Source organism: Dasypus novemcinctus, chromosome 18 (genome assembly GCF_030445035.2).
Source record: "Dasypus novemcinctus isolate mDasNov1 chromosome 18, mDasNov1.1.hap2, whole genome shotgun sequence".
NCBI lineage: Eukaryota > Metazoa > Chordata > Mammalia > Cingulata > Dasypodidae > Dasypus > Dasypus novemcinctus.
In genome coordinates, this window is record NC_080690.1 from 52,531,205 (window position 1) to 52,675,383 (window position 144,179).

Here is a 144,179-nt window from a genome sequence, read left to right on the forward strand (position 1 = left end):
ATGTGTCAACTTTACTAGGCAACTTTGCATATAATAAAAATGATCATTTGACAGGTCTCTACCTACCTCCTGGGGAAACCACTGTCTGGGGCTTCCTGAGTGTGGTGACTTTTGTAACTGAGTTGTCACTTGCAGGGACCCTGGAGGCTCTGCCTGTGGAGTTGGTATGAGATCGTCTTCTGTGGGGCATGGGACGTCTAATCAAGGCGGTTCTCATTAAGGCCCCACATGATTCTCGCCTCCTTGTACCTGAACCATCAGCAAGAGAACTGCTAGAAGGATGCCTGCTGGGAGGACCACGTGATGCTGCCTTGCTGGCAGCTGTGGCTCCTGTCCTATATCCCTCTACATACAGTGAGGCCGAGTGTGGCCCTCGTGAGTGAATCTAAGAGACTGCTAGTGGGCACTGTGTAGGTGATCACAGCAGCTGCCAAAAGTGACTCTTTTTTTCCTTTCCCTAACTGTACTTATTTCCTCTTCATCTCTGAACCTCCAGAACTATGTCAAATCATAGCAAGCATAATGGTAACACCGAGGGGAGAGGGAAGGTGTTCAGTGGATAAAGAGGGGCAAGGGAATGCCTTGGGCCCCACACTTGTTTATTTTTTTTTAAAGATTTATTTATTTACCGCCTACCCCCTCATTGTTTGTGTCACTTTCTGCCCTGTGTCCATTTGTTGTGTGCTCTGTCTGCTCAACTTCTCTTTAGGAGGCACCAGGAGCTGAACCTGGGAACTTCCATGTGGGAGAGAGGTGCTCAATTGCTTGAGTCACTTCAGCTCCCTGCTTGTTGTGTTTCTCATTGTCTTTCCTCTTTGTGTCTCTTTGTTGCATCAGCTCGTTGCATCAGCTCACCGCGCCTGCCTGTCACACCAGCTCACTGTCTTGCTCATATTCTCTAGGAGGCACGGGCAGCTAAACCCAGAACCTCCCATGTGATAGGCAGGAGCTCATTCACTTTAGCCACATCCGCTTCCCCCACACTTTATTTTTTCACTTTTTATTTTGAAAATATTTTCAAATTTATAGAGAAGTTGCAAAAGAAGTATAAAGAAGTGTTATAAAGTCTTCACAGAGATTTGCCAATTAACATTTTGCCACATTTGTCACATTCTTTCTCTACATATTTATAAAGCTGTTTTTTTTTAAGAAGTGTGAGGGGGTGGGGGGGACAGCCCATAGGCTACAACTAGATCCCTCACATCATCATGTGCTGATGTGGAACTCCAAGGAGTCTGCGAATTCTACGTTTGAGCCTGGCCTCCCAGGTTGGTTGGGAGATATTTTGTCCGGAGAAAAAGGATAGAGCATCCTTTAATACAGTTAATACAGTTAAAACAGTTAATAGCTTGAATTATAAATATTTAGTCATATGGTATGTGTGTGGTCTCCATTTGTACTTTGCCCCATAATGCAAGAGGCAGCCTTGAAAAGCACAAACACTTCTCAGAACAGTCTCAACAAGGCTGTGCTGGATCCCACAGGTGTTCATTGGAAAGGGAAACTACACGCTGGCGCCTGTCTCCACACTGCCCCGTGAGAGTCAGGAGCAGTCCGCGACAATGCTTCCCTTTCCCGCAGTCACCCCCCTTGGCACCCACTTGGCACCAAAGCACAGTGCTCAGCTTCCAGCAACGGAAGAGAGAAAAACCCCAAACTGGCCAGTTCCTTGGTCTTCCTGACCTCTACCTCTGGAAAATCTTTTCTTCCCGGTTTGACTCACCAATTTCTCTGACTCTCTTGATCTTTGAACAACAAATCCCTCTGTGCCAAAAATTTAACGGGTTCTTTATCCCCCTCTCTCATTCATTTAACACACTCCCACCCTACTACAGTCACCTCTGCCATCACCACCACCACTACCACCCCCCTGTCACTGACACCACTGCCTCCGGTAAGCACAGGGCTTTAGGGCACCTTTGCCTTTCCCAGAAAATTCCAGAGCTTGGAGGATGCTGTAGAGGGTCTCCACCTTAACAACACTAGTACATGCTCATGTCCAAAACACCTTGGAAATCAAGCTAACTAAATGAACAAGTACAGTATCCCGGTCGTGCAGGCAGCAAGATGTATCTGGAAAGATGAGTGATTCTTTTTTTTCCCCCTCTATTGACGATCATTTATTTTGTTTCCAAAGGGTTTGTTGTTGTTGTTTTTTAACATTTTTTCTTCCCCTCCTCCTCCCTCCCCATCCCCCACCCTGCTGTTTTTTGTTGTCTGTGTCCATTCCCTGCATGATCTTCTATATCTATTTCTCTTTTTTGTCTGCTCATCTTTCTCCCTTAGGATTCACCAGGATTCAATCCTGGGGACCTCTGACATGGAGAGAGAGTCACTGTCAATTGTACCACCTCAGTTCTGGTCTCTGCTGCGCTTCACCTTGGTTCTCCCCTTTGTCTCTCTTTTGTTGCATCATCATCTCGCTGTGTGACTCACTTGCGCAGGCACTCGGCTCGCCATGCAGGCACGGGCTCGCCGCATGTGCACTGACTCACCACACAGGCACTCACACAGGCACTCAGCTCACCACACAGGCACTGAGCTCATCACACAGGCACTGGCTCACTGCACGGGCACTGGCTCACCACGCAAGAACTCACGCAGGCACTTGGTTCGCCACGCAGGCACTGACTCACCATCCAGGCACTCACATGGGCACTTGTCTCGCCACGCAGACACTCGCAGGGGCACTTGGTTCACCAAACGGGCACTTGCCTCACCACACAGGCATTTGGCTTACCACGCAGGTACTGGCTTGCCATGCAGGCATGCTTTCTCCTCTTCTGTTTCTCCAGGAGGCCCCAGCGATCAAACTCGGGTCCTCCCATATGATAGGCAGAGGCCTTATCACTTGAGCCACATCTGCTTCTCCCAAAGTTTTTTTAAAAGCAGTTTTACTGAGACTTATTCACATACCATATAATCTATCCAGTGTACAATCAACGGATTGTTAGTACAATCAAAATGTTGTAAATTCATCACCACAAAAATATTTTAGAATAATTTCATTACTCCAAAAAGAAAACCTCCACACCCCCTTTAGCAGCCAAAAGATGAGTGACTTTAAAATAATATCCCATGAAGTACCTCTCACCTTTAATAATTTTTAGAGGTAAATAATGGGTATTGCTCTAAATATCACTTCCAATCATGTGCTACTCTTAATAAGTCAAATTATACTTTTAATAATTATTCTTAGGAAATTTAAATAATAACTGTTATGTAGTAGCTGTTAGATCACATATTGTTCTTTTAATTATTTTGCTCAATTATACTGTGGTCCTAAAATTGGTTTCTAGAAATATAAACCCCAAAACTTGTTTCACTGTGATTTCTGTTTCTTTCTTTTTTCTTTTGATGCTTTGAATCTCCAGAAAAAGGCAATTTTTATTAAAGCATTTTGCAACAATGTATTGATTAGATACTCTTTAAGTTTGTTTTGTTTTATTTTAGGAGATACCATGGATCAAACCTGGGACCTTGCACATGGGAAGCAGGCCTTCAACCACTGAGTTATACCCATTCCCCCTCTATAAGTTTTATTTGCCAATAGTTATATCTATTATTATTTATCATCATAACTTATTTATTTATATCTTCAATAACCCAGATCTGCATAAAAACACATACAGTCAAGATAAGGAAAGAGCAGGAATTTTGCACATAAAGAAACAGAGCTGAATTAGATTACATTCTTTTCTAACAGGGTGCTAAAATGGAAAGGACTGAGCTTTGGACTTATAAGACTTGGGTGCAAGTCTTAGCTCAGCCATCCACCATTTGCAGTCAAAAGCACCAACTTCCCTGTCCCATATTTTACACACTGTAAAGAGAGGAACATGCTAAATGGAGTTCCCTGCTCCACCAGGCAGATAGTATGAAGATCAAATGATACCAGCACTTTATAATAAATAGAACTTATTAACAGTGACATTAATAGGCCATTTGTACTATCTTACAACATACAAAGTCTGTTCATTGGATCATGATCTCTAATGCTGTAGTGATATTGCTTTCTTTTGACAGATGTTACCTGGATGTCCCTGCACAGGTAGCAGTGCTGAAGCTGTCCTCTGTCTTGAGGAACTTGAGAGTAAATACCTCCTTATATTTTGCACTCTAGGTTCCTATGTTTCCTCATCCTAATACCTTTCTCAGCCCTGGTACCTTAGAGAGGGATGTTTACCAAGCCTCAGATGGAGGAATAAACCATTTTAATTGTTTCCTAAGGACTTCCAGGAAGATGGTGAATGAGAAAGACATGGGACTCTCTTCTCTCCCAGAAAAATATCTAGAGACAGGCAGAAACAGCCTGGGGGAAAAAATCTTCTAGGGTTTGGGACACCAGGGGAAGGCTGAACACTGCCCAAAAGAAAGAGAGACAAAGGAAAAGAATTGAAATGGCAAAACTGAGTTAAAAGAAGCAGTCACTTCTGCCAGCATCTCCTCCACACCAAAGGCACTTTTGAGTACTCAGGCTTCTGGGATGGTGGCTACAGACAATGGAGGCCCCAGGGATCCACCTCCCCAGGAAAGGGGAGAGAGAGGAACAGCAGAGCCTTAGGCTGACTCAGCTTTTGACCCGCAAATTGTTGAGGATGCAGAGGGGAGCGGAATTAATTCCTACTCGGAAGAAGCGGGAGAAGCGAGGAGGCTGCTAGTGCAGGCTGCAGGACCATCTCTGAGAAAGTTTGAATTACAAGGCTCTTAGCCTGCAGGCAGGAACCTATTACAATGATCCTGTCCCGGCTGCAGTAAACACAGTCCAACTTGGCATTGAACTGAGAAGGGCTGCCAAAGCATGCCATCTACTGGCAGACAGAAGGACGTGCACATGAGGAAATTAAAAGTAAATATGCGGCATTTTCCAGCCTTTATAAATTCCTTCCCCAAGGCCCTAGGAAGTAGGTCTGCAACCCATTAGGGGGTCCAGAGCCCAGTTTTGAGCAATTAACAGAGACAATCCTAATGACTCAGGATGAACTAAGAATCAAAGACCAGCATTAACTAACACGCAGCCTCCCATCATTAAATACCTACAAAAGAGAGAAATTGAGCATCTGAGTAAACTCACCATACTAATTAGAATCAGAAAAAAATTACAAGTCATCCTAAAAAAATGGATACATGGCCCAAGAAAAGGAATACATCAAATCCCCAGAAGAGGCGCAGGATTTGAGACAACTAATTAACTAGATGCACACAACTTTCCAAAATCAAGTTAATGAGTTAAAAGACAATATGGCTAAAGAGGTAAATGACATCAAGACATTGAGCAAGCACTAAGAAGAATTTGAAAACCTGAATGGAAAAGTAACAGAGCTCATGGGAATGAAAGTGAGATTAAAAAAAAAAAATTAGACGAAGCAGATGTGGCTCAACCCCTTGGGTGCTGCCTACCACATGGGAAGTCCCAGGTTTAGGTTCCAGTGCCTCCTAAAAGAAGATGAACAGATGCTACCTTCTGCCACAATGAGCTTAGACACCGCCTCCCTCTCCGATGAGCTAAACTCTGCCCCCACCATAACAAGCAGATGCCACAAGCCAGCAAATGCTGCCAAGTATGGGGAGCAGATATGGCTCAGGCTGTTGGGCACTAGTCTCTCATGTGGGAGGTCCCAGGTTCAGTTCCTGGTGTCCCCAGGAGAAGGCGAGCAAACAATGAGCAGACAGATAAGAGAGACATCTGGGGGATGGGGGAATAAATAAAGAAAAACAAAATAAAATAAATCTTCAAAAAAACAATATTAGAGGCAAACAACAGCAGACTCAAAATGATAGAAGAAAGAATAAGCAATACTGAAGACAAAACAACTGGAGCGGATTGACAACATGAAATGCAACAACATATGTGTCATGGGAGTTCCAGAAAGAAAAAGAAGGGAAAAGCAAGAGAGAATATTTGAGGAAATAATAGCTGAAAATTTCTCAACTCTCATGAAAGAAATACACTTTTATGTCCAAGAAGCCCAGCATACCCCATCAGAATAAATCTGAATAGACCTACTCTAAGACACATACTACTCAGAATGTTAAACATCAAAGATAAAGAGAAAATTCTGAGAGCAACAAGGGAGAAACAAACCATCACATACAAGGGATGCCCTGTAAGACTTAGCACGGATTTGTCATCAGAAACCATGGAAGCAAGAAGACAATGGTATGATACAATTAGGATACTGAAAGAAAAAAACTGCCAGCTGAGAATTCTTTATCCAGCAAAACTGTCCTTCAAATATAAAATATTCACAAACAAACAGAAACTAAGAGAGTTAATAAAAAAGAATCCACTCTTGCAGGAAATATTGAATAAAGCCTTAGAGCCTGAAAGAAATAGACAGGAGAGAGAGGCTTGGAGGAAAGTAAGGAAGAAAGAAGAGCAGAAAGAATAACAGAACAAAAAAGATCAATGAAAATAAAACATGCCATATGAAAACCAAAGAATAAAACGTTGGAAGTAAATAATGCATTTACATCAGTATCGTTGAATGTGAATGGATTAAACTCCCCAATCAAAAGATACAGGCTGACAAAGTGAATTAAAAAAGCATGAGCCATCTATATGCCTTAGACCCAGGGATACAAACCAGCTGAAAGTGAAAGGTTGGAAAAAGATACTACATGCAAACAGTAACCAAAAAAGAACAGGAGGACTTCCGGCAAGATGGTGGCTGAGTGAGCTTACCTTGCCGTCTCTCCTGGGAAGAGGCAGCTGGGCGCTGCTGGAGGTTCTCTGGGACCAGGCTTTTTCGGGATTTTTGCAGGGCAGGAAGTGTCTGGACATCAATTTGGTGGGAAGGTAACGGAGAGGATTGGTCTATAAGATATAATTTGGGTTCTATTGCCCGGAGGTGAGACCTGCACACAGGTTGCTCCCTCCTTGGGGGTGGGCAGAGCCACAGAATCACACTTTGGCCACGCTTTTTGGTGGCTCTGCGGTGCAGGGGAATTCAAGAGTCCTGGGCAGGCTGTTGGGAGGTTGATGGGAGGGGACGCCTTTGCGGATCGATTTGGGGAGACAGACGGTGTTTTGTTGTGAAGCGGGGGAATTTTTGATTGCGGACACAAATAATAGCGCTTCCGCCTGGAGCCCCACCCCCACAGGCCCGGCTGCCGATCTGCAACAGAATTAGATAGCTGAGTTGATGAAATAGCCACATAAATAAACCCTAGTGAGTAAGTGAATTGCAGGGTTCAGACATAATATAGAGTCTGCGGATCTGACTTTCCCCATAGGGCTGGCACCCAGCTGTGGGGATCCCTGAGGGCTGTGCTACACTGTGGGGCTCCTAGGCTTCCTGTTGACCAGATTTGAGGTTGCCAGGTCTGAATCCCCTAAACTCTGGTGGCCCACACCCCAGAGACTCACACCTCTTGAGTCTTCAATATCTCAGACTTTCCACCCCTGAATCCATCATGCCCTGAGATCCATCTGAGGTCCTTGAATGCCCTAGCCTTCAACGTTTGCATTTTTTCTTTACCATTTCATTTTGTTTTGTTTTTATTTTCATTTTATCTTATTTTTTACTTTTTTTAATGTCCTGATTGCTAATATTGCATTATCCCCTAGTCTTTTCTCCCAGCGTATTCCCCAAAGTCTTTTTTTTTTTTTATTCAGTTATTTAGGGGTTTTGTTGTTGTTGTTGTTGTTGGTGGTGGTGGTGGTGGTGTTGGTGTTGCAATTGTGGTTCATGTATATCTGTTTTTTTCTTTCCCCTACCTGTTCCCCACCCTTTTCCCACCCCCCTTTTTCTTTTTTCCTTTCTTATCTTCTTTTTTTTTCTCTCTTCATTTTTTGTTTTTTCTTTTTCTGTTTTCGCTCTCCCTCTTGGCCCTCATTTTCTACTTATTTTATTTTAACTCAATTATACAATAGGTGCTGCAGGGAACACCTCACATTTGCTGGGTTTTCTCATCCTCCACTGCCTCATTTCTATGTGAACTGATTTAGGCTACCTACACTATCCCCTTTCCCCTACATCTTGATAATCGCCATCATCTACTGTCTCTCCTATATTCCACCTCCCATCTCCCTTTCTTTGATCCACAAAGTATCTAACTCTTAATTCCTAATACCCTTGCTTTGTTTTCTGTCTGTTATCCACTCTTGAAACTATTACCTTTCTTTTCTCTTTCCCTCTCTCACGAATGCAATAGCTTTTTAGCTCATACCATATTCTTCCCATATTCAGTCAGCTACCTCATAATAGGTACTCTACCTACTGCTATAACTCTACACAATTTTACATGAATCTAACCTCCATCCTCCCAGATCTCATATTCTTGCTTTGTTAACATATATCACCAATACTACTTTACACTTTTTCCTTGCTTACACAATTACCTTTCCCCGGCACTAATACTTTCCTTTAAAGTGAACTTAACCAGCAACAAGAAATTAGAATAAGAAGAACAAAGTGACAAAGAGAAGATATAACACTTACACAAAAACAACAGCTAATTAATCTCCAAGAGTAGACAAAGAAGCTAAGGAACTGATTAAACCCATCAAGATAAAATGATGACCAGACAGTCATCCTACAAACCTACAAACCAAACCAGCAATCAGGAAAACATGGCTGAATCCAATCAACAAACTAAAAATCAGGAAGGGGAGCAGAACTTCGCTCAAGCAATGAAAGATTTCAGAACATTTATCACCAACAAATTTGATGAAGTAATGAAAGAGGTTAACAACATGAAGACAACACTCGGAGGGGAAATTGCAGACATACGCAAAAAGATAACAGATATGATGGGAATGAACACCACAGTTCAAGAAATCAAAAATACACTTGCAGCAAATATCAGCAGACTAGAAGAGGCAGAGCAGAGAATTAGTGATGTGGAAGACAGTACATCAGAAATCAAACAGATAGTAGAAGGGGTCGATAAAAAGATAGAAAAAATCCAGCTAGGACTTAGGGACCTGAATGACAATGCAAAACTCTCAAACATACATATTATAGGCATTCCAGAAGGAGAAGAGAAGGGAAAGGGGTCAGAAGGAGTGTTGCAGGAAATAATGGCTGAAAACTTCCCAAATCTACTGAAAGAGACAGATGTACATATCCAAGAAGCACAGCGCACTCCACTAGTCATAAACCCCAACAGGCCCACCCCAAGACACATACTTCTCAAATTATCCAATGCACAAGACAAAGAGAAAATCCTAAAAGCAGCAAGAGAAAAGAAAACCATCACATACAAGGGAAGCTCCATAAGATTAAGTGCTGATTTCTCATCTGAAACCATTGAGGCAAGAAGGCAGTGGTATGATATAATCAAAGTACTAAAGGAAAAAAATTTCCAACCAAGAATACTCTATCCAGCTAAACTAGCATTCAAACATGATGGAGAGTTCAAAATATTCACAGATAAACAGAAACTGAAAGAGTATACCAACAAGAAACTTCCCCTTCAAGAAATTCTAAAGGGAGTTCTGCAAGAAGAAAGGAAAAAACAGGACAGACAGAGTTGGAGGAGAGTATAAGAGCAACAAAAAAAGACAAAAATAGAAGAAAAAAATACAAACAAAATATGACAAACACAAATCCAATCAAAATATGGCTAACACAAATAATTCCTTGGAAGTAATAACACTGAATGTCAATGGATTAAACTCACCTATCAAAAGATTCAGACTGGGTCATTGGATAAGGAAATATGACCCATCCATATGCTGTCTAGCAAGAAACATATCTTAGACCCAGAGACGCATGGAGATTGAAAGTGAATGGCTGGAAAACAATCATTCAAGCAAACAGTAACCAAAAAAAGGCAGGAGTAGCTATATTAATATCAGACAAAATAGACTTTAAATGTGAAACAATTGTGAGAGACAAAGAAGGATACTACATTTTAGTGAAAGGGAAAATCTGTCAAGAAGATCGAACAATCATAAATATTTATGCTCCTAACAAGGGTGCCTCTAAATATGTGAGGCAAATGCTGGAAAAACTAATTGAAACAATAGATCCATCTACAATTATAGTGGGGGATTTTAATATACCACTATCTACCTTGGACAGAACATCACAAAAGAGAATCACTAAAGAAACAAAACATTTGAACAGTATATTAGAGGAGCTGGATCTAATAGACATATATAGATCATAACACTCAAACACAGCAGGATATACATTTTTCTCAAGCGCACATGGATCATTCTCCAAGATAGACCATATGCTAGGCCACAAAGAAAAGCTTAATGAATTCAGAAAGATTGAAATCATACAAAACAATATCTCTGACCACAGTGGAGTCAAGCTGGAAATTCGCAAGGGACAGAGGCCCAGGTTTCACACCACGATGTGGAAATTAAACAGCACAATCTTAGAAATACAGTGGGTCAAAGAGGAAATCTCAAAAGAAATCAATGACTACCTTGAAACAAATGATAATGATAACACAACATACCAAAATTTATGGGATGCAGCAAAAGCAGTACTGAGAGGGAAATTTATAGCATAAATTCATATATCAAAAAAGAAGAAAGAGCAAAAATTGAAGAACTAACTGCACATTTGAAGGAATTAGAAAAACAACAACAAAGTAACCCAACAGGAAGAAGAAGGAAGGAAATAACAAAGATAAGAGCAGAACTAAATGAAATAGAAAATAAGAAAGCACTTGAAAAGATGAAGAAGACCAAGAGCTGGTTTTTTGAGAAGATCAACAAAATTGACAAACCTTTAGTGAGACTAACAAAGAAAAAAAGAGAGAAGATGCAAATACACAAAATAAGAAATGAGAAAGGTGATATCACCACTGACCCCACAGAAATAAAGACTATCATAAGAGGATACTTTGAAAAACTATATTCCAACAAAAATGACAGTTTAGAGGAAATGGACAAATTCCTAGAAACACATAAGCAACCCATATTGACGAAAGAAGAAATTGATGATTTTTTTTTTTTTAAAGATTTTTTTTTTTTTAAATTCCCCTCCCCTCCCCCGGTTGTGTGTTTTCTGTGTCTTTTTGCTGCGTCTTGTTTCTTTGTCCGCTTCTGTTGTCGTCAGCAGCAGGCACGGGAAGTGTGGGCGGCGCCATTCCTGGGCAGGCTGCTCCCTCCTTCGCGCTGGGCGGCTCTCCTTACAGGGTGCACTCCTTGCGCGTGGGGCTCCCCTACGCGGGGGACACCCCTGTGTAGAACGGCACTCATTGCGTGCATAAGCACTGCTCATGGGCCAGCTCCACACGGGTCAAGGAGGCCCGGGGCTTGAACCGCGGACCTCCCATGTGGTAGACGGACGCCCTAACCACTGGGCCAAAGTCCGTTTCCCCCGAAATTGATGATCTTAACAAACCAATCACAAGCAGAGAGATAGAATCATTCATTAAAAATCTCCCAACTAAGAAGAGCCCAGGGCCAGACGGCTTCACAGGTGAATTCTACAAAACATTCCGGAAAGAACTAACACCAATCCTGCTGAAAGTATTCCAAAAAAACGAAACAGAAGGAACATTGCCGAACTCCTTCTATGATGTCAACATTACCCTAATACCAAAGCCAAACAAAGACACCACAAGAAAGGAGAATTACAGAACAATTTCTCTAATGAACCTAGACACTAAAATACTTAACAAAATACTTGATAATCGTATCCAACAACACATTAAACGAATTATACACCATGACCAAGTGGGATTTATTCCAGGTATGCAAGGATGGTTCAACATAAGAAAATCAATCAACGTAATACACCATATAAACAGATTGAAGGAAAAAAATCACATGATATCTATAGATGCAGAAAAAGCATTTGACAAAATACAGCACCCTTTCTTGATAAAAACACTCCAAAAGATTGGAATACAAGGAAATTTTTTGAACATGATAAAAAGTATATACGAAAAACCTAAAGCCAACATTGTTTACAATGGAGAAATCCTAAAATCCTTCCCTCTAAACTAAGGAACAAGACAAGGATGCCCATTGTCTCCACTCCTATTTAACATTGTCTTAGAAGTACTTGCTCGAGCACTGAGGCAAGAACCAGATATAAAAGGCATTCAAATCAGAAAGGAAGAAGTCAAAATTTCACTATTTGCAGATGACATGATCCTATACATAGAAAACCCTGAGAGATCTACAACAAAGCTTCTAGAACTCATAAATGAGTTTAGTAAAGTCGCAGGTTATAAGATCAATGCGCAAAAATCAGTAGCATTTCTGTACACCAATAATGAGCAAGATCAGGAGGAAATCAAGAAACAAATACCATTCACAATAGTAAATAAAAAAATCAAATACTTAGGAATAAACTTAACTAAAGAGGTAAAAAACTTAAACACCGAGAACTATACAAGACTGTTCAAAGAAATCAAAGAAGACCTAAATAAATGGAAGAATATTCCTTGTTCATGGATAGGAAGACTGAATATTATTAAGATGTCTATCCTACCAAAACTGATTTACACATTCAATGCAATCCCAATAAAAATCAACACAGCCTTCTTTAAGGAACTAGAAAAACTAACTATGAAATTTATTTGGAAAGGAAAGAGACCCTGAATAGCCAAAGACATACTGAAAAAGAAAAACGAAATTGGAGGAATCACACTACCTGACTTCAAAACATACTACAAAGCTACAGTAGTGAAAACAGCATGGTATTGGCATAAAGAGAGACACATAGACCAATGGAATCGAATTGAAAGCTCAGACATAAAACCTCACATATATAGCCATATAATATTCGATAAAGTCATCAAACCCTCTCAACTGGGAGAGAGTGGCCTATTCAACAAATGGTGCCTGGAGAACTGGATAGCCATATGTAGAAGAATGAAAGAGGATTACCATCTCACACCTTATACAAAGATCAACTCAAGATGGATCAAAGACCTAAATATAAGAGCCAAGACCATAAAAACCTTGGAAAGCAGTGTAGGGTAACATCTACAGGACCTTGTAATAGGAAATGGGTTCATGAATATCACACCAAAAGCACGAGCAGCAAAAGAGCTAATAGATAAATGGGACTTCCTCAAAATTAAATTCTTCTGCACCTCAAAGGAGTTTGTCAAGAAATAAAAAGGGAGCCAACACAGTGGGAGAAAATATTTGGCAACCATATATCTGATAAGAAACTTATAACTTGCATATATAAAGAACTCCTATATCTTGAAAATAAAAAGATAAACAACCCATTTAAAAAATGGGAAAAAGATTTAAACAGACACTTCTCCAAAGAAGAAATACAAATGGCTAAAAAGCACATGAAAAAATGCTCCAAATCTCTAGCTATCAGGGAAATGCAAATCAAAACTACAATGAGATACCATCTTACTCCCATAAGATTGGCAGCTATGAAAAAACAGAAGAATACAAATGCTGGAGAGGATGTGAAGAAAGGGGAACACTCATCCACTGCTGGTGGGAATGCAAAAGGATCCAACCATTCTGGAGGACAGTTTGGCAGTTTCTCAAAAAACTAACCATAGATTTGCCATATGACCCAGCAATACCACTGCTGGGTATATACCCAGCAGAACTGAAAACAAGGACACAAACCGATATATGTACACCAATGTTCATAGCAGCATTGTTCACTATCGCCAAAAGTTAGAATCAACCCAAATGCCCATCAACAGATGAGTGAATCAATAAAATGTGGTATATACACACAATGGAATACTACTCGGCTGTAAGAACAAATACACTACAAACACACATGATAACATGGATGAATCTTGAGAACCTTATGTTGAGTGAAGCAACCCAGGCATTGAAGGACAAATACTACATGAACTCAATGATGTGAAATAAGAAAGCTGCCTCAGAGAGCTAGAGACTGAATGATAGGCTTACAGGAAATCGGGGGGGGGGGGGGGAGGAAGGATGTGAGCCGACGTCTGCAGGGGTGGAATTTATGATGAGCTGGTGGTAAGTATGAACACAAAGAAGAGATAAAATGGGGGTAAGGGGTTGCCTTTGGGTGGGGCTTTGCGGGTTTGAGGGGGGCTGGGGATGGGTGGATGGGTAATATTGCCCAAAAAGTGGGGGGAGGGAAGGGTAGCATACGAACATAGGAGAGTGTCAGGTGTTGGTCGAGAGTAAAATGCTGAGAAAATCATATCAAAATATAATTAAGAGGGCTACCTGTTTAGGATGCTCGGAGGGGATGGTCGGATGCGGGACGGGCTCCTGGGGAATGTCTGAATGCTCATTTTGCCAGAGTGGGTGGTACCATTGGGTAGAGACCCAAGTAATGAGAGTGGGGGTGGACCCACATCCTGGGGAAGACTAATGCCATCAGATAGAGGGAACTGTATCTCTCGAGAGAAAGGGTGGCTCCCAGGGCATTGGGGTAGTTGAGCAAGTTAGGCCCTGAACAATGTTGCAAGTGTGTCTGGACGGGGCTCCTCAGGAAACAGAGGCTGGCTGTCACTGTGGGCACCAAGGGGATGGGAAAATGGATGTTAAATATGTGGAACCAAAGTAAATGTGGGGTAAGAGAGGACTTTCACGAGAGTACACAAGGATGGATATAAAACATGTAATATTACACCATAAACATATAGGGGATGACAGACTAATAAAGTAAACCATAATGTAAAACATAGGATAACAAAAAATTTAGAAAACTGTATATCCTAAAGTATGGAACACAATGTAAGCACAGATGTCACCTTGTTTGAAAGCTATTGTCTCAGAGTCTGTACATCACTTTAAGTAAATATGATATGAATAAGTTATAAGAATATCGCTGTGGAAGGGAAAAGGTTTAATGGTAGATGTGGGGGAGTACTGTATATTGTATATATGAATTACTGTGGTCTAGGGCTCTTGTGAAGAGAAGTTCAATAATTAGGGGAAAAAAAAATTTGGAATGTAGAATTTTTCCAAGTCAACACGTATTCTATATCTAACCTTTAAACCCATCGCTACATGCCATTTTACTAGTAAGGGACGCTGACATTATATTGGGCTTCAATTTTCAGGAAGTTTTGGATCACAGAGTGGTTCAACAATGGCAGTGGAGGAATACTGGTATAGGATACTATTGACAGGTGATATATGGCTGACAGCGAGCTGTACAGGGCATATGTCCAGGGTGCATGGTAATGTTTGGATATACTCATAGTGGCAATAATTAAAAACTACAGCTGGGGGGATACTGAGTTCCTGGTCGGGGGTGCTCTGCCGTGGTCCCTAGGGGAACAGCAGCAGTCCCCCAGGTGCAACAGTAAGGACCAGGAAGGAATGAGGGTCCAACAGTGAGAGCATGATACTAATGACTATGCTTGTGAGCCTATATGCCTGAAATAAAAACAAGGCCTAGAGCAGCACTGTGCCTGGGAATTTCCTCCTGACAGCCTTCATGTTACTCAAATGTGGCCAGTCTCGAAGCCAAATTCAGCATGTAGATGCAGTGCATTGCCCCCAGTGTGGGACATGACACCCGGGGATGAGCCTCCCTGGCACCAAGGGATCACTACCAAATACCAGCTGAAGATGGAACTAGAAAATGACCTTGAATTACAGGTTCAATGCGGATCAGCAGAATATCCCTGTCTACATATAATAACATGACTTTAAAATGCTGTTTGACCCAATGTAAAGGGGAAATGGAAAGCAGAAATGAGTTTATATGGCTACGAGTCTCTAAAAAAGAGTCTGGAGGCTGTCAGAAGGATTGCCCTTATGCACAACTGAGCAGAGTCTAAGAGACAGATAAAGTAGATACAATCCCCAGGTATTGGTTCCTTTGAGGGCTAAAGAGACCCATGGGTTCTATGGTCATGGCAGACAGGGTTCACTGCCATGTCAGATGGCCCTTCTTTGGAGCTGGTGTTTCTGCGTGATGGAACTGGACTCAGATGGGATCTCTTTTCATTAGACTTTCATCCTACTTTACTGGAATTGTAGTTGGTGTTGGGGTTTAAGATATATTTAGGGGATTTGAATCTCTGGACTGACAATATGATAGCCAGGCCCTGAGTGTCAACAGACTCCAGCTCCTACAATCTGATTTATTGGACTCACCTCACTCAGCTAAGATGGAGTTGAAGAAGGACAACCACCACACCATGGAGCCTAGAATGCCTACAACTGAAAGCAGGAGGATTGCATCCAGTATCCATGTGGAATCTGAGCCTCCTCCTGGACATAGAGGTGCAACGGACACAACCAATCCAAGGCCCACAAAGAAAAGGTGGCATTGGAGTGGGAAAAGTGGACATGGTGGCTGATGGATATGGGGAGCGGCAGGAAGAGATGAGATGTGAAGGCGCCTTTGGGACTTGGAGTTGCCCTGGATGGTGCTTCAGGGGCAATCACCGGACATTGTAAATCCTCCCAGGACCCACTGGATGGAATGTGGGAGAGTATGGGCCATGATGTGGACCATTGACCATGAGGTGCAGAGATGCCCAGAGATGTACTTGCCGAGTGCAATGGATGTGTCATGATGAGGGGAGTGAGTGTTGCTGGGGGGGGAGTGGTGGGGTGGGGGTGGTGGGGTTGAATGGGACCTCATATATATATATTTTTTAATGTAATATTTTTACAAAATCAATTAAAAAAATAAAAATTAAAAAATTAAAATTAAAAAAATTAAAAAAGGGGAAAAAAAAGAACAGGGGTAGCTTTACTAATATCAGACAAAACAGACTTTAAATGCAAAAATGTTATAAGAGATACTGAAGGCCATAATATATTAATAAAAGGGACAAGATACAAGGTAGAAATAATAGTCATAAATATTTATGCACCTAACCAGGGTACGTCAAAATATATGAGGCAAGTTTTGGCAAAACTGAAGGGAAAAATAGACATCTCTACAATAATCGATGGAGACTTCAACATACCACTCATATCATTTGATAGAATAACTAGACAGAAGATCAATAAGGAACAGAGAACTTCAACAATATGATAAATGTGTTAAGTCTAACAGACATATACAAAATGTTACATCCAAACTCAGCAGCTAATACATTCTTCTGAGGTGCCCATGGATCTTTCTCCAGAACAGACCACATGTTAGGTCACAATGCAGCTCTCAATAAATAATAAGACTGAACTTATATAAAGCACCTTCTCATGTCATAATGGAATGAAACTGGAAATCAGTAATAGACAGGAAAGAAGTAAATCTGCAAATGTGTGAAGGTTAAACAACACACTCCTAAATAATCAGTGGGTCAAAGAAGAAATTGCAAGTGAAATCAGTAAATATATTGAGACAAGTGAAAATGAGAATACAATTTATCAAAATTATGGGTACAATGAAGGCAATGTTGAGAGGGAAATTTATAGCCCATAATGCCTATATTAAAAAAGAAGAGAGAGCTAAAATCAAAGATCTAACTGAACAACTGGAGAAACTAGAAAAAGAACAACAAACCACCCACAAAGCAAGCAAAAGGAAAGAAATAATAAAGATTAGAGCTGAAATAAATGAAATTGAGAAGAAAAAAACAATAGAGAAAACCAACAAAACCAAAAGCTGATTCTTTGAGAAGATTAATAAAATTGACAAACCCCTAGCTAGACTAATAAGAAAAAAAGAGAGAAGATGCAAATAAATACAACCAGAAATGAAAGGGAGGAAGTTAAGACTGACCACACAGAAATAAAAAGAATCATAAGAAAATATTATGAGACACTGTATGCCAAAAAACTAGACAACCTAGATGGAATGGACAAATTCCTAGAAATGCACAAATAACCTATACTGACATTACAAGAAATATGAGAACTTAACAAACCAATCACATTTAAAGAAATTGAATCAGTCATCAAAAATCTCCCAAAAAAGAAAAGTCCAGGACCAAATGGCTTTCGAGTAGAATTCTACCAACCATTTTGAAATGATTTAACACCAATTCCTTTTATACTCTTCTAAACTATTGAAAAGAAGGGAAAATTATCCAACATATTTTATGAAGCCAACATCACCTTAATACCAAAGCCAGAGAAAGACACTTCAAGGAAATAAAATTGCAGACAAATCTCTCTAATGAACATAGATGCAAAAATTCTCAACAAAATACTTGCAAATCAAATCCAACAGCATATCAAAAGACTTAAATATCACGACCAAGTGGGGTTTATTTCTGGCATGCAAGGGTGATTCGACATAAGAAAATTAATTAATGTAATACACCACATTAACAAATTGAAGGAGAAAAACCACAGGATAATCTTGACCAATGCAGAAAAGGCATTTGACAACAGCCAGCAATCTTTCTTGAAAAAAACACTTTGAAAGAAAGGAATACAAGGAAAATTTCTCAATATGATAAAAGGCATATGTGAAAAACCCATAGCCAGCATCGTAATCAATGGGGAAAGGTTGAAAGCCTTCCTTCTAAGATGGAGAACAATTCAAGGATACCTATTGTCACCATTGTTATTCAATATTGTACTAGAAGTTCTAGCTAGAACAATTTTTTTCTCTATCTGGTTGCATCATGGTCTTTCTGATGCATCACTTCACTGTACACATCCAGGATGCCTTTTTTCTTTTTTTACCAGGGGGCTCCAGGGATCAAACCAGGGTCCTCCATATGGTAAATGGGAGCTCAATTGCTTGAACCATAGCTGCTTCCCAACTAGCTAGAGCAATTCAACAAGAGAAAAAAAAATTACAGGGGGAAGCAGATGTGGCTCAAGTGATTGAGTTCCTGCCTACCGCATGGGAGGTCCCAGGTTGGATTCCCAGTGCCTCTAAAAAAGATGAGCAAGACAGCAATCTGACACAACAGGCTCGCATGGCAAGCTGACACAGCAAGAGACACAAGGAGGAAAACATAATGAGAGAAACAACAAAGCAGGGAGGAGACATGGCTCAAGCAATTAGGCACCTCCCTTCCATATGGGAGGTCCCATATGGCAGGTTCCTGGTGCCTCCTAAAAAGGAAGATGAGCACACAACGAACAAAAAACACAGCTAGTGCAATGAAGCAGGGGGAGAAAATTTTTTTTTTAATTACAGGCATCTAAATAGGAAAAGAGGAAGTATTTCTGTATTAGCCAGGGTTCTCTAGAGAAACAGAATCAACAAGAGATATCTGTCAATAGTGTAAGAGTCTTTCACACAGTCGTGGGGATGCACAAGTCCAGGTTCCACAGGCAGGCCGCAACCAGGGCTGCAGTGAAAGTCCAGTGAAGGTTCTTGATGAGTTCTGGAAACTAAAGTAAAGGTTACCCAGGGCCAGGTAGGCAAGTAATGGGGCATTAATATTTAACTGCTATGGAGTTTCTGTCTGGGACAATGGAATGTTTTGGCAATGGACGATGGTGACTGGAGGCACAAGTTTATGAATGCAATTAACACCACTGAATTGTATATTTGAAAAGGAACCAAAAGGGAAATTTTAGTAAAACTCTCACTATTTACTGATGACATGATCCTATATTTAGAAAATTCTGAAATGTCTACAATAAAGCTATTTCAGATAATAAATGAGCTCAGCAAAGTGGCAGGATACAAGATCAACACACAAATATCAGTAATCTTTCTCTACACTACTATTGAACAATCTGAGGAGGAAATCAGGAAAAATATTCCATTTACAATTGCAACATAAAGACTCAAATACCTAGGAATCAATTTAACCAAAGGTACCTATATGCAGAAAACTATAAAATTATGCTAAAAGAAATCAATGAAGACCTAAACAAATGGAAAGACATTCCATGTTCATGGATTGGGAGAATAGATATCATGAAAATGTCAATTCTACCCAAACTGATTTATAGATTCAGTGCAATACCAATCAAAATTCCAACAGCCTATTTTATAGAAATAAAAGAGGCAATTACCAAATTTATTTGGAAGTGAAATCCTCCCCAAATAGCCTAAAGTATTTTTTTAAAAAAAAGAGTGACATGGAAGGAATTTCACTGCCTGACCTTGAAACATACTACAAAGCTACAATGGTCAAAGCAGCATGGTATTGACATAAAGATAAACACATCTATCAATGGAATAGAATTGAGAGTCCAGAAATAAACCCTTACCTCTACAGCCAACTGGTTTTTGACAAACCTACCAAGTCCATGTTAAAAGGATGAAACAGTCTCTTCAACAAACGGTGCTGGGAGAACTGGATATCTATAACCAAAAGAAGGAAAGAGGACCCTTATCTTACACCCTATATAAATCAACTCTAAATGGATCAAAAACCTAAATATAAAAGCCAGGACCATAAAACTACTAGAAGAAAATGTAGAAAAACATCTTAAATACTTTGTGGTTAGTGGTGGCTTTTTGGACTGTACACCCAAAGCATATGCAACGAAAGGAAAAATAGGTAAATGGCACCTCCTCAAAATTAAAGCTTTTCCACCTGACAAGACTTGGTCAAAAGTTTGAAAAGGAAGCCAACTCAATGGGAGAAAAATATTTGGAAATCATATTTCTGAAAAAGTTTTTATACCTGTGATATAAAAACAGATGTTACAACTCAACAATAAAAAGACAAATGGCCTGATTAAAAATGGGCAAAAGATTTGAATAGGTATTTGTCCAAAGAAGAAATACAAATGGCAAAACAAGAACACATGAAAAAGTGTTCAGCATCACTAGTGATTAGGGAAACGCAAATCAAAACTATACCTATCAGAATGGCCGTTATTAAGACAGAGAACTACAAGAGTTGGAGAGGATGTAGAGACATAGGAACACTTATTCACTGTTGGTGGGAATGTAGAATGGTACAGCTACTGCGCAGGACTGTTTGGCAGTTCCTAAAGAAGTTGAATATAGATTTGCCACGTGACCCTGCAATACCACTACTGGGTATATACCCAGAAGAACAGATGGTAGTGACACGAGCAGACATCTGCACACTGATGTTCATAGTGGCATTATTCAGATTGCCAAGAGTTGGAAATAGCCCAGGTGTCCATCATTCAGTGAATGGATAAACAACCTATGGTGTATTCACATGATGGAATATTATGTTGTCATAAAGCATATGAAAACATGGATGAACCTGGAGGACATAAGTGAAGCAAGCCAGACACAAAAGGACAAATACTGCATGATTGTGCTACTATGAACTAAATCTATTCTGTAACATATTGTATGATTCCATTTATATAAAATGTAAATATAAATTAATTTATAAAGATGAAATTAGATTAGTGGTTATGTAGGGCTGGGGAAGGCATGCTAAGGGGTGAGAGTTTTTCTTTTGGAGTAATGAAATGGTTCTAAATTTTTTTGTGGTGATGAATGCACAACATTGTGATTAAATTAAAAGTCACTGATTATACACTTTGGATGGAGTGTATGGTATGTGGATATAGCTCAACAAAACTGCTAAATAAATAAATAATTGTTCAAGAATAACCAGAAATATCAGCAGTGTACAGCAGGGGAAACAGAGAGAGATTGAGAGGTGAAGAATCTTCTTGTTTATTGTCTGGTTTTTATCTATTATTATTGAAATTATGAGAATGCTCTAATAATGACTAAAGTGATCAATGAATCACTATATGATTATACCAAATACCATTGATTGTACACTTTAGATGGATTGTGTGCTTTATTAATATGTACCAATAAAATAGATTTGTCTAAAAAAAATTGTTTCCTGGCCTAATGGGCTCTAGTTTACCAAGTTCCATCATAGAGGGTATATTAATCTGCCAAAGGGTATATTAATCTGGTACTGATTCAACGTACCAAAAATTTTGTTGACTTTTATAATGAGGATTTATTTGGGGGGTAAAAGCTTACAGTTCCAAGGTCAAATCAAGGCATCAGCAGAGATGCTTTCCCACCAAAGACAGCTACCGTTGATCCCGGTGTGTTGGCACGTGGTGAGGCAAGATGGCGGCCCAACTCTGCAAGGTTTAAACCTTCGCCTCTTGGCAGCCTCTCTTAGGCGCAGCTGCTCTGCTTTCTTCCCTATTTCACCTGTGAGCTGGCATAGGGCTTGTCTCTTAAGGCTTCCTGTATCAGTCTCAGCAGTCCCCGTCTCTTCCCAAGGTCATCTGTAAGCTATCAGGCAAAATGGCTCATTTCTCCCTGGGGCCTCAGCTGTTAGAGCCTTCTCCATTGTCACATGACAGGATCGAAAATGACAGAGCTCTCTTATGTGTCTGTTTCAGTGAGGGTCCATTTATATCAGACCAAGCAAGGGGGTGGGGACTCAAACTGAAAAGCCCTAAGTCAATCTTAACAGGTAATCTAATCAAAGGTCCCTTAACTGAATTTAATACAATCAAAGGGTAACACACTCAGAGTAAAAGATTAGTTTACAAACGTAATCTTTCTTTTTTGGTGATTCATAAAATAATTTCAAACTGCCACAGAGTTCCTCTGCATTGGTTTGGGGGGGACCTAAAGGTCATTTGAGTGTACCTTTGTTTCTCATTTTGTGGTTACCTCCAGAGTCTGGCCTCCCTGAAAACTGTGTTTGCACACACACTTCAGAAAAAAGTATGAGTGGCTACAAAGGTCAAGGTTCCCTGAGACCTTGCCCTGCACATGTGCCCTTTAGGTGTCAGGAATCTGAGGGGAATTTATGTGCAGATTTTGTAGTTTATCCCTATAACTCCCTTCTTTCTGGAATTCCCCACCTCACCCCCTCAATTTCCAGCTTTTCAGCTGTCCTGAAATCTAACCTCTCTTTTCAGCTAGTAAGAGCTCTATTCTACCAGGTATGTAAAAATATGTGATGGTTAATTGCATGTGTCAACTAGGATAGATTATTTAGCCACGCACTGGCCTGCTTGTTAATGTGAGGGTTTTGGGAGATGAGATTTGTGTCTATAATCAACTGATTGCATCTTACTATCAACAAAGGAGATTGCTCTCAGCAAGGTGAGAAGTCTCCTCATCTAATCCGTTGGAAGTCTCAGAAGCCAGAGCTGTGATTTCAGAGGTCAGAAGAGGAATTCGGGCTTGGCAATAGTTCTTGTTGGAATTTCCAACTAGCCAGCCTCCCCTGGGGAATTCGGACTAAGGACTTCAGCCTCACCTTTCTCGGAGTTTCTAGCTTTTAGCTACAGAGTTTGGACTTGCCAACCCCCACGGTAAAGTGAGCCAATTCCTGATATTATATCCTGTTGGTTCTCTTTCTCTGAAGGACTCTGTCTAACATGGCATATGATTTATAGACAGAGATAACTGCCTGGAGAAACAGCTGAAGAGTTAAGCAAGTTTGAGGAAAGGAAGACTGGGGACAATTGCTATTCATTAAAAGCCCTTCTGAATAATTTGATGGTTAACCTTACGCAAGTATTAGTGGTACTTTGTTTTTTTGTTTTTGGGGGTTTTTTTCCCAAAGAAATGACTGGAAGTTGTTTTTCTTCTTATAGTATTGTCATATTCTGGAATCCTCCAATTAAGTTTTTGGCTAAACACATAAATATGATAATGATAATTATTCAGGAATCAGGAGGTTTGTAAAAACATTGTGTGCCATTAGAGTAATCAAGCTCAGCTCTAACACATCTTGGTTTTTTAGGATAATTAGACCACACTGGAGGCCCAGATGGGGTGAATGAGAAAGCCATGGGTGTCTGCCATATAATAACAAGAAAACATCACAGAGAACTACTCAGCTGACAATTGAAATTTGCAAGTTAACTTAGTACACAACAAGAAATGAGTAAAACTTACCAAATCCAATGGATGTGTCATGATGATGGGAATGAGTGTTGCTGGGGGGGGGAGAGGTGGGGTGGGGGGGTGGGGTTGAATGGGACCTCACATATATATTTTTAATGTAATATTATTACAAAGTCAATAAAAAAAAAAGAAATGAGTAAAAGTGCTTGGATTTGGGGCAGAATATTCCATTTTAAAAATCAAACATAAGATATAGGTGCAGTAATAGATATTCTACACAATTCTTTTTTTTTAAGATTTATTTTATTTCTCTCCCTCCTCATTGTTTGTGCTGTCTGTTCTCTGTGCCTGTTCGTTGTGTGCTCTCTGTGTCTACTCATCTTCTTTTAGGAGGCATCAGGAACTGAACCTGGAACCTCCCATGTGGGAGGAAGTCGCCCAATCACTTGAGCCACATCCGCTCCCTGCTTGTTGTGTCACTCATTGTGTCTTCTCCTTGTGTCTCCTCGTTGAGTCATCTCATTGTGACATCTTGTTTCTTATGCTCGCAGTGCCAGCGCTTCACATCAGCTCACTGTCTTGCTCATCTTTAGGAGGCACCAGGAACCAAACCCGGGACCTCCCAAGTGGGAGGTGGGCATCCAACTGCTTGAGCCACATCCACTCTCTACACAATTCATTTTTAAGACCTCATGTATTAAGACAGAATCTCTAAAACTATAAGTAGTTACTTCTATATCTTCTGTTTTTAAAAAAGATCACCTTTACTGTGACCATCTTTGCTGTAAAAAACAAAACAAAAAACCCACATTAATTTATCTGTTCATTCTTCCAAAAAAGATTTATTGAGTCCTTACCCTGTGCAAGGTCCTGAGTTGGACCAAGAATGCAATGGTAGAAGGACATACAGTCCCTGCTCTCAGTACAACTTACAGACTAGTGTAGAAGTGCAGTTAGCAGACAGCCTCTAGCTGTTTGCACCTTCAGGATGGATCCTGACAGGTTGGAATCGAGACCATGCTCTTCCTGGGCAGCCTCAGCCAATGACAGAGCATAGCAGAGGTACCACGGCCTGGCCATTTCTGTCCAATGCAGCACTATTGTAATGAGCAATTTTTGCTCTAGAGTTCCCTATTGAGTTGGCTAAGACTTTGTCAGATCTGCAATACACTCTGGGGCTCTCCCTGCTCAACCCTGCTTCTTCTCCCTTTTACCTTTCGTAGGCATTACCTTGTGTGTGTATATGTGTTCTTCTGTATCCGCTTGCACCCCTGTCAGCAGCACTGGAAATCTGTCTCTCTTTTTGTTGCATCATCTTGCTGTGTCAGCAATCCATGTGTGCGGCACCACTCCTGGGCAGGTTGCGGGTTTTTTTATTTTTTTGCGCGGGGTGGCTCTCCTTGCAGGGCGCACTCCTTGCACATGGGGCTCCCCTACACGGGGTCACCCCTGCATGGCAGGGCACTCCTTGAGCACCTCAGCACTGCACATGGGTCAGCTCCAGGGTTTGAACCCTGGACCTCCCATATGGTAGGCGGATGCTCTATCAGTTGAGCTGAATCCACTTCTGGCATTACCTTTGATAAACCTCTTGCACTCCTAACTCTGCCTCAGTATCTGCTTTTGTGAAGAACCAAATAACACACATGCTGACTTTAGAACCCAGCACTGTTTAAGATGTGACTCCTTCACTCTATGTTAAATAACTACCTGGCACAAAGTAGGATCAGTGGATATTAGTTGCCTTTTCCTTTTGCTTCATTTAGGATATGCATTTGGCTTCTAGTTAAGAATCAAAATAACACTGGCATAAATAAGATAGTTAACAATCCATGATGATAGGGTGGCTTCATAGTGTCACAAATATCCCAGCTTTTCAGCTGATCTTACCATGAAGTAAGACATGTAGGGGAAGCCATCTTGGACCAACAGACCAACCTAGCTGCCACCAAATAACCCCAGTTGATGCTACATGGAGCAAGAGCTTGCTCAGTCAAGGCTTGCTTGATTTCCTGATTCACAAAATTGTGAGATAAAATAATAATTTTGAGTCACCGAATTTGGGGTAGATTGTTACACATAAATAGATAACCAGAGTACATTCTCTAACTAATACATGGAGAAAAAAAATACCATAAAATCCTATTTCTAATACTTTGATACAATAGCATTTGGGGACTATTACTTTCCTGCTTTATTTTCATAGGTTTGTCAATTTTTCTCCTTTAATAAATAGTCTTTATACTCTTACAATATTGTATTCAGCTTTTAAATTTAAATACTATTTCATAAATATGTGTATATTGATAAATAGCCTTAGTTTTGATGTTTAGTTTTAATCATTTTATAATACAAGAAGACTTTAAATCTTTTTAAAATTGAGATATAATTCACATACCATAAAATTTACCTTTTTTTAAAGATCTATTTATTTACTTTATTTTTCCTTTATTTAGCCCCGCCTCCACCAGATGGCTCTCTTGTCTGTCTGCTCATTGCTTGCCTTCTCTGGGAGGCACCAGGAACTGAACATCAGACCTCCCACATGAGAGGGGAGTGCCCAATACCCTAAGCCACATCCGCTCCCTGTGGGCTGCAGTGTCTGCTAGCTTGTGGCATCTGCTCGTTGTGGCAAGAGGTGGCGTCTGCTCAACTTCTTTTAGGAGGCACCAGTACCAGGACCCAAACCGGGGACCTCCCATGTGGTAGGTAGGCACCCAACTGATTGAGCCACATACACGTCCCAAAATTTATCCTTTAAAGTATACAATTTTATACTAAAAGCCACTTTAGTAGCACAACCATCACTAATTCCAGAACATTTCGATCACCCCAAAAAGAAACCTCGTGCCCATTAGCACTCCCTTTCCATTCCCACTCCCCACCTACCCTACCCCCCGGCAACCAGTAATCTATTTTTTTGTCTCTATGGATTTGCCTATTGTGGACATTTTACATGAATGAAATCACACAAGGTGTGGCCTTTTGGATCAGGGTTTTTTGCTTAGCATAGTGTTTTTATGGTTCAACCATTTTGTAGCATGTGTCAATACTTCTTTTTTTTTTTAAGGAGGTTCCAAGAATAGAACCCAGGACCTCGTATATGGGAAGCAGTCACTCAGTCACTGAGCTACATCCACTCCCCAGTGAAATTTGTTTTGTTTTTTTTTTTCATTTGCTTGTTTGAGTTAGGAGGTAACAGGTATCAAACCCGGGACCTAGTCATACATGGGAAGCAGGCACTCAACCACTTGAGCTACATCTGAAGCTTATTCATTCTTCTTTGAAGATTTATTTATTTCTCTTCCCCATCCCCCATCCCGACCCTCATTGTCTGTTCTCTGTGTCCATTCACTGTGTGTTCTTCTGTGTCTGCTTGTAATCTCATTAGGCGTCTCTGGAAACTGAACTTGGGACCTTCCAGAGTGGGAGAGAGGCAATCTTTCTCTTGCACCATCTCAGCTTCTTTTTCTGCTAGGTCTTTTATTGTCTCTCCTCTGTGTCTCTTGCTATGTCATCTTGCTGCACCAGCTCTCTGCATCAGCCGGCACTCCTATGCAGGGTGGCACTCCTGCACAGGGGTCATCCTGCAAGGGGAGGCATTCCCTCTCATGGTGGCACACCCACATGGGCTGGCACTCTGCATGGGCCAGTGTGCCACACAGGCCAGCCTGCCTTCACCAGGAAGCCCTGGGCATCGAACCCTGGACCTCCTATATGGTAAATGGGAGCTCAACTGCTTGAGTCACATCCGTTTCCCTTCATTGTTTTTAGGACTTTTTTTTTTTTTATATATCACATTTTGTTTATCCATTCATTAGTTGATGGATATTTGGGTTGTTTCTATATTTTGACTCTTATGAATAATGCTTCTATGAATATTTGTGTACAAGTTTTTGTGTGGAAATATGTTTTACTTCTCTTGGAGATATACCTAAGAAAGAAATAGTTGGGTCATATGATAACTCTATGCTTAGCTTTCTTTCTTTTTAATTAATTTATTGAAGTATATCATACATAAACATACATAAACAATAAATGTATAATAATAGTTGTGAACTTACAAAACAAACATATATAACATCATACAGGACTCTCATAACTCACCCTAACACCAATAACTTGCATTGTTGTTAAACTTTTTAAACTAATGATTAAAGAGCAATATTAATACTAGCCAAAGTATTTTCCTCCCAACCAACCCTATTATTATTATCTTTATATCATTTTTATATGAACAGACATGACATAAACAATTACGTGTATATTGGGAAGCAGACATGGCTCAACTGATAGAGCATCTGCCTACCGTATAGGAGGTCCAGGGTTCAATACCCAGGGCTTCCTGGCCATGTGGTGAGCTGGCCCATGCACAAGGCTGCTGCACACAAGGACTGCTGTGCCACGCAGGAGTGCCCCCCCCATAGGAGTGCCTTTCAAGGAGAGCCACCCCGCATGAAGAAAATGCAGCCCACCCAGGAGTGGCGCTGCACACGTGGAAAGCTGACACAGCAAGATGACACAACAAAAAGAGACACAGATTCTTGGTGCTGCCTGACAAGAATGCAAGTGGACACAAAAGAACACATAGCGAATGGACACAGACAGCAGATAACTGGGGGGGGCAGGAGGGTGGGAAGGGGAGAGAAATGAATCAAAAATTTTAAAAAAAACCAATTAAGCGTATAGTAAAAGTTGAGAAATTACAAAGCAAACATCCATAACATCATACAGAGGTCCCACACATCAACCCTCCATCAACACCTTACATTTTCCAGAGATGTTTCTGACAAATTATGAAAGAATATTATCAAAATCTTACTAATAATCATAGCCTTTATCTTATATTTGGTGTGTTTTCCCCCAACCCACCCTATGATTTTTTTAAAATATTTTTTTAAAGATTTATTTATTTCTCTCCCCTCCCCCCCCACCATGGTTGTCTGTTCTCTGTGTCTTTTTGCTGTGTCTCCTTCTTTGTCCACTTCTGTTGTTGTCAGCAGCACGGGAATCTGTGTCTCTTTTTGTTGCATCATCTTGTGTTAGCTCTCCGTGTGGGCAGTGCCATTCTTAGGCAGACTGCACTTTCTTTCGCGCTAGGCGGCTCTCCTTATGGGGCACACTCCTTGCGCATGGGGCTCTGCGGCGGCTTGCTCGGTTGGTAGAGGTGGGGTCTGGCTGCGGACGAGGGGTCGGTCCAGCTCTGGACGAGGGGTCAGTCCCGCTTGGGACGAGGGGTCGGTCCGGCAGCAGACGAGGGATCGGTCTCACAAGGGGTTGCGCGGTTCGGCTGACGGGGTCGCCCGGCGAAGCCGGCGACGAAGGGGTCGCCCGGAGAAGCCGGCGACGAAGGGGTCGCCCGGAGAAGCAGGCGACGAAGGGGTCGCCCGGAGAAGCAGGCGACGAACTGGGGACAAGGGAGGCCAGGCCCTTGTCGGGGGCTCTCAGGACTGGAGGGCGCACGGCAGAAGAACTACCGCGGAGACAAGGTAAACACGCAAGTCCACTTTACTGAGGGAGAGGCAACAGTTTTATAGGGGCTGGGGAAGGCTGATTGGTCGAAGCCACGCCCTGTTCTGATTGGTTGCCGGAGAAAGGTCAGTGGGCGGTACTGGACGGGGGAGGGGTGGTGGTTAGGGATTGGCTGTCGCTGTTGCTGGGGGAAGTGGCAGGGTTTAGGGATTGGTGGCTGCTGTTGCTGGGGTGGAGGGCAGACTTGAGTTTCCTGCCCACGCCTGGCTGTTGCTGCTGTCGGGGGAGGGGAAAAGGGCAGACTGGATTTTTCCGCCCACGCCTGGCTGTTGCTGCTGTCGGGGGAGGGGAAAAGGGCAGACTGGAATTTTCCGCCCTGCGCCTGCGCAGGGAGAAAGAAGGCATCGTGTGGCGCCATCCGGGAGGAGGGGTGGCCGCGGAAGCATGGCTGCCGAGAAGGGGAGACCCGAGGGCACTCTGCGCCCATGCCGAGCTCCCTTCAGGGGTGGCGGTGAGTCCGACCAGCCACCCTATTATGGGGGCAGCGGCTTGGCCTACCGCGGCCGCTCCCCCGCCAGGCCAGCAAACCACGCTTCAGCCCGAGGGGTGACCGCAGGGCTCCCCTACGCAGGGGACACCCCTGCATGGCACGGCACTCCTTGCGCGCATCAGCACTGCACATGGGCCAGCTCCACATGGGTCAAGGAGGCCCGGGGTTTGAACCGCAGACGTCCCATGCGGTAGACGGACGCCCTAACCACTGGGCCAAGTCCACTTCCCTTTAAATATATTTTTTATGACAGAAGTTCTAAACTTATAAAACAATCACACACACGTGCAGAATTCCCCAACAACACCCCTCCATCAACACACCACACTGTGGTGGATCATTTGCTACAGGTAAGATAATATCATCTGATTGTTACCATGTCCATAGTGTACATTTGGTTCACATTTTCCATACTGCCTCATTATCGATACAGTAAATCTTTCACATAGATGCAAGAATGTTATATTTTTACTGCTAACCACAGTCCAAAGTTCACTCCAGCTGTAATTTTCCCATGTTTCTGCATATTCCCAACACCCTGCAGTGGTGATGTACATTTGCTCCAGCTCACAAAGGACACTCTTGCATCTGTACCATCAACCACAGTTCTCATCCACCTCTTGGTTTACTGTGCTATTAAGTTCCTAGATTATTCTCTAGCATTCTGTCAAAAGGAATTTACGTACCTAGACTACCATTTTCAGCCACATCCCCATTTATAAACTAGCTGTTACTCACTATGTGTTACCATCTACTCTATACATTTCCACACTTTTACAGTAAAGCTAATTAAAACTTCTACATACATTAAACCTCAGTAGTCCATCTCAGTCCTCCTCTTATCTCCTTTAAGAATCCACCACCTACCACCAGGTCTTGAAAATATTTTCCTACAATTTCTTCTAGAAGTTTTATGGTTCTTGCTTTAATTTTTAGGTTTTTGATCCATTTTGAGTTAATTTTTGGATAAGTGTGAGATAGGGGTCCTCTTTCCTTCTTTTGGCTATGGCTATCCAATTCTTTCAGCACCATTTGTTGCATGGACTTTTCTGCCCGAGATGTGTGGATTTGACAGGCTAGTCAAAAATCACTTGACCATACATGTGAAGGTCTGTTTCTGAAACATCAGTTTGATTCCATTGGTCTATGTGTCTGTCTTTATGCCAGTACCATGCTTTTTTTTTTTTTTTTTTACCACTATACTTAGGTAATAGGATTTAAAGTCTGGAGATGAGGGTTCGCTTTTCCTTTTTATGGTGTTCCTGGCTATTCAGGACCCCTTACTCTTCCAAATAAATTTGATGATCATCATTTCAATTTTTTTAAAATGCTGGTGGGATTGCATTGAATCTGTATATCAATTTGAGTAGAAGTGACATCTTAATGATATTTAGTCTTCCAATCCATGAGCATGGAATGTTCTTCAGTTGTTTAGAGCTCTTTTGATTATTTTAACATCGAGTTACAGCTTTCTGAATACAAATGCTTTACATCATTGGTTAAGTTTATTCCTGACTGAGTTTTATCTGTCATTTTATTTTCACCATTCTTTTGGTACTTTTAGTTACTTTTATTGACAAAATCTTCATTTCTAGACTCTCTTCCAAGCTTTTCTCTTCTGTCTTTTCTTTTCAGGCTCTAGCACTCCCTTTAGTATTTCCTGAAAATCTGATCTCTTGCTTAGCAATTCTCTTAGATTCTGTTTATCTGTGAATATTCTAATTTCTCCTCCATTTTTGAAAGATAGTCTTGTGGGATATAAGATTCTTGGTTGGAAGTTTTTCTCTTGCAGTATCTTAAATATATCAGACCACCGTCCTCTTGCCTCCATGGTTTCTGGTAAGAAATCAGAACTTAATCTTATTGGGTATCCCTTATATGTTATGCATTGCTTTTCTCTTGCTGTTCTCAGAATTTCTCTCCTTGTCCTTGGTATTTGACATTCTGATGAGTATGTGTCTCGGAGTTGGTCTATTTGGATTTTTTCAGATGGGAGTAGGTTGTGCTTCTTGGACATAGATATCTATGTCCTTCAATAGGGTTGGGAAATTTTCTACTATTATTTCTTCAAATATTCCTTCTGCCCCTTTTCCCTTCTATTCTCCTTCTGGGACACCCATGACACATATTTTTGCATGCCTTTTGCTGTCATTTAGTTCCCTGAGACCTTGTTCAATTTTTTCCATTCTATTCTTCATGTGTTCTTTTGTATGTTCACTTTCAGAGACCATGTCTTCAAGCTCACCAATCCTTTCTTCTGCCTCCTCAAATCTGCTATTATATGATTCTAATGATTTTTTTAAAGAAAGATTTTTCTTTTTTTTAAATTATTTATTCCTCTTCCTTCCCCCATCCCCCACCCCCAGTTGTCTGCTCTGTGTGTCCATTCATTGTGTGTTCTTCTGTGACCGCTTCTATCCTAAAAAAGAATCTGTGTTTCTTTTTGTTGTGTCATCTCATTGTGTCAGTTCTCCATGTATGCAGCACCATTCTTGGGCAAGCTGCACTTTCTTTTTGCACTGGGCGGCTCTCCTTATGGGGCTCACTCCTTGCACGTGGGGCTCCCCTACACGGGGGACACTCTGCGTGGCACAGCACTCCTTGTGAACATCAGCACTGTGCATAGGCCAGCTCCACACAGGTCAAGGAGGCCCGGGGTTTGAACCGCGGACCTCCCATGTGGTAGATTGTTGGTGAGCTTGCTGGCAAACAACATGTAGCCAGAATGGCCACTAAGCATACACAATGGCTATCACAAAAGGCACCTCCCTTCTTCCTAGCCAGCTTCCCGCCAGAGAAGCCCGCGTGCGCCAACTTCAAAACTACCTCATCCCATCAAGTAGCTGCTTCATATTATCCCAATCCCCTTAGCCTATCTATAATTGACATGTCACCTCAAGCCCCCACCCCTGCCTATATAAGCTGTACCACTTCCCCAATAAACCAGACCTGCGCCACGAGCCTGTGTCTCCGGGGTGGTTACTGCGTGTTTAACCTGGCTGTGTGATACCGGGGCCCCGTCATCACTCACAAACCATTCGAGAAGTTCGCCTCACCGAGGCGAAAACCGTCTAGCTAACGGCCAGGCCAGCCATATAGCTAACGGCCCCAGGGGCACGCCCACAGTAGGTGGACGCCCTAACCATTGGGCCAAGTCTGCTTCCCTCCAATGATTTGTTTATTTCACTTATTGCCTCTTTCATTCCCATAAGATCCACTATTTTTCTATGTATGCTTCCAATTTTTTTCTACTCATCCAGTGTCTTCTTAATATCCTTAATCTCTTCAGCCATCTCATTGAATATATTAATGAGATTTGTTTGAATATCTATGATTAGTTGTCTCAAGTCCTTTATGTCATCTGGAGGCTTATCTTGTTCCTTTAACTGGGCCACAGCTTCCTTTTTCTTGGTGTGGATTGTAATTTTTGGTTGGTGTCTTGGTATCTGGCATACTAGAGTATTTACTCTGGGTGCAGTTTTTCTCTTTAGTTTAGGGTTTCCTGCCCTTTCTCCCTTGCTGGTTGTGCATTAGGAGCCAAGGTTGTAATTGGTGCTATAAGCCATCGAGTCTCAAGCTGCCCTCATTGCACCAGGAACCAATGAAGCTTCTCCCAACTATCTCCTTTGCATGGGGTAGGGACAGAGTCACAGCTGTGTAGAATAATCCAAGTCATGCAGGCCTAGACTGTATTTGCCCAGAGAGACTGATGAATCTTCACACCCCATTCTCCCCTGCCTGGGGTGGGGATGGAGCTGCAAGTGTGGGCAGCAATCTATGCAGTGCAGGTCCAAGATGACCACGGTTGCCCTGGTAGACTTCCGATTATTCAGTCTGTGCATCAGACATACATCTAGAATAGGATATAGGTACAGTACTTAATACTAATTAATGTACTACTCAATGCATAAGTTTCTCTTTGAGCTGTATATAATAGATTTAAGTTTCAGGTTTGCAATTCCTTACATGGTATCTCTCCATGGGAGCAAGCCATAATGCCAATTGTATTTAAGTTCTACTGACAGTACTCTGGTGATCATTGCTCCACTTGGTATGTCTTTCACGCAAAAGGTACCTGCAGTTACCTGGATAGGCTGGTACAGGGCCTGCCAGCCTCCTCCCTGCCAGAGGCGGGGCTGAAGCTTAGTCTAGGGTTGCAGGCAGATCTGGGTGAAAGAAACTGCTTTCTACCATCACTGTGATTTTCCATCCTGGCTTCCCCTCAGGCTGAGGGTGGAGTCAAAATGGAGGTCATCAGCTTCTTTCCAACTTGGACAGATGCACACCCTGGCTGTTCCCAGGATTATACCCTAGCCAGCCAAGTCTACCAATCAGCAGCCAAAATCAGCAGGCAACCGTCTCCTTCTCCCCTGTTTTTGGGAAATGGAGCTTCCAATTCCAGCCACAGAATAGCTCCTGGGGTGGCTTGAGCGACCAGAGTAGGACAATCACTGACCTCCACAGCTTGGCTGATAATTTTCCAGAGAGGCTGGCGCAGGTCCCTGCAGCTTCTTCCCTGCTGGAGGTGGCACTGGGGCCTAGGCTAGAGCTGCAATCTGATCTGGATGGAAAGAAGCCAGTCCCTACCAGCACTGGGATTTTCAGTCCACCCCACTTCCTCTCATGTCAGGCGTGGAGTTAAAATGGCAGCTATGGGCCTCCTTCTGACTTGGACAGGCTCAAACTTTAGCTGTTCTCAGGATTATACTTTAGCCTGCTGAATTAACTCAGCTGAAGTTGGTGTCCACTTGTCTCTTCCTCCCCAGTTTTTGGGAAGTGGAGCTTTCAATTCCAGCGACAGAACAGCCCCCGAGGTGGCTTGTGCCTCCGTTGGAGGATGGGCACCAGCCTCCGTGCCATGGAGTGCTCTGCTTATAAGACTTCTCTGCAGATGGGCAGTCTCCTCTTCCCATTTCTTCAAGGATGTTGCAGGATGCTCTTTTTGCCTCCTAGAGCCCCCAAACAGGTGCTTCAGCTAGCTCCAGAGAGCTCTGGATGTTTACTAACTTCACTATAGCATGAGCTGACTCTAGGAGCTCCTTACTCTGCCACCATTTTGCTGGTTGTCTATGCTTAGCTTTTATATATATATATATTTTTTTTTTCTCTCCCCTTCCCCGTCCCTCCCCCCCACCTCCCCAGTTGTCTGCTCTCTGTGTCCATTGGTTGTGTGTTCTTCTGTGACCACTTCTATCCTTATCAGAGGCACTGGGAATCTGTGTTTCTTTTTGTTGCATCATCTTGTTGTGCCAGCTCTCTGTGCGGAGCCATTCTTGGGTAGGCTGCACTTTCTTTCGTGCTGGGTGGCTCTCCTTACGGGGCGCACTCCTTGCACATGGGGCTCGCCTACGCGGAGGACACCCCTGCATGGCACAGCACTCCTTGCGCACATCAGCACTGTACATGGGCCAGGTCCATATGGGTCAAGGAGGCCTGGGGTTTGAACCACAGACCTTTCATGTGGTAGGTGCACACTCTATCCATCGGACCAACTCCACTTCCCTGCTTAGCTTTTTTGAGGAACTGCCAATCTGTTTTCCAAAGGGACTATACCATTTTACATTCCCATCAGCAATAGATGAGTCTTCCAATTTCTTCACAGCCTTTCCAATATTTGTTATTGTCCACCTTTTTTATTACAGCCATTCTAGTGTTTGTGAAGTAGTATCTCATGTGTTTGATTTGCACTTCCGTAATGTCTAATGATGTTGAGCATTTTTTCCTGTGCATGTCCTTATTTGCATATTATTTGTATATCTTCCTTGGAGAAATTTCTATTCAAATCCTTTGCCCATTTTTTAATCAGGCTATTTATCTTTTCATTGTTGAGTTGTAAGTGTTCTTTATATATTATGGATAGAAGTCTCTTATCAGATCTATTATTTGCAAATACTATTTCTAATTCTATGAGTTGTATTTTTGCTTTCCAGTTAGTGTCCTTTGAAGCACAAAGGTTTTTAATTTTGATTAAGTTCAGTTTATCTATTTTCTTTCTTTGGCTGTTTGTGATTTTGGTGTCCTATCTGAGAAAACACTGCTTAATCCAAAGTCACAAAGATTTACTCCTATGTTTTCTTCTAAGATTATTTTATAGTTTTAGGTCTTACATTTAGGTCTTTGATCCTTTAATTTTGGTATTTGATCCTTTGAGTTAATTTTTGTCTATGGTGTGAGATATTTTGAATCTTGCATATCAAGTGCAGAGGGATATAAGGAGCCTTTCAGATCAAACAGGAGATGACTGAATGAATGCTCAGGGAGGGCAAGTGAGAAGTATGTTCCAGGAAGAAGAAATTCTGTGTGGCCAGGGCCTAAGGTGTGAAAAGAGTATGTGCCCACATAGCAGTGACTAAACCAAACGATATCTGGGTTTTCCCACATTCTTCAACAGCCACCACCACCACCCCATCTCAAGCAAAGACAAATATAAGTTAAAAACAGCATACTAGTTGGAAGTACAACTTTAAAGAAAACTCCAGTCCTACTGGTCTCCCTTCCAATTGGATTGTCATCTCTTAATCCCTGTGTGTGATATAGAAATTCTAGAACTTCTGCTGCTCTAGAATGTTCAATGGAGAGGGAGCTATAATTTTTTTCTGTAGGATACTGGGAGCCAACAACAGCTCTTAAGCAGGGAAGCAACAGGGAATTTGGGCTTTAGGAAAACTGCTGATTTTTTTTCTAGCACATAAGTTGGTGGTTCAAATGAATAATATACCATGGCTACCACTCTGATCAATTGCATTTATACATAGTTTCTGGTGCACAAGTTTTGGTGACTGATTGGGTGCAGCTAGATAAGTACTCCTGCTTTCAGGGTTGGACACCTGAGTGAGTCCTGGGGCCCGTGATAGGGATAGGAAGCATAGACAAAGAGCAGGTTTACTTTTTGTGATGTGTGTGTGGGGAGGGTAAGGGATAGATGGGGATAATTTGGGGCACATTGAGTTTGAAATGCCTGTGGAACACCCAAGCAATTGCATCTAGTAGGTAATATGGTCCTGGAAGTCAGGGATCTGTAATGGAGATGTGATTTCAGGAATCACCAGGTTATAGATGGAAAGGATGAGTTCAATGAGGCAGCATGAGAAGGTAAACTGGGTCCCAGGCCTGGAATAAAGAGAACATGAATAAGATTCCAACTCCTTGCCAGGGACCTTGCACTGAACTCAGTATGTCATAGGCTTTCTTTGAAGTCACTGTGCATCAGCTTCAACACGGCCTCCTACTCTTCCTCCTGCTTCTCTCCTCAGTGATGCCAGGCTTCTCACCATTTGTTCACTCAGTTCATCTGACATGCTGCCTGTGCTCTGCCTTCATCCAACTGTTCATTCATGCAGCAAATATTTACTGAACAGCCACCCCATGCCAAATGCTATTATCAGCTCCTGAGTACACATCAGTGACCAAAAAACAAAGACCCTGCCTCAAAAAGTTTACATTCTAATGAAGGAGCCAGACACGCATAAATAATTAACAAGGCATGTCGGGAAAAGATAAATGTTGTGAAGGTAAAGCAAGCAGAATAAACGATGTAAAGTGATATTATGAGGTATTATTTTAAAACAGTGCTCAGGGAAGCCATCTCTAAGGAGGGGGCATTTGAGCAGAGTCTTTTTAAGATTTATTTTTACTTATTCCCCACCACTCATTGTTTATACTTGCTGTCTGCTGTGTCTGTTCATTGTGTGCTCATCTTTTTTTAGGAGGCACCAGAAACTGAACCCAGGACCTCCCATGTGGGAGGGAGACACCCAATGGCTTGAGCCAACTCCATTCCCTACTCATTGTGTCTCTTCATAGTGTCATCTCCATGCATCTCTCACCGTGCCAGCCCATCATATCAGTTTGCTGTCTTGCTTGTCTTCTTTAGGAGACACTGGGGAAATGAACCTGACACTTCCTGTGTGATGGGCAGGTGTCCAACTGCTTGAGCCACATCTGCTTCCCCAGAGTCTTGAATAAAGCATGAAAATTCTGGGTGAAGAGGGTTCCAATCAGGGTGAATGAGGTCAGTGTGACTGGAGCAAAGTGGGGAAAGGAGGTTAACAAGGGGCTAAATCATGTATGTCATTATAAGGCATCATAAGGCATCTGGTTTTCACTCTGCTTGCCATGGAGAACTGGAAAGGAGGTATGGTAAGGGAGGGATATGATCTTAGATTTTAACAAGATCTTTCCAGCTGCTGTGTTGCAAATAAACTATAGGGGGCAAGGACAAAAGGTAAGGGAACATTCAGAAGGCTACTGTAAAATCCTGACCTCTGTGATTGTGGCTTATTGTAGGGCAGTAGCGGTGTAGGTTGTGAGACGTGCTCATATTTTGTAGGCAAAATGGACAAGATTTGCAGTCATAAAAAGCTGTGACAGAAAAGTCAGTAAGTTTAAGGCTTTTCATCAGGGCATTTGGGTAAATGGTACCAACTACCTCGATGGGGAACCATGAAGAAAGAGCAAGTTTAGGGAGGAGTAAGCCTTTCGACATGCAAAATTTGAAATGCCAATTAAACACCCAACTGGAGAGGCCAGGGAGTTCACAGCTGCAGGCAAATATTTGGAACTGGTCAGTATAAAATGGCACTGAAAGCCATGAGCTTGGATGACACCATCCAAAAGTGTTGGAAAGAGTAGGGTTAAGGATCGAGTCTTCGGCATACAGTCCCAGACTCCAGGAGTAGCAAGATGGGGATAAAAGGGCGACAAACACTGTAATGGGACCATGAGTTTCATGAGTTCTCCAATTGCCTCAACTGAGGAAAGGTTTTAAGGGATGACTAGGAGTTGGGAAGGAGCTTTAAGGCGGGTGGGCAACTTTCCAGGCAGAAGGATCCGCATCTGCAAAGACAACCAGGACTCCTGACACGGTTCGAGTGGTCCAGAAACGGCCGAGGCAGCAGCAGGGGTCAGCAAGAGTCGCGCGTGCCTCCACACCAGCCTGAGGTATCTAGGCGCTAGGAGAAACTGAACCCCGCCCCCGCGACCGCCTTCCTCGGCGCCGGGAGCCGGACAGCGATACGCAGGCCACGGGTATTCTGCTGTACCACCGAAACTGCAGGGCCGTCCGGAGCTTTCCGTAACTACCGAGTCTCGCGAGAGCGCGGCCTCGCCGACCCAGCATGCCCTGCGCCGCCGCTGCTGCCGCCGCCGCCGCCGCCGCGCCGCGGCTTGAGGGCGGGAGGCTGGGGGAGGGTAGCGGAGCCGGCACTGCCGCCATGTTGGGTTTGAGGCGGCTGCTGTAGGGGCGAGCAGGTTAGCAGGCGTGCGTGCGTGCGGAGCGGGGACGGCGGCGTAGGATCTGCCTCTCTGCGAGCGGGCCCGAGCGGCGGCGGCGGCGCCATGAGCGGGGGCACCCCTTACATCGGCAGCAAGATCAGCCTCATCTCCAAAGCGGAGATCCGCTACGAGGGCATCCTCTACACCATCGACACCGAGAACTCCACCGTAGCTCTCGCCAAAGGTTCGCTGGGGTGGGCCTCGGGGTGGGAGGCCGGGCCTGGCATCCGCGGGCCCTTCGTTCCGCCTCCCCTTCGTTCCGCCCCGCTCCGTCTCCCTCTCGGAGGCCTCTCCCTTCCCTTTCCCGGTTGGGGCATCGCGGGCCGGGCTGCGGCCTCCTCGCGGCTTCTCGGCGACCGCTCGGCAGGTCCGCGCCTTCAATCCGGGGAACTCCAGGGCCGAGGCTGGGCGGGCGGGGCGTCCCGTAAGTCCGAGAACCGGCCGGAGAACACCGAGATGCGTGTCTTCCAACTCCGAAATTCGGTGGTTCTGTCCTCTTAACACAAAACAAAGGCAGCGCATTCAAAGAATTTTTCCACTTAGCTGGAGTTTAGTGTTGATGTATTGATTCCACAGGACCCATTTTTTCACATTCATAATTTCAGTTTGTTGAGATATTCCTCAGGTGAACTCTAGTAGCCTGCCAAAACTTTGGGTTTGCTCTGCGGCACAGACGGTCTCAAAATGCCATTCGTACCATCGAGCAGATCACATCCCACTTGTCTCAGATGTATTATTTACCTGTTAAACCGGAATCCTTTTCAAAGCCTGTTGAACAGCCATCTCTTTTGGTTGCACATTATAAACGCTGTTGTCCGAAGACCCTCCCTGCTTCTGGAAACCAGCCCAGGAGGGGAATCGAGGCGAAGCCAGAAGCTAGGGGTCAAGCTTGATCCAGGACCCTTGTTCCAAAGGCACATCCTAGTGGTCAGTGGGCACTGACAGAACCCGGTAGAGGCATGCTAGAAAAGGGAGTTCTGGATGTGAGGAGGAGAGTGCCATTATAGTATTTATTTAGCGTCGCCACCGTCTGTTTGGGTTGTTTCCTTTCACACATGGGCCTTTTCTCTGCCAGGAGGAAATCAGGAAGAAAATAAATCTCCTTAGCTCCTGATCCTAAAGGAAATCTCACACCAGTTAGGAGAGGGAAGCTAGATACCAAGGTTATTTCCCCAGTACATATGGTAAAGTTGTGGATTGAATAGCATGGTAGGTTCAGAGCAGTTAAAGTTCACTGATGGAAGGAAAAAAAATTTTAACTCCATTAAAAAAAATGTTAATCTTTAACTGATGAGACAGTCATTTCACACAGCAATTATTTAATGACTTTGCTTTGGATGTTCTATTAGATACTTTTAATAGCACTGGTGTTTGAGACAAATCTTTAACCTGGGAGATCTTTTTTCTTTTACCAAACCCTACACAAGGGCTTGATCTAGCAGGTTACATTGTGTGGTGTGGTCAGTCTTGGTGACTTTGGTGTTTCCTTCATGGTCCCTGTTTTTTCGAGTCCCTTCCTTCCTGTAAGATAAATTCCTGCGAGATATGCAAAAGTAGTGTGAGATGGTCTTCAGTTGTATCGTAGTGATGATTGTACAATCTGTAGATTTACCAAAAATCATTGGATTGTACACTTTAGTTAACAGGTCTACTTAAAAAAAAAATAGTCTGAGGGAGTACCCCGAACTTCCCCGATTTGCTTTGTTAAAACATTGTCTCATTAACTTCTCCAGAACTACTTCAGGCTGCATGACGGTTTGTTTTTAATTTACTTGTTTGTTTTGATTTTTTTCTTTTGTGTTTTTTCTCTCTTTTATTTCTTTTTATTTGAATATTGTGTTTTAGTGATGGTTAAAGAGTAGAGACATGTGCAATGATGCTTCTTAATTCAGTAAGTTTTTGCATGGTCTTGTTTTTAAATTACTTTATCTTAAGTTTCATTGTTTTTGTTTTTAACAGGTGGCTATTTTTGTAGCATTGTGGTTTTTATTTTTATGACTGTGATATTAAGAAAATCACTAAAGTTCTTGATGTAAGCCACATAGAAGTTGAAAACAGTATTTCTCATTATAGTTATTTAGTTTTTTAGAACGCATTGCTTTACCGAATCTAAATTTACAGATATCCTCTCAGCTTAGTGACTTATCAGTGCGTTGGCTGTGCTGCATTTACCCTCTCAAAGACAGTCCATATGTTTTTTTGTTTGTTTTTTTAAAAAATTTTTTTTAATTTTAAGGAGGTACTGGGGATTGAACCCCAGGACCTCATACATGGGAAGCAGGTGCTCCACCACTGAGCTACATCCGCTCCCTCATATGTTTTTAGATTTTCTAAATTATTAGTCTTCTTTAAAAAATTATGAACATATCCTTTTACACAAGAGCATAAAAACGCTTATATTTTGTATGACTCACTTTATTAAAACTTGTTTTTCAATCACTGAATTTATGTCTTTACTTTTGGCTTTTGATACTTATATCAGTGTGTACATTTTCTTAAGCAATATGTAATGTGCAGCAGCAGTTTGGGGAATTTAATCATGTTTGAAAAACCAGTTATTAAATCTAGATGTATTATTCTACATAGTATTTTTAATCTAAAAGAACTTAATAACTATCGAGGGCATTTCACTTATCTTAAATTTCAAAATTAGCAATGAGTGCTTGGCTTTTCTTTCATGTCATTTTTATGACTTCTTGGGTAATTTGATACTTGAAAATTTCACCTTTTTCAAAATCTGGTTGAAAAAAGAGAGGCAGTCTAAGATACTAAGAGCTAAAACTTATTCACTGAGTTTTGAATACAGTATGTATTTGGTTACTTTATTTGTACTCTTGATTAGGAGTTAATCGCTCCAAGTAACATTTTGAATTTCTCTTCAAAGTACTTTTTTTCCCCCACTTCTCTGAAAAGATATTTTTTCCCACTTTTTAAATTGTGAAATATACCACAGCTTAATGAATGAGATATTTTTAAACAAAGACCATTATATCCATCTGGGGCAAGATAGCCTTCGCTAGAGTTCTAGAAGCCTCCCACGTGAGTCTTCAATCACTACTCCCACTGTCTTAAGCTAGAGAGAAACTCTATTCTGTCGTTTATAGTTTTAGCAGTTAAATTTACATCACTACAGTTTAGTTTTGCCCATTTCTTAAAAACTTTATGTAAATGGATTCCTGTACTTACTTTGTTTTGGCTTTTGTTTATAGTATTTCAACATATGAATATAGCACAAGTGTATCAATTCTGTAGTTGTTTTAGATAGTCTACACTTGACATTTAGATTGTTTACATTTTTTGGCCATTAGGAATGGTGCCTTTATGAACATTTTTGGTTAAGTTGTACTGATGCATGTTTATGTAGTTTTCTTGAGCATATATATTTAGAAATTGAATTGCAGGCTCATGGGGAATCTTCATCTTTCTACATCCTCACGAACAATACTTGGTATCAGATACTTTATTTCTAGCCAATCATGAGGTGCCTTTGAAATCCTTTTCCGATTTTTCTGTTGAAATGTGTGGGGTGCCCTGTGCCTGGAGCAGGCCTCACCTACACCTAGAGACGAGTAATCTGTTGTTTTCTGTTGTTTTGTCGTTTGTGTTCTCACCATTTCTCAATAAACTATTGGCCTAACTGGAAAAAAAAAGTGTGGGGTTTTTCTGTAGTGTTCCAGGAGTATGAATCCTTTTTTTTTTTTTTTTTTTAAGGAATTTTTTTTTATCTACTCCAGGGTCATGGAGATTCTTCATTATCTTTGAAAGCTTTTTTGTTTTGCTTTTTCACGTTTAAGTCTATAATGCACCTGAAACTGACTTTGTGTATGGTATGAGGTAATTAGATCTTTAAATTTAATGAGGATTTAATGAGGGATTAAATTTAATGTATGATCCAGATAATAATTTAAGTTCCTTTCTTAGATATTACTTCTCATTTAAATCCATGTGGAGCTTTAAACTGCTCTTGAAATTTTTGGCTATTTATATTTGATGTGATATTTAATTAGGGTAACCATAAGGCCTAGTTTGCCTTGGTGAAAAGTTCTTGCTTGTGCCTGTTCTCGCATCCCTTTTTTTTCTCTTGAAAATATTACAGTTTGAACAGTCACTCTATGTCTAACCAAGAGTTCCAGAGGTATTGCTAAATGAGTATTGTCCTTTATTTTCTTTTAGAGATTTTACAGACTAGCTCTATTTCTGTAAAAAGTGAAATTGAGGTAAGTTTGATGGATTTTGATGCTGAGAACCTTTTTAAGTAAATACCAAAATGTCTTAAAGACAACCTATAGAGGCTTTAATGTTGACCTATTAAGTATGTTTATAAATAATCTGGGTTGAGGTCTTTGTCACAGCTCTCAGTTTATATTCTTCCTAGCACTGATCATGACCTACGCTACACTTAAATCCTCCTTGCTCCTTTGTATTTTTATTGTCTGTCTTCACTTCCTCTCCCCACTCTACCCACAGCTCCTGGGTGAACTGATATTTACTTAATGAGTGCATAAATGAAAATGATTCTGCATTTCTGCTTATTAATCTTATAGTAGTCTCTTGGAAGTATCTCCAAATAATGCTTTCCATGTTCACAATTGTATTTCTCTTTAAAATAAAATACTTAAAACATATTGCCTTCCTCTCCCACCCCCTAACTGTAAGAGATTTCGGAGAATTTGATTTGAGTAGAGGCACAAGATGACCTCCTGTGACAAAATTGACTTTTTGGGGGAGATAAGTTTTTACCTACACTCAAACTCAGTTATTTTTTTATAAAACTTAAGGGAAGAATCAGTTTAGGATATTTGAGGAAATTATAAGTGGTGGCACTCATGACTAGTTTGTGAAATAGTTCCGATTATAGCCACACCTGTTTTTGTACCTGTGTCTGTATGTGATTGCCAAGCCCATAATGGATTCTGAATTCTAAGAGATTTCCCGCACAAAATGGAAGCTCCACAAAGGCAGAATTTTTGTCTTACTTGTTGCTCTGTCTTTAGTGCCTATGAAAGTACTGGCACAGGGAAGTGGATTTGGCTCAACTGATAGAGCATCTCGTATCATATGGAAGGTCCAGGGTTCAAACCCAGGGTCTCCTAACCTGTGTGGTGAGCTGGCCCATGCACAGTGCTGATGCACACAAGGAGTGCCATGCCACCCGGGTGTCCTCTGCATAGGGGAGCCACACAAGCAAGGAGTACGCCCTGCAAGGAGAGCCACCCTGTACAAAAAAAAGTGCAGGCTGCCTAGGAGTGGCGCTGCAGACATGGAGAACTGACGCAGCAAGATGACACAACAAAAAGACACATAGGTTCCCAGTGCCACTGACAAGAATGCAAGCAAACACAGAAGAACACACAGCGAAGGGACACAGAGAACAGACAACAGGGGGAGGGGAGAGAAATAAATAAATCTTTTTTTTTTTTTAAGTACTGGCACATAGCAATATTTGGCACATAGTAAATATTTGAATAAATGAAAAGATAATTGTGATACGGAATGTTTCTACTTCTGGTAATATCAAAACTAGGAAAAAGTACACGTTTCCTCTAAGCATGATGTATATAGATTTTAACATTTTAAATAGAATGAACTATAATGAGTGAAATTCTGAAATAATATGTATTTAGATTAGCTATATCTGGATAATACATCACTCAAATGGAAACCAGGTTGCCACTGCTTTGGAAAAGGGGACATTGTGAAGAAATATGAATATAAAAGTCAGCTGCTGGGAAACGGATGTAGCTCAACCAATTGGGCTCCCATCTGCCGTATAGGAGGTCCAGGGTTCAATGCCCAGGGCCTCCTGGTGAGAGCAAGCTGGTCCACGCAGAGAGCTGGCCCATGCAGGAAAGTGACCCTGTGCAGTAGAGCCACCCTGCATGGGAATACTGCTGCCTTGCACAGGAAAAGCCCCATGGCCCCCACCCCGCCCCGCCTGGCAGGAGTGCCAGCCTGCATAGAGAGCTGGCGTAGCAAGATGATGCAACAAGAGACACAGAGGAGAAAAAAGTAAGAAGACATAGCAAAACAGGGGAGCTCAGGTGGCACAAGAGAGTAATCACCTCTCTTCCACTCCAGAGGGTCCCAAGATTGGTTCCCAGAGCTGCCTAATGAGAATACAGGCAGACTGTGAAGAACACACAGTGAATGGATACAGAGAACAAACAATGGGGGAGGGGGATAGAAATTTTTAAAAAATAAATCTTTTTTTAAAAAAAAGAAAGCTTATTTTAAAGTGATCTGTCCTTATTGGTGTTGGTTTCACAGCATTGTGAATGTAACATCACTGAATCATACATGGTTAAATGGCGAATTTTATGTTGTATATTTTTGCCCTTAAAATTAAGGGTTTGGTAAAAGAGTATAAAAGCAGGTAAATTGTTAGTAAATTGTTTCTTTAATCATTTGCTGAATCTTGCCCATTGCCATATTTCACCCACTCACTGAACCACATAATTATAAACTATAGCCCCAATGGGGAGGGTGGGAGAGCTTTGTGTGATGGATAAAATTCCTGTGAAATGCTTTATTTTATTGTGTGATTTGGATCTAGATCTAGCAATTCACAAAATCACTGCCTAGAGTTCAAAGACATAGTGTAATTTCAAGCCACAGTTTCTTTTGGTTGTCCTATTTAGTAAGGTTGCCAGAATTTGGAGACTTGGAAACAGTTTATTGTTGTTGTGTAATCCACAAAAATGCTCAGTAGTTCTGGGAGTCTAAAGTCAGGTGCCAAAAACTAACTTCATTTTCCAGTGTGGTAAAGATAAACCATGACTTTCTGAACCAGAGGTTGAGAAAACAGCATTAAACCACAAAGAAAAAAAATAGTAGGAGGAAGGAAATAGGAAGGGTAAAGAAATCTTATGCATGACACACAACAAGGGTTTTTTGTTTAACACAGTGTCAAAACAATAATAGCAGTAACTGCAGATTTTTAATTATTTCATGGTAAAGAATGCCCTCTACAGGAATAATTTGCCTTTTGTTTTCTTTTATGGTGCTTTAAAGGAATACTTTAACCAATACTTTAACTAAAACTGAATTTTATTGAAATAAATCTTTAAATGGATAATGTGTGAGTTAGTATGGGAATTATTATATTATGTTATGTTTGGGTTTTGTACATTTTTAAAAATTTTTTCTAGAAGACAGAGTGACCCAAAGAGCCAGTTTGAAATTCTTATCATGTATTGGGCCTTGGACAGAGTTGTTTATTTATTTATTTATTTATTTATTTCAAGATTTTTTTTTTCCCTCCCCCCCCCAGTTGTCTGCTTTCTGTGTCCATTTGCTGTGTGTTCTTCTGTGTCCGCTTGTATTCTTGTCAGCGGCACTGGGAATCTGTCTTTTTTTGTTGCGTCATCTTGCTGGGTCAGATCTCCGTGTGTGTGGCACCACTCCTGGGCAGGATGCGGTTTTTTTTTTATGCTGGGTGGCTCTCCTTATGGAGTGCACTCCTTGCATGTGGGGATTCCCTACGTGGGGGACACCCCTGCGTGGCACGGCACTCCTTGCATGCATCAGCATTGCGCGTGGGCCGGCTCATCACACAGTCAGGAGGCCCTGGATTTGAACCCTGGACCTCCCATGTGGTAGGTGAATGCTCTATCCATTGAGCCAAGTCCGCTTCCCATGGACAAGTTATTTAATCTAATATGTAGCCACCCTCCTTTTTGAAATAGGAATAATAATGCCCATCTTTCTGAGTCATTCTGGGAATTAAATGAGGTAATATAAAAACTATTTACATACTTAATAGAGGGTAGCTATCCCATTGCTATTTCCAGTCACTTTCTTTGTCTAGGTGCTCAAGTCTCTGAATTAACTCATTCATTAATTCAAACACACTGTAGTTTACAGCCTGTTGATCCTACCACTTTTCACCATCACTGATTCCCCTCATAACTTTACTTCCTTGTTCTGCTTATATTCCATGAGCAATTGTTACAATCAGTACCTTGCACATAACCTCAACACCCCTTCCCCTCTCTTGTTTTCTTGCATAAGTTTGGAGAAACTCAACCCTGATTATATCTAACACAGACATGCTGACCAGTTTCTCTCTAAATTTATGGTCACTAACCACAGCAATCATGGCCACTTCCTAGCAGTCATACTATATTTCCAGATTGGACATGCCACTTTTCTAGATGGCTCTTCCATCTCTTTTCTTTTCCTCAGCCTTTCAACACCTCCTCCCCGTCCTCCTTTCAGCCTTGATTCCTATTAACTGAGAAAAGAATAGTAAACAGAAGAGAACTTTGATAAACTCATCCCACATGTACTTACTTAGTACATCTGTGCCCCAACCCTCTCCCGTCTCTTTAGTTAATATAAGCTGTTCTTTCTGCTAAGACCATCCTTCTACTTGTACAGTAGATTTTAATCCTTCTTGATGATTCAAGAACATTGCTACAGTCGTCCTCTATTCCATTCTTTCATATTCAAATTTTCTTTCTCTACTGGATTTTTCATATCTACTTAGAGATATACTGTTATTTCTCTCCTTTAAAAAATTTTTTTGGGGAAGCGGACTTGGCTCAATGGATAGAGCATCCACCTACCACATGGGAGATCCGCGGTTGAAACCCAGGGCCTCCTACCCGTGTGGCGATGGCCCACACGCAGTGCTGATACGCACAAGAAGTGCCATGCCACTCAGGGGTGTCCCCCGCATAGGGGAGCCCCATGCACAAGGAGTGCGCCCCATAAGGAGAGCTGCCCAGCGCAAAAGAAAGTCCAGCCTGCCCAGGAGTGGCGCCACACACACACAGCACTGATGCAGCAAGATGACACAACAACAACAAAAAGAGACACAGATTCCCAGCCACTGACAAGAATAGAAGCAGACACAGAAGAACACACAGTGAATGGACACAGAGAGCAGACAACGTGGGGCAGGGTCGGGGGGGGGAAGGGGAGAGAAATAAATATTAAAAAAAAAAGAAAATGAAAAAAATTTTTTTAAAGACCAAACTACTATTCTTAACTGCATTTCCTCTTCTGTCTACTGCCCCATTTCAGTCCTTCCCTTTACAGCAAAACTACATAAAGGAATTGTCTGCACTTGTGTCCATTCTTTTTTTAATCCTCTTTATTTATGTTTTTATTTTACGGATAAGAAATTTTACTTGTCAAAGTTACCAAAGACTTCCATGTTGCTAAATCCAGTGGTCAGTTCTTATCCTTGTCCTATTTAACTGATCAGCGATATATGGCACAACTGGACTGTTCTTTTTTTTTTTATTTTTAAAGATTTATTTATTTCTCCCCCCTCCCTCCATTGTCTGCTCTCTGGGTCTGTGTTCTTCTGTGTCTGCTTATATTTTCATTAGGTGGCTCCGGGAACTGATTCTGGGACTTTCCAGAGTAGAAGAGAAGTGATTATTTTCTTACGCCACCTTAGCTCCCTGGTCTCCTGTGCCTCTTATTATCTCTTCTCTGTGTCTCTTTTTGTTGCATCATTTTGCTGCGCCAGCTCTCTGCACAGGCCAGCACTCCTGCGCAGGGCAGCACTCTTTGTGGCCAGCTCGCCACACGGGCCAGCCTGCCTTCACCAGGAGGTCCTAGGTATCAAACCCTGAACTTCCTATGTGGTAGATGGGAACCCAGTTGTTTGGGGCACATCCACTTCCCTGGTCTGTTCTTTTGAAGCATTTTCTTCACTTGGCCATAACCTGTTATTTTCCTTATACCTCACTGGTTGCTTCTGAGTTTTCTTTGCTGACTTCTCAACTCTTAAACCTCCAAATATTGGAGAGTTCCTGGACTCAGTCCTTTTTTTTTTCCTCCTCTGTTGTTTAAATTTTTTATTTTATTTAATCCTTTGAACTGGTATCACCAGTTCAGGCTTTAAATACCATCTATGTATTACTGGCTTTCATCTCTACCCTGGACTTCACCTCTGAACTCCAACTGCTTCCTTACATCTCCACATGTATGTCTACTAGGCATCCCGTATTCAACATTTCCCAAACCAGTTCCCACATTAGTCCACGTCTAATCACATAGTAACTCTATTCTTTTAGTTGTTCAGACCAGAAACTTCGGAGTATCTTTTCTTTTTTTTAAGATTTATTTTTATTTATTTCTCCCCCATGCCCCCCTTCATTGTCTGCTCTCTTTGTCCATTCGCTGTGTGTTCTTCTGTGCCTGCTTGCATTCTTGTCAGGCAGCACAGGAATCTATGTCTCTTTTTGTTGCATCATCTTGCTGCATCAGCTCTCTGTGTGTGCAGCGCCATTCCTAGGGGGGCTGCACTTTATCGCGTGGGGTGGCTCCCTGCAGGGTGCACTCCTTGCACTTCGGGCACCCCTGTGCGAGGGCCATGGCACTCCTTGCACACAGCAACACTGTGTGTGGGCCAGCTCACCACATGGGCCAGAAGGCCCTGGGTATCAAACCCTGGACCTCCTATATGGTAAGCAGACACTCTTATCAGTTGAGCCACATCCACTTCCCTGGAGTATCTTTCTTTCATACACCATATCTGATCTGCTTTTATCAGGGTTCGAGTCTCAAAATATATCCAGAATTTGACCTTTTACCACCAATGCTATTCCATTCTGGTCTATTATCTCTCACTAATTATTCAAAGACATTAGAGGGTTTCTATTTTTTATTTCCACTTGATTGCTTTTTTCTCCATTTTGCTTAAGTACCGTCTTTGTAATTTTGAAAAAATAACATGACAGTAAATTTTCGTCCTTACGTTCTTGCTTTTTGATTACTTATGGGTTATAGTGTTGTGAATTCAAAATCTTTTTTGGGGGGGGCAGCGGACTTGGCCCAAGTGGTTAGGGCATCATCTACTACATGGGAGGTCAGCGGTTCAAACTCCAGGCCTCCTTGACCTGTGTGGAGCTGGCCCATGCGCAGTGCTGATGCACACAAGGAGTGCCGTGCCACGCAGGGGTGTCCCCCGCATAGGGGAGTCCCACGCACAAGGAGTGCGCCCCGTAAGGAGAGCTGCCCAGCGGGAAAGAAAGTGCAGCCTGTCCAGGAATGGCGCCACCCACACGGAGAACTGACACAAGATGACGCAACAAAAAGAAACGCAGATTCCCGTGCCACTCACAACAGAAGCGGAAAAAGATGCAGCAAACAGACATAGAGAATAGACAACCGGGATGGGGGGAGGGGAGAGAAATAAATAAATATACCTTTTTTTAAAAAATCTTTTTTTTTCCTATAGAATTTTGGCATCATTGCTTCATTGTTTAATAAGGTTCTGGTGTTGCTGATACCGGTCTGATTCTCAGTCACTTTTTACTCTAGAAACTTTCAGGATTCTCTGTTCTTAGAGTTCAGAAATGTTATCACACTAGTGTTTGTTGGGTTGTTTTTTTGTTTTGTTTTGTTTTGTTTTCTGAGTGATTCTCTGTGGACCTTGTAAGTCTGAAGACTCAAGTCTCTTTAACCTAATAAGTTCCTTGTGTTCTTTCTCTCTTTAAAATTAGTTTCTACCTTATTTTCTTTTTCTCCCCTTCCTTACTCTCTTTTTTGCTGGAATTTTTATTAGGTGCATATATCCTCTAACTTCTTTTTTTCTTATATTTTTCATATTTTTGTCTCTTTGTTTTACTTTTTGGAGGATTAAAATATAAAATCAATCATAAGGAAGAGTACCCAACTGAAAAAGCTTAGAGTCAAGATTAAATTTAGACTGTTAGGTAAAGCTGACAGATTGGACATGTCTTTACTTTCTATCATGTTGATAAACCTTACTAAAACTACAAGAGGGTTTTTCTCCACCCCCCCTTTTTTTTTTTTTTTAAATTATTTAGTTTACAAGAGAGTTATTTTTAAGGCATGAACCCATAGAGAACGAAGTAGATTTGGAAAGGAGACAATAGCAATAGAATTTTGGAAGCTGGAAAACAAATGGATGAGTTTAAGTGACTTCTTAACAGAATTGAGAAAGCTACAGCCTAAGCAGACAGTTGAGAAAAATAAGAAGTAATTTGATATACATCTCCAAACTCCTAAAAGGCTCAGGAATTGTCACCGCCAGGTGCAGTGGGTACTAGAAAACTGTGAAGTAATTGAGGGTGAAAGTGAAGCTAAAAACTATAGAATTAGTTGAAAGTTTGTTTCAACTGTGCTCAGATCTCCAAATCCCCTTTTGCATTTCACACAACTGGATAGCTTCTCTCCAACTGGGTAAAAACTCTGGAGAAGTGGAGTAGTATCTAAGCTAAAATTTAGGATAGGTTGGGTGTGGGTAGGAGCTACCATGAAGGATAGAAACTGGTCTGGGTACTCAGAATAGTTTGTTTGAAACTTAAATTTGGATTAATAGGTTGTAATAAGGTCTTGGAGCTGATACTTGATCTGAGGCGTTTTAACTTTAAGACCACATCATAAATCTTATTCTAGATTTCTGTTTGAACTTTCTTGGCCTTACTTTTCCTAACTAACTTTGCAAAGCAACATTTCTTGAAGAATTCAACCATTTTATTTGTTACTCCCAAATTTTGATATTCATTGGACTTGTCTCTTTTCCTTTTAGGTTGATATTAGAATCTAATTTATCAATTTTAGTTTACTCAAAATTTAAGTCTCTGAAATTTTTTTGTTATGTAATGTTGCTACAATAAAGAATAATTTTTTTTGTAAAGTTAAGACTTTGAGAAAATGCTAATGATGTCATGGAGAGGATTCTAACTATAATTATGTAGATTAAGTATATAATGTTTATATCCTGTTTAAGCTTAGCGAATATAGATATTTTATAATATAGGTATTATACTGAGGAGTTGGTCATTACCCCTCCAACCATATTCTGTGACTGCATGTGCAGGTATATATACCTTGGTAACCAGGTTTGGTTTTAGGGTGATATTTGAACTTGCTTTGATATGGAGACATTTTAGATACGTGATTTTGCCACATACTTGCACCCATTCCTTCCTTCCTTCCTCTCTCTTCCTCCCTCCCTCCTTCCTTCCTTCCTTTTTTTTTAAAGGCAGTCATGAAATGTTTTTTGTTTAGGTACTCAACCACTCAGCTACATCCACTCCCCGTGGAATGTATTTTTATTAATGAATCTGTGCTATTGTTTGTAGCCAGAAATAAGTTGATTATATTTAATAGAGAAAATTATTTTCCCCATTTCCCCTGCTTTTCTTTTTTTTTAAGATTTTATTTATTTCTCTCCCCTTCCCCCCCACCCACCCCCCTGCCCTAGTTGTCTGTTCTCTGTGACCATTTGCTGCATGTTCTTTTTTTGTCTGCTTCTGTTGTCAGTGGCACGGGAATCTGTATTTCTTTTTGTTGCGTCATCTTGCTGTGTCAACTCTCTGTGTGTGTGGCACCATTCCTGGGCAGGCTGCACTTTTCTTTCGCGCTGGGTGGCTCTCCTTACGGGGCGCACTCCTTGTGCGTGGGGATCCCCTATGCGGGGTCACCCCTATGTGGCGCGGCACTCCTTGCGTGCATCAGCACTGTGCATGGGCCAGCTCCACACAGGTCAGGGAGGCCTGGGGTTTGGACTGCGGACTCTCCATGTGGTAGACGGAAGCCCTGTCCACTGGGCCAAGTCCGCTTCCCTCCCCTGCTTTTTTTTTTTTTTTTGATTTTGTAAAAATATTACATTAAAGAAAAAATTATATGAGGTCCCATTCAACCCCACCACCCCCACCCCCCCCCCCCCAGCAACACTCACTCCCTTCATCATGACACATCCATTGTATTTGGTAAGTACATCTCTGGGCATCTCTGCACCTCATGGTCAATGGTCCACATCATGGCCCATACTCTCCCACATTCCATCCAGTGGGCCCTGGGAGGATTTACAATGTCCGGTGATTGCCCCTGAAGCACCATCCACGGCAACTCCAAGTCCCAAAGGCGCCTCCACATCTCATCTCTTCCTGCCATTCCCCATATCCATCATCCACCATGTCCACTTTTCCCACTCCAATGCCACCTTTTCTCTGTGGGCCTTGGATTGGTTGTGTCTGTTGCGCCTCTATGTCAGGAGGAGGCTCAGATTCCACATGGATACTGGATGCAATCCTCCTGCTTTCAGTTGTAGGCACTCTAGGCTCCATGGTGTGGTGGTTGTCCTTCTTCGACTCCATCTTAGCTGAGTGAGGGGAGTCCAATAAATCAGATTGTACGAGCTGGAGTCTGTTGACGCTCAGGGCCTGGCTATCATATTGTCAGTCCAGAGATTCAAATCCCCTAAATATATCTTAAACCCCAACACCAACTACAATTCCAGTAGAGTAGGATGAAAGTCTTATGAAAAGAGATCCCATCTGAGTCCAGTTCCATCACGCAGAAACACCAGCTCCAAAGAAGGGCCATCTGACATGGCAGTGAACCCTGTCTGCCATGACCATAGAACCCATGGGTCTCTTTAGCCCTCAAAGGAACCAACACCTGGGGATTGCAGCCACTCCATCTGTCTCCCAGACTCTGCTCAGCTGTGCACAGGGGCAATTCTTCTGACAGCCTCCAGACTCTTTTTTTAGAGACTTGTAGCCATATAAACTCATTTCTGCTTTCCATTTCCCCCTTACATTAGGTCAAACAGCATTTTAAAGTCATGTTATTATATGTAGACAGGGATATTCTGCTGATCCTCCCCTGCTTTTTTAATTAAACATTGGCCTGAAACTTAGCTTTTCTAATTTGGGGAATATGTAAAACTAAAATACTTATTAATTATTAAAGCAGTATAGCAACTTGATGAAGTTTACACATATAAAAGACAATTACCCCTAATTTCACCGTTCTAACCCACCTATTACCTTTTTGTGTATTCTCTTCCAGGCTTTTTTGTAGCTGTCTGTGTTTTTATTTTAGGTAATTAAGATCTTTTGAAAATATAGTTTCGTAACCTATCTCTTAAATTTAACATACTTAATGTTATTTATTATATTCTTTATTGCTATGTAACTTCATTTTAAAAATATTATTAGTAATAAAGCAGTCCATTTTGAAAAGAAGTAGCCAGAGTAGTAGAAGATTAAGTAAGAAATTATATTAGATTAATCATATTACTACCTTAAGCTTGGATCTCTTTAAGACCGACCCCTTTCTCTAAGTACATCATCATCACCATTGCTTACCCGGTAACTTCCAAACTGATCTCCTGCTTACATTTCCAGTTTATTTTCTACACCTTTTAAAGGTCTTTTAAAATCCTTATCCATGCCTGTGCCCTTAATCTCTTTCAACCTTACCCTCTCTTTCTCCCTCTACCAACATGTACTTAGATTCCTTCAATAGCTTCTACTTAACATTTGGTTCCAATAGCAGCACATCTTCCTAGAATGTTACCCCTCATCTTTCATATCTTAACCTACAGTTTCCTCTGGAAAGACTCTCTAACTTCTCTGTCTAGTTCAGTACCCACCCTCTGACTCAAAGCCTAGCATGTACTCTAGATTAACACAGTTAACACTGTGTTTTCTTTCCTCATAGTGCTCAATACATTTGCTAGACTGTAAGTTATCTGAGGGCAAGGACATTAGCACAGTTCCTCCTTAGTATCACTTAAATATATTCTAGGCATGCTGAATTAGTACGTTTTCATTTTTTCTTGATAATCCCCCAAATATCACAGGATCAGATCAGTATCTATTCAACCACATTCTGACTTGATAGTAGAATTAAAAGCTTAATTTGAAGGCTAATGCTGTGCCAGTTTAGTGGATTAGGATTAAGTTGAGGAAACTGATGGTGGTCCTTATTAGAGGCGTTTGAGGTTGCATTACAGATTTTAAATACTGAGTGGACCTTTAAATCCGTGTAAGCTAATATACTTGAGCTCCTCGAGAATAAGAACTGATTTCCCTAGCACTTAGGACAGTACCTGGCATATAGGTAGTACCCAGTAAGTACTTCAAAATACTGAAAATGAGGTGCAGCAAAAATATAGTAGTATTGTTCTAATCAGGACTTTTACAAGGTTACCTATTGGGCTTTTTTTTTAATTGGAATGTGTTTAAAACACCTATTGGTGTTTTTAAAGTAAGCTAATCAAGTAAAAATGTTCCTTTCCCCAAAAAGTATTTCCCAAAATACTAAATGTTATAAACAAACAAACAAAAAAGAGACGTAAGAAAATAATTCTGGGATCCTAGGTTAAATTAAATATTTCAATTTTAGTTACTAAGAATGAGTTGATAGGAAAAATTAGTAGCAGATTCTGACGTTCAAGTACAGGCATTTCAGCTATAATATGTTGTATGCCTTCCTGCACTAAGGGTAGGGGAAAACTAGAGTTAGGAAACGGACCATTCAGATCCTGTTTAACTTTATAACTTGAACACTAATAAGAGCCTAATAAAAATAATAGCACTTTTAAAGACTTGTTAAATTCCTAAGACATAAATACTATAGTAAATTTAGGATTTTGCCTTTAAAAAAATAAAGGTGAAGGTAGTCTGATGAAGAGTTGGGGCTGCTTCTGGAGACGAGGAAAAATGTGGCAGGAGGACCTTTAACAGATACAGATCGTCTTTGAAATTGAGTACATTTGGTTTTAGGCAAAACCCAGTTTCCTTTTTTTTTTTTTTTTCAATTTACCAACCTATTAGTGAATACTTTCTCATAGATGACATTTGATAGCTGCTTAGTACTTGGAACAGTGCACTTGTATAAGGCATGATCTGGATATGATAAGTAGACATACACCTCGTCTCTGTTTTCTCACCAGTTCGATCCTTTGGTACAGAAGACAGACCTACAGATCGTCCAATACCACCTCGAGATGAAGTCTTTGAATATATTATATTCCGTGGAAGTGATATAAAAGACCTCACTGTTTGTGAACCACCAAAACCACAATGTTCTTTGCCTCAGGACCCAGCTATTGTTCAGGTAACTGATAGTTAACTTCAGTCTTGTGCTTCATGCTCCTGACTGACCTTGCTTTGCTTTTCCCAGGTTTTTGTTTTTTTATTTCTCTCAATAAAATGTTGTGGGGTTTTTGTTTTTGTTTTTTTATTTTTCCCCACCTCCACAGCACATGCTGTGTCTGATGTCTTCCTTGTTTCTTTAGGAGGCACCTGAACCTCCTATATAGGAGGGAGGCGCCTAATCACTTGAGCCACCTCTGTTGACTGCCTTGTTGCATCTCATTGTTTTTTCTTCTTGCATCTCTTGTGTCATCTTGTTGCATCAGCTTGCTGTGCCTACTCATGGAGTCAGCTTACAGTCTTGTTCTTCCTCTTTTGGAGGCACCAGGAACCTCTGCTCCATGCTTTGTTTTTGCTGTATCTCTCATTATGTTTTGTTTCTTGTTGTGTCAGCTTGCCATTCCTGTCCGTCATGCCAGCTCACTGTCTTCTTTAGGAGGCACCAGGGACCTCCCATGTGGTAGGCAGGAGCTCAGTCACTTGAGCCACATCCGCTTCCCACAATTAAATATTCACGTCACTTACCATTTCAAAGTTTAAAATAACCTAGATAATGTTCTCATGTAGGTTTTTCTGTTTGAGTCATAAGTTGGTACTAAATAAGTTTTAAAAAATAGTTAAGGAATTTATTTCTGTTTATAATGTTCTAATTTCATCAATAGCTAAAACAGCTGGCATTTATAGAGACTGAGCTTTGTGTCAGGGACTGTTCAAAGCACTGTACATAAATTCCCAGGTAATTCTCATTTTTGCAAGTGAGGCAGGATTTGAGTAAAGGTTTAATAAAAATTCTGACTCACCTATATTATACAATGTGCAGTATTATGTAATAAGATATCATAAGCTTAAGTTTGTTGAATTCCCTAAATAAGACATTAAAAGACCCTAAGTATTCTCAGTAAGAGAAATTTTTAATTGGAGTATTTATTAAAAACAGATATACATGATAACCCAAAGTATATATTATGATTTAAAGGGGATGTACATTATAGTACATGTTTGCATGTTTATTGGAAGTGCGTATAGAGGATCTCTGAATCTCAGCTATAATAGAAGAGGAAGCAGGTTTACCTAAGAGAATTTTCACTTGAAGGTATTGCTGGTTAAAGACTTACGGCCCCCATGGTTTCCTCTTGAATCCATTTTCTTCTCAGTTTACTCTTTTTTCCTCTCAGAAGTCATTGTTTTTTCATTTGCTCTAAAATATGCTTGTTGGTTTTTTAGTGTATAATACTTTTAGATTGTTTTAAATTCACTTCCCTTTTTTTATCCTTTTAATAAGAACTTAGTTTTCCACAAACAGATACTTAAAATATATATTATCTTGCATAGGATTTGTCTTACTGTCTTTCAGCTATTAAAAGAAAATACTTAATGAACTCTTTAAAAGAAAATATAAAATGGTACGTAAAATTAATGTGGGGGGAAAAAGGGAGAGAAGGTGAGAGAAGGTACCTTTTATGTTTTTTTTCCCTGAATATAAGATAAGCTTTTCAATAAGAAATGATAAATTTTTTCTTGCAAGCATAAACAGGAGAAATTTTCTACCTTCATCTATGCTTTCCTCTTTTTAAATCTTATTTTGGGGGGAGTAAGTCTGAAGAAATCCTCACAATATATATTATTCATCTTTTAATGGAGGTAGCAGAGGCATTCTTTTGACGGGGGAGGTATCAGGGATTGAACCCACGACCTCATATATAGGGAAGTAGGTGCTCAACCACTGAGCATACGTCTGCTGCCCAATGAAAGTAGGGTTTTTTGTTTATTTTTTAGGAGGTACTGGGCCTTGAACCCAGGACCTCATACATGAGAAGCAGGTGCTCAACCACTGGGGCTTCCCAAGAGGCATTCTTTAGTAGAAAGCTGCCTTTATAGCAAAGACTGGCATTACTTTATTCTCCCTTATATAATATCTTTTGATAGTTTTCAGGGAACCAGTTATTTTAGTAATCTGGAAAAAAAGAGAGCACATATCAAAAAGGTGTTGACAAACTTCTTCCAATCACTGTAAATTTTGACTTGATCTGCTTGCTTATTCATTAAGTAGAATTTATTGAATGCCTGCTATGTCCCTTACGCTAACACTGAACACACAGATATGGTCCTGCCATCAGTGAGTAATATCCCAATAGTTTTTAGTAATCTTCGTTTTTATATTATGAAATATTTTATAATTAGATGTGCTAATATACTAAGGGTGTGTGTGTGTAAAACTGTAAATTTAATAGTGTACCTCAAATGACTGAAAATAAGAGTAAAATAAAAAGTGAGATGTGTTTTTTTAAATTTCAGCACCAGGGTAAAACCCAGTAATAATTAAATGTGTTTTTTCCTTCAATTTTTTTTCTTTAAGCAAAGTTACTTTATCTCCCCAAGTAATTTTTCTTCAGTTCTTTCCAAAACCCACTGTAAAACTACCACAAAGGGGGAGGTTATTATAGAAAAAAGTATTTGTAAATCATATTGAGTATAATTGACATATGTTTACACTATTGAATGCAGAAGGTTTTTCAACTATCTTAATATTCAGTGCATATTTTAAATCATGGATGCTACTTTTGTGTCTGGTTGTAATTTAATAATTATCTTAAAAATTTGAAAAACATGAACTACTTTCCGTTGTCTGTGACTTAATGCTGGAAAAATAACCCATGATTTTCCTTCAGTCTTCATTAGGCTCATCTACTTCTTCATTCCAGTCAGTGGGTTCCTATGGACCTTTTGGCAGAATGTCGACATACAGCCAGTTCACTCCAAGTTCATTGGTTGGGCAGCAGTTTGGTGCTGTTGGTGTTGGTATGTGGTCCTTTTTTATTTTTTATTTTTGTAATCGCCCTCTTCTTATCACAAAGGTCTAGAAAACTTACCACAATTTTTTGGAAATACTGCTTAATGTTCTTTTGAAACCTTGTTTTCATGATGTTAAGAACACATTTTTAATTATTATTTTGAAGATTTATTTAATGGTATTAATGACTACTGGTTCTATAAAGACTAGTACCTCAGAATAATTGCATATCCTTTAAACAAGCATATATATCCATTTACCAAAGTTGACTGAATATTATTTTATATTTAGATAACACTTTAAGTTTCAAATATTTATTAATCAGTGTAAACCCCAAAATGATAAACCAGCATGATTTCATGTATTTAAAGGGGATATATTTCCGAGTTAAGTGCAAAATGGTGCAGGTGGCTCCTGGAAGACCTTCATGTTAAGCATCTTTTAAAGGATACATTTCATTTAGAAGTCTGGGCCTTCTTTCTTTAGTATGCTGTAATCCACATTCACTGAGTAGAACTTGAATTGCTAATTGGGACCCAGTTTGTTCCATGTTTCTGGGTTATTCTTTCCCAGCTGACATCTGGATTGAACATTGCCAGGTGCAAGACATACAGTGTTGCTCCAGTAGCTCCAGTTCCAATAAATATGGAGAGGGGGATCAAGCTTGGGTATGTCTTGACCTGCCCAACAATCTTTGGAGCATGTTTGCACCTGAGGCCTCGAATAAGGAAAGAGTGAAGAACTAAGTTTCAAGGCCCAGGATTTAGTAGTGTCTGCCTTACATTAAGACTTTTAAGTAAACATTTTTCTGACATAGTGGATTCCCAAAAGAGGGATTGGAGATAATGCTGTTAAGGAATAGTATTAATATTATATGGAACGTAGATAATTATCACATTTAACACCCACCTATAAGAGATCCTCACACACAGCATATCTGAGGGCTTAGTACCTATAATGAAAATGTATAAGAAGAGCTGGGCTAATGACAGTCCTAATAATGATTGTAGGATAAAGGTATCCATTGTGTTCAAAAACTAGATACATTATATTGACATTCCCACAGTAAAGAATAACTTCAAATCTCAAGCTGTGGCTCGATTGATAATCATTTATCAATTTATTCTTTGTTTCACTGAATCACTAATAAGTTTCAAGGGTATTTTGATAATTATTAGTACTCTAAAAAGTTTTTTTTAATTATTTAATTTCCTTCTATCAATATACTTTTTTATATAGTTTTGACTTTTGAAGTATATTAAATGCTTTACTTATTCACAAAATTAAAAAGGGTGGGAAAAAGCAAACCCTTAAATTGAATAGAAACAGAAACAACTGATGCTAACTATGTATCAAACTTATAACAACCACACAGAGAAAAGAATTTATTCAAGTAACTTTTATATATAATACTGATTGTACACTCTTAATAGGAGATATTCTAAGAACAAAGAGAACTATAAAGAAATCTTGAATTTAAGTTTGTAATTGGTATTAGTATTGGTAGTGTTAATTCTGAAACTACTTGTATTATTGGATAGGGTCAGTGAGTAAATATATTGATGATGTTGGGAAATTTTGTTGTTACTATGGAGAAGGGAGATACATGTATGGAATGAGGAAAGGTGAAGAACCCTGTGATATTGGATGTGAACTGAAGGTATGAGTATGAACTCATGATTTTAAAAAATTGTTTATCAAAGAAAGGGCCTAGAAATCATGATACTTCATAGCAAAAATCACATGTTGACTCAATCCTTGTTTTTAAAGTGCTATTCCCCACTATAAGGAACCAGAACCCATTGAAAAAATAAAAAGAAGAGGAAAGATAGACAATGCTAACTAATAAATATAGAAGGAATGGTATACTTACAAAATCGCCATTTTGTGATCCCTGGTGTAATAATTCATGCAAGAATTATTAGTGGATGCTATCTTAATTTCCAGCTGCTAAATCAAATGCCATACAGTGGAGTGGCTCAGCAACAGGGATTTTTTTTTTTTTTTAAGATTTGTTTATCTCCCCTGCCCCCATTGTCTGCTGTCTGTGTCCATTTGCTGCGCAGTCTATGTCCACTTGCATTTGTCCTCTCTTTAGGTAGCACCAAGAACCAATCCTGGGGCCTTCTGGAGTGGGAGAGAGGTGCTCAGTCTCTTGCACCACTTCACTTCCCTGGTCTGCTGCATCTCCTATTGTCTCTCCTCTGTCTCTTTCTGTTGTGTTATCTTGCTGTACCAGCTATCCACTCAGACCAGCTTGCTACGTAGGCCGGCACTCTGCATGGGCCAGCTTGCCTTCACCAGGAGGCCCCGGGAATTGAACCCTGGACCTGCCAAATGGTAGATGGGAGCCTAATTGCTTGTGCCACATCTACTTCCCAACTACAGTGTTTTATTGACTTGCAGTTTCAGACGCTAGGAGGCTTGCTTCCTTCAAGGGTGAATGTCTTTTGGCTGGTCAGCAGTCTTTGGGGTTCTTTGACTTTTCTACCACAAGGCAGTGCATATGACGGTGTCTTCTCCTTTCTCTTTTGGGTCCCATTGAATTCTAGCTTCTCCTGTTCTTTGTGGCTTTTCTCCTTCTGTTTCTAATTTCCTTTGCTTATAAGGACTTAGGCCATGTTGGAGTAAGGTCCACCCTCATTCAGTTTCTGCATACCTTAACTACTAACATCTTCAAAGGTCCTGTTTGCAAGTGGGTTCACACACAGTTCGAGTGTTTGGAATCTGAGCAGGTCTTTTGTGGGGTGGGGGACATGATGGAATCCCCAACAGATGCTAAAATCATTGTGTGAAAGATGTTGGAATACTGTATTAAGATGGTCTTAAAATATGATCCCACAGATTACTTACTAATTACAAAGGGAAAAAAATAAGCTTTTATAATGGAGAGACTGGTCGTTACCGTCTTAATCAAGTGGTCAAGTTTGGCATTGCCATAGCTAAATAATTACCTGTTTACTGAAATGATGATACCATGGGAAGTATATGCAACCACCTCTGTGTTTCACCTTGCTGAAAATGCAGAATCTTGTTATGAAATAGGTATGAAATTCAGAAGGTGGAATGTTCTACAAGGCTAGTACTTGAGTTTTCAAAGAATTCAATGTCATGAAGAAGTGTTTTAGACTGGGAGAGACTAAAGTGATACAGCATCCAAATATAATATGTGAAACTTGATTGGATCTTGGGTTGACAGGAAATGTTATAAAGAACATTTTAGGAACTACTTAGGACTTTGATTATGAATGGTGTTAATTGATTTTCTTAGGTGTGATAATAGTATTGTGGTTAATCATAGGAGAATGTCTTTGTTTGGGCATGTATTAGTCAGCCAAAAGGGTGCTGATGCAAAATACCAGAAATTGGTTGGTTTTTATAAAGGGTATTTATTTGGGGTGGAAGCTCAGATACCAGGCCATAATGCATAAGTTACTTCCTCACCAAAGTCTATTTTCACATGTTGGAACAAGATGGCTGCCAATGGCTGCGAGGGTTCAGGCTTCCTGGCTTCCTCTAGGCCCAGCTTCTCTGTTTCCTGGGGCTTGCTTCTGTTTCCTCTGTGAGTTTACTTCCTGGGGTTCCAGCTTAAGGCTTCAGCATCAGACTCCAACATCAAAACGCCAACATTAAAAGTCCCCAACTCTGTCCTTTGCCATGACTTTTATCTGTGAGTTCCCACATTCAGCACCCTACTGGCGCAAGAGGTTTACATAATTACTTAATCAAGTAACCCTCTGAATCCAATATAATCAGATATGCCCAGAGGAAAAGATCTGTTTACAAATATAATCCAATATTTCTTTTTGGAATTCATCAATAATATCAAAACTGCTACGGGGGAGATGGTTTGACCTATGTAAGTGTGAAGGGGCAAATTGATATAGCCTACTTTGGCAAAAGAGAAGTATATATTGAGATGTAAAATGGGGAATTGGAGTAGGAATGGCAAGATGTTAACAGTTTGTAAGTCTAGATGAAGAATATATGGGTATTTGGTGTATTCTTTTAGTTTTTACATAGGTTTGATATTTTTCCAAATTAAAAAGTTTTAATATTCCTTTTAGGCTTATTCTTGGATAGGTGAAACAGGCAGTATAATTTTGGAACATGTATTTCCTAATGCTATTGAAGTAATAAGACCAATGTTAATTATATATGTTAACCAAGATATATGCCCTATGTTAGCCTTAACTGTCAGAATCCTATCTAAGAATTCAAATAAGAGGTGATTGCAAATTAGCCTTTTGGGATTCCTTTCACTAAATTGAATAGTTGGCTAACATTGGGATGGTTATTGTACTTACCTCTTATGAGACTGTGAAGTTTACATGACAGTATGTGTAAAACGTTTAAACAGGTTCTGGCACATAGTATCTATATAGTTGCTACTGTTTCTACCATTCTTCAGGTTCAAAGTATTTTATAAATTAATTTTGTGGTTGTGAAATATATTCCTTGTAAATGCTTTTATCTAATTTTACTATTAACTGGTTGCTGGTTTAATGTTCTTTTACTTAATTTATCCATGTTGGCAAAATAATTTTTGCAGTTGTATATTATTTTTGTTTGTTTGATTTCTGTGTTGGTCAACTAGTTGGTGGATTAGCTAATTAGAAAACCATATACCTACTTAGAAATTGTTGAATGAGTAGGAGGAAGAAAGTTGTAATATTATTCATCAAGGTAGCAGATGTTTTTTAGAAAAGGAATTTACTTGTATATAGTTTGTTTTGACACAGTATAGCCAGGTTTTAATCTAAGCCTCCTTTTTTTCATTTGTCTTTTAAAACTGCAGATTGTTTTACAGCCTTTGATAGTTTTATTTGCAACCTAAAGTACAAAGGGCTAATATCATTAATATATAAAGAACTAAAAAAAGATCAGCAGCCAAGAGTTAGAAACTGACAATTTACAGAAAAAGAAATGGCCCTGAAACATGTGCTAAATCTTGCTTATAATAAGAGATACACAAATTAAATCTACACTAAGCTGTCATTTCTCACTATCAGTTTGGCAAAAATCCAAAAGTTTGACTATGAACTAGTACTTTAGATGAGACTGTATGGAAACAGATAATCATGTTTTTAAAAAAGAATGATAGAATTAAAGCACTTTTTTTTAAACGGGTACTAAATATAATTCTTACAGGCAGAGATTAGATCATTATTAACCTTAATTTATGGAGATTTAGGAAAAATTAAATACTTAATAAATGAAGCAGCATAACAGTATTTTCCGTATTTTTCCATGAATCAGTAGACAATCAGAGCTTACTGATGCATTGAGAAACAGGATTCATAGAAACAGAGAATGGTAGATTTTATGAGCTATTTAAATTAAATCCATAGCAAGATTAAAATAAAGGCACTTGAGGAAATTGAATCTTTTTTTTTCCTGTTATTTACTCCAGTTAATGAGGTCAGCTAGATTTTCACAAATAATTTAGATAAAATGAATCGTTTCCTATATGCCATAGGATGCTGAGTCTCATAATATTCTTGTAGTATACCCATAATACCCTTGAGATGGAGGAATGTTAGTTGAACAGACAAATGGTTGCATACATGGCAGGTTAATTGCTAAAGCATATCAGGTAATAATTCTTTTAGGTCTTAAGTGTTTTCTCAGGGTTAATTTTTTTTACTATATCCTTTATTTCTATAAGTATACACTGAAACTTTATTGATAAAGCTGATGACAAAATGTGGAAATGAGTTGTCAGATTCTATAACCATTCTTAACAAGAATATTAATATGAATTGTCAATATGTGTTTACTTTTGATGTTGCCTCATTGTACTATGTAATATAACCATGTAGAATACAGTAAGTAGGTGGTCCTACATTTCACATAAGCAGTAGATGGAAATCCAGTTCTGCCTGTGAGGGTAGAGGCCTTTCTCCTCTAGAGATCCAGCTAAACTATTGAGGAAAAATCCTAGGAATTAGAAGCAAAGGGACTTTGCGTTCCTCCTTAGCATATGGACAGAGAGCAGACAAGTATTGTGTTACAAGGGACTCAGCTTGTTCCTGTTTTTAAATGTCATGTGCCTGTCAGTGATGGCTCTGGCTCCTGCTTAGCCACCCCTCTAGAGTTTTATGGTTACTTCTGTGTGAAACTCAAAACTGCAGGAAAGTTTGAGGGAGGTAAAACAAAAATGTTCATGTAAGTTTCAGAACTCAGAAAACTCTGTTGCTATGAATTAAAGCAAGAACTATTAATAATTAAAAAATGAAAAGGACAACAGGGTTAGTTTCATTATGCTTCCAGAAGTATTTGCCATGGCAATGTCCATCTGAAACAGATTCATTTCTCAGATTGGCTTACGCTTTCTAAATCACCTGCATGTGCTATGCTTTAAAGTTGAAACACTCAGAAAACATACTACACAGGGAAATCAAACAATAGCATGAAGCAAGATCAGTTTAAAAGTACAGCTAAGTTCAAACGTTAATCTTCTTGGAACTTGTATTGGTCATTTGAAAGCACAGAAGAACAGAAGACAGGTAATATTTTGATGAGGAAGTTTGCTGAAGAGCTGCTTTCTGCTAAATCCTAATATGTTGGCTGTGTTGTGCCTTTATTTGAGTAATACTGTAAAATGGGAGCAAAGACAGGAAGAGCAATTTTGAAAAGGTGAAATACCACTCTTTCCCTGTTGATAGTGTAGGGTAGAAAAAGACGACAAGCAAGATTCAAATTCCATTTTACAGGACAGGAGCCCTGTCATTTTACAGCTTTGTATCATTTCCTCCTCATGGAAAATAAAGCACTTGTTCATTTTACAGCTTTGTGGCATTTACTACTCATGGAAAATAAAGCACTTGTTAGCCAAATCCATGGAGTTTTTTTTTTTTTTTAAGATTTATTTAATTTCTTTGTTTCTCCTCCGCCTGTCCCTGGTTGTTTGTGCTCACTCTCTGCTATCTGTGTCTGTTCATTGTATGCTTTCTGTCTGCTCATCTTTTTTTTTTTTTAGGAGATACTGGGAACTGAACCCGAGACCTCCCATGTGGGAGGGAGGCATCCAATTGCTTAAGCTACCTCTACTCCCTACTTGTTGTGTCTTTCATTATGTTTCCTTGTTGCATCAGCTCACTGCGCCAACCCATCACGTCAGCTCACTGTCTTGCTTCTCTTCTTTAGGAAGCACCAGGAACTGAACCCGGGACCTCCCATGTGTTGGGTGGGCACCCAACTGCTTGAGCCACATCCACTTTCCCATAGAGTATTTTTTGCTGTGGAAGCATTAGTTGTGCCAGGACTGCCCCTCAGAGGCAACCACACCAGATCCTTTAGCAAACCATTACTGTACTTTACACAGTGTTTGGGAAATTTGTTCTCCTATCAAGTCATGCAGTAGAAGTCCTCCCTTTTTTGGAAGAGGCTTCCAGTTCCAGTGACTTGCTTGCAGTCACTTCAGGTGAAGCCATCTTTGTGCCAGACGATCCCCTTGTAATCTTTGTTTTGATCTCCTGCCACAATTGGCTTGAAGCACCCTTTGCACTTGGAGGAGTCCTCCTGAGTGATGTATTTGTTGCACAGTATCTTCTTTTCCTTAGCCACAAAGGCCATTGACTAAAGGGTGAAGGAACTTGGGACACCGGAAGCAGGGGTTGTGCCAGTAGCAATTCTTATAGTGCAGCTCCTTGGAATCCACTCCAGTAGCCTTGCAGCCGTTGATGGCACAGAACTTGCCAAAACACTTCTGGCAGCAGTGGTGGCTGTCCTGCACATAATTCTTCCCCTGCAAAAAGTTCCTGCTGTAGTGGCAGTCAAACTTCTCCACCATTGTGTCTGCCATTTAGTTGGAGGGACCTTATTAGATGTGTAGAGAACAGAATGTATTCTGCAGGGGCTGGGTACTGTTATTGTGGGGAACAACTTCTAGCATGTTGCCTGGGGATGCAGATCTGCACAGTTCTCTTGGTGGCAGCCACTGCCTGTACTAAAACTGAGGCAGTGGTGGCAGCTGCTAACTAAGCCCCCTTGCTGGGCAGTGGATGTGTAGGACACAGGAGGTGTGCCTTCACAGATCAGTTTTTAATTAATTATTAAGTTTGATGAGGAATTACAAGACAGGCTTATGAACTTAAAGTTAAAAGAGAGCCAGGATGGTATTTCATGCATTAGGTATGAAAAACAATGGAGTGTTAGAGATTTACATTGGTAAAAGTATAAATGAATTAAACATTCCAGTTAAAGGGTAGGTGTTTGACAATAAAAAAGACAAGACTAACTATAAGAGATGTACTAAAAAAAGTCTTAAATATGTATCTATACCTTTTATAAAACAGTATACCCAGCAGTTGGAGAATACAAATTCTTTTCCATTGGACATAGACTATTTGCCAAGATAGATCAAGTGCTGGGCCATAGACAAGTTTCATTAAATTCAGAAGGTTTGAAATCGTACATGATGTCAACTCAACCATAAAGAATTTAAATCTGGAATTGATAATAAAGATAACCTTAAAATCTCCAACTAATTGAAAATTGAGTGAACTTGTAGATCACCTGTGGATCAAAGAAGAAATTGTAAGCAAAATCAGAAGATATTTTGAACTTAATGATCATAAAATGCAACATATCAAAAGTTGCGTGGAGAGCAAAACTAGTGCTTAGAGGAAATTTTATAGCTTTAAATGCATATATTAGGAAACAAGATTGTTTTAAAATCAGTGATCTAAGCTTCCAGCTCAAGAACCTAGGAAAAATTTATAAATAGTAGCACTAACATATGTATGATAGTTGTTTTTTTTTTTAATGAAAATATTGATTGAAATGAATGCACAACTCAGGGATTGTACCAAATGCCATTGGTTGTACACTTTAAATTATATGGTTTATGAACAAAATAATAGGGTGGGTTGGGGGAAAATATACCAAATCTAAGATACATGTAGTAGTTATACTTTGACAATGCTCTTTCATAATTTATTACAAATATTTCACAACAGTGCAAGGTATTTGTGATGGATAATATATGGGAGCCCTTTATGATGTTATATGCATGTTTGTTTTGTAAGTTCATACCTTTTACTATTTATGTCTGTTCATATATGAATGATATTTTTTAAAAAAACAGACAACCTAGGAAGGAAACTTAGCCCAAAAGTAGTAAAAGGAACAAATAAAAAAGATAAAAGCAGAAATCAATGAAATAGAAACAAATGACAAAAACAAAACAAACGATAATAGTAAATAAGCTGGTTAATGATAATATTGTAAAACCTTCAGAAGGAAAGGAATGTTTTCTGGACCGTTTGTATTTCTTTTTTTTAAAAGCAGTTTTTAAAAAAAAATTTTTAGGAGGAACCAGGAATCGAACTTGGGACCTTGTGTTAATACACGGGAAGCAGGTGCTCAAACCACTGAACTACACCTACTCTCCATTTTTAAAGCTGCTTTATAGAGATAGAGTCACATGCCATACAGTCTATCTAAAGTGAACAGTCAGTGGCTTTTAGTATAATCACAGTGTTGTGCATTCATCACCATAAAAAAATTTTAGAACCATTTCATTACTCCAGAAAGAAAAACTCCACACTCCTTAGCAGTCACCTCTCGGTCCCTGTCTTTCCCCAGCCCTACATAACCAATCTAATTCCATCTTTAAAAATGGATTTATATTTAAATTTTATATAAATAGAATCATACAAATGAGAAGTACTTTGTGTCCAATTTCTTTCACTTAGCAAAATGTTTTTTTGTGTGTTTTGATTTTTTCGATTTTGTTTTGTTTATGCCTGATAATCTTGTAACATTAACTTATATTTGTTCAATGTCAAAAGATAAACAGGCTTATATATGCAATATTACCCATATTAATATTTCACTTGAGGTTTTACTATGCTATACAGTCCCATGTTAAATTTTTTAGCTTTCTTTCTAGTAATATACATGACCATAGACATTCCCTTTAAACCACTGTCATACCCATATAATAATTGCACTGTTACAGACACTATACTATGATTTTACCTTTTCTGTTCATTTCCAAAGATTAACACACTGCCTTTTTACCAATTCTGCACAGGTTGACCCTCAACTTTCCATTGTCTAATCACCTCCTGTTTTTTGATGACCTGTATTCTAGTTTTTAACTCCATGAGTTTACACAATATATTTAGTTCATTATAGCAAAATCATTCAATATTTGTCCTTCTGTGTCTGGCTTGCTTCATTTAACATAATGGCCCCAGGCTCATCCATGTTGTCATATGCCTCACAACTTCATTTCTTCTTACAACTGCATAATATTCCATTGTGTATATACACCACAGTTTGTTTATCCATTCATGTGTTGCTGGACACCTGGGTTCTTTCCATATTTTGGCAATAATGCCACTGTGGACATCAGTGTGCAGATGCCTGTTTGTGTCACTGCTCTAAGTTCTTCTGGGTATATGCCTAGTAGTGGTATTGCTGGATCACGTGGCAAATCTATATTCAACTTCCTTAGGAACTGCCAGACAGTCCTCCACAGTGGCTGTACCATTCTACATTCCCACCAACAATGAATAAGCGTTCCTCTCTCTCCATATCCACTCCAATGCTAGTTCTCTGAAGTCTTTTTAGTAGTGGCCATTTTAGTAGGTGTGAAATGATATCTCATTGTAGTATTTTGTGTTTTTTTAATTTATAAACCGCCCCCCCCCAGCACTTGCTGTCTGCTCTCTATGTCTGTTCACTATTTGTTCTTCTGTGTCTGCTTGTCTTCTCTTCAGGAGGCACCGGAAACTGATCCTGGGACCTCAGACTTGGGAGAGAGGCACCCAATCATTTGAGCCACCTCGGCTCCCTGGTTTATTGTGTCTCTCATTGTCGTTTCTCTGTGTCTCTTTTTTGTTGGCTCATCTTGTTGTGTCAGTTTGTGGTGTGGGCCTGCCCTCCTCAGCACAGGCCAGCCTTCACCAGGAGGCCCCAGAACTGAACCTGGGACCCCACATATAGTAGATGGGAGCCCAGTTGCTTGAGCCACATCCGCTTCTCTCTTATTGTAGTTTTGTTGTTGTTGTTTTTTTAAAGATTTATTTATTTATTTCTCTCCCCTTTCCCCCCCCACCCCGGTTGTCTGTTCTCTGTGTCTGTTTGCTGTGTCTTCTTTGTCCGCTTCTGTTGTTGTCAGCGGCATGGGAATCTGTGTTTCTTTTGGTTGCATCATCTTGTGTCAGCTCTCTGTGAGGGCAGCGCCATTTTTAGGCAGGCTGCACTTTCTTTCACACTGGGCGGCTCTCCTTACAGCGTCTCTCCTTGCACGTGGGGCTCCCCTACGCTTGGGACAGCCCTGCGTGGCACAGCACTCCTTGCACTCATCAGCACTGCACATGGGCCAGCTCCACACAGGTCAAGGAGGCCCGGGGTTTGAGCCGCGGACCTCCCATGTGGTAGACGGATGCCCTAACCACTGGGCCAAGTCCGCTGCCTTCTTATTGTAGTTTTGATTTGCATTTCCCTATTCTCTAGTGATGTTGAACATTTTTTCATGTTTTTTGTTTTGTTTTGTTTTGTTTTGTTTGCCATTTGTATTTCTGATTTGGACAGTTCTCTTTTCAAGTCTTTTGCCCATATTTTCATTGGGTAATTTGTCTTTTATTGTTGCATTGTAGCATGTCTTTATATATCATGGATATTAAACCTGAATTAGTCAGCCAAAGGGGTGCTGATGCAAAATACCTGTTGGCTTTTATAAAGGTATTTTGGGGTAGAAGCTTATAGTCACAAGGCCCTAAAGAGTAAGTTACTTCCCTCACCAAAGTCTATTGCCACATGTTAGAGCAAGATGGCTGCTGGTCTCTGTGAGGGTTCAGCCTTCCTCTTCCTCTTTAAGTCCCTGTGGTCCCAACTTCTTATCTCAGCTATACGCTAGCATAAGTCTCATCTCTTTCCCCAGGGCTCGTTTCTTTCTGGGTTTCTCAGCTATTCAGAGTCCTTGTCTCTTCTGCTGCAAACTATCAGGCAAACATGGGTTCTCTCCGTGGGGCTCCAAACTAAACTCTGTGTTCTTCATCATGTATTTACTTCCCTGTCTTTGATGAGCATCCATTTATATATATATATATATAGCCCATACGGGGGGAAGGGGGAAAAACAAATTGAGTCACCTTGATGACATGGTCAAATAAAAGCCCTAATCTTGATTTAATAAAGTAAAACCTGTGACTATAATACAATTTAATATGCCCAAAGGAACAGACAATTTTACAAACACTATTCCAATATCTACTTTTGGAATTCATAAACAGTGCCAAACTGCCAGATAACCCTTATCAGATAGGCGATTTGCAAATATTTTCTCCCATTGCCTTTTCACCCTTTTGACACAGTCCTAGAAGGTGCAAAATGTTTAATTTTGAGGAGGTACCATTTATCTATTTTTTCTTTTGTTGCCCTTGCTTTGGATGTAAGGTCCAGGAAACCACCAACTACCAGAATATCTTGAAGATTTTTCCCTACATTTTCTTCTAGTAGTTTTATGGTCTTGGACTTTATATTTAGGTGTTTGGTCCATTTTGAGTTGATCCTTGTATAGGGAATATGCTAGGGGTCCTCTTTCATTCTTTTGATTATGGATATCCAGTTCTACCAGCACCATTTGTTGAAGAGACAGTTTTGTCCTGTTAACATGGACTTGGTAGGTTTGTCAAACACCAGTTGGGGAAGCGGATGTTGCTCAAGTGATTGGGCTTCCATCTACCGTATGGGAGGACCAGGTTCAAGCCATTGCCCACAAGCCATGCAGCAAGGTGATGACGCAACAGAAGAGAGACGAAGGGGAGAGTTAAGACTAGATACAACAGAAACCAGGAACTGAGGTGTCACAAGTAACAGGGAACCTCTCCACATCGGAGGTACCCAGAATCGAATCCCAGTGAATCCTAGAGGAGAAAATGAGAAGAAAAGACAAAAAGTAAACATAAAAACACCAGTTGGCCAAAGAGGTGAGGGTTTATTTCTGGACTGTCAACTCTATTCCACTGATAATATATCTATATGCCAAAACCATGCTATTTTGACCGCTGTAGCTTTGTAGTATGCTTCAGGGTCAGGCAGTGAAAGTCCTCCCATGTTGCTCTTCTTTTTTAGAATGCTTTTGGCTATTTAGGTGCACTTTCTCTCCCAAATAAATTTAGTAATTGCCTTTTCTATTTCTATAAAGTAGGCTGTTGGAATTTTGATTGGTATTGTATTAGAATCTATAAGTCAGTTTCAGTAGGATTGACATCTTTACAATATTTAGTCTTCAGTCCATGAACACAGAATGTCTTTCCATTTGTTTAGGTTCTCCCTGATTTCTTTTAGCTTTGTTTTGTAGTTTTCTGACTATGGGTCTTGTGATTCTTCAGTTAAATTGATTGTGAGGTATTTGATCCTTTTTGTTGCTATTGTAAATGGAAATTTTTTCCTGATTTCCTCCTTGGATTGTTCAGTACTAATGTAAAGAACCATTACTGATTTTTGCGTGTTCGTCTTGTATCCTCCCACTTTGCTGAACTCATTTATTAGTTCAGTAGCTTTGTCATAGACATTTCAGAGTTTTCTTTTGTTTTTTTAGAGTTTCTTAATATAGGATCATGTCATCTACAAATAGTGAGCATTTTACTTCCTCTTCCTATTTACATGCCTTTTTTTCCCTTTGTCTAATTGCCCCATTTTTTTTTTTTTTGTTTTTTTTGGTGTGTGTTTAAGAAGTTTTATTGAGATATATTCACATACCATACAATACATCCAAAATATATCATCTTTTTTTTTTTTTTTTTAAGCGTAATCACAATGTAAACAACACACTCTTTTTGAGGTATCCAGTCCAGGGATTGAACCTTGGATCTCATATGCGGGATGCCAGCACTCAACCACTGAACCACATTGGCTCTCGCAAGTTGGTTTTTTCTTTTGTTTTGCCTGTTGTTTGTTTTTTTGTTGTTTTTTTTAAGGAGGCACTGGGAACCAAACCCAGAACCTCCCATGTGGGAAACAGGCACCCAGCCACTTGAGCCACATCTCCTCCCCCCCGTTTGTTTTGTTGTTGTTGTTGAAGATTTATTTATTTCTCCCCTCCTTCCTCCCATTATCTGCTCTCTGTGTCATTTGCTGTGCATTCTTCTGTGTCTGCTTGTGTTCTCGTTAGGTGGCCCCAGGAACCAATCCTGGGGTCTTACGGAGCGGGAGAGAGATGCTCCATCTCTTGTGTCACCTCAACTCCCTGGTCTGCTGCATCTCTTATTATTGTCTCTCCTCTGTCTCTTTTTGTTGCGTCATCTTGCTGTGCCAGCTCTCTGCTTCGGCCAGCTTGTCAAGCTGGCCAGCACTCCTTCATAGACCAGCTTACCTTCACCAGGAGGCTCTGGGAATTGAACCTGGACCTGCCATGTGGTAGACAGGAGCCCAATCCTTTGAGCCACATCCACTTCTCTCCCATTTGTTTTTATGTGACCATTTTAAGTTACTAGTTTCTAAAATCAGTGCTTTTTAAATGCAAACAACTTGACCAAAAATCTGTTACACAATTTTGAATCCCATTAAAACAAAGTTTAATGGGGGAAAAAACATAACAAAACAGCTAAAAGTTGATCTTGAAAATAGTTTCATAAAATTGATAAGCCCCTAGCACAACTGATTAAAGGAAAAAGAAAACAAGCAAACAAAAAAATACCATCAGGAAAGAAAGAGTAGACTCACTATATAGCTCTTAAAGATTAATATGTATTTTATACTCTAGGACAAAGGTAGAACAGGATTGGCAGACTGGTTATAGGCCAGATCCAGCCATCTGCCTGGTTTTTTTGGAACAAAACCACAACTATTCCTTTACATGTTGTTTATGGTTGCGTTCACACTACCAAGACAATTGAATTGTTACAACAGAAATCACATGGCCTGCAGAGCTTAAAGTCTTTTCTATTTGGCCAGTTACAGGTGAAATTTATTTATTGACACTTGATCTAGATCACATAACTGGGAAATGAAATGTAAAACAATACTACTAACTGTAGCATCAATAAAAGCATCAAATACCCAGAAATTAACTTAATGAAATATTTAAAAACCTTTATAGCAGTGTTTTTCAATGGTAAAGAATAAGTTCACCTTTCAGAGAACATTTGACATTCCTGTTTAGATGCCTGGAGACACTTTTGTTTGTCGCTACTGACATCTGAGTTGAGGCCAGGGATGTTACTTAATATCATATAATATAGAAGGCAACCCCTACAACAGAATTATCCAGCCAAAATTGTCAGTAGTACCAAGGTTAAGAGAACTCTAGCCTACAATGAAAACCACAAAACATTGCTAAGAGAAATTACAGAGGATCTAAATAAATGAAGATGTAATCCATGCTTATCAATTTGGAAGGTCCAATATTTTTAAGAATTTTTAAGTATTTAAGAATTCATTTCTTTTAAGGCTTATTTTATATTTAATAATTTCAGAATTATTAAAGAAAAATTAAGAAAGATTTAAATTTATATGTAGATATTAGTATGAACAAATAGAATTTGTTTAATTAGGAACAGTTAAAATTTTTGAAATGGAGTCTTAAAGACCCATGAAATAAATGGTGCTTGAAGGAACTGGAGTTGCCTAGCCTGGAGATGAGAAGTGTATGAGTGATGTGATCAAAATTTTCAGATATTTTAAGGGCACACAGGTAACCTTCTGTTGGAGGCCAAATTGGTGAAAATAAGGAAAGTGTTAAGAGAAAAAATGGGCAGATAAGAAGGGCCTTATAAAGTCCTTTCAACTTGAGAATAGTAGGAAGCCATCAAAGGGTTCTAAGCATTGTATTAATGTGATTATATTTGTAATTTATAAAGGAGTATTCTGGTAGAACAATGGAGCTCAGTGGTTGAACACATGCTTCATATGTACGAAGTCCCAAGTTCAACCTCCAGTACCTCCTAAAAAAAAAGTTTTCTGGCTACCATCTTTAGGTTGAATTTAGAGGTTGGAGGGTAGGAAGTATTGCAGTAGTTCCTGCTAGTGAAAATGTACATTAATTTACATATTAAGTAACTATGAAGATAGTGTAGTATATGAAAATAGATGATTCCTAAATATTCTCAAAATGTAGAGGAGAGGATTGACATAACCTCATATAACAGATTACCAGAGCATTATGTTATTAATTTAAGCAGACTACAGCCCCACAGTAGTATCCTGAGGGGGTAGGCATTGAAGCTGGAGTCCATTGTCTGTTGCCTTGGAAATGCTGGAAAAGCTTCTTGTAAACATATCTGCAGATACCTGGTATTAAAATAATTGAATTTGAGCCTTGGTACAGAATGTATCATTTATGCTACTTATCTGTCTAATGTGGGTCCTTGCCATCACATCTGCATAACTGCCTAGCACAGTACTATGTGTATTAGAAAACTTATTATTTCCATCTAAGAATGCCTTTTCCCTCTATTTTGCCAAAGATTTCCCAAACTATTGTTTGATGTATTTTAATTATAATATGACATAATTTTCAGGATTATTTTTACAAGTGTTACAGGAGGGTGGTAAAACAATCATTATTGCTAAAATGTTATATTACTTTATATAACTGAAGTGAAAAGTTTAAAATTTTATTTTTCTTTTTAATTTTTTTCATTAAAAAAAATCTCAAAGCTGGAAGCTCCTTGACATCATTTGGAACAGAAACATCAAACAGCGGTACCTTATCCCAAAGTAGTGCTGTTGGCTCTGCCTTTACACAGGATTCAAGAGCTCTGAAAACACAGTTATCTCAAGGTAAACTTTTTTCCTTCAAATATACCCCTTCTAAACTTTTAGAATGGTTTTTTCTTTCTCTAAGTGTAAGAGTCTTTACAGTTTGTATATTATATGTATAATTTCTCTTTGGTTCTTTTTAAATATTTCTTCCAGTTGCACTACTGAAACAAATGCATTGTTGAATGGCTTCTACAATTTAAGACTTTTTACAATGTATAGATCACGAAACTGAAATGATGAGCATTCTCAAATTTAACTTTTTTTTTTGCAGAGTAATTATATAAATTGTATAGTCACTTGAATATATCAAGTCAGTCCCATTGAACTATCCCTGATGAATTGGAAGTTATCAGCTGTAAAAAACAAACTACAGTATTCATTTTTCTGTTGCCTGCTTTCTTGTGCCCTCACAGTACATAAAATAGTGATTTTCACTGTGGAACACCCACGAAAGGATCATCTGGGGTGCTTCTTAAAAATGCAGGTCCTATTTGGGATCTACCTAATCAGAATCCTGGAGCCTGGGTGTCTGCATTTTAATGACCTTACTAAGAGATCCTGCTTCATTTCTGTTTAAAGTTCTATTTCTCCACTAGCGGATTGCTTTGTATTATTTTTGTTTGTTTTTAGGAGGTACCAGGGACTGAACCTGGGACCTCATAGGTGGGAAGCAGGCATTCAACCACTTGAGCAACATCCGCTCCCAGGTTAGTACTGCCATATAGGAGGTCCAAGGGTTCAATACCCAGGGCCTCCTGGCTCATGTGGTGAGCTGGCCCACATGCAGTGCTGCTGCGTGCAAGGAGTGCCAGCCCACACAGGGATGCCCCCGTGTAAGGGTGCCCCCTGCATAAGGAGTTACCCCTGCACAAGGAGAGCTGCCCCACGTGAAACTGCAGCCCGCCCAAGAGTGGTGCCACACACACAGAGAGTGGACACAGCAAAATGAAGCAACAAAAGGAGACAGGTGTCCCCAGTGCCACCTGATGAGAATACAAGCAGACACAGAAGAATACACAAGCAATGGGGGGATAAATAAATTTTTTTAAAAATAATAAATTAAATCTGTTGAGAATAAAGATTAAGCCAGTGACACAAATAATCTTAAATATCTCAGATATTTTGAAATAGTTGCTGTTACTGTTATTCATATTATTATTTTTTCAGCATCCTAAAGATTTCTTGTAGATGAATTAGAAATACACTAAGCATTAAAAAAAAGTTTACATAATTTTGGTACCAGAAATAACTTTTCTCCATTTCATCGTATATTGTTACAGACTTTTTTTTTAAGTACATATAAATGTGTATTTGTGTGTATGTGTGTTGGTTTGTTACAGTTTTTTTTTTTTTAAGAATTTTTCTTTTATTTCAAGAAAATACGTGATCTCTCTAAGTATCAGATTCCTAAACTATAAAATGGGACTTACACCAGAAACTATTGGGAAACGGACTTGGCCCAGTGGTTAGGGTGTCTGTCTACACATGAAAGGTCCGCGGTTCAAACCCTGGGCTTCCTTGACCCGTGTGGAGCTGGCCCATGCGCAGTGCTGATGGCGCGCAAGGAGTGCCCTGCCATGCAGGGGTGTCCCCCGCGTAGGGGAGCCCCACACGCAAGGAGTGCGCCCAGTAAGGAGAGCCCCCCAGCATGAAAGAAAGTGCAACCTGCCCAGGAATGGCACCGCCCACACTTCCGGTGCCGCTGACGACAACAGAAGCGGACAAAGAAACAAGACACCGCAAATAGACACAGAGAACAGACAACCGGGGGAGGGGGGGAATTAAATAAAAAATAAAAAAAAAAAGAAACTATCAGGCTGATGGTGAGGATTAATATTTTAAATACGCTCAGTACCCTTACCACTATGGTATTTAAAAAAATTAGTGCAATGAACATGCTCAGTAAATGTTTAGCTATCTTAATCAGTAACCACAAATGAACTTTAATATTCAAATACTAGAAGAATTCTTTTTCAATCATAAACAAGGATGCCTGCTATCACAGCCACTTGGCATTGTTCTAGAATTTTTAGCCAAATCAGAAACTCCTGGAAAAGAAGAGATATAAATATTGGAATTAGCATTATTTACCATTGCTATCTATGAGTTTCTACATGAAATTGAGAATTAGCTGAAAAATCTAGAAGAACTAATAAAGGGCTTAATTAGATAGAGTTCAGGTGTAAAGTAAATATGCAGAAATCATGGGAAGCAGACGTGGCTTAACCGATAGAGCATCCACCTACTATATGGAGAGTCCAGGGTTTGATACCTAGGGCCCCCTGACCCGTGTGGCGAGCTGGCCCACGTGCAGTTCTGCCTTGCGCAAGGAGTACCATGCCACGCGAGGGCATCCCCACATAGGGGAGCCCCACACTCAAGAAGTCCACCCCACAAGGAGAGCTACCCTGCACGAGAAAAGCACAGCCTGGGGAAGCGGACTTGGCCCAATGGATAGGGCGTCTGCCTACCACATGGGAGGTCCGCGGTTCAAACCCTGGGCCTCCTTGACCCATGTGGAGCTGGCCCATGCACAGTGCTGATGTGCAGGAGTGCTCTGCCGTGCAGGAGTGTCCCCCACGTAGGGGAGCCCACGCACAACGAGTGCTCCCTGTAAGGAGAGCCACCCAGCGCTAAAGAAAGTGCAGCCTGCCCAAGAATGGCGCTGCACACACAACAAGATGACACAAGAGAAAGAAACACAGGTTCCTGGTGCCACTGATAAGGATAGAAGCGGTCACAGAAGAACACACAGCAAATGGACACAGAGAGCAAACAATTGGGGGGGGGGGTGGAAGAAGAGAAATAAATGAAAAATAAATCTTTTTTTAAAAAAAAGCGCAGCCTGCCCAGGAGTAGTGCCACACACTCGGAGACCTGACACAGCAAGATGACGCAACAAAAAAGAGACGCAGTTTCCCAGTGCTGCCTGATAATACAAGCAGACTCAGAAGAACACATAGAGCATGGACACACAGAGAATGGACACAGCAGACAACCAGAGTCGGGGTATTAGGGTTGGAGAAGGGGAGAGAAAAAAGTAAAATCTTTTAAAAAAAAATCAATTGTTGTCCTGTAACTTAACCCATTGATTATGTAACAGGGGTAAAAGAAGATGTCCATGGGAGATAGAAATTATGTATAAAATACATAATAAGAAATATGGCCAACTTCTCCTGAAAAATGCAACCAAGGGACATAAAAGAAGTCACATATAATGGGAGAATTATATTTTGTTCCTAGATACAAAGATTCAGTATTTGGAAGACTATTTCTTATATTCATCATATTTGCTGCATTTTCAGTCAATCCAAATGGAATAGTGAGAGAACTTTAAACAGATTAAATTTATCTTAAAAATAAACATGTAAGTATGTGGAGCGGGTAGAGCTCAGTAGTTAAGTGCCTTCCCCATGTACCAGGTCCCGGTTCAATTCCCAATGCCTCCTAAAAATAAAATAAAAAATAAACATATAAGTATGTAACTAGACATATTTGAAAACTAAAAGTAATAATGTAGGGCTTATATACTGGGTATTAATCAGTGGAGAAAGGCTGGCTATTACAATGAATTATGTTGGAACAGACAACGGTTGATCGGGGGGGAAATAACTTGATTTTTTTCCCTTGTACTAAACATTAGAATGTATTTTAAATATGTTAGAATGTTGTTTTTTTAAGTACATATTAGAAGAAAGATATATTTATATAAAGTTTGGTGGAGATGATCTGGAGATCTTCATTTTAAATTTCACCAAGTAAAATTCCTGAATTTCACAAAATTAAACCACCTATAATTTTGTTTTAATTATCATTAAGGATGGGAAAATAGCTCATAGAGATGTCTTTCTATTATGTTAAAATAACCTCTGGGTTTTTTCCTGATATGCCCTGTATCATCTATATCTCCCTATTTATACCAAGAGTACATTGTTTTGCTTGTTTGTTTTATAAATTGGCTTTTACACAACAAATGAGTGATTATTTACAGGATTGCCCCATCACTTGTGGTTTTGTAGTACTTGTGAATCATAAGATCTTTTCTTGAAGAAAAACCACGATGAAGTAAGATCATTTACTGTAGTATTGTAAAATCAGTTTTAGCAGTAGGCTTTAAAAAAAAGTGCTTGTTTTACAAGTAAATGATTCCAAAATGTTTTCTCTTAGACCAAAAGTTATATAAAAAATTTATGTAAACCACCATAATTTCTTATAATAAATGGAAAAATTGCAGTATTTCTGTTAATGGCAATGTAGGCTCAGGCATTGGGCTAGAAATAGTGATATGCATTTGAATTGCACAGTTTATATAAATATTACTTTGGTCATTACTGTCCCTGAAGTATCTGGGTACGTAATAAACATTATGTTCAGCATTCTCCGTCTCCCCAGTGTTTGGAACCTGTGCAAAAAAAGTGCACAGGCTGGTAGTAACATGTGCAGCGTATTCCTGAGTATTTTCACATAAAATGAGCATAATTTTTAAGCAAAACATTATATTTTGGTGCAATATCATGGAATATGAGAGTACTCTGAACAAATTTTTACATCAGATATTATAGGGGCAAAAAGCATAGTGGTAGCACCTGATGTCACATTCTTCTGTGTGTGCTATGACCATCTCTATACTCGTAAAAGAAAGAATTGAGGTTTTGTGAAGTACACAGCCCATTTTAAGCAAAACTTGCCAAGAAATCTTTCAAATGACAAGGATGGTTATGGCTATTGTGTAATCATCTGAAGCAGTTATTTGTTGCTGGTCTTTTAGTATTGCTGTTTACGCAATTCCCTGTGGTAATAAAGACACCTGTCTAACTTTCTGGTCTTCTACTTCCTTATAATAGAAATTGAATGTAGATAATGCCTGTAGATATAAAGTTATCACTTTGGTCACATCTTCAGAAAATACTAAAAAAAGTTAAAGCTGCTGAAAAAAATTGACTAGGGTGAACATAATCTTGTGATTGGAGAATACCTATGTTTGGCCTTTCTACAGTATGATTTTTTATAATAGGCAATCTTGTGTCAGGAAATAATGTTGCATACTTTTAGGTTAGCATATGTATGCAGCAGGTTTTGAAAACTTAAATCTTATTCCACTAGGTAGAAATACTGGTAGTTTTTTTTTTGTCATTTTTTGTTTTTGGTATTTCTTAATCTATTGACCAGCCCACTAGGGATAACCAGTTGTAAACTCTGGTCTAGTAAATAGATTAATTCCAATCTGGGCTAAGGATTTAAACTGGGAGAAATAAAACTGTGGCATATTTTTCTTTTAGGGTCTAGGTTATTTTGAAATCCCCAAAGGATAGGATAGTATCTTATCTTTTGGTTACATTTTAGGTCGTTCAAGCCCTCAGTTAGACCCTTTGAGAAAAAGCCCAACCATGGAACAAGCAGTACAGACCGCCTCGGCCCACTTACCTGCTCCAGCACCTGTTGGGAGAAGGAGCCCTGTATCAACCAGGCCTGTGCCATCTACCAGCCAAAAAGCAATAGAGAATCAAGAGCACAGGCGAGGTAGAATTTTAGCTATTTACTATTCCTTCATTGACTGATCAACATTTTCCATTCACCTTATTTTCATTTAAAAGGATTTACTTCGTGAATGGTCCTAGAAAGTTTAAAATGTACTTGACAGAATGTTCAGTCTTTCACATATGATTCAGAGTGGTGGTGGTGGGGTATAGATTTTTGTGGGCATTGCACAGGTTTTGTTTTTGGGGGCTTTCCCCATTTCTAACGTTAGAGAAATTTTTGATTATGTGTCCTAAGTTGATTTGTTACTTTGCACTCTACTATAGCTGAAGCACACAAAGTCTCAAGGCCAGAAAATGAGCAACTCAGAAATGATAGCAAGAGACAAGTAGGTAAGTTATTTGGGTCTGAAAACTATATGTGCTTCTTAGTGGGGAGAACATTTTAAATGAGTAGTACCTAATTATTATTTTTTTAAAAATGAAAGTAATTGATGTCTATAAAGGAGTTGCACAAGGGAGTCCCTTTGTGGTGGCAAAGCAATTCTTTATCTAGATTATGATGATGGTTATGGAAATCCATACATGATGGCATGTTATAGAACTAGATACAGACATACAAAATATAATGATTTTATGCAAAAACTGGTGAAATCTGAGGAAAGGTCTTCAGTTAATTATATTGTCCCAATGTCAATTTCCTGTTTTTGATAATGTACAGAAGTTATATAAGATGTCACTGTTGGAAGGGAAGCTAGGTGATGTTTACATGGGTCTACTCTTATTTTTTCAACTTCTTGTGTCCATAATTATTTCAAACTAAAAAACTTCATAAAAATCGTCATTGCAATAAAGAAAAAAGGGGGGAAAAAAGAAAGAAAAATCATCATTGCATTCCTGGAATATGTCCTACTTGATGGTAGACAATTGTCTTTTAATATATTCTTGAATTTTACCTGCTAGTAGGATTTATGCATTTCTACTTACATTGCTTTATGGCTCCTACTTTTGTATTGTCTTTTACAATTTTGGGGTTATCATTTTCATCTTAGCATTATAAAATTACTTGATATTTTTCATTATCTTATATGCTTTTAAGAATGGAATTACCGTTACCTTAAAATTTGAAATGCTTTCTCACTAAAATTATTTGATCCTAAAGCAACTCTAATTTTCTTTCATGATTACTGGTTTAATAAGGTTTTATGCTTTTTTTATCTTTGATTTACTCACAATTATCCATTTCAGTAATATTTTCAGTTTATTACTGGAGAATAAATTATAAAAACGCTTTCAAATTTAAAAAAAGAAAGGTATTATGTAATCGCCTTGAACTTAGGCTATCATTAGAAAGTGATCATTCATTTAATTTAGGAAGCTAGATGTAATTCTCTAGTGAGTTTTTATATAATTTTATATGTGCTGTATGCCATAGAAAACATCTGGATTTGTTGCTACAATGGGTTTTTGTGGTTTGTTTCCTCAAACTCAGGCAGTTTGCCAAACCTCAGCAAACACAAATCTGTAGTCATGTCTAATCTTTGTCAGTGTATATTAAACATTTCACATAATTAAGCTCATTGAATTCATACTTTTTTGTGCTCTGCTTTTTTCAATTTACTTACATCAAATCTTTTTCCATTCTTCTCTTCTGGTTTTTCACTTCTTAGCTATTCCTCTTCTTTTGGATATTTGGGTTCTCAGGTTTTCACCATAAATTATGCTACATTGGTATTGCTTTATCAAAGTTCATACAATTGACTTAAATCCTGTTATTGTGTTATATTGTAAAGGGAGAGATAGGGACAGGAAGACTTGAATATTATGGAGCTATTTTAGGGGATGACAGTAAAGGTGGAATAATAAATTGTTTGGAATCAGTGAGACCTGGTTCTTCTGTTTTTTTATCTGTGATATGAAAATATCACCTCTTTCCTTGCAATTTGTGCTAATTAGTGTTCTTTTTTTTTTTTCTTACTATGAATTTTGGTTTCTGTGATTCGTTCCATAAAACCTTCCTAAATTTTGAGAACCCACTCTGTGTCAGGAACTTTGTACGTACTTAGGTATTAGGAATATTGTACTAAGGAGAACAAAGCCTTTGCCCTCAAAGAGCAAATTAATGCAGAAGTTTCCAAACTTGTTTGTGCACTGTCAGTAACACATTTATGAGTAGACCCTACATGTATAAATGTTTATAAATTTTAAGTGTTCTAGCTCAGTCTATATGTTAACTACTAGTAAAACTTAATTTCTTTCTTATTTATTATCCAAAAAATACAAATATAATAATGTGTAGAGATTTTTCACCATCTTTATGTTTGACCGTTTAATATAAAGACCACAATAGTAACTTCTGTCCTAAACCAGCTATTATGTATTAAGTGTCCTTTGTACATATTCTTTATTATCATAGTTCCAGGAGCTCCTGCTCCAAGGAGAGGACGTGGGGGTCATCGAGGTGGCAGAGGAAGATTTGGTATTCGGCGAGATGGTCCAATGAAATTTGAGAAAGACTTTGACTTTGAAAGTGCAAATGCACAATTTAATAAGGAGGAAATTGATAGAGAATTTCATAATAAACTTAAATTAAAAGGTAAGTTTTAGGTTTTCTCCTAAGAAAATAATCTTTTTTGACTTGTGAATTATGGATATTTTTCAAATTGTGTACTTAATTTTATTTAGTACAAGTCTTGACTTTCATGATGTATGCTTGTTTTTCATTAGAAGATAAACTTGAGAAACAGGAAAAGCCTGTAAATGGTGAAGATAAAGGAGACTCAGGAGTTGATACCCAAAATAGTGAAGGAAATGCTGATGAAGAAGACCCACTTGGACCTAATTGCTATTATGACAAAACGAAATCCTTCTTTGATAATATTTCTTGTGATGATAATAGGTATAATCTTTTAAACTACTCTTATGATCTTTTTTTTTAAAAGGAGGTACCAAGGATTAAACCCAGGACCTTGTACATGGGAAGCAAACACTCAGAAAGTACTAAGTTCCTTATTATCCTTTTAGATACCCATATTTTCCCACTATTAGCACTTTGTATTAGTTTGGTTTTTCTTAAAATTGATGATTTATATATTATACTATTAACTATAATTCATTATTTATGTTAGTATTCACTGTGTTTTACAATTCTGAGGGTTTTTAAAATTTTTATTCTGGTAGCATGCATACAACCTAAAATTTCCCATTTTGACCACTTTCAAATATACAGTTCAGTGGTATTGACAACATTCACAGTGTTGTGCAGCCATCGCCACCATCCATTACCAAAACTTTCCCATCAACCCAACCACAAACTTCATACTACTGTTTACATTAATTCCCTATTCCCTACCCCCACCAAAGTCCCTAGTATATTGTAGTTTCTGACTCAACTGACATAACAATATTTGTCTTTTTGGGTCTTGCTTATTTCATTCAACATGATGCCTTCAGGGTGGTTTGTCCATATTGTTCCATGTATCAGAGCTTCATTCCTTTTCTGTTTTTTTAAAGATTTATTTTATCTCTCCCTACCCCCTTGTTGTTTTTACTTGCTGTGTCTGTTCATCTTCTCTGTTTCTTTAGGAGGCAATGGGAACTGAACCTGGGACCTCTCATGTGGGAGGGAGGCACCTAATTGCTTAAGCTACCTCCATTCCCTACTTTGTTGTGTCTCTCGTATTTTTCTTCTTGTGTCTCTTGTTGCATCATCTTGTTGTGTCAGCCTGCCTGCGCGCCAGCTCACTGACTTCTATAGGAGGCACCAGGAAACAAACCAGGGGCCACCGCCACACACACACACCATGTGGTAGGCAGAACCCAATCACTTGAGCCACATCTGCTTCCCTTCCTTTTCACAGCTGAATAACATTCCATTGTGTATGTATACCACATTTTGTTAATACACCGCTCTGTTGATGAACACTTGGGTTGCATCCATCTTTTGACAGTTGTGAATAATGTCACTGTGAACATTAGTGTGCAAATACCCATTCAAGTACCGGGTTTCGGTTTTACAGGGGATATACCTAGAGGTGGGGTTGCAAGGTCATATGGTGATTCTATTTTTAAATTTTTGAGAAATTGCCAAACTGTTTTCCACACCAGCTGCACCATTTTACATTCCCACCAACAATGAGTGTTTTTATTTCTCTACATCCTCTCCAACAGTAGTTATTTTCCGTGTTTTGAATAGTAACAGTAGTAGTAATCCTGTACTGGCTTTGTGGTTTCCAAAGATTCTCCTGTTGTGTGTATGGTGTCATTTTACTTTTATGATAAAGTCCTTTGAGGAACAAAAGTTTTTATTTTGATGAGGTCCCATTTATATACTTATTCTTTTGTTGCTTGAGCTTTGGGTGTAAAGTTTAAGAAGTCATTTGTTCATAGTATCATATTAGATTGGTGTAAAAGGAATTGCAGTTTCAGACCATGAATTTTAAATCATTATAACTTGGCTCAAATATATCTTTATTAATCAAAATAGGAACCATTACAATCAACACATTTTTGCCAGTGAGAAATAAGTTTGTTTATTCCTGTGGCATAAAAATTCGTACTTCAGAATTTGATGAACTTTTGGAAAAAAAGCATTTTCTGCACCCTCCTGGTTGTGGAAGCATTTTCCTTGCAAAATGTTGTCGAGATGCTTGAAGAAGTGGTGGTGGGTTGGCAAGAGGTCAGGTGAATACGGCAGATGAGGCAAAACTTCATAGCCCAATTGGTTCAACTTTTGAAGCAGTGGTTGTGCGACGTGGTCAGGTGTCATTGTGGAAAAGAATTGGGCCCTTTCTGTTGACCACTGCTGGCTGCAGGGTTTGCAGTTTTCGGTGCATCTCATCAATTTGCTGAGCATACCTCTCAGATATAATGGTTTTGCCAGGATTCAGAAAGCTGTAGTGGATCAGACCGGCAGCAGACCACCCAACAGTGACCATGACCATTTTTTAGTGCAAGTTTGGCTTTGGAAAGTGCTTTGGAGCTTCTTCTTAGTACAACCACTGAGCTGGTCATCAGCGGTTATATAAAATCCACTTTTCATCACATGTCACAGTCTGATCAAGAAATGGTATGTTGTGTAGAATAAGAGAAGATGACACTGTAAAATGACAGTTTTTTTTAAAATTTTTGATCAGTTCACGAGACACCCACTTAGCTTTTTTACCTTTGCAATTTGCTTCAAATGCTGAGGGACTGTAGAATGGTCAATGTTGAGTTCTTTGACAACTTCTCATGTAGTTTAAGAGGATCAGCTTTGATGATTGCTCTCAATTGGTCATTGTCAACTTCAGATGACTGGCCACTATGCTCCTCATCTTCAAGGCTTTTGTCTCTTTTGCAAAACTTTGAACCACCACTGCACTGTACATTTTTTAGCAGCTCCTGGCCAAATGTGTTGATGTTGTAAGTTGTCGCTGCTGCTTTATGACCCATTTTGAACTCAAATAAGAAAATCGCTTGAATTTGCTTTTTGTCAAATGTCGTTTCCATAGTCTAAAATAAATACAAACAGCAAGTAACAAGTCATTAAAAAAAAATAGTGAAACATGCACATTAAAATGATGTATAACATAACCACATTTATTTAAGAATATATCATACAGCAAATTTCAACAGTGCAAAATCGCAGTTACTTTTGCACCAACCTAGTAGTTACTCAAAGTGTTCTCTTACAGTCCTTTTATTTCAGTGGGATTGGTAGTAATGTCCCCCTTCTTGTTTCTGATTTTCATTATTTTTCCTCTCTTTTTGGGTCTAGCTAAAGGTTGTCAATTTTGATTTTTTTCAAATAACCAACTTTTGGTTTTGTTTTTCATCTTTATTTTTGGTTTGTTTTCTATTTCGTTTATCTCTGCTCTAATCTTTATTTCCTTTCTTCTCCTTTTGGGTTTAGTTTGCTCCTTTTTTTTTTTTTTTTTTTTTTTTTTTTTTTTTTTTTTTCTTTTTTATTTTTTTGTCTTTATTTATTTATTTTTTTTTTTTTATTTTTTTTTTATTTTTTATTGACTTTGTAATAATATTACATTAAAAATATATATGTGAGGTCCCATTCAACCCCACCCCCCCACCCCCCCTCTCCCCCCCCCCCCAACAACACTCGTTCCCATCATCATGACACATCCATTGGATTTGGTAAGTACATCTTTGGGCACCTCTGCACCTCATATACATTGGTTCACATCATGGCCCATGCTCTCCTCTATTCCATCATGTAGGCCCTGTGAGGATTTACAATGTCCGGTGATTACCTCTGAAGCACCATCCAGGGCAGCTCCATGTCCCGAAGACGCCTCCACCTCTCATCTCTTCCTGCCTTTCCCCATACCCTTTGTCCATTATGTCCACTTTTCCCAATCCAATGCCACCTCTTCTATGTGGACACTGGATTGGTTGTGTCCATTGCACCTTTATGTCAAGAGGAGGCTCAGATTCCACCTGGATGCTGGATGCAATCCTCCCATTTTCAGTTGTAATCACTCTAGGCTCCATGGTGTGGTGGTTGTCCTTCACCTCCATCTTAAGTTTGCTCCTTTTTTCTTGTTCTTACAGTTTTGAGATTAGGTCTCTGATTTGAAGTCTTCTTTTTTAATGGAAGCATTTAAGAGCTATAAATTTCCCTCTCAGCACTGCCTTTGCTGCATCCCCTAAATTTTATTTTCCTTTCATTTGCCTCAAGATATTTCCTAATTTCTCTTCTAATTTCCTTTCAGACTCATGTTTGTTTCAATATGTTGTTTCATTTCCACATATTTGTGGGTTTTCTGTTTCTCCCTCCATTGTTGATTTCTAGCTTCATCCCATGGTAGTCAGAGAATATACAGTGTATGATTTCAGTATTTTTTAGTTTATCGAGATATGTTTTTGTGACCCAGCATGTAGTTTATCCCAGAGAATGATCTGTGTACACTTGAGAAGAATGTGTGTTCTGTTTTTGCTGGGTGCAATGTTCTATGTATGTCCGTGAGGTCAAGTTGATTTAGTATATCCTTCAAGTCCTATAATTCCTTATTTATCTTCTGACTAGATGTTATATCCATTATTGAGAGTTGTATGTTAAAGTATCCTACTATTAATGTAGAATCATCAATTTCTTCCTTCAAAACTTCATGTATTTGCTTCATGTATTTTGGGGCCCTGCTGTTAGGTACAAATATATTTATGATTGTGATAGCTTCCTGTTGAATTGTCTCCTTTATCAATATGTAATGACCATCTTTGTCCCTTGTAATTATTTTTTACTTAAAGTCTATTTTATCCAATGTTAGTATAGCCACCCCAGCCCTCTCTCAATTACTACTTGCATGGTATAGTTTTTTCCATCCTTTCACTTCAGCCTACTTTATGTTTGACAGCAGATAGCATATGCATATAGCATATAGTTGAGTCTTGCTTTTTTATCCATTCTGCCAATCTTTGCCTTTTGACTGGAGAGTTTATTCCATTTACATTTATAAGGTAACTACTGATAATACAGGGCTTTCTTCTGCCATTTGCTGTTTAGCCTTTCTAGTTTTATATTTCTTTTGTCCCTAACTAAAGTCTACTTTTCTATTTATTTATTTTTTTGTCTTTTACCATATTGAATGCCTTCTCCTTATTATCTGGATATATTTTTTGTTACTGTTTTAACTTGTGGTTATCATGGGGTTGAAGTTTAACATCCTAAATATATAACAGTTCTAATTGGTTTCATACCAATTTTAACTTCGATAGCATGCACATACACTTTTCCTATACCCCTTTGTCTGTTCCCCTACCATTTTTTTGGGTACTTGTTGCCACTTACATCTTTGTACAGCGTGTGTCCAAAACCATAGTTTTATCATTACTTTATATGCTTTTGCATATTATAACACCTGAAAGAAGTAAGAATTGGAGCTACATACCAAAAAATACAATAATACCATTTACAGTTACCCAAATGATTGCCTTTGCCACAAGTCTTTATTTCTTTATGCTGCTTAGAACCACTATCTAGTGTCCTTTCCTTCAGTCTGAAGAACTCTCTTTAGCATAGGTCAGGTCCAGTGGTGATGTACTCCCTCAGCTTTTGTTTATCTGAGGATGTCTTCATCTCTCTTTCATTTTTGAGAGTCTTGTATATAAAATTCTTGACTGACAGTTGTTTTTCTTCAGCATTTTAAGTATTTTAACCCACTGCCTTCTTGCCTCCATGGTTTCTGCTGAGAAATTGGCATTCAATATTATTCGTACTCCCTTGTAAATAACACATTGCTTTTCTTTTGCAGCCTTCAGAACTTTCTCCTTGTCCTTTTGATTTTAATAGTGTAATCAGTATATAATGTGGTGTATTTTTCTTCATATTTATCCTATTTGGTATTCTCTAAATTTCTTGGATGTGCATTTTTATGTCTTTTGCTATGTTTGGGAAGGTCTCTGTCATTATTTTCTTGATTATTCCTTCTGCCCTTTCTTTCTTCTTTTGAGAATCTCATAATGTATATATTGGCGCATGTGATGATGTCCCTTAACTGTCTTAGACTCTTTTCTTTTTTATTAAGTGAACTATATTTCAACTTCAGAAATTAAAATAACAGACATAAGGCAGCATAACAAGTTGTGGAAGCATTCTGAAAAAATTCTGTCCAGGCACATTTATCTCATTTAATCCTAAAACCAAACTCGGTTGTTTCTCCAGTGTTCAGAAAGATACATAAATGAGCACAGATTGGTTAAATGACATGACCCAATGTTTCCTTCCTTACTAATGAAGAAAAAAATGCTTAGTCATATTCATAGCTCATAAAACTAAACACCATATTCTTTTTTTTTTTTTACCTTGAATACTGATATAGTACCTTCTATTTGGGTGCCTTTGTTTCTTTTTCTTGCCTAATTGCTGTAGCTACAACTTTTCTAGCACAATACTGAATAACATTTATGACAGTGGGTATCCTTGTCTTGATCCCTGTTTCAGGAGGAAAGCTTTCAGTCTTTAACCATTGAGTACAGTGTTAGATATGGGTTTTTCATATATGTACTTTATCATATTGAGAAAGTTTCTTTCTATTCCTATTTTCCAGAATTTTTTTTTCAAGAAACGATGTTGTGGTTCATCAAATGCCTTTTCTGCTTCAGTGTGATTTTTTTTCCTGTGATTTTTCTTCTTCAATTTATTAATGAGTGGTGTATTACACTGGTTGTTTTGTTTTTTAATTTTTTTATTTAACCCCTTCCCCCCCCCATTGTTTGCACTTGCTCTTTGCTCTCTTTTTCCGTTTGATGTGTGCTCTCTGTGTCTGCTCGTCTTCTCTTTAGGAGGCACCAGGAACCAAATCTGGAAGACAGGGCGTTCAATTGCTTGAGCCACCTCAGCTCCCTGCTTTGTTGTATCTCTCATTGTCTTTCCTTTTTGTCTCCTTGTTGTGTCATTTGTTGCATCAGCTTACTATACCTGCCCATTACGCCAGCTCACTGTCTTGCTCGTGAGACACCAGGAGGCATCGGGAACTAAACCCAGGGCCTCTTGTGGTAGGCAGGAGCTCAATCACTTGAGCCACATCTACTTCCCTGATTGATTTTCTTATGTTTTACTACCATTGCATAATTGGTATAAAACCCACTTGATTGTAGTGTATAATTTTTTTTAATGTGCTTTTCAATTCCAGTTAACAACTGTTTTGTTGAGGATTTTTGCATCTATATTCATTAGAAAAAATGGTCTATAATTTTATTTTTCATAGTATCTTTATTTGGCTTTGGTACTAGGGCGATGTTGGCTTCATTGTATGAGTTTAGTAGCATTCTTTCCTGTTCAATTTTTTGGAAGAGTTTGAGCAAGGTTGGTGTTAGATTTTCTTTCTTTCTTTTTTTCTTTTTTCCCTTCCCTCCTCCCCCCGCCCCACTGTTTTTTGCTGTCTGTCCATTCCCTGCGTGATCTTCTATATCTGTGTCTCTTTTTGTCTTCTCATCTTTCACCTCTAGGATTCACCAGGATTCAATCCTGGGACCTCTGATGTGGAGAGAGGTTCCCTGTCACTTGTTCTACCTCAGTTCCTGGTCTCTACTGCACTTCACCTTGACTCTTCCCCTATCATCTCTCTTTTGTTGCATCATCATCTTGCTGTGTGACTCATTCATGTGGGCACTGGTTCACACTGCACAGGCACTCAGCTTGGCTGTGTGGGCACTCGACTCGCCGTGCATACATGGCTCACCATGTGGGCACTCGCACAAGCATGTGGCTCACCACAGAGGTACTCATCACGTGGGCACTCAGCTTGCCACGTGGGCACTGGTTCACTGCACAGGTACGCTTTCTCCTCTTCTTTTTCACCAGAAGGCCCCAGGGATTGAACCCGGATCCTTCCATATCGGAGGCAGAGGCCTTATCACTTGAGCCACATCTGCTTCCCCAGATTTTCTTTAAATGATTGGTAGAATTCACCTGGGAAGCCATCTGCTGCTGGACTTTCCATTTTGGGGAGGTTTTTGATGACCGTTTCAATATCTTTTCTTTGACTGGTTTGTTGAGGTCTTCTCTTTCTTACTAGGTTCACTGTAAGTTGTTTATAGGTTTCTAGAAATTTGTCCATTTCATCTATGTTGTCTAATTTGTGGACATACAGTTGTTCATACTATTTCTTCTCGGTCAATGGTAATGTCCCCATTCTCATTCTGATTTTATTTGCATTTGTTGATTTTTTTTATCTTTTTGAAGTACAGTTTTGTGGATTCTTTTGGGTTTTAGTCTCCATTTCATTTATTTCTGTTCTAAGCTTAATTTTAGCTTTCCTTCTGCTTGCTTTGGGATTGTGTTGCTGTTCTTTTTCTGCTTCATCCAGGTGTGCAGTCAGGTCTTTGATTTTAGCTCTTCATTCTTCTTTTTATTTTCTTTACTTGTTTCATTATTTAATTTCTCTTTCTTCTTTTTTAATGTAAGTACTGAGGGCTATAAATTCCCCTCTCAGCACTGCCTTCATGTATCCCCTAAGTTTCTTATGTTGTATTCTCTTTTTCACTCGTCTTGATATGATTTTGGTTTCTTGTAATTTCTTCTTTGATCCACTGAGTATTGTTTAGTCTCCAAATATTTGTGGTTTTCTTTTTTTCTGCCTGTTTTTAATTTCCAACTTTAAATTTATTGACATCTGTCTTATTACCCAATATATGGTCTGTCTTGGAGAAAGATCCATAAGCATTTCAGAATACTGTATATCCTGCTGTTTTGGGATGTAATGTTTGATAAATGTCTGTTAGGTCTAGTTCATTTATCGTATTATTCAAACTGTGTGTCCTTATTTATCATCTGACCAGATGTTCTATCCAATGCTGAGAGTGGTATGTTGATGTCTCCAACTATTTTAGAGACGTCTATTTCTCCCTTCAGGTTGCCATTGTGTACCTTATGTATTTTGGGGTACCTAAATTAGGTGCCTAAATATTTATTATTGTTATTTCTTCTTGGTAAATTGTCCCTTTTTTATATAGTGACTTTCTTCATCTCTTATGACAGTTTTTCATTTAAAATATAATTTGTCAGATATTAGTATCGCTACTCCAGATCTTTTTTGATTATTATTTGTGTAGAATATCTTTTTGCATCCCTTCACTTTCAGCCTGATTGTGTGTCCTTGAGTCTAAGGTGAGTTTCTTGAAGACATCAAATAGATGGCTCTTATTTTTTATCCATTCTTTCAGTCTGTGTCTTTTGATTGGGGAGTTCAGTCCATTTACATTCAATGTACTACTGTAAAGGCCTTATCTCCTCTGTCCATTTTATCCCTTGGCTTTCTTTTGTCATATCTTAGTGTTGGCGGTCTTTTAACCATTTCAGTTACTCTTACTTTTATAATCATCATTTCTGCACTCTTCTCCAAGCCTTTCGCCCTTGTCTTTTCCTTTCAGGCTATAACACACCTTTCAGTATCTCTCATAGGTCTGGTTCTCTTCATTAAAAAAAAAAATCTCAGTTTTTGTTCATCTGTGAAGGCTTTAAATTCACTTTCATTTCTGAAGGACATGATAAAGAACTCTTGGCTAGGAGGTATTTTTCTTTTAGATATACCACTGCCTTCTCACCTCTGATTTCTCAGAGAGCAGCACTTGGTCTTATTGGGGCTCCCATGTAAATGATGCATTGTTTTTCTCTTTGCTGTTCTCAGATCCTCTCTTTATCTCTGGTATTTGACATTGTAAACAGTAGGTATCTCAGACTAGGTCTGTTTTGATTTATTCTGTTTGTCTTTTGTCAATATTTATATTCATGTCTTTAATAAGGGTTGGAAAATTTTTCAGTCATTATTTCCTCATGTATTCTTTCTGTTCTTTTCTCTCTCTGGAACCCCTATTAATACATGTGTTTGTGTTTCACACTAACATTCAAATATCTGAGAGCCTGTACAATTTTTCTCATTCTTTTCTCTTGTTTCTCATCTTGTCAAGTTCTAATGCTTCCTCTTCCAGTTAACTAAATCTCTCCTTAACTAATTCAAATCTGCTATTGTATGCCTCTTCATTTTTTTGTTTGTTTGTGTTTTTTGTGGTTTTTTTTGAGGTACCAGGGGCCAAGGATTGAACCCGGGACTTCCTCATTTGTGGGAAACTGACGCTCAGCCACTCCCCTGAGTTGGTTTTTTGGTTTGTTTTGCTTGTTGTTTCTTTTTGTTTGTTTTTAAGGCGGCACCAGGAACCAAACCCGAGATCACCCATGTGGGAAGCAGGCGCTTAACTGCTTGAGCCATATCTGCTCCCCTCTAATGTTTTTTGTGTTTTTTTTTTTTAAGATTTATTTTTTTTTATTTCTTTCCCCTTTCCCATCCCTTCCCCCAGGTGTCTGCCCTCTGTGTCCATTCTCTGTGTGTTCTTCTGTGACCACTTCTATCCTTATCAGAGGCACCAGGAATCTGTTTCTTTTTGTTGCGCCATCTTGCTGTGTCAGCTCTCCATGTGTGCGGGACCATTCTTGGGCAGGCTGCACTTTCTTTCGCCCTGGGCGGCTCTCCTTACGGGACACACTCCTTGCACATGGGGCTCCCCTACACCAGGAACACCCCTGCATGGCACAGCACTCCTTGTGTGCATCAACAGTGTGCATGGGCCAGCTCCACACAGGTCAAGGAGGCTGGGGATTTGAACCACAGACCTCCCATGTGGTAGGCAGATGTTCTATCCATTGGGCCAAGTCCACTTCCCTCTAATGTATTTTTTTTTTTTAAGATTTTTTTAAATTTATTTCTCTCCCCTTCCCCATCCACCCTCCCCCCAGTTGTCTGCTTTTCTGTGTCCATTCACTGTGTGTTCTTCTGTGACCGCTTCTATCCTTGTCAGCAGCACTGAGAATCTGTGTTTCTTTTTGGAGCGTCATCTTTTTGCGTCAGCTCTCCATGTGTGTGTGGCGCCATTCCTGGGCAGGCTGTACTTTCTTTCACGCTGGGTGGCTCTCCTTACTGGGCACACTCCTTGCGCATGGGGACACCCCTGCTTGGCACGGCACTCCTTCCGTGCATCAGCACTGTGCATGGGCCAGCTCCACACAGGTCAGGGAGGCCTGGGGTTTGAACCGCGGACCTACCATGTGGTAGGCGGACGCCCTTATCCATCGGGCCAAGTCTGCATCCCCTCCAATGTATTTTTAATCTCATCCATTTTGTCTTTCATTCCCATAAGCTCTGTTACTTTTTTATGTAGGCTTCCATGTTGTTCTTTATGCTCACACATAGATGTCTTATGCTATTTTTGCTTTTATTATCTATTTCTTTTCTTTCTTCTCCTTAGCCTGACTCATTTTGAGTGCTTCATCTTCAGGTTCACTGATTGTTTCTTCTGTCAATTCCTTTCTGCTCTTGATACCCTCCTGGGCATTTTTCATTAAAGTTATTGTGTTCTTCAAGTCCTGTAGTTCTGTTTGGTTACTTTTTAAAATTCCTGTATCTATTCTTAGACTGTCATATTGTTCATTCATTGTTTTCCTAATGTCCCATAGTTCTTGCTCTCTACTTTCCTTCATCTCCTTTAGCATTGTTAAGATCATTGAAAAATTTTTTTCTAGTACATGCACATGTTCTTCTTCATTGGTATTTTCTGTATTTTTTAAACAACAAATTTATTGATGCATATTGATTAAGTATACAATTCATCCAAAGTGTGCAGTCAGTGGTATTTGGTATGATCACATTGTTGTGCATTCATCACTTCAGTCATTATTAGAGCATTTTCATTATTTCAGTAGTAATAATAATGAACAAAAAACAAACAAGAAAATTCTTCACTTCTCAATCCTCTCTATATTTCCCTGGCCATACATAGCTGCTGTTTCTGACTATTCTTTTCTTTTCTTTTTTTTTTTAGAGGTATCCAGGGCTGTAGATTGAACCCAGGACCTCCTATGTGGGAAGCTGATACTCAACCACTGAGCCACATCAGCTCCCGAGTTGTTTTTTCATTTGTTTTTTCTTTTTAGGAGGTACCAGGAACTGAACCTGGGGCCTCCCTTGTGGGAAGCGGGTGCTCAACTGCTTGAGCCAAATCCATTCCTCTCTGACTAATTTTGCACATTTATTTTTAGGCAGCTTTTTTTTTAGATATTCACATACTAGATTATCTATCCAAAGTGTATAATCAGTGTTATGCAGCCATCACCAGTTCCTTTCTAATAGTTGTTTTGGTGGAAAGACTGAGTCCTGGAATTCTCTAGTCCGCCAGTTTCCCTGAAGGTATCACCAGTGAGCTAGTATTTATTTTTCTTAAGATTTATTTTATTTATTTATTTTTCCTCTTACCACACCCCCTCATTGTTTTGTGCTCACTGTCCTGAGACCTCCCATGTGGAAGGGAGGCGCCCAATCCCTTGAGTCAAATCCACTCCCTGCTTGTTGTATCTCTTGTTATATCTCTTCATGGCATCAACTTGCCTCACCAGTCCATCACGTCAGCTCACTGTCTTCTCATCATCTTTAGGAGGCATCAGGAACTGAACCTGGGATCTCCCATGTGGTAGCCAGGCAACCAACTATTTGAGTCACATCCACTTCCCCAGTGTGCTAGTATATCGGTGACGATTTTTACATCTCTCTTCATAAGGATTATGGATACAATTTTCTTTTCTTGTGGTATCTTTATCTGGCTTTGGTATTAGAGTGATGCTGGCCTCATAGAATGAGTTAGGAAGTGGTCAGGGTTTTGGAAGAGTTTGAGCAAGATTGGTTTTAATTCTTCTTGGAATGGTTGGCAAAATTCACATATGCAGCCATCTGGTCTGTGAGGTTTTTGACTACTGATTCAATCTGTTTACTTGTTTAAAGTCTGCTGAGATCTTCTAAAGTCAGTATAGGTAGTTTGTGTGTTTCTAGGAACTTGTCCACTTAATCTGTTACCTAATTTGTTGGCATACACATGTTCATTATGTATTTTTATAATCCTTTTTATTTTTGGTGAATAGATAGTAATGTTATGTCTCCACCCTTTCTGATTTCCTTTTTATTTTTTGTGAACAGATAGTAATGTTATGTCTCCACCCTTTCTGATTTCATTATTTATATCCTCTCTTTTTTTCTTTGTGTCTAGCTAAAGATTTTTCAATTTTATTATCTTTTCAAATAACCAACATTTAGTTTCCTATGTATTTTTAATTCTCTATTTCATCTCTAATCTTTTTATTTCCTTCCTTCTGTTCACATTATTTGAGTTGCTCTTGTTTTTTAACTTCTTGTTTTGAAATACTTTCAGACTAACTCAGCAGTTTGCAAAAATAATATATACCCCACACTAGAGAACTCCAGTATACCCCTGGTCCCCCAGAGACACAGATCCAACAATTTTAGCCTTTTGCCGTATTTGCTGTATCATTCTATCTGTCCCATCTATCTGTCTATGAGTTCGTTTTTGGAACACTGGAGTGTAAGTTGTTTACATCATACACCTTAACATTTAATGTTACTGTTCAGTTCCTTGGCAAAAGGATATTCAATTATGTAACCACCTTGAGTGCATTTATGAAATTCAGGAAATTTATCATTGATACAAAGTTTATTGTCTGGTTTTTTTTTTAGTTTTTTCATATATGTTCCTGTTTTAGTTTGCCAAAGGGCTGCCATTGCAAAGTACCAGAAATGTGTTTGCTTTTAAAAAGGGTATTTATTTGGGGTAAAAGCTTACAGTGCCAAGGCTGTGAAAAGTCCAACACAGGGCACCATAGGAGGTGCTTTCTCACTCAAGTCCGCTGCCATGTGTTGAAAATGGTGGACTGTCTCTGCCTTGTCCTGCCTTCCCTGCCAGGCTTCCTTTCTCAGGCTCAGCTGCTATTTTCTTCCCAATTTCAGGTCTCAAGCTGCTCCATGGGCCCATCCTCTTGGGGGCTTTGTGCTTAAGCAATCCTTTTTCTCTCTCTCATTGCAGAATCAAATATGCTGGCTTCCTTTTTCTTCTACCTGTCTGAGTGAGTCTTTTTATATCAGACGGAGCAAGGGGGCAGGGACTCAACATGAAACCCACCCCACCGGCGTAATCCAGTCAAATGAGTCTCACACCCAAAGGAATGGATTAGTTTAAAACCAAACCTTTTGGGAAGCGGACTTGGCCCAATGGATAGGGTGTCCGCCTACCACATGAGAGGTCAGCGGTTCAAACCCCTGGCCTCCTTGACCTGTGTGGAGCTGGTCCATGCGCAGTACTGATGCGCTCAAGGAGTACCCTGCCACACAGGGGTGTCCCCCACGTAGGGGAGTTCCATGCCCAAGGAGTGCGCCCCATGAGGAGAGCTGCCCGGCAGGAAAGAAAGTGCAGCCTGCCCAAGATGGCGCTGCTGATACAACAAGATGACGCAACAAAAAGAAACACAGATTCCTGGTGCTGCTGATAAGGATAGAAGCGGTCACAGAAGAACACACGGCAAATGGACACAGAGAGCAGACAGTGGGGAGGAGGAAAGGGGAGAGAAATAAATAAATAATAATAATAAATCTTTTAAAAACCAAACCTTTTGCCTTTAAGGATTCACAAAATTCAAACTGTCACAATCCCCAAAATGTCCTTTTGGGCCATTCTCTCCCATATTTAGATCCTATCCAGGATCACATAATACATTTAATTGTCATCTCTCTTTTTGTTCTTTTGTTCTTTTTTACTTGTAGGAACATATACACAACATAAAACTTTCCCATCTCAATCACCCCAAAGCTTACCATTCAGTGATATTATTCATATTTACACTGTTGTGTTAATTTACCACCTTCCATTACTAAAACTTTCCCATCCCCTCATATAGAAACCCTACGTTCATTTTGCATAGGGATTCCAAGGGTTCCTGGAAACCTTTGCTCTAATTTCTGACTCTGTGAGTTTGCATATTATTCTCCAATATTTTCTTACTAATTACCCTGGGGCTTAAATTTAACATTCTAAATCTATAAGAATCTCATTTGCTTTCATATCAATTTAACTTAAGTAATATTTATGAACTATGTTCTTATATTATCTAGCTCTTGTCACAATTACATGTTTATACATTTTTAGTCCAAAACCACTGCTTTATCATGCCATTTTATGTATTTGCCTTTTAGCTTCTGTAGGAAGTAATTTTTAAAAATGGAGTTTTAAACCAAAAATACTCATATTTGTATCTACCCCTGTCGTTACCCTTACTGAGATCCATTTCTCTTCATGTGCCTTCAGTCTGTTTCAACCTGCAGGTCTACTCTTTAGCATTTTTTTACAAACTCCCTCAGCTTTTTTTTTTCAATCTGGAAATGTCTTAATTTCTCACTCATTTTTAAAACAATTTTATTGGGTATAGATTTCTTGGTTGGCAGTTTTTTGCTTTCAGCATTTTAAATATGTCATCCCATTACCTTCTTGTCTTCATGATTTCCTATGAGAAACTGGCCATTAATCTTAATAGCCTTGTACATTTCTCTCATGACTTTCAGAATTCTCTATCAAAAAAATAAATAAGATAAAAAGGAAGAATTCTCTATCTTTGGCATTTGACCTTTGATAATGTGGTACTGTGTGGGTTCTGTTTGAGAATATCTTGTTTGGAGTTCCTTGAGCATCTTAGATGTGTATATTCATGTCTTCATTAAAATTGGGAATTTTTGAACTATTATTTCTTTGAATATTCTCTATGTGCCTTTCTCTCCTCCCAGGATTCCCCACCTGTGTATATTGGTACACTTGATGATGTCCCATAGGTTCCTCAGATCTCTCCACTTTTCTCCATTCCTGTTTCTTTCTGCCCCTCAGGCTGAATTTCAGTTGTCATATTCAATATTTGACTCTTCTTAATTTCTTTTTCAGTAATCTTTAGCTCTGATTGATCCCTTTTCATAATATACATGTCTCTGTTGCTATTTCTTTTTGTCCATCTGTCTTTTTTTAACCTTTGTCCTGTGTGTCCCAGGTCTGATTCTCTTCATTAATGGTATCTAATGCTTTAATCTTTGTCTTTGCTTGACCCATCACTTCCTCTTTCTTTGTGTGTTTTTTAAATCCTTCATTGAAACCTGAACATTTTTATATTTTAATATATTGTCACTGGAATTTTGACTCTGAGTCATCTGCTTCTTAAACTTATATCCAGTTAGTGTTATGAAAGAGCTTTCCTTGAGGGTGAAAAAGCAACAAAAATTTTAAAATTTAAAAAAAAAAAAGGAAAACACCCTTCCCCGGTCTTTACTGATTGACCTATTTCAGCTGCTGTCCTTCAGGACTTATCCATACTATGAAGTTAGAAAGTAGCTCCAGGCCAAAGCATAGGAGCCAACCTCTGATCCTTTACATATGTATATCTTATCTTGGTGATATATATGTGCCTCTAGGAATTCCCCTTTACTTGATTTTAAAAGTCTCCTTTTCCTTAGAAAACAGTTTCCTCATGGTCCTGGGCACTGCACTTGTATGTCCTGCAGCCACCAATCCCTTGCCCCAGGCTGCATGTTCTATTGCCTCTCTCACAATATTCTGTAGAATTCCCTGAGCAACATTACATATAGGACAGGTTCTGAAACAGCAGGTCCCTTGGGCCACCAGCAGATATATTGAGTTAGACATTTATTTTCCAAATATGTACACAAAGGTTACTATGTTCCCTCTGGAATCAGGACCAGGGACCCACATGGGATGGAAGAATGACCAGCCCAGGCTCCAGGAGATCGTACTGCTTTTAAGTAACCTTTTTCTTGATTCAACATGTGACCTATTACTGTAGCACTGTTTTCTGGAGCTTTGAGAAAGATGTTTTTGCCAGTTCAAAGTTTCTCTCTCCACCATCATGATCAGAGTAGGACCTCTCCTTTTTTAATGTAAACATTTATAGCTACAAATGTCCCTCTCAGCACTGCTTTTGCTGCATCCAACCATATACTTTTGTTTAGAGGTACTGCATTCACGTTTGGAAAATTAGTAATTAAAACCAAAGCTTGGATGGTTGTGATGGTAGCTCAACACTGAATATAACTAGTATCATTGAATTGTACATGTGATATGGTTAAAATGGAAACTGCATTGTATACATTTACCACAAAAAAATTTTTAAGAAAAACATTCATCTAATATCTAAGACCTTCTTCAACCCTCTGCATTGCCATTCAAGTGAGATCAAAGCAAAAAGTGCTAATATTTCTGTAAAGTTTGCTGATACAGTAAAAATCTGCCATATTTCAGAGAAAGTGAATGTGTCCAATTATTGTGAGGGTAATTAAAAGACCTAGCATAGCAAGCTGAAGTTTCCAGAAGTTCTGCTGCCCAATCTAAAGTCTCTCTGAACTGGTTTCAGTTTGGTGCTACCTCTTGGTGATTGTCTATTTCATATTTAAACATGCATGGGGATGATTCTGAGTCCTATGATTATCTGGGTGGAGGAAAGCAGCAGCAATTCAGACACATGCTGGATTGATTGGCACAGAGATTAGGCTAGGAACATACTGAGGACTACGGAACTCACCCTCCATTAGCTTCCTGAGACTGGGTTTCCCTTGGCTTTGCCCTTTCTTCCACTGGAGCTAAGTGGAGCATGAAGTCAACTGACAATCTCAATTTTATCTGAATTCCCGTTATATTTTGTCTGTTATGTTTATTAACTGTATTTGCAAGAATAGACTCTAGTCCTAATATTCACATGAAGTTTAACAGAATCTTAGAGAAACATATTTAGCTTATAACCCGTGGGTAGCTCCTGATGACTTGAGACAAGATGATTGTTCTCATTTGATCTTTAGGAATTACTTAACCTTAATTTGGGAATAAGTCCTACATATTTTTGCTAAGGAATGTTCTTTTAAACCTGATTTGTTGAAGACCTTTGTTCTTATAATAGAGAACGCAGACCAACCTGGGCTGAAGAAAGAAGGTTAAATGCTGAAACATTTGGAATCCCACTTCGTCCAAACCGTGGCCGTGGAGGGTACAGAGGCAGAGGCGGCCTTGGTTTCCGTGGTGGCAGAGGGCGTGGTGGCGGCAGAGGTGGTAACTTTACCACCCCTAGAGGATTTCGTGGTGGATTTAGAGGAGGTCGTGGCGGCAGAGAGTTTGCAGATTTTGAATATAGGGTAGGTATTGTTATATGCCTTGGTGTTGGCATCCAGTAATCTCTTTGGGGTGAATTTCTTTGAGGGCCTTTGAATAACATCCATTTTGACTTTTCTGTTTAGAATGTTGCTATAATTCTCCACCCCTGCCCACCCGGATGACTCCCTTGTCTATCTGCTTATTGTTATTTGCTCATTGTTTTGTTTTTTGTTTTTTTTTTTTTGCTTCTTGATTTTGCTTGTTGTCTGCCCAGGGGGGTTGTGTTATTTTTTCTTTAGGAGGCACTGGAACCAAAACCAGGGCCTCCCATGTGGAAGGTGGGCACTCAGCTGCTTGAACCACATCTACTCCCTACTTGTTGGTTTGAGGTTTTTTTTTGCTTGTTTTTGCTTGTTGGCTGCTCTTTTTTTTTTCCCTCATTGTCTTCTCACTGTTTTTTGCTCGAAGTCTGCTCATTGTCTTCTTTAGGAGGCACCTAAATCTCCCTGGAACCAAACCTGGGACCTCCCATGTGGGAGGTAGACGCTCAACTACTTAAGTCACATCCACTCTTTATTTATATTGTATAATTTTAAGGCACTTTAACTTCTTGGCTAATGAGACTAACATTTTAAAAGCTTTTTTTTTCAACAGAAGAAAATAAGATAAAGAAATATATTCTTTTTATTATAGAACCATAGTTCTGAGACTTTTGATTTCATGAACTAAAGTACCCCCCAAGTACCCTCTGTCCCACCCCCATACCCCACTTATTAGAAACAGAATTGGGGTCATTTCTTTTTTTCTTTTCTCCTCCTTTAAAAAATACATTTATGTCTTTGTTTTGCAGGGAGCGGGGGCAGGCTAAATAAAGCACTATTAAAAGAAAAGACGATATAAATTACCACTTCTATTTTTCATATTGCAAAATAGACTTTAATACCAGAAGAGTAGGAACTAGGACATAGCCTTTACATATAAGAGAAACTAACAGGTATAGTTATTTAGGATTTAGCATGTGCCATTTTTAACATCTTAACTCGTTTAAATGTCCTATCAACTTTTGAGATAGTTTATATTATTATCCCCATTTTACAAATGAAATAACCATAGAAATATTAAGTAATTTGTCCAAGGTCACATAGCTTAGTAGGAATGGCGCTAACTTTTGAACCTCTCGTAAATGCTTGTCATTTACTTCTGTGGAAAACTCAATATATTTTCACTGGTTTTCTTACTTCACTGTGGTCTTAAATTTCATGTGTTGACATTGGAGAATTACTCCTAAAGGCTTTTATAGTCCCATATAGTACGCTTACATGTATAATTTACATCCTTAAAGGAGTCTGTAAAGCAAGTCAGTGTTACTATCCTAATTATTGATTTTTAGGGTGGAAGTGAGGGTATATAATTAATCTCAAAAAAATTCAAAATCCCTTGTTAAGAGGTCTTCCGAGGATAGCAGAGTCGCTAGAAACAGACCTACTGACAGAAATTTCATTTCCAGTATTTTAAACTAGCCATTGTTAAGATCTCTCTGGAAGGATCATTGTTCCTGGCTTTTGACGGCAGTTTGTTACTTTTGGTTTTTATGCCTTTGATACTTGAAAATTAGCCTCCAGTCATTAGCTAAGGTGCTCTAGCCATAGCGTCCTAATGCAACTCCAAGACTTTTCTAACTTGCAAAAATCCTTTCCTAGCTGGGACACTGTCTCAGAAACTCTACAATGTCTCTTGCTTATCATTTTTACTGCTCTTAAGGTAGCCAGTGGTCTCTTGCTTACAAAATTTATAATCTTCACAAATACATGCCCTTAATTCCTCTGCAGTATTTGAAACTGATAACCCCACCCAACTTGCAGTTTTTTCCCTAATACTTTTGATACGTTTTTCTTTATAAAAACAATACATGTTCCTCAAGATAGCTTATAAAGGTACTTCATGATCCACCTGCCTTTCCACCTGCCATTGTAGTCCTTGTTGCCAGGGGGGTTGCCCTTTCCTTTGTTCACTCTGGGGCTTTCTTCCTCTTGTTTAGTTCCCAACTTATTCCTGTCTCAGATCCTTTGCACTTGCATCCATTTTCTTTTACCTGGAATGGTCAGTTTGCTCCCAAAGTATTCATGCTCTTGTTTGTACTTTGATGTGTTCTCTCTCTATCTCTCTCTCACACACACACAGAGTTGCAGAGGCAACTCAGTATTTGTTTATACTGATTTTATTTTTCTTCAGTGCTACTTAACTGCCTGAAATTATGTGTATTTGTATATTCTTTGTCTTTCTTCTCTATAGCATCTATAGCATATAAGCTCATGAGGACAAGGTCTTTGATGTTTCTTGGATCTGTAAAAGTGCCTGGTACAAGTAAGCACTAAAGGCATAATTGTTTAATAATGAATAAATTATTTCTAAAGTAGAAACCAAGAAAGCAAAGGAAAAATTTAAGTCATATATGTATTTGCATAAGGGTTTCAGGCCATGTTAAAAATATCTTAACATTTGGCATAATATACTAATTAATATATAAATCAAAACTTTTAATATCCTTTTTCCCTTTTACTAAATTTTATTTTTTGTTGTTGTTATAAAACAGTTTATTCTACAGTACTTTATCTTAATGAATTGTATCTCTTTGGTAAAAATAAGCTTTATAAACATTTTAACAATCAGAGATTAGATACAAAACCTGAACATTTGTAAGTTGCTTTTAACATGAGCAAAAAAGACTGGCAACTGATAAGTGGTTCCTTCAAGACTGGGTCATCTACTGGCAGTTACAACTCAAACTCAGGACAGTTTTTATGTACGTCGGGAAAGAGGATAAGGAAAGAGTATAATAATTCAAATGTCTTTCATTTAAAAATAAATAATAGTTACATTGAATTGGCAGTTATACATTTTATACACTAAGTGATGGCAACATAATACTTTAAAAGTAATAGTAAATGTACAACAATTTAAAAACAAAGTTTTGGCAATGGCACTGGCAGATGAAAAGAATGTGCTTTAAGAAAAAGTGGCAGGTATAACATTAAAATACATAGCATTTCAATAAATATGTTGATATAATTAACATACTGAAGTAAACTTTGTTTTAATCATAGCGTACACATTCCATCCTTTAAAAAAAACATAAAATATATGTAAACCAAAAAGCCTCAAAGTTTCATATGAAAATACTATGGTCTCCACAAAATGTTGTTATTTCAGTATAGTATAGATTATAGTCTCTACAGTTTTGTGAAATATTCACATTCTGTTGCTTAAATATATATATATTTTTTAATCTTCTATAGTCTTACCACACAGCAATAGCATTATCTCTTCTATGTTTTTTTAAGCCAAATTGGGTTCATACATTTATTCCATTTAACAATATACGAAAGCCATTTTTCCACAATAACCAGTTATTCTACAGCATAATTTTTTCCTAAATAGTCATTGTATTTAATGTAACAATTTTTATTATCATAAACAACATGCTTAAGCCAATTTTAATATAGTCTAATTTTTTTCCAGCAATTTTTAATGGCTGCATAGTATTTTGTCACAGGTGCTCCATAATTTATATCCCATGCAATAAATTCTTGTAATTAGAATTCCAGAATCAGAAAGCATATATATTATTTTGGTTTGTATCGTCACATAACCTTTTTAAAAGGTTCTAGTTCACACCTTCCCACTCTCCCAGGCTCGACCACTGAGCCACATCCACTCCTCTGAGTTGGTTTTGTGTTTCGGTTTGTGTTTGTGTTTTTAGGAGGCACCGGGAACTGAACCCAGGACCTCCCATGTGGGAAACAGGTGCTCATCTGCTTGAACCATATCCTTTCCCCGCTCTGGTGTCTTGAACTGTGCATATTTCCCTGTACTTGCTGACACTGTATTTCTTATATTTTTTATTTCCAATTATCCCTTCTTTTTCAAAACTCACCTTTTTCTGTTTTTCAAAACACAGTGCTTTCCTTCTTTTTCTCAACTTCGTTTCTCTCTGTCTATGCCTCCTCCCTGTCTCCCTCTTTCTCTCCCCTCCTCATTTCCCCTTTCCCCACACTGTGTGTGTATTAGTCAGCCAAAGTGGTGCTAATGCAAGGTACCCCTTTCTTGTTGGCTTTTATGAAGGGTGTTTATCCCGGGTAGATGCTTACTGTTCCAAGGCCCTAAAGAGTCCAGCTCAAGGTACCGTAAGTGGTACTTTCTCACCCAAAGTCTGTTCCCATGTGTTGATGCAAGATATCTGGCAATGTCTGCAAGGGTTCAGCCTTCCTCTTTTGAGGCTCTGTGGTCCCATCTTCTTCCTATCTCAGCTGTAGGATGGTATAGAGCTCATCTTTCAGGGCTTCCCAACTGCTCTGTTCTCTTCACAAGGTCAACTGTAGACTATCAGGCTCATCTCTCTTCTTAGGGCCTCTGCTATGTCTAATGAGCTGTCTCGCTTCCTCTTTCTTCTTTGTGTATCTACTTCCTGTGTTAGTCTGTTTTATCAGCCCACCAAGGGGTTGAGACTCAACACTGTCACACTCTAATGATGTGGTTGAATCAAAGCCCTAATCTTGATTTAATAAAGTAAAGTAAAACCTCTGAATTTAATATGATCAAAGGGGTATCCCACCCAGAGGAACAGATCCATTTACAAACATAATCTCTTTTTGGAATCCATAAATCTCAAACTGCCACAGTGAGCATGTCCACTAATAGCTTCTGTGCTGTGTTTCAGCTTGGACTTTGTATGTTTCCACATTATGTTTCTTTTTTTTCTTTTTTCTTTTTTTTTTTTTTTGTATTTTTTTAAAGACACATAGATCCCAAAAAATTTTACTTTAAAAAATATGAGGTTCCCATATACCTCACACCCCACCCCCACCCCCACTCCTCCCACATCAACAACCTCTTTCATCATTGTGGCACATTCATTGCATTTGGTGAATACATTTTGGAGCAATGCTGCACCTCATGGATAATAGTTTACATTGTAGTTTACACTCTTCCCCAGTACATTCGGTGGGTTATGGCAGCATACATAATATCTGGCATCTGTCCCTGCAGTATCATTTAGGACAACTCCAAGTCCCAAAAATGCCCCACATCACATCTCTTCTTCCCTCTCCCTGCTCTCAGCAACTACCACATTATATTTCTCTGTCTTCTCTAACTTTGTATCCTGCCATCAGCTTGGCCTTCTTCACACCAACTTCATTATCATTCCCATCATATCAGCTCTGCCTCCCAATGATTTGTGTTGGCCATTGGTATAATGGTATACTACTCTGATCTCCCAGGCAGTTGAGGCATCCATGATGATTCATCATCACATTCACATTCATTTCATTGAAATATCACATTCACTTCATTGAAATCATCATCACATTCACTTCATTGAAATATCCCTACCAAATACCACAATAACCCACTGATTGGTCTTCAGACCTTTAGTCTGTCTTTAGACTACTTTGAATGCAAAAATCTATGGCAACTCCTTGTTGAAGACCACACTGAGCTTAATTTGAGAAAGATTAAAATTAGACTTGGAGTCAGACGAGAATTATATAATCATTGCTAGTAGGACCTCAGTCAAGTGACTAAACCTTTTAAACCCTCAATTTTTACATTTTTGGAAAGGGATTTCCATAGTTTTATCTCAAATACACCTTTTAAAAGATTTCTAAACTCTTAGTTGGAAGACATTTGAGAGATCCAACTTCCTGGCCAAATCATAAACCTCATCTTGAAACATCCCTTACAAGGGCTAGGAGCTTAATCTTCCCAAGGACATCCAGCCCACTCTAGGAATGCTCTAATTAAGATCTCACAGGGGGAAGCAGATGTGGCTCAATGGTTCGAGCTTCTGCCTACCATGTAGGAGGTCCAGGGTTCGATACCCAAGGGCCTCCTGGCCCGTGTGGTGAGCTGGCCCACATGAAGTGCTGCCACATGCAAAGAGTGCCCCCGCACAAGGGGTGTAGCCCTGTGGAGTACAACCTACCCAGGAGAGGTGCCGCCCACATGGAGAGCTGATGCAGCAAGATGGCACAACAAAAAGAGACACAGAGAAGAGACAATGAGACGCAATGAACTAGGGAGTTGAGGTGACGCAAGAGAATGATTGCCTCTCTTCCACTCTGGAAGGTCCCAGGATGGGTTCCCAGAGCCACCTAATGAGAATACTACAGACACAGAAGAACACACACTGAATGGACACAGCAGACAATGGAATGGGGGGGAAGGAGGAGGAAAAAAAAAAACAGGGAGTGAATATAGCTCAAGCAGTTGAGCACCTGCTTCCCACATGGGAGATCCTGGGTTCAGTTCCCAGTGCCTCTTAAGGAAAAAGGAAAACAAACAAGCATAAACAAGCATAAAAACCTACTAAGGGGAAGTGGATGTGGCTCAAGCAATTGGGCTCCCATCTGCCATATAGGATGTCCAGGGTTTGATAACCAGGGCCTCCTGGTGAAGGCTGCCTGGCCCGTGTGGCAAGCTGGCCCACGCAAAGTGCTGCCCCACACAGGAGTGCTGGCCTACATGGAGAACTGGCACCGCAAGATGACGTGACAAGAAGAGACACAGCAGAGAGATAATAAGAGATGCAGCAGACCAGGGAGCTGAGGTGGCGCAAGAGAATGATCACCTCTTTCCCACTCCGGAAGGTGCCAGGATCAGTTCCTAGAGCCACTTAAAGAGAATACAGCCAGACACAGAAGAACACACAGCGAATGGACACATAGAGCAGACAATGGAGAAAGGGAAGGGTGGGGAATAAATCTTTTTTTTTTTTTTTTTTTAAGCTATTAAGGGGAGCCAATGTGGCTCAGTGGTTGAGCACCAACTTCCCACATATGAGGTCCCAGGTTCATTCTCTGTCCACTGGTACCTTTAAAAAAAAAAAAAAAGATCTCAAAGACATACATTATTTGAATGGAAATCTCTTTCACTGTATGCTCAGCCATTTTGTCTAAACTCTATCCTTGGAAATTCACAGAATATATGTGCTCTTTTCATGATTGTTTTTCAGGTATTTGGAAAATTAACTGTTGTATTGTCTGTGTATGACCAGACTGCCATTTCTCTCATCAACGTTTATCAGCAAGCCTTCATTGAGTACTTGTGTGCACAGTACTTGAACTTATTAATACCAGCATTCTTTTTTGACCGTATAATTCACTCCTTATTTTTGAGCCTTTACTTTATGTTTCTGTCACATATACGGCAGAATTAGAATGCATTCTAGAGGTGGTCTGCCTGAGTCTTTATCTGCACAAGTTTATCCCTGACATTTGGTTCATCCTCTGCTTGGGTGTTTGGCATTGTGACAGATTCACTGGACTCTCACACATTTCTCTCATGGTTATAAGGCACTAGAGTATCATAGCACTGCTTGCTTTTCCAACTCTGTAAAGGCCTGGGTCTCACTTGACTTACCCAGTCTTATTTTTTATAACCCCTTAATCTATCTGAGTCAAGCATATTAACTCAAGGTCATCTTTTACACTGTGCTTGATTCAAACTCTAACTTCATTCATTTACCAAATATACTGAATTCTTCAAATATGTCAGGCACTGTGCTGGGCATTGATGAGAAGCAAAGCAGATACATCCCCAGCCTTCTTGGTGTTTAGAATCCAACAGGGTGACAGACACAGCTAGAAGTTGGCTCTTCCCTACACTTAACTTCCACAGTCTTGCCCTGCCCTTGAAAACTTCTGTTCCTTCCTACACTGATTTCTCCCTTTTCTAATCTCCTGTTAATATTTGCTTCATTTGCTTTCCTTGGCATACCTGTTGGTTTGGTTTTTTTAAATTCTGCATTGCCAACTATTTGGGAATCTCTTGGTATTAGTGAATATGTATTCTACTTTTCTTTCCACCAAAATACCTTGTTTAGTATGAAGCCATAATGGGCTCAAATGCTTCGCATGTTGATGACAAATGTACTTCAGCCTTCAGTGAGGCTGCAGGTCACTCATGGGACCTGTAGCCCTTGATTGTCCATCTCAGAGTTCTGTGACTCCTTTTCAGCAGCCTGTACCTTCTAATTGCTGTAATTTGGTACCTTTGAGGGAGGGAAATAGTGAGTGATCTTTTATTTAGAGATTTACCTTGAAATGGATGCCAGGTGCATCCGTTGCAGGCTTTCTATGGTAAGTTGGCTTTACTTTGTGTGCTTCTTTGGCATGTACCACATAGTGATTTGCGATAAGGGTATGTAACCTGGTTGTATAATGAAAAACAGTGAAGATAGGATCATATGTTTTTAGAACTCCTTAGGAAAAAATCATCCGAACTAGATGATTAGGAAACTAAGGACCCTGAGAGGTTGATTACTTGATCAGATAACGAACTGATAGAGCCAAAACTGGAAATTTATTATCTGACCTCAGTTTTTCTTAAGGATAATAACATTAGAAATGAAATTTGGGTTTGTTTAGCCCTTTTGTTTTTTGGTTTTTGGTGTTTTTTTGAGGTGGGGGGCATGGATAAGAATGTAGCCAGCAGCTATTTTATTTGCTCCTGCCAAGGAGTTACCATGGTGGGTGAGACAGATTGCCTTGCATTTGAGTCTTTTGCTTCAGAGATGTTCCAGAGACAATGAGGTATCCAAAATGACTCAGCATGGTACTCTCTCTCCCTCCCCTTCTTTTATTTTCTTTCTTTTCTCCCTCCTCTTCCTTTCCCCCACCTCCCACCTCTCTTTTTTTTTTTTACCTTTCAGAAAACCAAAGCTTTTGGACCCTAAAAGGTCTGGATCAATCGTACAGATTTCTGAAAGGTACAAAGAAAACTAATAAATAAATTGGGGGGTATGAAGGTTGCCTTGGAGAAGGAGGGGCAGTCATCCTCTACTCATTTCTTTCTGTACCAATTTATACCATGCCATATGTAATACAATTTAGTAACCTTATACAAAATCGTTTCGTGTTTTATACACAGATAAAGTTAAGTCTTTAACCCAGGAAAAGTATTTCTAACAGTTGGGGTGACACTCAGCAATAAAAATCAGGTATGTTGTAGCAAATGGTACTGAAGAAAATAAAAGGCCCCATAACTTTGGCTCTGATGCTGTATACGGGATTTTGGTTTAGCCTTAGTCTAAGACTCCTTGAGATTTTTATTGCTTTCTCACTGGTTGCTTTTTTAAAATTTCTCATTCAACTCACTTTTTCAGAACTTATTTCAAATTTAAGAGTTAATCCTTTTTTACCTGCTTAGACATCCCATCCTCTAAGAAACCTACCCTGACACACTGCCACCCAGGTTGGCACGTATGCCCCTCCCTTGTTCTCCCACAGCATTTCATGCATCCACACTATGGGGGTAGTTACCATAGTGGATTGTAATTGCCTGCTTACTTATCTATATCTACCGCTGGCCCCCACCTAGGAGGAAAACCCCCTAGTTTTCTGGGCCCAATACAAACTGCATTGCTGTCACTTAGGACAATCCTTTGTATGGCTTAGGTCCAAGATCATCCCCACTTTGACCCCTTCCAAAATTATTAAGGACTCAGGATCACAGGTCTCTCAGGAAGTCAGAGATAAAAAGACCTGTCTCCACCCTTTGTAAATATTAGCAAGAATTATTATGGGGAAGAGTTAATTGCCCTTTATAAGGGAAGAGGACAAAACATTAATGGGAACTAACATTTTTAAAACATTTACTATAATGTTGGCTAAAGCAAATAAGTAATTGCGTAATATTCTAATTCTGTCATTCTCTGTGTTGCTGAGAATTAGTATTCTGAGCATGAAAAAAAAATGAAATTAAGATGTTAAACTAGAATATAGTAAATTAAAATCCTGTAAAAAATTAATCCTTTATTCATGGATGTTTAAATCATTACTTTCTACTGGTATGAAATTTTGGAGAGAAGGGTTATTTTACTTGCTGGCTGTTTTGTTGCTTGGTAAAGACATCAAAGACTTGGGAATTTATGGAGGTTCTTCCAAAGTATGTTGTCAGATGTGTTTGATGAGTTTGACTACTAAGTTGAAGATTTGATTAAGTTTTACCAAAGTATGTTGTCAAATGAGTTTCAGTTTAGCTAAGTTGAAATTTAAGTTTTATCATTTTTAAGAAGATTATTAGGAAAGCAACCAAAGATGGGGGATGCACCTGTATATTAGGGGAACTTTTTGCTGGGACCAGCCCATAACATCACTGCTGTAAATGCTACTAACTCTAAAGTGCATTTAACAAATAATAAGCTACTGCTGGCTGTAGAGGTTATAAAAGTGTTTGCTGGAAATCATTGAAACATTTATACATGAAAGTAAAAGGAGTGTGTATTTAAAGAAATCGAAATGTATTTTAGTAGAGTAGAAAGAAAGACATTAATAAATCAATAATTTGGGACACAAACTAAATTTTTCTTCTTTTTTTTTTTTTAGAAAGACAACAAAGTTGCTGCGTAGTCTACAAATGAGTCTTTCGAACCTAGATGAATTTCTAGCTCTTCATGGTCCTGAAAATTGGTTTCAGTCTTTGTGAAGAATGAAGAAGTGAATTCTCTGTATATTTGTCACCAGCACTGGGTTTTATTTTGTTTTGTTTTGTTTTTCTGCTTAATTTCAAAGATATAATACAGTTACTGGTGGGGGGGGCTCATCTTAAAAAATGAGCATTAAATATATTTGGAATAGCGGAAGGTTAAATAATTTCTTATGTATAGTTAAACTAAAGCAGTACTTCAGTGGGACTTATAAGTATTTTTCATCACTGAGGATTTTTCTTATCACTAAATTGTATTTGGCAATTATTGCAAGTTGCCTGCAGATGGGGCCGTGATACTGTGTTTTGAGCCACAGAAGGTTGTGTGTATGTGTGTGTGTGTCTTTCTTTTGTTTTGGAAATCCTGTAATATCCCTTTTGAGGTAGCTTATTTCGTCCATTAATTAGGGTGCTGGATGGTAGAGAATTTTCAGTCAACTATGTACACACAGTAAATACTGTTTCTTAGGCAAAGGTAACTTTTTTATATAGTTGTAAAATTCCATTATATTCCATTGCCAAAGAAACATTAAGAACTTTGTATAGCTGTATAAAAAGCAACTAATTTTTTAAAGAATAAACATTTTAAATTCAGCAAACATACTGTGTCCTTGCAGAAGTTGATGTGCTGAGGAGCAGAATTATGGGTGGGTGTTTTTTTTCTTAGCTTTCCAGGCTTAAGATTTCTTTGACTTTTTTTTCTTTTTCTTTTTATTTAATGTTTGGAACATAAATGGAGATTGATAAATTCTTCCATTATCTAAAAAGAATAAACTATTTGTGTTCATTAAAAGATAAACTTCATTTTATAGCAAATGGCATATCACAGGATTTGTCCAAATAATAGATATTTTCAGTATATGAATGTAAATAATCATAGATAAGAATGTACTTAGGTGTATTTTCAGATAAGTAACCCCACTCTTTCTTTTTTTTTTTTTTTTTAAAGAAAATAAAAGTAGACATCAGTTAACCTGTTCTCCCTGATATGCCTGGAATTAAACATTTTGTCATGATGCCTTGACTCGTTCCATTCAATTTCAAGAAGATTCAGAGTGGTAGAAATTGTTATTTTGGCAACCTATAAGACATCAGAACACTGGTCCTTAGGCCTGTGACCCACAGGTGACTCAGTATAGAGTTCATTGCTTATTATAATTTGCTAAAAAAAATTTTTGATATTTTAAAGTATAATGGAAAAAATCTGACCACTTTGGTGTTTTTATGAAGATCATGGAATAAAGGGATCCAAAGATTTAAATATTTTTATCTATTTTGATTTTTGTTAACTTTCTCCTTAAAATATTCAGTAGTGATACAGATGTTTTGAAAACTGCGCTGTAGGAGAATTGGAGTATTTAAAGATGGGTGATATTTTTTATTTTAATTTTGTATCTTTTGTATAGCTCTATAAGAACATGTTTTGTAATTTGGTCTCATTATCAAGGTCCAGTATTTGATAGCCTTAGTGTAGATTATATCGTTTAGTACTATTTGCTTGCATGTTAAAAATGAAACTTTTTGGAGGACCCACAATCATGATGCTGAACATATTTCTGCGATATTTCTGAACATGAAGCAAGTGCTATGGCAATACTTGTATAGATTGTTTGAGATGTCCCAAGCAAATTTCAAGAAGAAAAACTGTAAATTTTGGCTCTACCTATTTTGAAAGTTTAGATTCATGTGTTTTCCCAACCCTCTGGGTCACTTACTGGGGCATTTGGTGCTCTAGTAATAACTGGCAGCATGGCATACCTGCAATGCACCTTACAATATTAAAGCAAGATTTTTATTCTAAGGCAGAATAAAACTGTTCAATAAAAAATGTTCGTCAAAGTTCTTTCTCTTTAAATATTAACAGTCTCTTGCAATAGAAAGAAACAAAGTTATCTTTATGTAAGAATTAAATTATGGTCATAGTTATATTCTCTAAAATAACCAGTTTTGAACATTATATCTGATGAGATTTATTTATTGTTGCAGGTATTTAGGGAAAGCTAGAAGCCTCTTTGTCCTCCTCCTGAATGTGGAAATCTTCTAAGTCAAGATCTGTCATGAGGGTTCTAAGTTCACCAGGCATAGACAGGCATAGGCACCTCAGGCCCAAATGTGCCTCCTACAGGCAGGCAGATGCCAAAGAGCTGACTCCTTGTCTGTTGGAGAGACCATTTCTCCCTCCAGAAACAAGGCTTAATGAGGGCTGGCCAACTCAATGGCCTTTTTTTTTTTTTTTTTGAGGTACCTGGGATTAAACCCAGGACTTCCTGTGTGGGAAGCCAGTGCTCAACCACTGAGCCACATTGGCTCCCCTGAGTTGGTTTTCTCATTTGTTAGCTTGTTGTTTGTTTTGTTTTGTTTTTAGGAGGCACTGGGAACTGAGCCCAGGACCTTGCCCTGTGGGAAGCAGGTGCTCAACTACTTAAGCCACATCCATTCCCTCATTGGCTTTTTTTATTTTTTAAGATTTATTTTATTTGCTTCTCTCCCCTTCACACCCCCACCCCCACCCCCACCCCGTGTCTGCTCCCTGTTTCCACTCGCTGTGTGTTCTTCTGTGTCCTCTTGCACCCTCCATGGCACCGGAAAACTGCGTGTCTTTTTTCTTGCGTCATCTTGCTGCGTCACCTCTCCATGTGTGCGGCACCACTCCTGGGCAGGTGCACCCCCACGTGAGGGCGCTTCTGTGTGGCACAGCACTCCTTTCATGCGGCAGCTCTGCACATGGGCCAGCTTACCACACAGGTCAGGAGAACCCTGGTTATCAAACCCTGGACCCTCTCATATGGTAGGTCATCACTCTATCAGTTTAGCCATGTCTGCTTCCCCCTCATTGGCTCTTAATTAGAGATCAAACCCACATCCTAGGAACATATAGAAATGTGAGGGGATGTTTTTGATTGTCACAATGACCAGGGACCACCACTAGCTTTTAAGAGTAAGGGCCAGGAATGGTATATTTTAAGTTTTAATGTTTAATTTATAAGTCAAATTATAATTGAATTTTTATTTTATATTTTATTGAAATTTTGTTCAAGTATAAAAATTTTATAAAATTTTAAAGTATTTAACAATTATTTCCAATGAAACTTAAGAAATTATCTCTACATGGGATATTAGCAGTCAAGGTTACCTTACTTCCAGTAGCACAGTCAACATTGACTACTCCATGCTGTTTTGCCAGTAGTTCACAAACCTCTGATCAGAATCAACTGAGGACCATTTTAGAAGTACAGACTCCCAGGTCTCACCCAGAAATTCTGATTTCAAAGATCTGGAATAGAGCCTGGAAATCTGTTTTATAAGTCCCATGGGTAGTTCTGACTAGCCAGATTTGGGAAGAGTTATAAGACATCAACTAGCTCATCTAATCCAGCCCCTTGTTTGAAGGACTAAGTTTCCACAGGAGGATTAGCTTGTCATTTCCCATCCTTCCATGTCTTCTATATGCAGGTTGTTACTGGGGCATGAAGGAAGAAGGGAAAGGACTAAGTGCAAGGGGAGCATTTCTGCAAGACAGAATTTGGGAGGAAATGAGGCTCAAGTTCGCTTCAGGGTTTGGCTACTTTGACTACTGAGATTTGTTTTTTTACTCATAGCATACAGGAAATGGTTGTATGTTGTTACTGCATCACTTGATTTTATGTAACTTTTGTCCCTGTCTATGGGTTATCCGCTAGTCAGAAAAACTGCTGCTTCTGTATGGCCCCTGTGTTACATAGGCTGAGAAGTAATTTCTGTTTTTCCTGAGAAAGGTTTTTTAGGCTCTATAATAGACTTTCTAGATCTAATCTTGTCTGGGTTTGCAGTATTAAAGGACTCCCTCTTCCCCCATTAGCTGAGACTAAGCTTGCTTATTCTATCAAGGTATAAGGTGACACAGAAAAAGACATGGTAGAAGAGAGAGCATGGTTTTGATGCTGAAACCCTGGGGAGAGATGAACCACTTGCCTGGTAGTTTATAGCTGACCTTGTGAAGAGAACAGAGCAGCTGAGCCCTATGCCAGCTTACTGTGGAGATCAGAAGAAGCTGGACCCATGGAGCCTTAAAGTGGAAAAGGAAGGCTGAACTCTAGCAGACATTGCCCACCATCATGCATCAACAAATGGCAACAGACTTTGGGGGAGAACATACCTCTTATGGTAACTAGAGTTGTACTCTTTAGGGCCTTGTAACTGTAAGCTTTACCCCAAATAAATGCCCTTTATTTTTTTAAAAAAAGGGAAATGGATGTGGCTCAAGTGATAGAGCTTCTGCCTATCATATGGGAGGACCTGGGTTCGATCCCTAGAGCCTCCTGGTGAAAAAGAGAAAGCATGCCCACGTGGCAAGCCAGTGCCCGTGAGTGCCTGCATAGTTAGCCAGTGCTCACATGAGTGCCCATGCAAGTTTCCTCGTGATGAGCCAGTGCCCCGTGCAAGTGAGTCACGCAGCAATGTGAGGACACATCAAAAGAGACAAGGGGAGAGTCAAGGTGAAGTGCAGTAGAAACTACAAACTGAGGTGGCACAATTGGCAGGAAACCTCTCTCCCCATCAGAGGTCTCCAGGATTGAATCCCAGTGAATCCTAGAGGAGAAAAAAAATAAGACAAAACAGCAAAAACAGCAGGGAGGGAGGAGGGGAAGGAAGGAGAATAAAAAAAGCTATTTTTAAAAAGTAAGGTAAATCAAGGTGAGGGATCTGTGCCTTAGGAGCTCAGATGTCACCAGTTGTTAAAAGGTGACAAGCATTAGTGCAATTGGAGTCAAACTTAAGAAAGTCAAGTAGCACCATTAATCTCTGAATCTGAGGACTCTAAATTGGAATTTGTTCAGAGCAGGCCTCCTTGGCCTCTAAAGGTGGAGAACCCAGGAACAGCTTCTTGGAAGAGTTTCCTGAATAGGGTTTGTCAAATGAGGGAAGCAAGAGAAAGTGCAGCTTCCAGCAGCAAAGGCATGGAGGCTGACAGTAGCCAACCAACTAGTGTGTCCTGGGAAGCTAGAGGTGCAAGTCCCAGGCACTGATGTGGGAGCAATCCCAGCCTTCTAAGGAGGAATCACGCAAAGGTTCTTATCCTATTTTTAGTCAGTGTTAATAAAAGCAAGCTTGTGACTTTGAGACATTTATAAATCTCACTCTCAGAACACATGGTAGAACTAGAGTCCAGAATGGTTTCTGTTCTCAGTGATGGTGCAGAGCCGTGAGCCAGTGGTATGGATGTCTTTTATGATACAGTGTAGGCTCATATTTAATGAACTAGGCTAATTGATAAAAATGTTTTTAGATTTAGCTCATAAACATCAAATTAGATCTGAATCTGATTTAGTCATAAGTGCATGTTGATTTTAAAGAAATTATTTAAAATACACTGGTGACTATGCTGTGGTTTATTTTTTTTAAAAAGGCAGTTCTGGAAGGACAAAGCGTATTTCAGTTCAGTAATAAGTCTTTTTAAGAAAAGCTTCTACTTTAGATGGATAGAACCATTTCTTTTTTGGGTGACTTGAATGATGGTTATCCCTTGCTCCATTCCCCAGCAGTTAATAGCATCTCTCTGTCCCAAAGTGGGTATGTGAGACAATGCAGATTGTGTGTACAAAATAGAATTAGATACAGTTTTATTATACACATAATAACATTGTGAAGAGAATGTAGATGATGTAGAAGATGGTTTTAAAAGGGGTGGAGGAGAGAGAGAAAGAATGAAATGGATAAAAAAAGAAAATCATCTATAATCCCACCACCCAGAATCAACCATTGCTAATGCTTTGGGGTGTATATTCTGCCTGGCACTGTTCTGCATAGGCATGAGCTTTTCAGCAAAACGGGTTCATGGTATTTACACTGTTGTGAAATCTGCTTTTTTCACTTAATGTATTGAGTTTTGTTTTATTTTTACTTATATTGAAGTTTATAATATACCTGTAAAAAAGTATATATATGATCCTATAGCTTGATGTACTTGCACAAATTGAACACACTAGCACCTGTATCAGGAATTAGATTTTTTTTTTTTTTTTTTTTAGGTATCAAAGACCAGGGAATGAACCTGGGACCTCGTATGTGAGAAGCCAGTGCTTAACCATTGAGCCACATAGGCTCTCCCAAGTTGTTGTGTTTTGTTGTTGTTGTTGTTTATTGTTTTGCTTGGCTTTTGTTTGTTTGTTTGTTTTTAGGAGGTCAGAAAACTGAACCCTGGACCTCCCATATAGGAAGCAGACGTTCAACCACTTGAGCCACATCTACTCCCAGGAATTAGAATATTAACAGTACCTCAGATCACCTCCATACAGCCTAGCTCCCTTCCAGGAGTCCCCCACCAAAGAGTAAACACTATGCTGACTTCTAACAGTATAGATTGCTTTTACTTGTTTTTGTTCTTTACTTAAATAGATTATATAGTATATATTCTTTGTGTCTGGCTTCTCATTGTATGGATAGACCACAATCCATTTAAATGAGCACTTGGGTAGTTTCTAGCTTTTGGCTATTAAAAGTTATGTTGGTAAAAACAACAATGCTAGTGCTGTTTTATCTTCCCAAGAAGGAAGCCAGAGCTCAGGTGGGTGAAAGGACACTGACTTATGAGGACTTAAACAGCATGGTGAAATATGGCAGTGCCCAGCTATTTATAGTACTGCACCGCTGGTGTGTGCTGCAAGTAATTTGTAACTAGCCATAAAGTAAAAGTAAACCCTGATGTACTTCAGATAATAGACATAGGTAAGTGTGAATATTAGAGCAGATCTACTGTTAATCCTCCTTTATGTTCCTTGTCTTGTCTGCTAAGAGCACTGCTCTTTTCACCACCTTTCCCAGTGGAAAAGGGGAGTATTTCTTGCCCTACAAACCTCTGTTCAGGATGTGGAATTGGTGCCCTTGCTTCTTCTCTTCTCCAGTTCAAAATCCTACTCTATTGAGGCTTATGGGATCCTCTCCTGGTTATGATCATCGAATGACCTGATACTACTTGAAAATCTAATACTGCCTTCCTCTTGCTCTCTACTTCCATCCTTCTGAATGGCTTCTGCTTCTGTGTAGTTTACCACCTGTGTTGGAAGTCCCCAAGACCACCCCAAGTTCAATGATTTGCTAGGAGGTCTCCCATGACTTGGTATACTGTCCAGCTCACAGCTACAAGACTTCCAAAAGTTAAAGCAGGTATTCAGTATAAACCACATTGTACAGTTTAGGCACAGTAAGCTACTCTCACCTGTTTCTTTGGTTGTTTTTGTTTTTGTTTTTAACTTTATTTCAACTTCAAAAAATAAAATAACAGACAAAAGGCAGCTTAACAAATTATGAAAACATTTTAAAAATCCTGTCCCGTCACCTTTATCTTTTTTAATCCTAAAAAAAACTCAGTTATTTCTCCAGTGTTCCAAAAGATGAATAAATGAACACAGATGAGTTAAATGACATGGCCAAGGTCTCCTTGTTAATGAAGAAAGTGGGGGGGAAATGCTTCATCATATTCACGTCTCATAAAAGTAAATCCTATATATATTTTTTTTACCTTTAGCATTGATACAGTGCCTTCTTACCCTTACCCTTTGCTACAAAAAATATTACAATATTATTAACTATAGTCTAAGTTATACTAGTTGTATTTTTCCCATGTATTACCATATTCTTAACACCTTGTAATAGAGGAACATTGTTTGTATTAACCACAATCCTCATCTATCACTGAAATCACTTTGTTATATAGTCCCTATATTATTCTCTAATGTCTTTCAGTTAACATTAACCTCACTAGACTATTTCAGGCACAATCACATTTATAAATCAACAGTGTTAGTTATACTCATAATGTGTAACCATCAACTCTACCCATTTCCACATATTTACAGTCAACCTTTTTAAACATACTACAAAAAAAAAAAAAAAAAATTCTGCATACCTTCAGCATCAGCTCCCCCTTCTCAACCCAGTCTGTCTCCTACTAACCTTTGCTCTATAGTGTAACTCCATACATTTACTCATCGTATTTATCTTATCAATAAGACTATACCCCATTTGTCCTGTTCTGTCTGGCTTGTTTCACTCCACATAATATCCTCAAGGTTCATTCATGTTGTCATATGCATCCCAACTTCATTTCTTCTTATAGCTGAATAGTATTCCATCATGTATATACCGTATTTTGTTTATCCATTCTTCAGTTGGCGGGCACTTAGGTTGTTTCCATCTTTCAGCAATTGTGAATAATGCCGCTATGAACATCGGTGTGCAGGTATCTGTTTGCATCCTCACTTTCAGTTCTGAATATATTCCTGGTAGTGGGATTGCCAGATCATATGGCAGTTCTATATTTAACTTCCTGAGGAACTGCCAGACTCTTCCACAGAGGCTGCACCATTCTACATTCCCACCAACAATGAAGGAGTGTTCCTATTTCTCTACATCCTCTCCAGCACTTGTAGTTTTCTGTTTTGTTAATAATGGCCATTCTCGCGAAGCGGACTTGGCCCAACGGATAGGGCGTCTGCCTACCACATGGGAGGTCCGCAGTTCAAACCTTCCTTGACCCGTGTGGAGCTGGCCCATGCGCAGTGCTGATGCACACAAGGAGTGCCCTGCCACACAGGGATGTCCCCGCGTAGGGGAGCCCCACGCGCAAGGAGTGCGCCCCGTAAGTAGAACCACCCAGCACGAAAGAAGTTCAGCCTGCCCAGGAATGGCGCTGCACATAGGGAGAGCTGATACAACAACAAGATGACGCAATAAAAAGAAACACAGATTCCCGGTGCCACTGATAAGGATAGAAGCAGTCACAGAAGAACACACACAACAGACAACTGGGGTGGAGGGAAGGGGAGAGAAATACATTTTTTTAAAAAATCTTTAGAAAAATAATAACAGCCATCCTGTAAGGCAAAAGATGGTATTTCATTGTTGTTTTTAAAGATTTATTTTATTTCTCTCCCCTTCCATTCCCCTCCCCCCCCGCCCCCACCCCAGTTGTCTGTTCTCTGTGTCCATTTGGTGCATGTTCTTCTCTTTCTCCCCTTCTGACATTGTCAGCGGCATGGGAATTTGTGTTTCGTTTTGTTGCGTCATCTTGCTGCATTAGCTCTCCGTGTGTGTGGCGCCATTCCTGGGCAGGCTGCACTTTCTTTCAGTGCTGGGTGGCTCTCCTTATGGGGCGCACTCCTTGATCGTGGGGCTCCCCTACACGGGGGCACCCCTGCGTGGCAGGGCACTCCTTGTGTGCATCAGCACTGCGCATGGGCCAGCTCCACATGGATCAAGGGGGCCCAGGGTTTGAACTGCGGACCTCCCATGTGGTAGACGGACGCCCTATCCACTGGGCGAAGTCCGCTTTCCAATATTTCATTGTTTTGATCTGCATTTCCCTAATAGCTAGTGATTTTGAGCATCTTTTCATGTGTTTTTTGGCCGTTTTTATTTCGTCTTTGGAAAAATATCTATTCAAGTCTTTTGCCATATTTAAATTGGGCTGCTTGTCTTTTTATCACTGAATTGGGTCATCTCTATATAACGTAGAAACCAAACTCTTACTGGATATGTGTTTTCCAAAGATTTTCTCCCATTGAGTAGGCTGCCATTTCACCTTGTTAACAAAATCATTTGAAGCATGAAGGTGTTTGATTTTGTTTATCTATTGTTTTCTTTCATTGTTCATGCTTTTGGGGTGCAAGGTTTAAAAAACCACCACCTACCACAAAGATCTTAAAGATGTTTCCTTACACTTTCTTCTAGGAGTTTTATGGTTCTAGCTTTTATATTTAGGTCATTGATCCATTTTGAGTTAATTTTTATATGCGATGTGAGATAGGGGTCCTTTTTCTTTCTTTTAGATATGGATATGCAGTTCTCCCAGCACCATTTGTCGAATCGACTGTTCTCACCCAGTTGGGTGCATTTTGGGAATGGTGGGAACCTTCCCAAAGTCCAAGTTCCCACATGCCAGCCCAGGGCCAATCTTGTAAGCAGGAGTTTTAAAAGATAGCAGTCAAACAAACATGCTATGTTAACTTTTGCACACTATTCCACATTCTAACTCCTATTTCTTGTCCTGTGACCTTTTCCTCTCAATCCCTCCCACTCAAAGTCTTGGCCACTATACCTTGTTCATCCACCTTAATTGCCTCACCTCCAAATTACAGACTTAAACACCCAACTCTTTACATTCCAGTTGGCTTGCTCAAGAAACAACTTTTAAAAAACAAGAAACGACCTAACTAGTTCCCTGCTCAGCAACTGTTGTCAGCCTCATGGCACACTTCCAAATCGGAGATCATTCTGGTTTCTATGGATTCATCAGCCCTCTCCTTTTGCTGCCCCCACCATTTCCAAACAACCTAGACTCCATGACCATCATTATTTTACCAATTCCTTAAACTCCCTTACTTCTGCCTGAAAACTTCAATCCTAAAAGCATCCACCTACCCATACGGTGTAAAAGTCTTCACACAGAGGGTTGAGTCCTGTAGGAGAGAATCACAGTTGAGAAATTAGTACCACTAATTCTGATTTCCAGCTTCTACTGGGCCCTCAACATGCCAACAAAACTGAGTTCATTTCTGTAATCACCTCTCTCTCTGGTCAGCAAATGTCCTTGCCATCTATTTCAAAGATAAGTAGCGGCCATTGGATGGGAGTTGTCTCGAACAACTCTACCAGCCTCTCTCCAAACCAACCTCATCTACACCCAGCCTCTCCTGGTGGCCTTGTTTAAAAGGACGCAGAGTCCACCTATCAACAACTGTGCTTGTGTTCTGGCTCCCTAACTCTCCCACCATTCCCAGACTTACATTATTGATTAACTTCTGCCTGTACAACTTCTTCCTCAATAAGGAATCCTTTCCATTAGCATTTAATTATGTTATAAACTCTTTTTTTTAAGATTTATTATTTATTTATTTTCCCCCACCTTCTTGTTGTTTGCACTTGCTGTGTCTGTGTTCCTTTTTTTAGGAGGCACCTGTAACTGAATCTGGGACCTCCCAAGTGGGAGGGAGGCACCTAATTGCATGAGCCACCTCTGCTCCCTGATTTGTTGTGTCTCTCATTATGTTTCCTCCTTGTGTCTCTTGTTCCATCATCTTGGGTCAGCTCGCCATGCCAGCCTGTTGTGCCAGCTTGCTGCCTTGCTCATCTTCTTTAGGAGGCACAGGGAACTGAACCCAGGACCTCCTGTGTGGCAGGTGGGAGCTCAATCACTTGAGCCACATCCTCTTCCCTTTTTTTTTTTTTTTTTTTTGAGGTACCAGGGCCAGGGATTGAACCCTGACCTTGTATGTGGAAAGCTGGTGCTCAACCACTGAGCCACATTGGCTCCCCAACAAACTCTCCTTTAAAAAAAAATTATTCAGGAAGTGGACTTGGCCCAGTGGTTAGGGTGTCTGTCTACCACACGGGAGGTCCACAGTTCAAACCCCAGGCCTCCTTGACCTGTGTGGAGCTGGTCCATGTGCAGCACTGATGTGCTCAAGGAGTGCCCTGCCACACAGGGGTGTCCCCTGCGTAGGGGAGCCCCACACACAAGGAGTGCACCCTATAAGGAGAGCCGCCCAGTGGGAAAAGAAAGTGAAGCCTGCCCAGGAATGGCGCCGCACACATGGAGAGCTGACACAACAAGATGACGCAACAAAAAGAAACACAGATTCTCGTGCTGCTGATTACAACAGAAGCAGACAAAGAAGAACACGCAGCAAATAGACACAGAGAACAGACAACTGGGGCAGGGAGGGGAATAAATAAATAAATCTTAATAAATAAATAAAAACAAATTATTCTTGAATCCCACATCCTACCAGGCCCTGGCTAAGTCTTTAACTGTCATGCTTCCTAATTCTCTTTCATCTCTCAACCATTAAAACAGTTCTTGGTAAAGTCACCTATGATCTCCAGTGGCCATTTTGCAGTTTGCCTCTTATCTTACAGAAGCATTCCTTGCAGTTCACCACCTTTTTCTTAAAACACTCTTGTCTTACAGTCAGTGTATTCACAAATGCACATATTTAATACAAATCTCTTCCTAATCCCAGTCTGATTTCTTTTTTTTTTTTTTTTTAAAGATTTATTTATTTATTTTATTTCCCCCCCTTCCCTGGTTGTCTGTTCTTGGTGTCTATTTGCTGTGTCTTGTTTCTTTGTCCGCTTCTGTTGTCGTCAGCGGCAGGGGAAGTGTGGGCGGTGCCATTCCTGGGCAGGCTGCTCTTTCTTTTCACGCTGGGCGGCTTTCCTCACAGGAGCACTCCTTGCGCGTGGGGCTCCCCCACGCGGGGGACACCCTTGCGTGGCACGGCACTCCTTGCGCGCATCAGCACTGCGCATGGCCAGCTCCACACGGGTCAAGAAGGCCCGGGGTTTGAACCGCGGACCTCCCATATGGTAGACGGACGCCCTAACCACTGGGCCAAAGTCCGTTTCCCCCAGTCTGATTTCTTGACACCTGTACTTGAAGGCCTTATAGGTATTGTGCTGAAAATAAGCAGGCTTAGAGACATTGTGCTTATGCACACCTCAGCAGGACCCCAGAGACAGCCAAAGTAGATACTACCCCAGGTACTGGTTGTCCTGAGGGTTGTGGAGACCCAAGGTTCTATGGTCATGGCAAATGGCTCTGGAATTCAGTGCTGTGTCATTTGGCCCTACTTTGGAAATTGTGTTCCTGAGTATGATGGAGTTGGACTCAGAGGTGACCTTTCTACACCTTTCTTTTTTTTTTCTTTTTTTTTAAAGTTTATGGTTCTGAGTCCTTTTTTTTTTTTCAGAGAGATTTATTTATTTATTTATTTATTTAATTCCCCCCCCCTCCCCTGGTTGTCTGTTCTTGGTGTCTATTTGCTACGTCTTGTTTCTTTGTCCGCTTCTGTTGTCGTCAGCGGCACGGGAAGTGTGGGCGGCGCCATTCCTGGGCAGGCTGCTCTTTCTTTTCACGCTGGGCGGCTTTCCTCACGGGCGCACTCCTTGCGCGTGGGGCTCCCCCACGCGGGGGACACCCTTGCGTAGCACAGCACTCCTTGCGCGCATCAGCACTGCGCATGGCCAGCTCCACACGGGTCAAGGAGGCCCGGGGTTTGAACCGCGGACCTCCCATATGGTAGACGGACGCCCTAACCACTGGGCCAAAGTCCGTTTCCCTCTACACCTTTCTACATGCCTCTTCTGTCACATTTACTGAACCTGTGGTTGGCACTAGGGTTGGTGTATACTCAGGAGACTTGAATCTTTGGACTGTCCATATGCCAGCTGGGCCCTGAGCCTCAGCAGTCTTGCAACTCTTACCCTCTGGGTCATTGGACTTACCCAGGCCTGCTAACAGGGAGGTGAAGAAGGTCAACCACCACACTAGGGAACCAAGAGTGCCTACAACTGCAAGCAGGAGAATTGCATCCATCAGCCATGTGGAATCTATACCCCCTCTCGATATAGAGATGGAGTGGGACATCACCATCCCAGGGTCCCCAGGATGGAGGAATAAAATATGGATTAGAGTGGACTTACTGGTATTCTACTATGGAACTATTGTGACTAGTAATGGAAGGAATTGTAGCATTGATGTGGAGAAAATGGCCACAGTAGTTGCTGGAGGCAGGGAGAGGGAAGAAGAGATGTGATGTGGGGGGCGTTTTTGGGTCTTGGAGTTGTCCTGAATGATGTTGCAGGGACAGATGCTGGACATTATGTATCCTGCCATAACCCACTGGGTGGACTGGGGGAGAGCATAAACTACAATGTGGACTGTTATCCATGTGGTGCGGCGGTGCTCCGGGGTGTGATCGCCAAGTGCAGTGAGTGTGCCGTGGCGGGGCGGGGGGGGTGGGGGGGTGTTGATATGGGAGGAGTGGGGTGAGGGGATTGGGGAGTATATGGGAACCTCATATTTTTTTAATGTAACGTTAAAAAATTAATAAAGGAAAAAATAAACAGGCTTTAAAAAGGGGGGTACAGGGCAAGTTTATTGAGCTAAAATTGCGTTAATGCAGAAGCAGCACCCAAAGAGGTTTCTGCTCGAAGGGGTGAGTTGGGGAAGCAGCTTATATGGCTTCTTGAAACAAAGGAAAGGTGTGCGGTAATGGGGAGGCATAAAGGGGACGTGATTTATGGTTAGTATATGTCTTCCATGAGCTGTGTGGACTATGGGGACTGTGGATTGTTTGGGCAGTGTGTCCTTGAGGCCCAGTTCATTAATTAACAAACAGAATGTGTCAGCTTGAATTCTTTGTTACAGTTCTTTTCCCCACTCCCCGGCAGGGCAGGGATCTTTATCATCACCTCAAAGGATCATTGGTATGTCAGTCTGCTTCGGTTAACCACCATTTTGTCTTTATAATTCCCTGGATAAAATGGAAGCTCAAGCAAATCAAGATGGTTAGTAAGATCATTTGTCATTCCAATTTCACATTCCTTGCTTTTGGTCAAGGGAGTTCTTTGACTTCCTGAAGGCCAAGTTTGACTAGTTTGGGACTCTACTGACTGATACTCTAAAGCTACAGGGGTCAGGAGAAAGAGTTTGGTGGCTTTGAGGCACTGTGTGACAAAGTTGGGGATGCTGCAGATGAAAACAGATCCAAGGAGAAGGATGATGATTCGCATGACCAGCAGCAAGACTAGGGAATACAACTGAGAGGTATTAGGTATTAAGTTGGTGCAAAAGGAATTGCAGGGAAGCGGATTTGGCTCAATGGATAGAGCATCCAACTACCACATGGGAGGTCCAGGGTTCAAACCCAGGGCCTTTGGACCCATGTGATGAGCTGGCCCACACACAATGCTGATGTGCACAAGGAGTGCCTTGCCACGCAGGGCTGTCCCCCGTGTAGGGGAGCCCCACACGCAAGGAGAGCGCCCCATAAGGAAAGCTGCCCAGCGCAAAAAAAGTGCAGCCTGTCCAGGAGTGGTGCCTCACACACGGAGAGCTGATGCAGCAAGATGACACAACAAAAAGAGACACAGGTTCCCAGTGCCACTGACAAGAATGCAAGCGGACACAGAAGAAAACACAGCAAATGGACAGAGAGAGCAGACAACTGGGCAGGGGGGGATGGAGGAAGGAAGAGAAATAAATTAATTTTAAAATTAAAAAAAAAAAAAGAATTGCAGTTTCAGACCATGAATTTTAAATCATTATAACTAGGCTCAAATACCTCTTTATTAATCAAAATAGGAACCATTACAAACAACACATTTTTGCCATTGAGAAGTAAGTTTATTCCCATAGCATAAAAATCCATGCTTCAGGAGTTGATGAACTCTTGGAAAGCATTTTCTACATCCTGCTGATTGTGGAAGTGTTTTCCCTGCAAAAGGTTGTCGAAATGCTTTGAAGAAGTGGTAGTCTGTGAGAGATCATGTGAATATGGCAGATGAGGCAAAACTTTATAGCCCAATTCGTTCAACTTTTGAAGCATGTGTTGTGTGACGTGCAGTCGGGTGTTGTCGAGAAGAATTGGGCCCTTTCTGTTGAGTAGTGCTGGCTGCAGGCGTTGCACATTTCAGTGCATCTCATTGTTTGGTGAACATACTTCTCAGATATAATGGTTTTGCCAGGATTCCGAAAGCTGTAGTGGATCAGACCAGCAGCAGATCACCAAACAGTGACCAATAACCTTTTTTTTGGTGCATGTTGGGCTTTGGGAAGTGCTTTGGAGCTTCTCAGTCCAACCACTGAGCTTGTTGTCACTGGTTGTCATATAAAATCCACTTTTCATCACTCGTCACAATCCAATTGAGAAATGGTGCTTTGCTGTGTAGCATAAGAGAAGACTACACTTCAAAATTATTTTTTTTAATTTTTGGTAGCTTATGAGGCACCCACTTACTGAGTTTTTCACCTTTCCAATTTCCTTCAAATGCCAAATGACCATAGAACTGGTCAATGTTGAGTTCTTCAACAACTTCTTGTGTAGTTTAAGAGGATCAGCTTCGATGATTGCTCTCAATTGGTCGTTGTCAACTTCCAATGGCTGGCCACTATGCTCCTCATCTTCAAGGCTTTTGTCTCCTTTGCAAAACTTCTTGAACCACCACTGCACTCTAGGTTCATTAGCAGTTCCTGGGCCAGATGCGTTGTTGATGTTGTGAATTGTCGCCACTGCTCTACAACCCATTCTGAATTCAAATAAGAAAATCACTTGAATTTGCTTTTTGTCTAACATCATTTCCGTAGTCTAAAAAGAAAACAAAATAAACAGCAAGTAATAAGTCATTAGCCAAAAAACATAAAGTGAGAAATGCACACTAAAGTAATGTATAACATAACCACATTAAGAATGTATGCCAATATCAAACAGCAAATTTCACCAATGCAAAACCACAATTACTTTCTCACCAACCTAATAGAAACCCCTTAACTTACTCTCATAAGTCTCTTGGTTGCTGGTTTATGCTGTGAATCCATTTGACTTGTTTAAAGATTTCCTAGATGTTGGTCTCAACTTGCCCAGTAACGTTAATCCAAGTACAACAGGATGTATTGGTAACAGCACAGACACCTCCTTCTGTCAGTAAGTAAGCTAAAGCTAATCAATTGTCCATAGTTATGGGTGCAAGAGAATTGAGGTAGGTAGTCCTTGCAAGGCTTGCCCCGTTTCTTGAGCTATGACTTCAAGAGTGGCACTGAGGTTGTGGATGACATGTCCTTCATATCCAAAACCAGGTCTGAACCCTCTTCCAGCAAGAATTAAACCAACAGCCCTTTTATTTCATGTGGGAGAGGTATAGTTATGTGGGTGGATGTTAGGATCTGTTACATAGCCAATTTTGCTTTGTCCACCGGGCTTTGGGTCAGTGAGTGGTATTGCATAGGAAGGTGAAACCTGAGGGGAGAAGTCTTTGGTCCATGAGGGACTATGCAGAAGAATAGGGTAGGAGCCATTTTAGTTAGACAGTGGGGCTTGGGAAGATACTGTTTGCTACAATCTAGTTAAAGGCAGTGGAGCTAACTGCAGGGAAGAGAAGATAACAGTCAGCAAGGGTCCCCAGAGGGTGTTCTTGCTCTGGGGGAGAGCTATGCATTAGTTAAAAAAAAGAGACAAAAGGAATTCAAGTGTACTTAGCCCATGTCCTGGAGTCGACGCCAGCTGCTTCTGGGCCTGTCCAAGTCACAGGGTCAGGTTTCTGATGCTTTCAGTGGTCCACTCCGGTGATGGGGCTGGTTTTAGATGGGAAGGTAAATCCAGGAATGGATTCCTCGAAACTTTGCAACAGTGGGGGTGGTAAGGAGGACTTGAAAGGGTCCTTTCCATTGTGGCTCAAGTCCTTATTTCTGAAGATGCCGTTTCTAATACACCTACTATCCTGGTTGCACAGGCAGCGGTGAATTGGAGAGATCTTTAGAGAGAAATCAGACAGTTTTGTGGAGTTAAGAGTTTGTGGGAAGCAGATTTGGCTCAATGGATAGAGCATCTGCCTACCACATGGGAGGTCCAGAATTCAAACCCAGGGCCTCCTGACCCATGTGATGAGCTGGCCCACGCACAGTGTTGATGTGTGCAAGGAGTTCCATGCCACAAAGGGGTGTCCCCCACGTAGGGGAACCCCACACACAAGGAGTGCGCCCCATAAGGAGAGCCACCCAGTGCAAAAAAAAGTGCAGACTGCCCAGGAGTGGCACCACACACACAGAGAGCTGACACAGCAAGATGATGCAACAAAAACAGACACAGATTCCCAGTGCCGCTGACAAGAATATAAGTGGACACAGAAGAACACACAGCGAATGGACACAGAAAGCAGACAACTGTGGGGGGGGGGGGGGGGGGAGAAGAAGTAAAATAAAAATAAATAAATCTTTAAAAAGAAAGAGTTTGTGAGAGGTTTTGGCAGTAGGTAGCCAGTGAAAAGCTAACTTCAGAGTTTGTGATCAGGTTAAAAAGGCATGGGTCTGCCAGTAACGCTCTCATAAGGGCAAAGTTGGTGAGGGCTGAAAGGTTATCCTGTAAATTCATGAGGATTCAGGAAAGAACTTTAACCCAGGGGAAGGAAAATTGTTCAGTAAGTTTTTGCAGCTGTGTCTTAATTAGGTCACTGGTATGTTCAACTGGCCCTGATGATTGGGGGTGATAGGCACAGTGGAGGTGCTACGAGATGGGTGATGTTGACAAGTGTAGAGAGGGGTTGCCCTATAAAGTGGGTGCCATGGTCACTGGATTTCTCGAGGGACTCCCCACCATGGGGTGATCGTTAACAGAATTTTGGCTATAGATGTGGAAGTTGCTTGTCTTACAGGAAAAACCTCTACCTACTGAAAGAACATACAGACCATAAAAAGGCAATACTTCGATCCCACACAGGGAAAGAGTTGGATGAAGTCGATCTGCCAGATCTCAAAAGGTGGCAAAAACTTCCCAGGGGCAGACTGAAAGGGTCAAGCAGGGTTATATTGAGGGCAGAAGGAGCAGCTTGCGGCTGCTTCTTGAGCTGCAGATTTAAAATTTCCCTACCAATACTTCCTCAAAAGAGTTTCAAGCTTCCTAGGAGCCCAGGGGGTTTGAGTGAAGGTGAATCATCATTGGGCAAGTGAGGACATCTAGAAGGATGAGTAGACTTTTAGGGATCTTTATGTCCTCCTTGGCCATCCAGATTTTTTTGATCTGGGGCGGGCATAGTCTGCTGGGCTTGTACAATGTCATTTAAGGAAGGCCCTTGGGAGGCCATCAGGCACAGTGTGGAGGGGGAAGGAAGGCTGACTTAGCAGGTTTCAATAGTTCACTAGGTGTTCCATACCTATGCCTGCCCCTTGAAGAGCTACAGTGTCCACCAGTGTATTACCTCAGGCTTCTTCTGAATCAGTTCTGCGATGTCCTGTAGTATTCACTACTGCTACTGCCTTGGGGAGCAAAAGACATTGAGCAATTCACTTACCCAAAGCTGGTTTTTGATAGGTTGGCCGAAGGACATAAAGAAACCACAGTGTTTCCAGTACATGCCAAAGTTGTGGGCTACTCCAAAGGCATAGCAACTGTCATTGTAAGTGGTAACTGCTTTACTTTTGCAAAGCAGCAGGCCAGTGTAACTGCTGCAAGTTCTGCCTGTTGAGCTGAGGAAGCTTCAGGGAGGAGACCATGTTCAACAATTTCAGAAGAGGTTGTTATTCCATATCTTGCAATTAGATATCCCTTTTTATTACAATAGTAGAATCCATCTGTGAACCAGACACAGGTTCTCTTAGAGGGGTTTCACTAAGGGTTCTGGTCTTGGACTGAGAACTAAGTCTAGAAGGGTGGCGCAGTTATGGGACTCAGGGTCATCTTTGATGGGCAAGTGAGGAAGGAAAGTGGCAAGATTGAGAGTCTTAAAGCACTCGATTGAAATATTAAGGTTGCTTAAAAGGGAGGCTTCCAGGCAGCTTGCTGAGAATTGCTGGGTATGATGGCTGTTTAGCAGAATCTCCACGGTATGAAGCAAAAAATTGTGAGAGCCTAGTCTAGGGTTACTTTAGAGACTGCCTTAGCCCAAGTTGCAGTGGCAATGACTGCATAGGCAGGAGGGAAGAGTTGCTGGCTCCAAGGTCTGGCCTATGGGTCAGTAATGATAAGTGTGTCTTCGGGTTAGTGCCCTGCATATATTCCCACCTTTTTTTTTAATTACTGAAATTTAGCAATTGGATTATTAATACTCTCATCCCAAGACACTTAAAAAGTTTAAATTGGGGATTTACAGGACAAACCATGCAAACTAGAGTTTATTCTGTGACATTTTCTCCATCCCTATCACTTTTTTTTTAAGATTTATTTTATTTATTCTCTCCCCTCCCACCCCACTGTCTGCTTTCTGTGTCCATTCACTGTGTGTTCTTCTGCGTCCGCTTGCATTCTTGTCAGCGGCACCAGGAATCTGTCTCTTTTTGTTGTGTCATCTTGCTATGTGTACAGCGCCACTCCTGGGCAGGCTCGCTTTTTTCATGTAGGGCAGCTCTCCTTGCAGGGTCCACTCCTTGTGCGTGGGGCTCTCCTACACAGGGGCACTCCTGTGTGGCACTGCACTCCTTGGGCGTGGCAGTACTGCACGTGAGCTAGCTCACCACACAAGCTAGGAGGCCCTGGGTTTGAACCCTAGCCTCCTATATGGTAGGCAGACACTCTATCAGTTGAGCCACGTCCACTTTCCAACCCCTATCATTCTTAATTTTCAGGTCTAGTAGACAGAGTTCTAAGCTAGATTTACGTTTTCCTATCTTACCGCATCTACCCCTTCCCCCATAGCAATCTCAAAGAGAAAGCTGGGCAAGGAGAGCATAGGCTAAAAAGCCTAGGAAAAACTTTTCTTTTTAAAAAGTTATTCAGGGAAGTGGATTTGGCCCAATGAATAGGGCATCCACCTACCACATGGGAGGTCCAAGGTTCAAACCCAGGGCCTCCTGACCTGTGTGATGAGCTGGCCCACGCGCAGTGCTGATGTGCGCAAGGAGTGCTGTGCCATGCAGGGGTGTCCCCCACATAGGGGAGCCCCACACACAAGGAGTGCACCCCAGAGGGAGAGTCACCCAGCACGAAAAAGGTGCAGCCTGCCTAGGAATGGCGCCAGACACACAGAGAGCTGACGCAGCAAGATGATGCAACAAAACAAGACACAGATTGCAGGTGCTACTGACAAGAATGCAAGCGGACTCAGAAGAACACACAGCAAATAGAGAGAGCAGATGCGGGGGGGAGGAAGGGGAGAGAAATAAATAATAAATCTAAAAGAAAAAAAGGAGTTATTCAGTTTAAAAGTTACTGAACTTTTTTTTTTTAATTATTTATTTATTTATTTTTTTAAATTACATTATGAAAAATATGAGGTCCCATTCAACCCCACCGCCCCCGCCCCCCACTCCCCCCACAGCAACACTCTCTCCCATCATCATGACACATCCATTGCACCTGGTAAGTTCATCTCTGAGCATCACTGCACCCCATAGTCAATGGTCCACATCATAGCCCAGACTCTCTCACGTTCCATCCAGTGGGCCCTGGGGGGATCTATAATGTCCCGTAATTGTCCGTGAAGCACTATCCAGGACAACTCCACGTCCCGAAAACGCCTCCACATCTCATCTCTTCCTCCCGTTCCCCACACCCAGCAGCCACCATGGCTACCGTTCCCACACCCATTCCACATTTTCTCTGTGGACATTGGATTGGTTGTGTCCATTGCACATCTATGTCAAGTGAGGGCTTAGATTCCATATGGGTACTGGATGCACTCCTCCCGCTTCCAGTTGTAAGTTACTGAACTTTAACAGCACCAATTTTATTAATGTGGTTATTCAGGTCAAATAGAATTAACATGGAACATTAATGTTATTAAAATTTTTACTATTATTCCATGTTTTTTCTAAATAATATAGCAAAACAATACAAATGAAACTATGCAAACACATTTTGTATTAGCAGATTTGTTGAAATACATAAAACACCTTAGTTAATATACTTTAAGACAGTAATATACATTTTTTTAAACAAGGATTAATGGCACATACAAGTATTACTGTTTCCACGAAAAGCAATGTATTATATACAATTTAATGCTATATGAATTTTTAAACTTATGAAGCTATTTTGTCTTTACAGTTTTGTTAAGTCCTTTGTAACTAGGTTTATAAACAAATTTCATTTGTTTGGAGGGAAATTTTTACAAAGTTTGGAGGGAAATTTTTTCCTTAAATGAATTACTTTTATTTATAAGAACATAAATAATAAGCATTTAAAGTGTTTTAGATTATGCTTTGTTTTTATGATTTTTAGACTACAGTGTATTGGAAAGCACCTTTGCTTTGCTTTTCTAAATAGTTTTGTTTATCTAAATTTTTGCATGCAGTCCTGTAAATTAATTCACAAAGGTTTGAGTATCCAGGCTTATAAATTTGAATGATAAGATCAAATTCTTTACAAGGCCCACTGACTCTTCATTAGGATTTGGGAAATCTTATTATTATAGAAGGGGAGTTAAATAAGTTATAACCCAAAGGGATCCCGATGAATCCTAGAGGAGAAAAATGAGAAGGGAAGACAAAAAGAGAAATAGATACAGAGGATCACACAGCGAACAGACACAGACAGCGAAAAACAGCAGGGTGGGGGGGAGCGGGGAAGAGCACTAGAGAAAAGCAGTGCTTCCTGCTTCAAGCAGTTGGGTGCCCACCTACCACAGGGGAGGTCCTAGGTTCAGTTCCTGTTGGCTCCTAAAGAAGATGAGCAAGACAGTGACCTGATGGGATAGGTTGGATGGCAAGACACAATGAGGAAATTCAATGAGAGACACAACAAGCAGGGAGAGGATGTGGCTCAAGCAATTGGGCACCTCCCTTCCACATGGGAGGTTATGGGTATGATTCCCCGTGCTTCCTAAAAAGAAAATGAGCAAACAGAGAACACACAATGAACAGACACAGAGAGCAGACAGCAAGCACAAACTACTGGGGGGAGGGGCAGGTAGAAATAAATAAATATTTTTTTAAAAAGCACTAGAAGTTCAGCTTCTCCAATTTCTGGGACTCTGAGTATTAATTTCTCATATATATATATGTTTTTTAAGATTGATTTATTTATTCCCCCCCACACCAAAAGGAAACCATTATCCTTAATTTTGTATGTATTATTAACTTGTTTTGTATTTTGTTTACGATTTTTTCCTCTGGAAATTCTGATTGGTTTTCTTCCTCCCTCTGCTCTGCAGTCCATCCCCAGCCCTGACAATTTTTTTGGACGTTCTCTTCTACTTGCAATCTGTTCTGTTCTTCTTGAGCTCTCTGATTTCTAATCTAATTTAAACCATTTCTTGTTTGGACCATTACTTTTTTGTATAGCTTTTGTTTTTCCTGGAGTTTCTGAATGCTCTTTTTTTGTTTGTTTGTATTTGTTGCCTTTATGAACCTACCCTAAAGGTTTTCCAAGTCCTCAGCTCTAGTATCTCTTTGATTTAGTCTATGAAGTCTCCTTTTTTTCTGGAGACTGTTATCTTATAGATTTCCACCATCCTGCCTCAGACCGAACATGCCACTTTTGAGGACTTCAGCAAAGTTATGATCCTGGCATTTCTCTTCACTGCTCTCCTGGGTTAGAGTTACAGTTTTCTGGATGCCATGTTTTTCATTCCCTTCTTTGTCAGAATTCAACCTTAGGGAGCTTTCTAAAAAAGTGTACATATGGGGTAAACTTTCTGAGTATTCAGATACCTAATAATGGATTTATTCTACCTTTATACTTGACTGATAGTTTGTCTGAGTATAGTATTCCAAGTTGGAAGTCATTTTCCTTCAGAACATTGCAGATATTGTTTCATAATCTAGCATAAGGACTGGCAAACTATGTACAGGAACAGATAGTAAAATCTCTGTCAAATATACATATATATATATATTTTTTTAAGTAAAAAAAAAAATTCTTAGCTCAGTTGCCAACCCTGATCTAGCATGCAGTAGGGCTAAATCTGATACCAGTCTGATTCTCTTTCATTGTAGATGACCTGTTTTTTTTTCCTTTCTGGAAATTTAATGTTATCCTTGGTATTATGAGATTTTTATAATGATTTCTCTGGATGTGGGTCTTCTTTGCTTTATCTGAATTTTATGCTGGGCAGTTGGTAGGCCTGTTTGACTTAAAGGTTTGTGTCTTCCCTTTAGCTCTTTGATAATTTTTTGGATTCCACCCTCTCTGTTCTTTCACTAGAACTCCCTATTGATCAGACGTAGAGCTTTCAATTTGATAATTGATCTTTTGTGTTTCTTAGCCTTTTCTCATATTTTCTTTCCTTATCCTGTAGTAGACCTTATTCAAACGCCTGAGGATTCTTGGTTGTCATAAGAAGAAAGCAGAACAGTTGCCCTGGAACTCCTTAAGAACCCTGACTTCCAGAAGGTTTTGTTCTGGGATCCTAATAACCCAGTTGTCTGCAGAGAAGACTCCCCCTTTTATTTCTTTGTTTTTCCTGGGAGTATGTTGCAGGCATCCTGATTGCAGCACAGCTTGTTATACAAACATTACATTAGTCTTCCTGTTTTCAGGCCTCCTTTTCACTTGCCCTTGCCTTACCTGCTTCCTCAGAGTCTGAAGCTTCTAAGAGTTCTAAGCAAGTGGCTCCTCGTTCATGATAGCAGTCCAAGGCATGTCCAGGTGTCAACATCCTCTGCCCTGCTTTGGGTCACCACTTCTATCTGCTCTTGCCAGTCCAGAAATTGGTTGAAATATCTCATAGATTCTTCCTGCCCTAGTTTGAAGCACCTTCTATTCTTGCCTGGACTATTATAGTAGCCTCCTCATTGGGAACCCTCCATCCATACCACACCCTTCCAATTTCCTACGGAGTAGTCAGGCTGAACTTTTGAAAGCGCAGGTGATTGTCAAATTATCTTAGAGAAGCCATCTAATGTGGAGGCCCCAAGAGATTACATACAACCATCTTCTGATATGGATGTAGAGCCAGCCCCTGAGACAGGCTTCCTGTCTCCCCAAGTCTTCAGTGGTGGTCTAGGCTCTGGGTCACAAACCTAAAAATAAGCCACAGGTCTGTGAGCTAGCAGGGCAGCTTCACACCTCTGGTTCTGTGGCTAGCCTGTGGGTCAGCAGCAGGGAGTTCCAAATGTCCCACACTGCTGCTACTCCTGACAGCCTGAAGGATCCTTTCAACTCCCAGGATGGTAGACCTTGGAATTGCTTATCTCTAGATTTTGGATGACCAGAATCTCAGCCCATTCTCTGCAAGTGTCTAAAGGCCTTCTTTTGACAGACAGAGCAAGCAATGTCAAGCCATCCCACACCTGCTATAAGTTCTCCTTGCATCTGTCCCTGGATCATATGCTTCTCTCAATTGGGTTTCCAGACTGACAAGGCAATCTTGTCTCCCTCTTCCCTGGCATGCTTTGCAGCTTTCATCAACCCAGGTCACAATTTTTGCTCAGAACATATTCAATTTTCTCTTCTTCCAGCAAATCCGGAAGTCCTGGAGTCTTCAGGCCTCCCCTGAGCTAAAATGGGCCACTGTCCTGATGGTTGTCCCTAGCACAGTTAGAAGATAGCTGCTTTTGCTTTTCCCAGGAATGCAAAAGAAATGTCAGGCATATTTAGTGTTGGATTATCCCAACCTGAACTTGCCTTGCTCTCACCTTACTCAAGGAAGAAGGGAAGCATAGAACCAAATATTAGCAAATAATGTGTGTCACAGCCAACTCCCAGAAAAGGTCAACAAAGTAAAGATGACTTAGCAGTGATGAACCCACAGGGACTGTTGGTGGAAAAGCTGGCAATACCCCAACAGAATTGCTGGCATGGGCCCCAGGGTGCCTTCTGGAGCAAGCTGACATTTCTACATCTAATTTCTACCCCACTACCTATACACAAATTCAGTGTGCACGTAATTTTCAACCTTTCAAAAAAGAAGAGGAAATAAAAACTCTCAGCAAACTAGGATGAAAACTTCCTTAACCAACCCCTAAAGCTAAAATCATATGTAATGGTGAGATATTAAATTCTTTCCCTTTGAGAATAGAAACAAGACAAACATGTCAACTATCACCATTTGAATTCAACACTGTATTGAAGAAAAAGGAACAAAACAAATGTTTCCCAGTGGGAAGGGGAGAGAAATAAATAAAAATAAATATATATATATATTTTAAATTATTTTAAAAAATCAATTTGAGTTGTATCATAGACCAAATATGAGAAATAAAACAAAACTTCTAGAAGGAAAAAACAAGAGCATGTCTTCAAAACATTGGGGTAGGCAAAGAGTTCTTAAATAGTATACAAAAACTGATCACCATAAAAGAAAATATTGATAATCTGGATTTATTAAGATTCAGAATATATGTTCATTTAAAAGACATCAAGAGAGAGGAAAGGGAAGCCACAACTAGAAGATATTTATAATATGTAATATTAGCTATCAAAGGGCTCATATTCAGAATATATAAAGAACCACAATTATGTTTCTTTAAAAGACCAACAATTTAATTTTTAAAATCTTGAACAGACAATAAATGAGGATATTTAATAGTTAATAAGCATATGAAAAGGTGCTCAACATTTTTCATCATCAGGGAAATGCAAATTAAAACCACAGTGAAATACCCCACAAAAATGACTAAAATTAGAAAGGCCATATTTGCCAAGAATTGATGAGGAAGTGGAAAAACTGGAACTTCTACACATTAATGGTGGGAATATAAATTGGTACAACCACTTTGGAAAACTAATTGACATTGTCAATTAAAGCTAAACATACATATCCCCTGTGTGTCAGCTATTCCGCTCTTGGATACATACCCAATAGAAATGATTATGTCCAGCAAGAGACATTTACAAGAATGTTCATAGTGTAATATCATACTAATCAAAACCCGGAAACAAATATCCATCAATAGTGAAATAGATAAATAGTGGTATATTCATCAATGGAATACAGTGAAAAAAAAAAAAACTTTCACTATATATAATCACATGAATGAATCTCACAGACATCATGATGAGTGAAAGATACCAGACCCAAGAGTACATAGGGGGAAGTGAATATGACTGAATTATTTGAGCACCTGCCTACAACATGAAGGTCCCAGATTTGTTTCCCTGTGCCTCCTAGAGAAGACGAGCAACACAGTGAACTGACACAACAGGCTAGCGTGACAAGCTGGCTCAGCTAGCTGATGCAAGGAGGAGACACAAAGAGAAAACACAATGAGAGACACAACAAAGCAGGGAGCAGAGGTGGCTCAAGTGATTGGGCACTTGGGAGGTTTTGGGTTTGGTTCCCGGTGTCTCCTAAAGAAAAGACGGGTGCACATGAATAGACACAGTGAGCGCAAACAAAGGGGGTTGAGGGGAAATAAATAAAATAAATCTTTTTTTTTAAAAGTACATACAGTATGATTTCATTTATATAAAATTCAAAACAGACAAAATGAACCTATGATAATAGACATTAAAACAATAGTTACCTTGAGGGCGGGGAGTGTTCTGAGGTGCTAAAATATTCTATAGCTCAGTTGAGGTGGTGGGTATAGTATGCATACCGAAGTTAAAAATTGAACAATGCACTTGAGATTTGTGTAATTTATGTAAGTTAGACGTTAACATGGAAGCAGATGTGGCTCAAGCCCAAGGTGGGTGCCCATCTACCACATGGAAGGTCCTGGGTTCGGTTCCCAGTGTCTCCTAAAGAAGAAGAGCAAGACCACAAGCTTACACAAGAAGATGATGCAACAAGAAGACGCAACAAGGAGACACAACGAGGAAAGCGGATGTGGCTCAGGCAACTGGGCTCCTGCATACCACATGGGAGGTTGCTGGTTTGGATCCTGGGGACTTCTAAAGAAGACAGCAGGCGGGTATGATGGGCAGGTGTGGCAAGCTGACATAACAAGATGATGCAACAAGAAATGCAGGGAGGAAAAACAATGAAAGACAAAATAAAAGCAGGGAGAGGAGGTGGTTTGAGCAATTAGGCACCTTCCTCTTACATCGAAGGTCCCAGGTTTGGCTTCCAGTACCTCCTAAAAAGAAACAAGGAAGATGAACAGACATAGCAAGTGCAAACAACAACAGTGGTGGGGAGAAATAAATACATAAATAAATAAAAACCTTTTAAAAAAAGATACAATGAGGAAACACAATGAGAGACACAACAGGCGGGAGGGGAGATGGTTTAAGCCACTGGGCACCTCACTCCCACATGGGAGGTCCCATGTTTGGTTTCCAATACCTCCTGAAAAAGAAGACTGAACACATAATGATCAGACACAGAGAGCAGACAGTGAATACAAACATGGGGGAGGGGGGAGAAATAAATAAATCTTAAAAAAAAACAACAACTTAATATAAAAGATAGATGCATGGATAGGGACTTTGGATTCTCTCCATTACCCTGCCCCCTCTGATACCCCATATAGACCTCTGGATGCCAGGCTACCCCCCAGCCCCCAAGTATTATGGAAACAGATTTGAATCAGATATAATCATGGCCCAAAAGGCAAATATTTGCAGACTCTCCAGTGACTTCCTATTTCTTTTAAGGAAGCGTTCAGTCCTTCTCAGTCTGCCTTGTATGAGCTGGACCCTGGGGAACTTGGCTAGCCTTCCCTCAGTTCCTAAAATGAATTAAATCCCTTTTTGCCTTTAGGGCCTTTGCACAGGCAGCTCCTTCCACCTAGAGGCCTCTTGTCCAACTAACTGCTTCTGACTCTTAACATGTCGATTTGAACGTTCCATTTTCTATTTTTTTTTTTATTTCTCTCCTCTTCCCCACCCCGCACCCCCAGTTGTCTGCTCTCTGTCCACTCACTGTGTGTTCTTCTGTGTCCCCTTGTATTCTTGTCAGTGGCACCGGGAATCTGTGTCTCTTTTTGTTGCATCATCTTGCTGCATCAGCTCTCCATGTGGGCAGCACCATTCCTGGGCAGGCTGCACTTATTTTTCACGTGGGGCGGCTCTCCTTACAGGGCGCACTCCTTGCGTGTGGGGCTCCCCTATGCGAGGGACACCCCTCCATAGCATGGCACTCCTTGCGCATATCAGCACTGTTCATGGACCAGCTCACCACATGGGACAGGAGGCCCTGGGTTTGAATCCTGGACATCCCATGTGGAGGGGGACAATCTATCAGTTGAGCCAAATCTGCTTCCCTGAACGTTCCATTTTCAAGAATGCCTTCCACAAGTGAATATATCTCAATAAAACTGCTTTAAAAAAAAGAAAAGAAGACCTTCCGGAACGCATCTCCTCATACTCTGTACTCCAGTACTCCATACTTTTCCTTCACTGCAACATATCCAAATTTTGCTTGCTTGTTTATCTTCATTTATCTTTGTCATTTTTGTTTATTTGTCTGTCGCCCCACCAAGTAGAGTGCAAGGACCACCTCTGCCTTATTCACATGTGACTCAATGCCTGGCTCATAATAGGTGCTCAAATATTGGTTGAATAAATGAATAAGTCACTTAATGAATGCCTATGTGCTGTAGGTAGCGCTAAGCTAAATGATAGAGATTCAGTAAAACATGAGGTAATGTCCATTGTCATAGTCCAGAAAGGGCAAAACTATTATAGTTTTTATTATGGTTCTATGAGAGAAACAAATACTATCACTGACAAAGTATGGAGGTGGGATTTCAGAGAAGACTTCTGAGGAGAAGGCGCATGAGGTCATACCAGGAACAACTTAATTAAAGAGCCACACAACCACAGGCCCATTGTTGGTTGGGGTCAAGCTTTTGAGGGCTTTCTGGACTTGTGGTTTTCTTGGACTTTTCTGTAACTGTGCAGATACAGAAACAGCTTGAGTTTGGAATTTCGTGAGATCACAGGGAGTTTTCAAAAAGTAATCTTGTTTCTTATTGCTGATAGGATAGGGTTTCTGTGGGATTTTTTTCCCCTCAGGGTTTCTCCACATAGGTTTTTCATTTGTTTTTGTTTGTTTTTTAAAGATACTTAGATTACACAAAAAGTTACACACAAAAATATAAGGGATTCCCATATGCCCCAATCCCCACACCTCCCACCCTTCCCCACATTAACAACTTCTTTCATTAGTGTGGTATATTCATTGCAATTTATGCACACATTTGGAGCATTGCCACTAAGCATGGATTAGAGTTTACATTGTAGTTTACACTCTCTCCCACTCAATTCTGTAGGTTATGGCAGGATATATAATGGCCTGTATCTCTCATTGCAATGTCACTCAAGACAATTCCAAGTCCTGAAAATGCCCCCATATCACACCTCTTTTCCCCTCTCCCTGCCTTCAGCACCTCTGGTGGCCACTGTCTCCACATCAATGATATAATTTCTTCCATTGCTAGAATCACAGTAAGTCTATAGTAGAATACCAGTAAGTCCACTCTAGTTTCACATAGTTGGTTTTTAAAAAAGATTTATTTATTTATTTATTTTTATTTATTTCTCTCCCCTCCCCCCCCCCCCCCCCCCCCCCGTTGTCTGCTTTCTATGTCCATTCGTTATGTGTTCTTCTGTGTCCGCTTGTATTCTTGTCAATGGCACTGGGAATCTGTGTCTCTTTTTTGTTGTGTTATCTTGCTGCATCAGCTCTCCGTGTGTGCAGTGCTTCTCCTGGGCAGGCTGTACTTTTTCGTGCAGGGCGGCTCTCCTTACAGGGCGCACTCCTTGTGCATGGGGCTCCCCTATGTGGGTGACACCCCTGCATGGCAGGGCACTCCTTGCACGCATCAGCACTGAGTGTGGACCAGATCGCCACAAGGGTCAGGAGGCCCTGGGTTTGAACCCTGGACCTCCCATGTGGTAGGTGGACACTCTATCAGTTGAGCCAACTCTGCTTCCAGAAATAGTTTTTTTAAATATGTTTTTATTACAGAGGTTGTGAACTTACAAAACAATCATGCACATGTGTAGAATTCCCATATAACAACTCTTCACCAACACAACACACCATTGTGGAACGTTTGTTACAGTTTGTGACATATCATCATCAGGCCATTACTACTAACTATGGTCCACAGACTACATCTGGCATATTTTTTCCACTCCCCCCTATTATTAACAAAGTACATCTTTGGCACTGATGCAAGAATATTACAATATTGCTGTTAACAATAGTCCAAAGCTTAGTTTTTTTTTTTAATTCCCCCTCCCCCTTGTGGCTTTTTGTGTTCTGTCTTCTCTCTGTGTCCGTTCGCTGTTCGTTCTTCTGTGTCTGTATTTTATTTATTTTATTTCCCCGCCTGCCTTGCTGCTTGCTTGCTGTCTGCTCTCTGTGTCCATTTGCTGCGGGCTCTTCTGTGTTCTCACTTGTCTCCCTTCTTTTTGTAGTTGTTGTGTCACCTTGCTGAGTGGCACTCTGCGGTGTGCGGGCCAGCTTGCTTCACAAGGAGACCCTGGGACGCAAACCTAGGGCCTCCCATATGGTAGACAGGAGCTCATCTGATTGAGCCACAGCTGCTTCCCCAAAGGTTACTTTAATTGTATTTTCTCCATGCTTCTCCGTATTCCCACCACCCTACAGTAGTGACATGCACCTGTTTTAGTTCACAGAAGGACATTCTTGCATTTATACTCTTAACCACAATCCTCATCCACCTCTGGGTCCACCATGTTAGTCAGTCCCTAGATTACTCTCTAGCTTTCTTTCGATTAACATTTCTATCCCCAGACTAGCCTTTTCAGTCACAATCCCATTTTCAAATCAGCTGCTACTCACTATAATATGTTACCATCAACTCTATCCATTTCCACACATTTACAGTCAAGGTAATTAAAACTTCTACATACATTAAACTTCAGTACTCCTTCACAGCCCTCCTCTTATCTCCTAATAATGTATACTCTAGGTTTTAACTCCATGCGTTTAATTCTTCATATTTAGTTCATATTAGTGAGACCATGCAATATTTGTCCTTTTGTGTCTGGCTTATTTCACTTAGCATACTTCAAGATTCATCCATGTTATCATTTGTGTACCAATTTCATTTCTTCTTACAGCAGCATAGTACTTCATCATATATACCACATTTTGTTTTTCCATTCATTGGTTGATGGACAATTGGGTTGTTCTTCATATATTTTTAAGGCCACCTGGTTCCCTTTCAAAAAGCTCAAAACTGTTGATCCCCAAGTCTGTAGCCCCCGTAGCTCCAACAACACCAAAACCCTAGGTTCCCTCCCCAACACACCTTTCCTTTCTGTCCTGGTTATAAAAGCCCTTGGACCTTCAGCAGCCTGTGGGACCTGGAAAATGTACACATACACACTGAGCAGACCTTCACAGCTGATAGCTGTGGTGGGTGCAGCCTCCAGGGTAGTCCTTAGTCTATCCAACTCACCATATCTACATACCCAGCCAACCCATCTACTTCGCAGAGCCTCAAGAACCTGCGCAGCACACTGGTTCCCTCCTACCTCTATCTTAAGGGTTTTCTTATTCCCACCTGGGCCTGTTGTTACTGAAGTACTTGCAGCCAAACAGAAATCAACAAGGCTGTACCAGGCCTCCTGCCTAGAAGGGGCCTGGACTCTTGGGGTCCAGCCCACCCATCAGAGATCTCCTGGTTGGCCTCAGACCCTCAGCACAATCAAAGGCCAGCTGCCTAATGTGATAGACATTGCTGGCAATGGGGTCTGATCCTCTAACTACTGACACCAAGGAGTTTACTGTTGAACATAGTCTGGAAAGGGGAAGAAAGTATTTACATATCAGTTAACTATGATAATCAAGATTTATAAAACAGGGATCTATTCATTAACACTGTATCATTCTCAATATGTATAAAGCATATTTTATTTAAAACATATATATATGTGTGTGTATGTATATGTGTGTGTGTGTGTATAGTTTTTTTAACCTGGGGGGAAAAAGGCAAGCTGGGACCTTAGAGTTGGGGATGAGACAGAAGCAGATGGCTCTGCCTGGCAAAGTCCTCTTGGCCACAGTACAGCCATTCAGCCCTAGGTCTCAGCAGGGTCTGAGTAGGAAGAGGAAGCAGTGGATGGTAGGGATGGAGAGAGGACAACGGGATACTCAGATGGTCATGCCTAGGGAAAAGAGGTGGGTGGGGGGCAGGGAAGGGAACGTCTTTTCCAGGGGAGCAATCTAGAGATTGTGAGAGAAAATTCC

At 40.0% G+C, this 144,179-nt stretch overlaps 1 protein-coding gene and 1 pseudogene across 3 annotated transcripts; one reads left to right on the plus strand and one right to left on the minus strand.

Annotated features, from left to right (window-relative positions):
- Positions 1-38,538: 38,538 nt before the first annotated feature.
- On the plus strand, positions 38,539-112,920 carry LSM14A (LSM14A mRNA processing body assembly factor). Of its 3 annotated transcripts, XM_071209208.1 has the most exons (11): positions 38,674-39,025; positions 55,517-55,680; positions 58,388-58,517; positions 75,130-75,252; positions 80,578-80,754; positions 81,039-81,104; positions 83,128-83,307; positions 83,439-83,610; positions 100,984-101,215; positions 109,885-109,941; positions 111,560-112,920. In XM_071209208.1, the coding sequence occupies exons 1-10, from the start codon at positions 38,905-38,907 to the stop codon at positions 109,906-109,908; spliced, it is 1,389 nt and encodes a 462-aa protein (XP_071065309.1). In that variant the 5' UTR covers positions 38,674-38,904; the 3' UTR covers positions 109,909-109,941; positions 111,560-112,920. The 3 variants fall into 3 exon arrangements, with proteins under 3 accessions (XP_004450334.1, XP_071065309.1, XP_004450336.1); XM_004450277.4 differs by lacking the exon at positions 109,885-109,941 and having other exon boundaries at positions 38,539-39,025; XM_004450279.4 differs by lacking the exons at positions 80,578-80,754; positions 109,885-109,941 and having other exon boundaries at positions 38,700-39,025.
- LOC139436913 (four and a half LIM domains protein 1 pseudogene) lies at positions 64,352-66,304 on the minus strand (annotated as a pseudogene).
- Positions 112,921-144,179: the final 31,259 nt, after the last annotated feature.

Excerpts from the sequence above, each read along its gene's own strand:
- LSM14A (XM_004450277.4), top strand. The coding sequence starts at position 38,905 with ATGAGCGGGGGCACCCCTTACATCGGCAGCAAGATCAGCCTCATCTCC. Across the intron at positions 58,518-75,129 it reads GTTTGGTGCTGTTGGTGTTG|CTGGAAGCTCCTTGACATCA; the intron begins GTATGTGGTCCT and ends AAAATCTCAAAG. Across the intron at positions 83,611-100,983 it reads ATTTCTTGTGATGATAATAG|AGAACGCAGACCAACCTGGG; the intron begins GTATAATCTTTT and ends TTCTTATAATAG.